General features: G+C 47.2%; 6 protein-coding genes across 10 annotated transcripts; 2 read left to right on the top strand and 4 right to left on the bottom strand.

Annotated features, from left to right (window-relative positions):
• Positions 1 to 6,263: 6,263 nt before the first annotated feature.
• CDC25A (cell division cycle 25A) lies at positions 6,264 to 22,334 on the bottom strand. 2 transcript variants are annotated; one of them, XM_073002725.2, is made up of 15 exons: positions 21,946 to 22,334; positions 20,082 to 20,164; positions 19,516 to 19,570; positions 17,903 to 17,939; positions 16,572 to 16,673; positions 16,345 to 16,464; positions 15,338 to 15,478; positions 13,996 to 14,073; positions 13,310 to 13,462; positions 12,307 to 12,423; positions 12,102 to 12,164; positions 11,790 to 11,888; positions 10,523 to 10,653; positions 9,900 to 10,011; positions 6,264 to 8,000 (listed from the first exon to the last, which is right to left on the bottom strand). In XM_073002725.2, the coding sequence occupies exons 1-15, from the start codon at positions 22,104 to 22,106 to the stop codon at positions 7,860 to 7,862; spliced, it is 1,593 nt and encodes a 530-aa protein (XP_072858826.2). In that variant the 5' UTR covers positions 22,107 to 22,334; the 3' UTR covers positions 6,264 to 7,859. The 2 variants fall into 2 exon arrangements, with proteins under 2 accessions (XP_072858826.2, XP_078234514.1); XM_078378388.1 differs by having other exon boundaries at positions 20,082 to 20,167; positions 21,952 to 22,244.
• A 4,820-nt stretch (positions 22,335 to 27,154) lies between these two features.
• BPNT2 (3'(2'), 5'-bisphosphate nucleotidase 2) lies at positions 27,155 to 39,798 on the bottom strand. Its single transcript, XM_020800199.3, has 5 exons — positions 39,208 to 39,798; positions 34,814 to 34,973; positions 33,937 to 34,032; positions 31,119 to 31,280; positions 27,155 to 29,191 (listed from the first exon to the last, which is right to left on the bottom strand). The coding sequence occupies exons 1-5, from the start codon at positions 39,610 to 39,612 to the stop codon at positions 28,920 to 28,922; spliced, it is 1,095 nt and encodes a 364-aa protein (XP_020655858.3). The 5' UTR covers positions 39,613 to 39,798; the 3' UTR covers positions 27,155 to 28,919.
• A 2,582-nt stretch (positions 39,799 to 42,380) lies between these two features.
• On the bottom strand, positions 42,381 to 48,530 carry GALNT4 (polypeptide N-acetylgalactosaminyltransferase 4). The gene has a single exon (XM_020800164.3). It carries the CDS (start codon positions 48,143 to 48,145, stop codon positions 46,361 to 46,363), a length of 1,785 nt encoding a protein of 594 aa, XP_020655823.3. The 5' UTR covers positions 48,146 to 48,530; the 3' UTR covers positions 42,381 to 46,360.
• A 1,991-nt stretch (positions 48,531 to 50,521) lies between these two features.
• On the top strand, positions 50,522 to 67,944 carry HIGD1A (HIG1 hypoxia inducible domain family member 1A). Of its 4 annotated transcripts, none has more exons than XM_078378354.1 (4): positions 50,522 to 50,544; positions 63,397 to 63,501; positions 65,576 to 65,710; positions 66,461 to 67,944. In XM_078378354.1, the coding sequence occupies exons 2-4, from the start codon at positions 63,402 to 63,404 to the stop codon at positions 66,508 to 66,510; spliced, it is 285 nt and encodes a 94-aa protein (XP_078234480.1). In that variant the 5' UTR covers positions 50,522 to 50,544; positions 63,397 to 63,401; the 3' UTR covers positions 66,511 to 67,944. The 4 variants fall into 4 exon arrangements, with proteins under 4 accessions (XP_078234480.1, XP_020655859.1, XP_078234479.1 ...); XM_020800200.3 differs by lacking the exon at positions 50,522 to 50,544 and adding an exon at positions 59,952 to 60,107; XM_078378353.1 differs by lacking the exon at positions 50,522 to 50,544 and adding an exon at positions 60,387 to 61,378.
• Positions 67,945 to 83,322: 15,378 nt separating this feature from the next.
• On the bottom strand, positions 83,323 to 106,336 carry LOC110082565 (EH domain-containing protein 3). Its single transcript, XM_073002724.2, has 6 exons — positions 105,490 to 106,336; positions 97,190 to 97,366; positions 93,751 to 93,848; positions 90,642 to 91,054; positions 88,989 to 89,153; positions 83,323 to 86,578 (listed from the first exon to the last, which is right to left on the bottom strand). Exons 1-6 carry the CDS (start codon positions 105,714 to 105,716, stop codon positions 86,051 to 86,053), a joined length of 1,608 nt encoding a protein of 535 aa, XP_072858825.2. The 5' UTR covers positions 105,717 to 106,336; the 3' UTR covers positions 83,323 to 86,050.
• A 2,899-nt stretch (positions 106,337 to 109,235) lies between these two features.
• LOC110082606 (cytochrome c oxidase subunit NDUFA4) lies at positions 109,236 to 117,604 on the top strand. The gene is made up of 4 exons (XM_020800260.3): positions 109,236 to 109,399; positions 112,750 to 112,838; positions 114,050 to 114,110; positions 117,386 to 117,604. Exons 1-4 carry the CDS (start codon positions 109,358 to 109,360, stop codon positions 117,440 to 117,442), a joined length of 249 nt encoding a protein of 82 aa, XP_020655919.1. The 5' UTR covers positions 109,236 to 109,357; the 3' UTR covers positions 117,443 to 117,604.
• The last annotated feature ends 4,292 nt before the right edge of the window (positions 117,605 to 121,896 follow it).

Genomic DNA, 121,896 nt, shown 5'->3' with positions numbered 1-121,896 from the left:
AGCATGTAAAAATGTGAGTAGATAGGTACCACCTCGGTGGGAAGGTCACGGCATTGCATGTCTAGTCACCACGTGACCACGGAAACGGTATTTGGACAAACGCTGGCTCTACGGCTTGGAGATGGAAATGAGCACCGCGTCCTAGAGTCGGACTGGACTCAATGACAAGGGGAACCTTTACCTTTAGACCTTTTTAAGTGCAGAAATTAGGATTAAATGCAGCCAGGGCGGGGGGAGAGGGGAAGATGACATAAACCAGGTTCTCCGAATAGAAGCCCCTCCATAAAAACATGCTGAGTTTAACCATTTTGCCCAGTCTTGCTCCTTTTCCGACAGGAAAAAGGTTCTTCCCACGCCTATTACTTCCTCTCCTTTGTAACAAGCAAGAGTGGGGGCTGAACCTGGGACCAGTCTTGACAGAACGCCATTTCTCTCTCTCTGAGCGGCAGCGCCTTCCCGAAGCTCAATCAGCTCAAGATGTGATTGCAAAAGGATTCTGGAGGGATGGGAGGGCCTTGTGGCGTCCCACAAGGCTGCTCCCGAAAGCTGTGGCCCTCATGTTGACCATTAATACTAATTCCATTTCATTCTATTTTGTTTTCAATAAAACCCCATTCTGACCGGCCTTGACTTCTAAACTGCCTGCTTTTGGCACCCACCTGCTTCAGAGCTCATTTTAAAAAACAAAACTGCAGAGGCATCTCGGAACCAGTGAATGCAGAAGATCCGGCCATGGGGCCACGCTTGGATCTCTACGGTACATCGGAACAGCGCCCATCCGCCCCTTCTTCTGTAGAGAGTCTCGCCGGTCATGGCACTGTCCTTTTAGTCTTGGAATAGGTTGTTTGTTGCCACTGGAACACTGGAATGGCAGGTCAGAGGGTAAGCCCAGGCATTAATCTAAATGCATGGGCCACGTTTCCCGCAGAGTCTTGCTAAGGAATAAGCTGGCTTTAGCCCGGATTTCAATCTGCAGATTTAGAACAGCAACGACCGCATAGCCCACTTGATCTCCTGAGCAGGACCAACAACGATGACAGAACAAAAAGGGCAAAGCAGTCCGGGGCCCCTTTCTTTCGAGGCACAGAAGATCTAGCCTTCCATCCCGTGCCTTTACAGGACTCCCAGGAATTGAAATAATAATAGAGGATTTCAGTACACTTCAGCATTTTCAATGAACGGAAGACTATCAGGCTACGTGAACGTGTGTGGTCAATAATAACAGGTAGGAGACTGATTCGTGGGAAATGTGGTGCTGGAGGAGAGCTTTGTGGATGGGATACCCTGGACAGCCAGAAAGACCAACACATGGGGTCCTGGATGAAATCAAGCCTAAATCTCTGGAGGCAAAAAGATTGACACTGAGGCTGTCCTGCCTTGGGCACCTCATGAGAAAACAGGATTTTCTGGGGGGGAAATAATGCTGAGAGAAGGTGGAATGCAGCAGGAAAAGAGGAAGACCAAAGACGAGATGGACCTGCTCCCTCAAGGAAGCACAGGCTTGAATTTACAACAGCCAAGCAAGACTGTTAATGACAAAATCTTTTGGAGATTGCTCATTCATAGGGTCACCATAAATCCGGGAGTGACTTGACAACACGTAGCAACGACCAAGTTTCTATATATAGAATTATTCCTTTCATCTATGTCCTACCTCTCCCTGGGTGCTCAAGGCAGCAGACAGAGCACTCTTCCTCCCTGCCTCTTTGCACAGCAAACCTGTGAGGTAGGGTCATGCTGAGTGAGACTGGAAGACGGTCGCCCAGGGAGTTTCACTGCCAAAGAGGGATTTGAACCCAGGCCTCAGGAACCCTGTCCAGGGCAAACCACTACTTAACTTTCTATTAAAAAAGCATGCATAGAAGTGCTCTATCAGTCACTCAGAAAGCATGAGGGAAATTAAATGGTTATTGGCCTTAAACATGGCGCTCGTCTCTCTCTCTTTCCAAGATGATGAGCAAGGAACGACTGTTGTGTTCAAGGCGTTGAGCTCTGCCAGGTTTTCATTTCCTCTCCAAATGCACCTCTACCTGCAAGTCACGGCGCTCTGGCGGTTCCCCCTTTCCAGCCACAACTTCTTCCTGTCGTCCTTTTGCCTCTTTCTACACGGAGCTCCATTGTAAGGACATGATGCACTTTTCTGCAGACCCCGGCAAGGTCACGAAGCTGGTTTCTGGAAGGGCTACCCAGTACGAGGGGCCCGGATGAAATCACTTGCTGTGGGAAAGGATGATTCCACGGAACTGACCATCGATCCAAGCAAGCCCAATGTTCCAGAACAAAGAGGACCTTTCGCAACAAGGCTTCTGAATTATTAAAAGTTTGCTGGCACATTCTTAAATGCAAAGGGGGAGAAGCCAGGCTGCTCAGACTGAAGGCCCCCCTCCCTCCGTTTCTGGCAGAAGCCAAACCAGTATGACTAGGAAGCCCACCGGGAGGGTCCCAAGGACAAAAGTCCCTTCAGTGCTGGTTTGCCCCCCCCAAGTTCTTCCGGCCACGGAGCCCCCCCCCCCGTACATCACTATTGAGGCTAAGCCCCTTTCGTTGCTCCCAAAAAGTTTTAATGAACTGGGCTGCTTCTACAGCTCGCGGAAGTCCAGTGTAAGCAGAGGCTCCCGTCTCGGCTAGGTTAGGCGCCAAAGACCAAAAATAAGCTTGCTCTTGGTTACACGCAGAGGACACGTGTGGGCAAGCTAGGATTGCTTAGATCCTTCCCACCGGGGCACATTTTGGGCCCTCCCAGAGCCCCTGTAATGCCCCGAGTGAAAGTTCTTAAACATCCTTTTTACACCTGAGTTTGTGTTCAGGAAACTAGAAGGATCCTGGAAGTTCTTACTCCCTCCACAACTCTAAAAACTAAAATAAACAAAAAAACTGTAAAAAAAAACCATCCAACCCAGAACTGGCTGTCTGGATTCTTCAGGCTTTGCCCTTTTTCCGTTTTTTTTACTAATTTCTGAGCTCTACCCTGATGTAGAAGAGCAAATTAAAAACAACCATCTATAGTTAAAAAACAAACAATATAACGGCTTCTTCCTGAAGTTCAGGCAATTTGGATCGGTTCCTAAGCGCTGTTTTCTGCAAACAAAGATGTCAAGACGGTTCTCTAGCATGAGAAAACACCCGCCCTGGCAAGATTCGTTTGGGGTGCAAGAAGAGACTGCAGTGACCACCTCTCTCCGGGGAGAACAAAACACTGAAGTGTCGAAACAGATTCTCCTTTGGCCGATGACCGTGCGCCTTTCCGAAAAGGAGAAGACCGGCCGAGGGGTTGCAGCCCTCTCTGCCGAAGCCTTGCTCTCAGGGACAAGGGACCCTGGCAAAGATACAGCTCTCTCTCCTCTTCCGAAAAGCAGAGGGGCAGACGCGAGGGGGCAGATGGCTCCAGACAGATGGCCAAGCCCCATCCTGGGGGGGCTTCATGGCGTTTTAAGCCCAGAGCAGCATAATTGCTGCTTTGCAAGGCTGTTTCTTCCTTGGGTCACGTTGACCTTGGTTGCTCACAGAAAACATCCTCCTCAAAGGCAGCAGATCTCCTCCTCTCTGTATTTCCACACCAATTAAAAGAAAGACTGTCATGAAGCGGTTTGGGAGGAAGCATCATTTCCTGGCTGCTCTGGCATAAGCCGATATGGCAGTGATTTTTCATCTTGTTAACTTTCTATAACCCAGCGGTCCCCAAGCTTTTTGGGATCGCGGACCAGCTGAGCCTCTGAGGAAGGCGGAGCGCACACTCCGTGGGGAGGGGGCAGGAGGTCTGTCTCTGCGGCCCACCCTGCCCCGGGGGTGGACAACCTCTGCTAGAACCCATAAATAACTGGGCAGAAATGTATGGAAAAGCAGGACATGCACAAACCGAGGATTCAGCCTACAAGAGCACCTGGTGAAGGTGACATGAGGGATCAGCGAAACATCTACTCCCTTCCAGCCGTCAGCCAAAGCTTCTTGGGGAGCCAAAGGTAAACTTTGCTCAAGTAGGGCTAATCACACATTCTACCAGTTTCATTTCTCAATTATCAAGCAAAACTGAAATTAAAGAAAGACAATTAAAAGGCTACATTCCCTTAAAGGAATAAAAATATAAATTTGCATCTGGGGGCTGCAAAGGAAGGCAAAACTATGACAGTACGCAATCTGTAGGAACAGCAGGAGAGACCCAACGATGCCCCCCTCTCTCTCCCAAGATGGCAAGGGAGGGCCCTTGCCCTGCTCGCCGGGTGCACAGGCAGCCTTTGACGTCCACACAGCCCATCCTCTGCATTTCATCGTCTCATTCTCAAAGAGTTGGCTTAACGGGAAGTGGGGGGTGGTGGAGAAAGGTTCCACGCCCAAACGGAGCAGAGGCCTCTTACTGGATGAGGGCGGCCAAAAGTATCAGCATTCATAAATTAAGAAACACCCGGCAATTTTAGCCGGCTCAGAGGAGGGCTGAGCACCTCGGCGCCTCCAGAGCTGGGCTGGAAGGGGAACAGGACACACCATGAATGAGGGGGAAGACTTGCACAACGGGGCAGGCAGTCCAGGCCTGACACGGCACGCCACCTTGGTGCCGTCACCCTTGCTCTCTCCTGCGCTTCTTCGTTACCTTTCTGATGGCCTTAATTAAAGGACCCATCGTTTCCAGACAATCCTCTCACACCCCTTCTGGTGAATGAACACGAAGAACAAGCACTTGCCTGCCAATTGCCACGCCTTCGCCTTTCAAGTCCTCGCTCCGGCCTTCCACAATCTTAGCGTCTTCCAGATTACATCTCCCATGATCCTGGCCCAGGACGATCAGCTGCTGGCCGGCAGGGTGAGCTCTGCCCTCGAAGACTTCAGGGGAGCAAGTCCTGGGGAAGTCTTGCCTCCTGCTGTTTTTCAATTAGAACTTCTAACAGGTGCCATCGAGAAGGAGATAAAATCTGAGTGACTTGTGTTCAAATCCTGTTCCGGAACAAACATCTAAGAGGGGGCCCTAAGCATATCGCCTTCTATAAAGAGAAGCACAGTGGGGACCTCAGGAAGAATGAGTAATGACAAAAAGTACATCTCTTTCCTCCAACTCTAAGGTCAGATGAACGCAGAAGATGCTACCTGGATCTTGGAACACCCGCAGCCGCTCCCGCTGGCGACTGCCCGGCTCGTGTAGCCGGGGTACATAAAATACACGCTGATAACTGAAGCACTGAGCAGCCCGGGGGGGGGGGGGGTGGAGAGACTCAGCTCGGCTTCCAAACAAACCAGTCAACCAAGTAACTGCTGCATGCCACTAATTTAAAGTACCAGTCACAGCTCCCCCAAAATACATAATGACTGTGCTAGGAAGTCTAACATAGACAGAAAGGACAAACGCTCGTGTACACAAATGATGTTTGTAAGGAACTGTTGGTTAAGTAATAGATATTTTTTTAATGAACAAATGAACGGTTTGGTATCTTCCACCAGATGTTCTTAAGAAGCCACTTAGAAGCCCCATCGTCTGGTTCCCCATCCGTTATCCCTTCACCAAAAAGCCACAGGAGGTATCATTCCTCTGAAAGAGGTCCCAAGAGGCGGGCCAGAATCCTCCTGCACAGAGGCTCAAAAGGAGTAACTTCTGGAGGCAAACGGCCTCCAACTAAGAAACCTTTGTAGACATTTATCGGCTGCCTGCCGAGTCGCAGATCTCAGCATACAACAAAAAGCAGCCCAAATCCTGTTGCTGAGCAACTTGCACTAGGTTTAGGCCCACTGAATCTGGCTAGTCAACTCCTCCTCCTCCTCCTCCTGGGGGCCTATTGTAACAGCAAGTCACAGTTAGAGTAAGTCCACTTGAATCAAGGAGCCAACTAGAGTTGACTCACCAGATCCCCAGTGGACTGCTGAATCTACTCTAGTGCAATTTACTAAGCTAAGCAACAGGATTTTGATCTGGGATTATAGTGTGTTTTTTTTTTTTAAGATTGAGGTCATTTGCTTTCAAAAGCCATGCCCTTCGCATTACTCAAGTGTAGCTAAGCAAGAAGATTTGGGTCCTTCCATACTAACTGTGGAAAGACGGGCAAGGGAGAGGTCATTGGGCATTCGGGAGGGGCGCCATAGCCCCCACTATGAAATAACTGCCACCAGGATTAAAAGTTAGTAATACACGCCAACTCTCCATAAGTTCTGCATCAACCACACGATTCAAAAGTTTTAAAAATATTAGGACTAGGATAACTGAAAGTGGGGGGGTCTTCTTTTTGCTGGGGACCATGCCTTAAAACGGCTGTTCAAAGACAAAACATTAAAAAGGCACAGCGTTTTGGGTATTGGGCTGTTTATTTCCCTGAGGCCACAGTCAGTTGAAGCTCCTTGATGGACCCTTTCATGTCACTTTAAATTCTCCCCCCTTTAAAACATTTGCAGGACATGAAAAGCACATTTTCTCCTAGTCTTAAAGGAGAGTGTGCAATTGTCCAATTAAAAAAAAACCAAACAGCAACCTAAACAAACAATGCATCCTTTCAATGCCAGGAAGTATGTTTTGGGGAGGTAGGAAGAAGCATTTTGGGGAAATATTCTTGCAAAGAAGCCAGCTAAGAGGTTTTTGTTTTTTAAAGGACTCAGCTGGTTCCTTTCCAAAGGATGGGGGGGGGGGACAGCCAAACTCTGTGCTATGGCCATTTGGCCCGTTCTAAAGCTTTCTTTCGGCACGGCCCCTTCCTTGGTACTGATGGATGAAAAGAGGGTGAAGCCTAAGTGCTATTTCGGAAGAAAAGGCTGTTCGTTTTGCACAAAGAGGCAGCCTGGGTGGCGTTTCCAGACCTGGTGCCGATCTGGAGCATGACTCAAAAGCCGATGGACCAGCTCCACCAGCCTCCTCTAAACATCTGTGCAAATATCAGACAGAACCATTCAAAGCCAACACAGTTCAGGTTAATCTACCAAACAACCTCTTATTATAACATTTCGCAGGGTGAGGTTGTTACTGACACCAAACGAGAACAGAAAATTGAAGCTTACAAAGGTATTTCCCTAAAATTATATGCCCTGGGCCCAAATGCTTCGATGCAAACTGCATTATAATACTGAAAGGCTGCATAGCGTGTGATATTAAGCCACAGTCTAGCACTACACCTATAGAAGGTAAAATGTGGGTGAGCAAAGATCAGGGGCCGCTCTCTCCCAGATGCACAGACCCTTGGACTCTCACAGACAAGCTGAAATGTCTCACACCGCGTCTCCGTGGAGGCAGGAGCCCTTTGCCAACGTTCAGTTTCACTTCCCCCAAACCTCAGCCTGGTCACCAGGTGCAAATGAGGATTCTCAAACACTGGCCACTGCCAACTAACTTGTAGCAAAGCCTAAGAAGTCAAAAGAGTTTCTTCCGGCACCTGGAATGCTCCCCTTTTTCTCTCCTCGCCTGCCCACGTCCTGCCAGCTGCCCTTTGGAGCAAACAGGACCCTGGCACCCTCCGGGCGATACAGACACAGAGCAACTGGGCTCCGTTGGACTGTACGGCAATTAAAAGCGTGGAGAGCCATCAAGTACTAAATAAAAAAACCTTAATATTAAAATCCACATTAAAAAAATAATCTCACGATTAACACCCCACAAGGTATTCTCCATCATCCTTCCTCCCCCGGTCTACTCTGCTTATGACGACGGTCTGCAGAGGCAAACAGCAAACCCTTCAATTCCCAGGCAGGAAGGCAGACGCCCGGGGTGGGGACCTCGAGCGGTGCAGTCCACCGGCTCCCCATTTGTTTTTCTGGTTACTAGGGAGCGGACAGCAAAGTGCGAGGCGTCCTAGGAGCCGTCTCTCCCCGGGACACCCGGCAGCGAGGGTCACAGAATGTCACAGGGCGTCCCGAAGGGAAGGGGAGTCCGATCTCCCCTGTTCCATGTGTAAATCTCAGAGCTTCTTCAAGCGACTGTAATGCTCCCTTTTGCTCTTCTCGCCGGCCCACGTCCGGCTTCTTGTGCGAAACCTGCGCAGGTCTTCCTTGAAGTCTTCATGGTGCATGGGGCGATACCCCAGGGGCTCACAGTAACTCTAGGACACAAAAGGAGAGACGGGCTGTACACGTCGCACCAACACCCACAGTGCGCCCCCCCCCCCTGTAATGGACTGGAGTGCTCCGTGCAAACCAGATCCCCACAGGCTCTCCAGGATGCATAAACCCTCCTTAGCATCTGATCTCGGCCACACTCGCTCTTTCCAACTCGCTTTTGGCGTTTCTCGTAGGCAGGAAGTTGAAACCCACCCGGACAGCCTTTGCCACTAATACACTCACCAGGCGGAAAGTCGAGAAGCTTCCCCGTTATGTTTTCACAAGATCTGCGCGATTAAAGGACGACGCGCCTGTGGCTGAGGCCAGTGGGTTGCCTGGTGCTCCCCCAGGTACATCTTTACCATCGCCAATATTTAAAAAGGGGAGAAGATCCATTTCCCCTCCTGGAATCCTCCAGAAATGGCAGTTTTTACATGAGGGATCTTTCGGGGGGAGGTGTTTCCCCAAGGTGGGACTACAATCGGCCACCAGGCAACCTGCCAGAGACGCCTCGCCTTATGGAGCTGCACCCCACGCACCCTTCGCTAAAAAGGACGAGCCAGCCCCGGGACCACCTCCACTTCAAACATTTCTGCAAATCAGCATCTAACGAGATGAGACCCGTATCCTGTTTTTAGATGCTCAACTAAATGTTTAAAAAATCCAACCTGTCTGAAACGGATCCCGCCCAACTCCTCAGAGGAGTAACCACCAGGACACATATTACCAACCTCTTTCACCCTCGGTATAAAGAGAAAGGCCGGGCAAGGGAGGGAGCTGGTGTCTCCACCTGCCTGCAGTCCACCTGCCTGCAATGATCTTTCCCTAGAGGTTGGGCCAGGGTCAAGATGGATTTCTTATAGCAGCGGTCCCCAAACTTGGGCCTCCAGATGTTCCTGGACTGCAACTCCCAGAAGCCTTCACCACCATCTCTGCTGGCCAGGATTTCTAGGAGTTGAAGTCCAAGAACATCTGGAGGCCCAAGGTTGGGGACCACTGTCTTATAGCATCTCTGGAGGACTTTGCAAGGAGCTAACAAAACGCAAGCAGCAGCTTCAAAGGCCTTTGAAATCCTTCTTGATCATGCCAAATACATGAGTTATACAGTGGTGCCTCGCATAACGAGCGCACCATTTAACGACGAATTCGCACAGCGATCCGTTTTTTGGGATCGCTAATGCGATCGCATACCGATGGCTCCAGTGGGCAAAAATCGCTTTGCGACAATCGGTAAGCATTTCACTTACCGATCTTCGCACTGCGATGTCGGGGGAACAGCTGATTGGCAGTTCCAAAATGGCCACCGGAAGACCCAAAAAGGCCGCGCGCACCGTTTTCTCGCCCTGCCCTCGCTTACCGAAGGCACGAAAATGCCTGCTCTATGGAGGAACATCGCTGAATGGTGAATTTGAGGCCCACTGGGACACATTAAACGAAGTTTAATGCGTTCCAATGGGTTTTTCTATTTCGTTTAGCGATGCTTCCGAATAGCGATGGTTAATCCGGAATGGATTAACCTTGCTATGCGGGGCACCACTGTATACACGTAAAAAGCTATGCCTGGCTCCAAAATCTGAGAAGCAGTCTTCAGCGGGTAGGTTTACCTTCCGGGTTTGGCCAGATCTGTTTCCTGTCGCATCCAAGCCAGCAAGGCGGTGGGGGGGGGGGGGGGGGAGAATGGAACAAACACACGGTCTGGCATTACATCTGAAGCAGGGTGCCGAGCCAGACCCTTAATCCATGTTGCCAACCCCTGTCCCTCCCAAGAGCTCAGGCCGAGCCCCTCTCCGGTCCTAATGAGGGCCACTCTCAGGTTATGGATGCTTCAAAGGACCGGAATCACCCACATCTGAAGGGCACACAAGCCACAGAAATGCCAGATTCACTGAAGTGACGCTTACTCTGCATTTCAAGAAGAAGTCTTTGTAGCCCCCTTTCAGAACGTAGAGTTCAGGGTAGTGCAGAAAAGGGTACTCGTTGCCGAGTCTGTCCTTCTCCCTGACAAACCGACACCTGGAACGAGCAGAAAGAGAGTTCAGAACACGCCTTTCACAAAGTGGTACGTAGACCGGTGCCATTTCTAGCAGGAAGAGGGTCACGTGACAAAGCTTCAGGGCAGCTTTCGGGAAAGGCGTGGGTTACGCAGAGACAAAGCTCGGCCTTCCTTCCTAATCAAAACCGTTCCTGAGCCAACCTCCTTTAAACTAAGTCTCTGGACCATGACTCTAACCCTTGACCCCTCCAATCCCAATAATTCGGCATTCACATTTGTCAGGTTCAACCTGATCCATCTGAGGTGGTGACTTTTGACACAAGAGAGCCATCCAGTCCTTCTGGGGACGTGGGGAGTTGTGTCACATCTCATGTTCTGTGCAACGGCACAAGCCATCACAAACCCTGTCCCCTGTCCAGAGCTAAGGTACGTGGACGGGCTGAGCTCACCAGCTGTTGAGAACAGCTGCACACAAAGCAAAGATCATCATCCACGCAACGGCGAGGAGCACAAAGCCTCAGACGCACTCACATGCGGGGGGCCCGCTCCGAGGAGAACTCGCAGTGGAAAACTATAATGATCCGTTTGTTGTCCGACGAGACGAGAGGTTTCTTCAACAGGAAGTCTTCCACCTCTTCTTCCATGTGAAGATTTATGGCACCCTGGAAAGGAAAAGTCACAGGCAGGAAAGCAGATCAGTGGCCAGCTTGAGGGCAAAGACATCACCCTCCCCACCAAACGGTGGCTTTACCACCTGTCTGCTGGCCCCAGAGCACTCCAGACCTTTTAGCACATAAAAAGAGAACAGCTTATATATATTTGCTAACTTTTCATTCCCCATTTAAATATAAGGGGGCCATGAAGTCAGCAGCTCCTTCACGACCACCCACACAGTAGCCTCCAATCTCTCCGCACGGCTGAGGCAGTCGTTCTTTACAATGCCTGCCTGCTCTCCCAATGTTCTCCAACCCACAAACACAACCACAGTAAGGAACTGAGGAGCCAAGAACTGAGAGAAGGGAATGGGAGAAGGCGTTGTAGAATGGAGGCCTTGCTGCAGAAAAGGACACACACACCCCTCTGATCGTCACCAGCCACACCTCCGTTCTCAGGGGCACCAGAGAAGGGCTAGTGACGTCCACAACATTTAAAACAGAATGAGCGCTTTCCCTCTGTGATCGCATGCTTCAAGCTGCCCCACACAGACACGTCTCCTGCCTGCCTACATCAGCCCAAGCCATAACCCAAGGCCTTCATCAGCACAAGCAGCTCCATAGCACAGTGGTTCAACGGCAGCACTGCAGTCAAAGACTCTGCTCACAATCTGAGGTCAATCCTGGCAGGTTCAGGTGGCCAGTGTGAGGTTGACTCAGCTCTCCAGCTTTCCAAAGATAGTAAACGGAGCGCCCCGGCTTGTTAGGGAGGGCAGAGGCCATGTGTAGCCTGCATACTTGAATTGTAAACCATCCAGAGAATGCTTTAAGCACTACAGAGCAGTATATAAAAGCAGCGTGCTTTGCTTTGCTTCACAAGCTATCCCATTCATTTTAGCTTTTTGTACATTCCATGATAGATGTGGCAACAGTTTGTTTCTACTGTTGTACACCCTCCAGAATTGACCATTGGTCAGACGGGTGGTCTAGAAGTTCAAAAAATTAAAATAAATACATAACTTTAACCATGGCTTTTAAAATCAGGCTGGACTGCCTGACATCTGGAATCATTCTTGGCAAATGTGAAAAATTACCACCCACACCGTTTGAGATGCCAACTTTGCCTGCCAGCACTCTCTCCATACCTTAATATGGCCTCCTTCGTACTCATAGGGGTATCGGCAGTCAATGATCACACACTGCTTAATGAACCTCGAAAACTCTCCATTCAAGACGGCAACCATCTGAAATGACAGTCAGACATGAAACCTCCACTGTCCCAGTCTGTATGCTCATGCAGCCTTGCGCGTTAACTAGGAAACTAGCATAGCCATGCCGGTAAATCCTGAACCCTCCCCCCCCTCCCCAAACTGCCTTCCTCGGAAAGCGTGTACCCAAAACTCTTTAGCACTCGAGCAAAGCAAACAGCCACGCAACGTGAACCATGCTCTACTTACCATTTCTGGGTCAATGTACTTCAGGTCTTGATGCTTCCCAACTACAGTGTTGAAAAGGTAACCCTAAACAGTCAAAAGAGAACCCGGCTCAGAGGGAGGAAAGCAGGAGAGACTCAGCACAGAACACAGAGGAGAAGTGCTGGACCGGCAAGACACACATTTGAGGAACCACCGGGGGGGGGCGAGGGAGAGGAGTCCGCGTTACCTTTGAAAAGTCTCCAATAAGGTCCCTTGGATCACTGTCCAAAATGTTCTCGATCTCTGCTGAGGAAGAAGAGGAGGAGGAGGAAGAGGAGGTCTGTGGTCCAGCCACAACTAAACTCTGCAGAAATAAAAGAAGAGACGTGAGAAGCCAATGGCAGGGTCCATTCCACACTCCATCCACAGAAGGATCCTATGCAGAAATGATACGGAGCAGAGGAAGGGCTAGACGTGTGCTCAGAGCACCCCCTCACATTTGAACCCAGGCAGGACACCAAAGGACCGCGTGAGAACTTTAAAGAATTCCAAAAGCCTGCTGGGAGGAGGACCGAGAGAGACGGGCGGGGGGGAGTTCTTTTTTCCTGGTGCTGCGCCTGGGAGTTCCCGGGAAAGGGGTGGGAAAGAGGCGTGGCAGCTGCTGGAAAAGCCTGCACACGCCGGACCTGCCCCTTTCCAGTATGAAAGGCGGGAGGAAGTAGGCGAAGTTAGAGAGAAAGAATGGGAGCAATAAAAGCTAGATTCGCCACCACACCATTCTCCTTCTCTCTTTCTCTAGGAAGATGCTCAAGAGACAGGAGGAAGCGACTATGGCACCACGTGCGCACAATCGCTCCAAGGCAAGATGACTCTGGATGGAAAGAAGGTTCCCGTCGCCATGCCTAACCTCCCTGTCGGGTCTTCCTCCAGACCCTTCTCGATGTCCTTAGACATCAGTGAGCACAGGCGCCTGGAACCGGCCTCGTCCGTTACAGTGGCTGCCTACCTAGGGACTTGTCCTGGGTTCCCATTTGCTCATCAAGCCCCCTTTTCTGAGACCCAGGACAGGAGCACAGGCCAATCAGAGATGCTCTCTGCACAGCCATTGGGGGGAAGGTTTGTGACCAACTGGACCGGGGACACCCACACCCCGAGGCCAGTGTGCTATCTATACTTCAGATTCGAGCCTTATACAAGTACGCGGCAATTCAGCCGGTAGGACCCAGCACGCAAGGTTCTCAGCCACCAACCGTCTGCTCTTCGGGAAGGGCTCCGCTGGCATTTCGCCTCCTCTTGCTGAAACCCGACGCACTCTCTTCTTGGCACCTCTCCATTCGTTTCAGGGCAAGCTTGGCCACGCTGTAGGACTTGCCTTCCATGCGCGACACCTGGGACTGCTTGTTCTAGAGAAAAAAACGGAGCAGCGTGAGCCCTGCCAGGCCGCCCAAGGCATCAGCCGAAAGGCTGGCCGCAAACGGTCACTTTCCCACCTGATTTGATCCTCCGGCAGAGCAAGCCGGTTCCCCTCAAAGGAGGAAGACCGCTGCTCAGCTCACAACCACCGAGCTCCCCCTGGAGAGAGATGGGGATGCCGAAGGAGCAACCCAAAAAAACTGAAACGGTTATGGAAGCGCCTTTATGGGGGAATGATGGGGGCTGTTCAGATTCAGGCAGAATGTTCAACTGGCCACGGGCAGAGACCAGAAAACACGTTAGGGCAGAAATCCAATTGCCAAGGAGACAAGCGAGGCTCTGAGAATTTACACTACTGGAGAAGTCATTTACCACATTCTCCATATCGAGTGCAACACACCAGTATCGCTTGGGAGCCACAATGCGTGAGGCATAGATTGCGCTGTACGCTACACTGGAAGCAACGGCGGGTTCTGTTTTAAATGCTCTTCTTCAACCTTCACGAGATTACAGCTAAACTTACGTGGGCGTCCTCTTCCTTCTTCATAACCAGAGGAGAAGTCCAGAGGCTTGCCATGTTAGAAGGCCTCTCGTCATCGTTCTAAAGGAAAGAATCCTCCTGATCAGTTATCGGGCAGAAAACCCATACCTGTACATAGGTACAACAGTTACTCAAGTGTTAAGCAAACATTCTGGGTGTCTTAGAAGTCTACCCAGGCGCTGATAATGGCTGATGAAGTAACAGCCCCTTCTCTAACGAAGAGGAGGTGGGGTGGTTCGTTCTTCACCACTGCTGGACCCTGTGCAGCAGTTTCAAAGGGCAAAGAGCACAATTACAATGCCATTTCTGACCCAGTGTAATTCCCAGAACATCTCCTTTTAGGTTTTAACTTGCAAACCGTCCAGAGTCATGCTTGCACTAATGGGGCAGTATAGAAATTAAATCAATCAATCAATGAACCTGAACCGCAGATTAACCCAGGCAAAAAAAAATTTGGAACTGTGGAGCGGATAAGCTCCGTCTAAGTTCAGGCTGTGATCAAGAGAGCCATGCCGGAAGACTTAAAAGAAAGAAGGCGGTCACGATTCCCTGCACCTGGAATTTGGTGCTATAAGATCATCCCATCTGGGAAGATGCTCAGTCCTCCAGGTGTGGTTATCTGGAAGTGGAGTCATGGCCACTGGCCTTCTTTCTTGTGAGGTTGAAACGTTTCACTCCTCCTCCAAGCCGCTTCTTCAGTCTGAGGAGCGTTGGTAGGAGATCCCCGGATGCTTGTGTGGAATCTTTCCACACCAATTCATACGTGGGCCCTTTCTATGGCTTTGCTGGTGGCTTCTGGCCAGGTGTTCTCTCCAAACAGGTCCCAGAACGCCAGCTCGGGGTATCCTAATTGAAATTAATTATTTAGCGTCCAGTCCAGGTTTGGAATAAGAACAGTTTTGTTCCTCCCAGCGAGAAAAACAGCAAGTATGACCTTGTTCGGCCACCAGGATTTTTCAGAACTGATACTTATCTGTATCAGGTTCAGCTCTGCCACTTGCAGCTTGAACAGGGATTATATGTATGCGCTCTAGTCAACCCACATTAACAATAACGTCCTGCCATGCTACTGCTACTGTTAACAAACACTGTTATAGGAACAATCTTGTCTGTATTCCCGTTCCCCCATCCCAGAATGTTTTATTCCTCTTTGTGTACAATCATTTGCCCAGCGAGTCAGCCCTTCCCCAGCAACCCGTAAAAGCTTATACCAAGTAAAATATGTCAGTCTTTCACAGGGGTGAGGATTTGCTGATGCAACAAAAAGCATTGCCTCCCTACATATAAAAAACCAAATGTTCGAAAAGCAATAATGAGTCCCTACCGTGTCATCCTGACCATCCATTAACTCTAAGAACCCATCATCTTCATCAGCATCTGTTCCAGAGCCTTTTTGGGAACGCTGCTTCAGAAACACTGGGCTGTAGCTTTCAACGTCATTTTTAGGAGCTTTGCCAGTATGAAACTAAAGCAAAGAACATTTTAAGATTTTAACTAGGATCGTGATTTATTCAGAATATGTATACTCCGCCCGAGGACCCAAGATGGCTTACATTATTTGAACAATATTAAAAATTTAAAACACCCTCAATATTTATAAAAATTTTAATATAAAAAAACAGAAACCACATTTTAAAAACCAGTGGATAAGTATTGTTTTAAACCATTCCAAAAACACATTAAACAAAGAGCATTTTAAAAAAGCACTTCACTTACATGACTATCTATTCTTGCTAGTCTAGATATATCCTACCTTTGCTTCCAAATTCATGCTTTCAACACTAAACAGAGGTTCAGAAGCCGGCTTTCTCTCTTCTTTTCTAACATGCAGGTTTTTAGCAAACCTCTGAAAACAATTCTGAACAAGATAAGGAGTCATCTTGCAAAGCTGGACTATTGTTGGAACAAAATGCTCTATACTTCAGTGGCTGTGCCTCCTGAGCAGGGGCTGAAGTGTATGATCCTTTCTTTCTCTACAGTTTAACCAATCTCAGAAACGTACAAGCTTAGGATGAATCCGCTTGTACAGTTTATCCTGAGACTGGAGTCTTGTGTCTCGTGGCTAGAAAAAGCTGGCTCTGTTTATGACCAGCTTTTCCTGACCCTTCTGCATCTCAGTGCCAGAAATCTTAAATTTCTATCCATCACATCCAAGACTGGCATCCGTTCTGTGTATCTGAAGAAAGCCTGTGTTTTGTGCACACAGTGGTTCGTCAGCCGTACTACTGCCAGGGGTGACCCTGCGAGAACCAGAACCCCGCCCCCTGCTCTGCACTGGTTTGTTTGTTTTTTTCGCACATTTCCCCCAAGCCCAGACCATGGTATACGTACTATAAACGCAGTGTTCGATTTCTGCCTCAACTCGGAAGGATCCGTTTGTTCTTCAAGGGAAGAAGTACGCAAGCAACTGCGAGAAGCGGGTTTTTTCGGCTTCTTGAATTCAAAGGGCTCCTTTAAGGACAGACATTGGAACGTTAAGGTTGCTTTCCCTAAACTCTTGCCAGCACTTGTGATATTACAACCCCCTCTCCCATTTCGGAATCTGAACATGAACTCACATTCTCTTTGTTTTCCTCGGAGCCACAGGCCTGGAAGACGTCACAGCCCAGCATATCCAACGAGCTCCTTTTTAGAGCCGGACTGCACCCCAGAAGACTTTGCTGTACAGTAGAGAAAAAGCACATCCAGAGTCAGGGTTCTTCCCCCTCCCCTCCAATTTGTCTCAAAGAGCAACTGACAGGAACTTGATTCGACTTGATCCTGTCATGTCTTCGCTGAGCCCTGCACTGACCATCAAAATAAAGCTAGAAGACCTTAGCCTTTGAAAATGGCACTTTAAAGACAAGAGCAACCCTCTTCACAACAGGCTCCACCTTGTGTCACTTGATCCCCCCCTCCCCACTCCCACCGTGGACCAAGGTGGTGCCTATTGACAGAAATGAAACCAAGAACTTAGAGAGAAAAGGGACAGGTGCAGGCATCCACCCCTAACCCCCAGCATATAGCTTGAAAACAGGAACGGACAAAACTGGGAGGAGGGTCCCACATTGGAATGCACAGCTAATTGAAACCAGGACGAGAGCCCTGTGAGAACAAGGAGACATTGGCTGTGTTTTTGCTGCAGGTTCCATTTGGAATACATACAGTGGTGCCCCGCTTGACGATTACCTCATTATACGCCGAAATCGCTTGATGACAATGTTTTTGCGACTGCTATTGCGATCGCAAAACTATGATTCTATGGGCGATTTTCATTTGACCACAATCAGTTCCCTGCTTCAGGAACTGGTTTTTTGCATTACAACGATCAAAAACAGCTGATCGTCGGGTTTTCAAAATGGCTCCCTGCTGTTTTCAGGACTGATTGCTCGCTATACAGGCATCAGAAAATGGCCACCTTATGGAGGATCTTCTCTGGACGATGGGGTATTTCCCCCATTAGAACACATTAGCCGGTTTTTAATGCATTCTAATAGGTTTTTTACTTTCGCTTGACGATGATTTTGCTCTACAGCAATTTCGCTGGAACGGATTATCATCGTCAAGCAGGGCAACACTGTACAGTATTTATACACTTTGAGCTTATGCCTCATGCAGAGGTTCGTCTATCGACCTCATCTTCCAAGGTCCCAGCCTCAGATTTCTCCAAACCAGCGCCATTTTAAGGAGGGACCCGGCAGAACCCGGCACTTTCCCAAATCCCTGGAGGTTAAACCAAAATTTCCCAGAGCCTATACTGAGGAGGCCAGGGAATTTTTCAAGCTTTACATGTCAGGCTTCCCCAATCTGACCAGGCCCCATTAGGCTAGAAAGCTGAGAAAATGATACCACTCAACAATAGTTAAGGCTCTTTAACACCACCACCACCACCCCCGCAAGCTTTACTTACCGGGAGAGAATGCATCCTTCGCATGGGTAGCCGAAAACTACAAGGAGAAGATACACACACACACACAGAGGACCCTTAAAATGTATTCATACTGAATTTCAGTATCCAAGCAATTATTCTGACCAGGAATCAGGAGCCAAACCCACAGTAAAACCCAACAAAGTGGGGGAGGGGCAGAGCTTAACAGCTGGCCAGGAAGGGGGCACCGGGTCAGCCTTAGCCAGCCAGACCCTCTCCCACCCCTCCGCTCTCTGCGTTGATAAGACTTCAGTCATTTCTCTTTCCCATCTTCCCCAAGAGGATCCAGAGAATAAAATCACATTAAAATAACATTAAATAAAATCATATTAAAATAACAGCAATTAAATAAAGCACTAGCGAAAACCCCTGGGGAATCTGCAGGTTCTAGAAGGCTCTCTAAAAACTGAGAGGGTGCCTGACAAAGCCTATGAGGAGCCAAGAATGAGAAAGCCATAGGCCCCCCCCCCCGAGGCACCTCTCGTTCTGTTGCTCACAACAGACGGCAGGCCAGTCACCCCGTTAAGATACCCATCTTGTAGCTCGGGTGTGATTATTCGGCCAGAGACAGGCCTTCAGATATTCTTTTCTGAGGGTGGCCTAGGATGAGGTGGGCACCAGAAATTTAAGTAGAGCAGAGAGAGAGCGAAGAGTAATGAACGTTATAACATGCTGAACATTTTGCCTCTCGGCTTCCTGCTCTGAGGCTTAGAAACTCAGTTTTTTTTTTCCAGAATGGTGAACATCTGGAAAGCCAGATCCCAGTCAAGGAGCGTCCATAGGGCTCAAACCGGCGTCAGAGTCAAATCGAATGCTCAACCACAGGCAGCCTAGCAGAATAGAACTGTATATTGGCCTGACAATGAAATCAATTCTAAAAGTCTTCCTGTGCCTGCCGTTTAGGTTCTATTTGGAGGGTCTGGAATTAGGAGGAGTACCTGCGATATTCGTAGCCCCTTAGGGTTCAGACCACAATTGAACACTCCTCAGCCAGAATGTCTGAAATTTTCAAAGTGTGCTTCTCCCGTGTGTCTAGGATTAAAGCTTTACTGTGCAACTGACAAGCTCCTTGCCACGTACAGAAAACACTTGGTCCTGTCTCAGTCTTGAAGCTAACATTCTACACAAGCAAACATCATTTATTTTGCCACGTATATGCACAGTTAACAATATGCCACATCCTCGCAAAAAAAGTGACACAAGCAGATTCAGGCAAGCCATGCTCTAAACCTAAAACAGAAAGCAAGAGTCGCATCCTGGATTCACAAACTGAGGCAATTTTTAAGGCAGGATACCTGGACAGAAAGTGTAACTATTCGTACTCGTGATGTTAGGGGACACTGAGGGATGCCTAGAGAGCATCGTTAAAAGGAAAGCTCTAGCCTCAGCAAAAGAACCCAAGAAAAATAATTACAACAACATTCAGAGTACTAAAATATTCTGAATGCAATCCATATTCTCTCAACGTTGCAAATTCATTTTTGGATCAAAATGGAGAAAAAACTCTCCAATCTGACCACCTCTAAAATTCCTAAAACTGCTCCAAGAGCAACTGTACAAGCAAAGCAAAGGGGGAAGGGACTTTTGATACATACCTTTCATCTTCAAGATCTTTTATACCAAACAGAATAGGAGAATCCATGCAGCAGCCTGTGCATGGGGGAAAAAGATGACAAGTTACAGCAGAGAACCACAGATTAGTTCAGTAACCTCCATAATACACATAGAAAGATGACACAACCAAAGCTTGCTTGCGACAACACAACATGTGTGTGTAACAACCAACCTTAGTTTAGCTGTTCAGGAAAAGTTAAGCAATCATTTATCATCAAACCAGAATAAAAAAAACATTTTTTAAAAACTACAGATTACAAACTATAGCAGATTACGGTCTAATCAAATCAAGAAACCACAGGAAGCATCAGAGCACGGTTATGGGACTGAAACAACTTTAGTTCCCTTGGTGGGTGACGTACTCTAGGAAATAAACCGGGAGAGCGTCTCCCTGTTGGTTCTGCTGGACCTCTCAGTGGCTTTGACGCCATTGACCAGGGGGCCCTTTTGCAGGTAAAGCTGCCAGTTTGACTACGGCCTTCCCAACTCAAGTGTACCGAAGCATTAACACTGACAAAACCGAACGCCTCGATAGAAGGATACCGACCTGAATCTGTTGAGTCGGAAGAGGATGTCCTTTGCAGGTTGACATTCTTCGCTTCCAAGGTTTGCAAACAGTTTTCACTTGAACTGTATAAAGATCCAGAAATGCTACTGTCACCCCACGGATCATGGCCATGACTTCCCATAACAGACAAATCAAAACACAATCTAAGTTGGATGACTGAAACACTCAGCGCTTCCAAGTTAGCACAGAGGCCGACAACCTTGTAAGTTATAAAAGATCTAAATTGGAACATCGGCACAAGGAGAGCCATACAGGCTTTTCCCACATTCTGGAAGGCACTCATCAGCCTCAGACTCCAGGAATCCTTTTAACAAACTAGTCTATCAAGGTGTCACACTGTTTTTGTCTTGTTTTTGCCTGACATTTTAAAAAACTAATCTCCATATGAAGGGAATGGTACAGACAGGATCTATCAGGGACTTAGGGCCATCAGAACCCCGAATCCTAGCAGAGCACCTCTCATATAAAGGTAATGAAAGCCATAATCAGGATGAGGGGTTATCTTGAAAGGTCTTTTTCTCAAGGTAGCACAATCACGTTCAATGCTCCCAACACAAAGAAAACCAAGATGATTTGTAAACAGCCATGCAAAAATATAGCAGAGTCGGAGCAGCTCGCCAAGATTTGGGAATAAAGTGCCTCCAGGAGAAGTTTAACCTCATTCAAGTACCAGGACCCACCAGCCTCCATTCAATTGCTGATCTCAATGAGAATAACCAGATGTCTCTGGCGTCTCCATATTTCTTGACTTACCACTCAGCAGCAGCTGGTTCAAGGGGCTTAGGCCATTCGGATTGGAACTGAAGAGCAACTGGATTTAGGCTGCGGAATTTTGCAACTGCTATGATCTTACCGGTCCTTCCAGTGCTTGGCTACTAGATCCAAGGCATTCAACAGGCAGGTGGGCGGCAACTCTCACCTCCCCATTGAGTAACCCCTCCAAGTCCAACAAGAATGGAGTCCAGCAACATCTGGAGGGCCAAAAGTTGCCCACTTAGGCCTTGGCTGAAGCTTCCTGCCTCCTCCTCCTGGGGAATTTCATGGGGTCAACACCCCATTTCAGACAGCGCCTCTCTCTCTCTCTCTCTCTCTGGATCTGCTTTGATTCGGATTCCTGCCTTGAGCAGAGAGTTGGGCTCCAGGGCCTTCTAAACCCCTTCCTGCTCGATTATTTTACTATTCTAGGGTTTATTCCTGTTTTGTGCTTTCTCTCACTTCCTTGGACTCTGCGTTCTCTTTCCTGTGCAACCCCAGGGCAACACAGGGCGCATTTCCAGGTCTCACCAGCTGACAGGCCAGAAGACAGACAAACACACACACACTGCTCGTCCAGAGGCCAAGAGGTCCCAGCAGCCAAATCTTTCGCCACCTCCCTCAGTTCTGAATCGCCCCTTAGGCCTCCCCTCCTTCATTCCCCCCTACACACGCACACACACACAGTCCTGTCCTCCTCCTCCTCATGGAGGTGGGCGGGGAGAGCCAGGATCCCTCTTAGGGCCCCCTCCTCACCCCACCCGCCAAAGTAAGGACATTCCCGGGGCCAGAAGACTTCAGACCAAGGGGAGGTCTAGCGAAAGGTACGGAAACCGTGCAAACAACTCCCCAAAAAACCTGGGGGGCTGCTGCTGGGTTTCGTGCCCGGCTCAGGATCTGAAGCCCTGGATGGGTTGGTCGCCTCTTTCTCGACAACCAAAGATGGCGGCCACCCGGCCCTTTAGGGTCGAGGGGAGGGAGGCCTTCCCCCTCGTCGGAGGCGCCAGCCAGGAGGATCCGGGGGGGGGGCTGAGGCACGGGCGGAGGTGTGCGCGGAAGGAAGGGCCTAGGCCGAGGCCGCCCAGCTCACCTGCCGCCGCCGCCGCTGCTGCCAACGCAGCTGCCGAGGCTCCATCGCCGGGCGGCGGGGCTTTCGGCTCGCGGGGCTTTCGTTGGAGAGCGCGGGTGGTCGTGCAAGAGGAGACGCCGGCGGTGGGAAGCCCTCGGCGGGGCCGGGGCGGCGGGCTCCATGAGGCGCGGCTTGGGCAGGGAAGGAAGGAAAGAAGGGGCCCAGCGGGAGCAGCGCCTTCCCCCTTCTTCTTCTTGCCGCCTCGACCCTCGGAGGCGGAATGACCCTCCTCGCCCGCCGTCGCCGGATAACCTCCCGCTTCCCACACGGACGGGCGGGGGGGGGGGGGGAGAGAGAGAGAGAGAGAGAAACAAGAAACGAAAAGGCGCGCGCACGCCGAAACCGCCTCGGCCCCGCCCCTTCCCTCGGGAGACGCCCACTCCGCGCCCTGCCGCTAAAAGCCAGGCTAGCCAATAGGAGCAGAGCGCAGGGCCTGCCAGCCCCGCCCCACCACGTGACCTCGAGAGGAACGAGCAGCCAATCGGCCCAATGCGCTGGGCCCGGCGAGAGTTCGCAAGGCCCAATCGAAAGCGGCCTTACCCTAACCCTCATCCCCGCCCACTCCTGCAGGGGGCGGGAGGAGGAGTCGAAGAAAATTGTGAAGGCGAATCGGGAGCGTTCCCTCCGAACCGCCCACAGGGAAAGGGGAGAAGCGCCGGTTGATGACGACATGAAGGCCGCGGCGCTTTTTTCGCCCGAAGCGAGCCCCGCCCACACCTTCGAGAAGGACCAATTAGAAAAGGTACAATGACAGAAGTGGCACGTAGAGATAAAAAGGAAGGAGTCGTTCACTCTTCCTAGGCTGAGTCGTTATTTTATAGAGGTCAAATAAGTAAATAATTAATAAAATACTAAGGGCTATCCAGTCGTCCCAATTCATGGCGACCTTCTGCCAACTAGCGCCTGTCTCATCATCTTGCATATGCCATGGCTTCTTTTAGTAAGTCCCTCCATCTCACCTTTGGTCTTCCCTCTTTTCCTACTGCCTCCCACTTTCGTCAGCATTATTGTTTCCCAATTAATCCTCCCTCTTTTCTCATAATATGTCCGAAGATAACCTCTGCTCAGTCATTGTTTGCTTCTAATGAGAGGGCGGACTTGGTTTCGTCCAAACCCACTTAGTTGGTCTTTCTGGGGGGGCCTTGATATCGAACTGTTAACACTGGGTTTCAAATAAATCCCTCCTTTCAGATTGCATTTATTTATTTATTTATTTATTTATTTATTTATTGGACTTATATACCGCCCCATAGCGCTACAAGCACTCTCCGGGTGGTTTACAATTTTTAATTATACAGGCTACACATTGCCCCCCCAGCAAGCTGGGTACTCATTTTACCGACCTCGGAAGGATGGAAGGCTGAGTCAACCTTGAGCCGGCTACCTGGGATTTGAACCCCAGGTCATGAGCAGTTTTAGCTTGCAGTACAGCGTTTTAACCACTGCGCCACGAGGCTCTTGCCACCAGCTTTTCATTTTTCAAGGCGCCCTTTCTGTCTCTATGGCCACCAGAGGAAGAGACGGAAACAAACAGAACACAACCATAAATTGACCCTTCTGGAGCCACAAGCTGGGAATGTTCTTTTTTTTTTTTTTTAACAGAACTGCCAGAATTCCCTAGCCTAGCCAACATATCTGGGGGATTCTTGTAGTCATAGCCCATCATATTAATGTACCCAAAATCTGGCCAAAGCCGAGCTTTAACCATAGAATCAGGGAACTGTAGCCCTGGAAGACTGCTGGGGTCAACAAACCCCCCGTTACAGCATTCCAGTTACATGAAGAGAAGGAAGGACAGTAACTCCTAGAGACAGGTTACAGTCCACCATAGTAGCTCCAAGCCCTTTCATCCTGAGCTGCAGAACGCAGCAGAAGTACCACCTTTCCCTCCCCACCACCCTGAGATTTAGGGTTTGGACCATAAGGTGGGAGAGGAAGACACACTGGTTGTATTTTTAATTTTTAGTGCATGTTACAAATGTGTTGTTTGCACCATCAGCAGGTGCAGATGTCGAGCCCATTCTACCTTTGACACTTCCGCAGTCTATGGCACAGGGGCACCACCCCTGCAATGTCACAACATAACCAATCCTTTGCGTAAATGCAGAAAATTCCCTTTGGCAGAAAGTGGAGCGTCCTTTTCAGAACTAGGACCAAATAAAACTAGTCAGTCTTTAAAATGCCAGAGGAATTTTGGTGGTTTCCTTCTGTTCAAACTTTTTACTGTATTGCAACAGAAGTAATGCAGTGACGAGCAAAGCCTGATTTGTCTTGGGTCCATCGCTGCCTCGAGATTTAGGAGTTCCAGGATGAGCCAGCTCCCTGCTTTGGAACTCTAACAAATACACTCATTTCTGGAGCCCAGATGTCATTTTAGAGGATGGGAGAAAGGGACATGCGCAGCAACCAAAGAAGGCAGCCCACGGCCTGATGAGATTTTGGCCACAGAATAACTGTGGTGTGGCTCAGCCGTAGGCCTTACTGGTGTGGAACATGAAGTGTGATCCTGACAGGCCTGAGTTAGGTTCAGGATGAAGAAGCTGCAAAACAACAGGGACCGGGACGGTCAGGATGGCAGAAAGAAGCTTCCTGTATGAAGGCAGGCTGCAGAAATTGCCAGCAGGAGGTATTTTCCATGAAGCATTTTGGATGTGACGCTCAGTTGGGGACGAGCAGATTTCCTTGCAGTTGCTTTTGGTCCTTCATGCAACCTCTGTGGAGAAAGTCCAGTTTCTGTGCTGAGTTCCCAGGAAGTTTATTTATCTGAACGAGCTTGAAGGTGTTCCAAGGCTTCCCATGAAAGCAGCAAGATTTCTCCCACTGAATACAATCTCTGAAGCCGCCCAATTACACATGCTGGCCAAAATCCCATCGCTAAATGTACACCAAGCACAACCTTTGATCCCTTTATCTCTAGTAAACAAACCAGCCCTTCCACGATGCTCAGAGCTGCACGCACACCCTGATTTCGTATGCACACGCATACCCCATGTATTGGGGTGGGAATACTTGGCTAACCAGGGAAGAGTGGATTGACAACTATAACGTGGCTTATGCCATGCAACAGGACTTCGACAACTATTTAAGCAGGAAAGCCAATACCGATTAATACTTCAGAATCCTTAGTGTCATGTTCTAAAGCTGCATTCACTGCTCTTTGACTCTACCAGTAGAGATGTGGACAAAGCAGACCAATCCAAGATCCATCTGCTGCCCATTGTGAATCATTAGGAGACACCACAAGAGTCAGGGATCCTGCCCATCCTCTGCCTACTGCTCAAAACAGCAAGTTAAAAAGAGGACTGCTCATGCATACGATGCATCTAAGTTATGTGCATCATTTTGCCTTAATATGAGATGGCAAAGACCACTGTTTCCGAAGCAGTGGTCTTTGCCATCTCAGAGTTCTATCCAGGAGGGACAACAACAGAGTAAAGCAAAGCAAAGCGTGCTGCTTATGTACCGCCCCATAATGCTTGACAGCAGTTGTTTTTACCATCCTGCTCCCTACAATTCTGGGGGACACGCACCCCGTTCCCAAGCTTAAGCACACATTTTCATCTCAGCATCAAGAAGGAGCATCTGAAGAAAGAAAGGAGTCCGAAAAGCAGGCAAGAGCACCTTGGGTCTGTTTCAATTTCACAGTAATAATACCGACCATTTGTATGGCACTTTCAAGTGTCTTATGAGGACTCTCTAGTCATCCCAAAAGCTATACACGTTTATCTCCCATGATGTACAGAAGCGGAGAGTGGGGCTTGTATAAGGACACCCTTAGTGTGTCCCTAACAGAGGCAAAATTCAAATCAGGATCTTCAGAATTCTTATTTCAGTCCGTCACTCCATAAGGCCAGCTCTAAGATTTCTCTCCTGATCAAATTCTCCCTTTATTTTGGGTTATGGGGAAACCACATACAGTGGTGCCTCGCTTACCGGGTGCCCCGTTTAACGAATGATCCGCATACCGAAGGTGATTTTGCGATCTCAAAAGCGATCGCAAAACGATGTTTTCAATGGGGGAAAATCGCTTTGCGATTTTCCCCTACGCCCCATTTTCGCGCAGGTGATGGGCGGGGCTTCCGGCGGATGGGGGAAAAGGGATTCCCCTCCCCATCCTGCGGAGCTGAGCTGAAATGCCGGCTTCAGCATGGGCTTCAGAAGGGGAGGGGGAAGGGATTCCCCCACCTCTGGAGCTGTGCTGAAATGCCGGCTTCAGCGTCAGCTTCAGGAGGGGAGGGGGAAGGGATTCCCCCACCTCCGGAGCTGTGCTGAAATGCCGGCTTCAGCGTCAGCTTCAGGAGGGGAGGGGGAAGGGAGCCATCCCTTCCCCCTACCTTCCCCCAGCTGACCGGCGGCGGCAGTGGAGGGGATGAGGGGGCGCTTCGGGACCGCGGGGAGGCAGGGCAAGGCCCGGGTGTTCCAACGGCCCTCCTCCCGGCGGCGGCGGCGGTGACTGGGGTGAGGGGGTGCTTCAGGGACCGCGGGGAGGCAGGGCAAGGCCTGGGTGTTCCGGCGGCCCTCCTCCCGGCGGCAGCGGCGGCGGCGGCGACTGGGGTGAGGGGTGCTTCGGGGACCGCGGGGAGGCAGGGCAAGGCCCGGGTGTTCTGGTGGCTCTCCTCCCGAGCCCTCACTTGTCTCCCGGGCTGGCTAGCTGGCTGGTTGGCAGTGCTTTACTATGATCGGTTCCCTGCTTGGGGAACTGATCACTGTAAAGCAATGCTTTTTCAACAGCTGATAGGCGGTTCCAAAATGGCCGCTGCTGTTTTCTGGATGGATTCCTCGCTTACCGAGGCGCGAAAATGGCCGTCCCTATGGAGGATTTTCGCTGAACGGTGAGTTTTTGCCCTATAGGAACGCATTAAACAGGATTTAATGCGTTTCTATGGGGTTTTTTGTTCCGTTTAGCGATGTTTTCGGATAGCGACGTTAATCCTGGAACGGATTAACGTCGCTATGCGGGGCACCACTGTATAACCATTTGCGTGTTCCTGATGGGATACCATGCCAGAGGCAGGCTTCAGAAATAACACACGATGTGGAAGGTGACCACAGAGACACCAGATTTGAGCCAACTAATCTCCTCTCACAGTGCTCACTGACGGAGAAATATTGAACACTGACTTTCCGCAGGATATTAGAAACTCTCAGTACTGTCCACAAGAATCAAATACCATCTCTAAAGCATTTAATTTTCAAATAGCCTTGTGTCAAAGTGCATGGCTCCATGAAACTGAACTGTAAATCAGTAGTCTGAAAGAAAACCAATGTCATTTGAACACATCCATAGAATAAATTGATTATAAAACAAAAGTAGCATTCTAAAAAAAACAACTTAGGGAAAGAGACGGGCCTTCTACTACTGTACTTATTTTCAAAATATCTGTTTAGTTAATAATCAAGCAAAGAATTTTAAGACTTAACCAGGAGTAAGTGCCACAGAAAACAATGAGAATCTATTTCTTTCAATGATCAAAATAAGTTAACATTCTACCAAAAGCACCAAGAAAAATAATATTTGCAGTAAAACAGAAAGAGAAACCCTTTTGTGAGCTGATAAACACTGGCCTTTTTTCCTACCATGACATTCAATAAGCTTTCTGCAATCACAGATTCAAATACAGTAGTATCAGCAAAGAAGGCCAAGCCAGCGTCTAGGAAGGTGGCATGGCATCAGCGCATCTAAGAGGCCCCAGTCCCAGAGCTTTCACTTCTTGCCATCCCAAAAAAAAGGAAGGGGGATGTCTGTGAAATCTGCTACCAAAGCTGGACCAGGAACATCACCTGACCTGGGAGACCCGTGCAAGAAAATTTCACAGAGTTTAAGGTACTGTTTTTAAACTGCTCCTGTACTCCTCATATTAAGACAGGGCTTTACAGTTTTGCACCAAAGAGCAAGAATACACTCCTTTCATCATCACAGATGAACTTGAAAGATGGAAAACAAGCTTCTGGTTACCCTGATGTGCTTCGAACTCCTTGGCATACTCAACAAGCTGTATTGCAAGGCTGAAATGCCGAGGAGCACGTAGAGAAAGAGAGTTTGGAACTAACAAAAGAACAAGCTGGGCACGACGTTAAAAGGTAATTTACACAATTCATTGTTTGGGATAGTTGGCAAGACATTTTACATTTCCTGTAAAGGGTTTTACGGGACATTTTATGTTAGAATTTCTTTCATCAAGTGACTTAATAAATTATTAAGATGACTATTTTATACACTCAATACTAAAAGTTAAGGATGTAAGAAAGGGATTCCACCTACGATGAGAGTATTCAATAACTGAAACCATATTGGGGAACATATTTCTTCTAAAATCATACAAAGAAAAAAAAGGTTACAGAGCCTATTATAGTAAGACCATACAAATGTTAACACTCTCATCCACATTAAGCTGGTTTGAATTTCCAGGTAAACATTAAAAGTAGGTTCAAATATTTGTCTCATCATTTCTTGTTATATCCGAGATGAACGGCTGTGACCTCCTTCAACTCTGTATCCCCAAAGAATGAAGATCCTCTATCCATGGATTTCAGGTGACTCAACTCAAATATGTATCTATATATATTTTGGCAGACAAGAGAAAGAATACTATCACAGTACATGAAGGGTTACCAAAACCAACATTTGCAGGGTGCTTCCATTATTGTAAACACGGATCTTGGTGTTTCAGGTGTGGGTGGGAGACAGTCTCCAAAATTAAAAGCTTGACACAAATGCATGAGAACACCCATCGCTCCCACCATCTTCCTTCTCAACGCTGCCATAGAATGTGTGGTCCCTCCAAAGCACTGCAACCGCCCATATGTGGTCCTCCAAAAGCACACTGGTTTGCTTCCGTGCATCACACCCCAAAGGCCAGTTTCGCCATTCGTCCCTCAAGTGGATCATTTCGAAGCTCCCACAAGCACAAGGTAACAGGTTCACTTTTCGGATTTTAATTCTGTGACGTCTTGTCCAAAACAGGAAGTTTTTCAATCAGCGCCTTGTGGTTCATATTGATGCTAGCTATGAGCCCACCTTCGTTGCCATCTGCGCCCGTGTAACTGATTTCTTCCCCTGCTAATGTTGTCATGTGACCTCCCAATGCTTTCAGCACTGCGTTCCCCGCACAGATGTCCCACTTTTTGATGTATGTCACATGAATGTAGACGTCAGCCTTTTCCTGGTTCGCCTCAGGCACGTCAAGGAGAGAAAGGACTTTATATCCTAAAAGGGGAAATCATGGAAAGCTTACTGCAGACTTTGCACTTCAGCCTCTTTCACACAACAGCCAAAAATCCAACTGATGGTCCCAAAAGCAGAGGAAACCCACCGAATCAGCTGCTGGAGAGTCAACATGTGTGTAAATCCCACTGATTCATTGGGTCTACTCTAACTGAGTCTATCAATGGGATCCAGCCAAATATATTCAGAAGTATTACTTTTAAATTTATGTAGAAGTAGTCTTATATTAATGCAAATAAATCTCTACACTCACTCACACTTTGGATTTAGTTATCCAGCTCAGAAACGCAATGGCAACTTGCCTTCTTGTGGTTTTAATTTTGCTTCTATATCTATGGGCCCACAAGCATGTTCACTACCTCTAACAGATCATTTTCCTTGCCATTTAATGAATACAAAAACTGAAAGCTAACATCCCAGCACACCCTGCCTCAAAAGTCAAGTAAAAATGAAGCCTGTTTATTCAGAGTAACTGGAATTACTTGCCCAGAAATAAACTACTTTTGTAGTACATAACCTTTATGTTTGCCAATGCAACATATTCTGGGTTATTTGAGGAACTGATCTATAAGCTGATGGACAAGAGAGGCTGCATAAGATTTTTGGACTCATCCAACACAATGACCTCTTAAATCAACCAAAAGAAGTAGCTTCAGACAAAGCCTCTGAAATCCTTGGTTGTTGTTGTTTTTAAATGAGACTTCCAATATATTATAAAACAGACTGACAAGGCGAAAAGGAAAACTGATGCGTATATCCAACAAATCTGATTCAGAAGGAGAAACTGCAGTCTCAGCATATAAGAAAATACAGCCTTCATTTCAAATCAAAATTGCCTGAATGTATGGCCTTCTTCAGGGTGATGATTTTTGGTCTATATCAGATCTCTGTTTGGTCTGTATACGGCTCCAATTAATTAACAACATTAATTATAATGTAGATTGACAGCAAATGTTTGAAACATATCCAGCAATGCAGAGTCCACCACCTGTCACGGCACATCTACTGCACTATCCCAACACCTCTTGCATAAGGAAGTTCTTACTAACGCTCCTAAGAAAGAAGATGCCAGCTACAATCTAGGTAAGAGCTGATGGCCGGTGGGATGGTTCACCGTGGAAGGTGGTGGATTCTCCTTCATTGGAGCTTTTCAACCAGAACGTGGGTGGCCACTGGTCTGAGACACATCAGCAAGGGGCTGGACTAGATGACCCCTGTGATCCTTCCATCTCTACAATTGCATGACTTGGATTTTGTAGTTTCACTGTAGTATTGCCAAGGATCACAGTATGACTTTTTATGCTGCTGGTGGTGGCAAAAGCGCAGCTGAACAGCAGTATGTAAAGAGAATAAAAAGATGAGCAGTTAGACCTGTAAGGCAGAGCTCACAAACTACCTTGCTCACTTTATGACTTGGAGAACTATCTTCTGTTTTAAATCTGAATCACATTAAACCTGCTCCAGTTTAAACTCAGATACACTCTTGCTCTACTCTGCCATGCAACAGCTTGATATCCCTTTCCAGACTTCAGAAGGGCTTCCTCTTCCGTACAAGTCTAACTGCAAGCCTCTCACGCCAAATTAGATGGCAAACTGACATAAGCCTCCTTAAGAGGAAGTTCCACTGAACACAGAAGACCTTACTTTTCACACAACTATGCGGCAAGTTCCACTGTTGGCAGTGATCCTTTACATTTACAGGTAGGAGGGCCCTCTCAATCATTTCTTAAACCAGGGCACTGTTTAAACCCTTCCACATCCCACACAACATCCAGACAACTCTTGATATCTGCCAAGGGTAACCAAATGCATTTCAGCTTCAGTAACTAATTCGACCAGACAATTCATCCTTCTCCTCATGCCCGCCTCCTCAAAAAAATAAAGGGACAAAAGAGTGGAGAAAACAAACCTGCACCACCAGCTTTAATTATGACCGTTTTATTTCCAAACGTCTGCAAGGCGACCTGCCTTACTGTCCCTTCATGGGACCGGGATACGATGATGGTTGGAGTTTGTTCGTTGTAGGAAGAACGTGCTTTAATGTTGGATCCTCCGTGTACCATTGCCCAAGCTGCAAAACAGACAGACCTTGTTTGTGAGTCAGTGGGTCCTGTCGCCAATCACTTGCCAGTGGCAGCTGCCTCGCTGCCTGTGGGGCACCCAGTTCCATCTCAGATACCCTTGCCAGCCTCTCCACTTCCTCTTTAATTGAATTGGGGCAGCCAGCAATAAACCAGCAGTAATTTTTTTTAATTATTAAAAGCATCCGCCCCCCCTGCATACAAAGCCTTCCTTAGGGCAAAAGGGAGCTGTAGGATTTCCATTAGTTCAATTTAATTATTTCCAGTGCTAGATCCAGTTCACAATTGCATAACTTTACGCAACGTGATTTGCCCATTTTGTAGTCAGGTATGTTTAATCAGGTATGTAACAGGGACGTGGCGGTGCTGCGGGTTACACCACAGAAGCTTCTGTGCTGCAAGGTCGGAAGACCTGCAGTTGTAAGATCGAATCCACACGACGGAGGGAGCTCCCGTCGCTTGTCCCAGCTCCTGCCATCCTAGCCATTCAAAAGCAGGCAAATGTGAGTAGGTAAATAGGTACCACCATGGTGGGAAGGTCACGGCGTTCCGTGTCTAGTCACACTGGCCACGAGACCACAGAAGATTATCTTCGGACAAAACACCAGCTCTACGGCTTGTAAACGGGGATGAGCATTGCGCCTTAGAGTCGTACACGACTGGACTAAATATCAAGGGGAACCTTTACCTTTACCTATGTTTCATGCAAGGATCACCCCTGCACCTCTTTCACCTCTTCCCTCACTCACTGCAAGTGGATCTAAGAGCTGCTGCAACACTCAAAGGCATGTTACATCTATGGATTACTAGAAAAATGCCACTAAGCCAAAAACAAACTATAACCACTGGGAAAGAAGTAGTCTTCACAGTACATTTTATATGGAGATGATCCCATTCAGCTGCAAACAGAGTGCATCAGTCTTAGTATCCTAAGCCTGGCTTTAGGCACCTCCCTGTCTGATGCAAAACCTCACATGCCAGGTAGCAATGGGGTGGAGCTGCCGCTCAGTCAGAGAGCCTTCTCTGTAGAAGGTGCCAAAGGCAAGCCTTCCATTTGTAAGGTCCAAGGTTCAGGTGTAGCACCTCTAGTTTAAAGGATGAGGAGACAAGTGATGAGAACGAGGCAGAGATTCCAGAGAGATGCCACTAGTCGCAACAGACAGTGGCACTGGGCGACTCGCAGCAAAAGCCTGATCGGGAACATACCATACTTGGGACTTCCTTGGCCAATAACCTTGAGAGTACTTAGACCCACAAAAGTGCAAAAATAAAACCCAAGGAATCCTCAGGCCAGCTAACACCTGGGATGGCAGGACAGCGGGTTGAAATTGCTGCATGTTTCCACCACTGCTGCCTAAATAAGACTTCCATGCCCACAGAGGATGCCAGCTTTCCTGACCTATTCAGGCAAAAGCGAGTGGAATAAAATGAAGCATTTCAGGACTAGGAATATAAAATAAAACCACAACCGCTGGAGGCCTGCCTCCACCATCTTTCACCAAGTTTTGGCACCATCTGTCATTCTTTTGACCTACACAGATCTTGCAGAATGCAACAACACAGTTCAGAAATCCTGTCCTACTCAAAAGGTGACTGCAGTCCGCAGCCAATACACAGCATTTGCAAAAGGAAGGTTCACAAGCAGAAAGGGATACAGAACAATCCTCCTTCCCCTGCTGCCTGCAACAGGCTTGGAGTATCCTAGAAGCCAGCTCTGCAGGGCTGGAAGTAGGGGAGAACTGGGGGGGGGGGGTTGAAAATCCCAATGCTACTGCAAGCATTAGATTTTGGCAAATTGGATTTAGGCATCCTGCTGAACTTCTGAAAAGACTTCCCTGTAAGTCATATTAAACACAACAGAGCTTCTTTCAGATTAGACCTGACTGCACCATCAGTAAAGGGAGGTGCACTTTGGGCTGCATGCATGAAGTTTGTTATACAGTGGGGTCTTGACTTAAGAACGGCTCGAGTTAAGAACATTTTGACTTAAGAACCACTCTCATAGGAAAATATTGATTTGACTTAAGTACTTAGATTTGAGTTAAGAACTGAAAAAAAAACCACGTGGGAGGCAGGGAAAGTGCAAAATGTGAACTTTCAGTTAACTGTTGGACAGTGAAAAGGGTGCTTGTCTGCTTCCTCACTCCTCCCAGCGTTTAGAGAGTGGATTGGGAGACAGTCTTCGGACTGCCTGGTCCTGGACTGCCTGGACTGTATTTTCCCTGCCTTTCCTGAACCCTTCTTGACCTAAGAAAAAAAGAAACAAAATATCCCCCTCTAGTGGTCGAAGGCAGAATAGCAGCTTCCCATTAGTTTCTATGGACGGAAAAGAGCAGATACGGATCAAATGGTTTTCAATGCATTCCTATGGGAAATGCAGATTTGACCTGAGAACCTTTTGACTTGAGAACCGCCTTCCAATACGGATTAAGTTCTCAAGTCAAGACCCCACTGTACTCTGACTAAATGCAATTGTTCCAGAACTAGGAGAGAGATGCTGCCTATAGTAACAGAGATCGAAGTTACTTTTCCAACCCTGCTCTGCACACGGCAAGACTGACTTGCTACGCTTCCCTTCCTCCAGTGCCAAAATAGTTACAACAACTTCTCACAGCAGTGCCCACTGAAATAAAATACACCACACACCTGTATATCCAGAAAACGGCTTGTGTATTACTCCTATGATTGGTTCACCATTCACAGCCACACAGACCATTGTAGTAACATATTGCCGAAGATTTTCTAAAGGGAAAGTAGAAAACTCCATGAAAAAGGAGATAAATTCACACTAATCTCAACAAACGCTACAAAACTCTGCAAAGTGATACTACCCTTATACTGTCCAAGATACCATAAAACAGTGCATTTTAAGACAGTGACCAAAACCCTGTTGCTTAGAGTAGTAAGTTGCATTAGAGTAGGCCCACTGAATCAATGGGAATTTAATGAGTCGATTCCTCCATAAATTCCATTGATCCCAAAGAGTTTACTTTAAGTACAAGTTACCTTACTAACCCTAACTGTCCACTTTCAGAGTGAAACAAAACTAAATTTTTGCTCAGATATAACACAATCCATATATATACAGTATGGATAATACATACTAAAGAATAGAGAACCTGAACTATGAAAAATATAAAATATCAAAAATATAGAACCAATCTGGCTGATATAAAATTTTGGAAACACCATTATTTTATATTTCAAACATGATTTATATTATAGCAAACCTCTCAGTCTAGAAGCTCATGGGACAATAACAGTGTTTTTTATTGGCAGCACAACCCAGTAATCTGGCAAAGTATTCAAAGTTTTGAGATAAAAGAACAGCTAGGATTTGTAATATCAAAAATATGCTTTGCTTAATACTTCTTCCCTATATCTCTATTAACCCAATGCAAAATTCATTTTTAGTTTAATTCACACCAGTTATGAGAGGAAGCACCTGCCATGATATATTCTTTTATAAGAAAAGGGGGAAACCACACAGAGACAACAAGCGAAATTAACTTGATATTGTTACCTGTATATTCTTGAGTTGCATCTAATGGATCAATCCACACAGTGACACTGTCTGCTTGAACAAAATTAGGCTGGATCTGTCTCTTTATTTCTTCAGGAATGGTGCGGTCCCATGAAATTACCTCCTGATCATCTGCATTGACGTGTTCTTCAGTGTTTATCTAATAATCAAAACACAGACATGTTTTAAGTAAATAAGCGCATAGAGATTGCAATACAGTATTTCCCTTCCTCCCCTGGAACATCCACTTGCAAGCAAGCCTGTGTATAATCCTGCAGGACTGCAGATGACAGCCTACCTACCTCTGTCAAATTTCAACGCAGGGATTCTTCCCACAAAACACAACCACTTTGGTCCAGAGCACACCATTCTGTTTTGTTTCTAACATGGATTATTTGCCCAGAGACTTTATCCATTAAAAAGCCAGAATACAATCACCGATAGACCCATACATTTATAACACCCATGTGTCCTTAGAAATGACGACAGGGAAGCTCAGGTACAAAAGTAATTTTAACAGTACTGGCGGCAGCAATGCCATCTTGCTGGGAGGCTTTTTGTCTCGTAAACAGCTGTACAGTGGGAAGAAAGGCAGCTGTGGAGCTTCTTCCTATCAGTCTGAGACACATATCTGCGTTAACTCCATCACACCCCGACCATGGATGGTTAGAAACTTGGGTTGAAAGAAACATTCTCCACCAAGATGGTCCCAGAATCTACTGGCTTGGCACCTAGCCTTTACTCAGAAACTTCATTCCATATCCCTTATTTCAGAGAAACATTACCTGTTCTGCATTTCCCATACACCATTTAAGAAAGGACTTATGAACTCCACAGAGCTCCTTTTTTTTGTCATGGATCTAAAAAAGTCATTCCTGCTTCTTATCACATAAGGAGGCTCAAGCCCACAGAATTTCCCCCTGTCCCCAGGCCTGCTTGTCATCTCACGGAGGAAGGGATCGGAATCCCCGCCGTTCCCTCCATTCAGTGCCCTTGCATCTACCTCACCCTCCCGGAGCAGGGCCTTCTGGAGGGCCAGAGCTCAAGACGGACATCACAGCTATCCAACCTCCTCCTCAAAGGGGGAAGGTGGGCCTAGCCAAGCCCCTGGCTTAAGCAATATCTGGAGCAGCTTTACCCAGCACTGCGCAGGAACCCCCACCCCAGGATCATCCAGAACCATGACCCTTAATAAAAGTTCCCCCTCCCACGCCACTTTCTCCTACAATCTCGGAAACATTTCTTCTTGGATTACCACAATGAGAGGCTCTTTCTAACAAGGGAGGAGAGGCAGCGGCACCAACTCTGGCCCTTGCCATCGCCCAGAGGAAGAGGAAGGGCATCTAGGCTGCGCTGTTTAGACCACCTCTACTCAGGGCATGCACCCTAGTGTAACGGGGAAGAAACAAATTTCTAGAGAGCCACCTTTGTCTACCTTTAAAAGCAAAAAGCAAAGCAGGCTCCTTAGATACTGCCCTATAGCACTTCAAGCACTCTCTGGGTGGTTTACAACTTAATTATGCAGGCTGCACATTACTTCAAATAGGCCTACTCTAACTGTGATTTACTCTATGATTATACACCGCAGTTAGACTAGACCTCTTTGAATCAATGGAACATATGGAGGGGTTGAATCGCTAATTCCCGTTACATTCAGGTTACCTCTCTGTTTTTATCGGTTCTTGATCAAATCATGAGCATGGCAGAAACATTACCTGAGAAAACCTGTTCTCCAGCTCTTTGCCAGTTACTCATATCATTACTCATAAAGCCTGTCCAAAGCCCCAAACTGCATAGCTGGAAAATCACAACATTTGCATATCCCAAAACAAACAGAATTCTCATGCCCCAAATACAAGATAAATGCCTTCCATTTGGAAGGCATTTTTCTGAATCAAGAGGACTGGTTCAAAGAGCTTTCTTCTCCACTGCCCCGTACACACAGGTCCACATGAGAATCTTAATGACAATTTTTAAGCCTCGATATCTTTTCTGCCCAGTTGTTCCTTAAAGGAGGCCCATCCGCTCAACTTTGGTTTAGGTTTAAGATCTGAGCTTTTGCAACAGCGAGCTGAAGCAACAGCAGTGTGCTGCTTCAAGCTTTCTTCCTTCATTGCAACTTTATGCTGGGGTTTTGTAACATTTTTGCTTTTAATCCATTTTGGACATATTTAGAATGTTACAGTATAAGCCATGAGGTGGGCATATGGACAATATATCAATTTAATAAATATCAAAACTACTTTAGACAAGACATAACTAAACTCAGACATGCCCTCCCTCCAAAAGGGAGGAGAATAATAATGATCTTAAAGATGAGCTTACTGGTTCAAACACTGTTGTCTTATCTGAGTACGCGTGAATAATGGATTTACAGGCTTGCAACCTGTGAAGCCTTTGGCACATGACAAAATCCAACAGCACCACCACAAGGAGGGACTGGCAAACCACTTCTGAATGCATTATACTTCAGACGCTGGGAGGGTCACTCTAAGTGGAACCAATGTAACAGCACTGGGCTATTATCATAGAAAGCTATCATAAAGGTTGTTAGGACAATGTACTGAAAACACTTAAAAGCAACAAATATGTAAATACTGATGCAAAAGGGCACAAATGCCACAGAGGTGAGAGAACCAGCTCCCCCTACGAATCTAAACTGCTGAGTTTCTATAAGCAGCTAAGTCAGGATGTATGCCACTAGACAAAGCATTTTGATACAGGAAATTTGTCTGAAAAGTTCTTCTCAGCACATAAAGGGCAGACCAATCACAACGAAAAACTGGCTGTGCACCAGGATGTTCAAGAGGAAAGACAAGACAGGGCCTGGAGTGGCTCAAAGGAGGGGCCAACCTTGTCTATCGCTACTTCCCTCCCCCCACTTCCAGTAATCCTCACCACTGGGAAGCAGTCTTTTCAAAATCTGCTTCCCATTTTTTCAAAGAGCAAAACCGCTGCAGTACAGAAACGCAAAGGCATTTGGATATTGGGCAACTTTCTTGGGTAGCACAGAGCATGTTTGGAACATCTGGTAAGTTATCTAGCTACTAAGGGCATCTCTGAAGTGGCCCTCCAGCCCCATAACACCTCAACACTTGTGCCAAGGTCAGACAATTACTATTTTACAGTAGACGCCACCTGAAAGATGGTTTCCTTTAGATGTACAAATAGAAAAAGGGAGGTCAGAAGTGTCTCTGCGCTAAGCAGAGAATATTTCAGAACACAAGTCCTATAAGAAAAGGAAAGAACTTGAAATATTTGGGGAACGATGACTGGAAAAAGGACACAAAAGCACTCTTGCAAGAATTGCTGCCTCATGCCTTGAAGGATGGAGTTGGATCTGAGAGAATTAAGTTGGAGCTTGGCAGGTTTGGGCTGGGGAAAGTTTCCCCAAGATTAGCAGTTGCCGAACTATAGAATCAAAGGATCTGAAGATGGAAAGCACTCTCCCAATGCCGACAATTGTTAAGCAGGGGCAGGACTGGAGGGTCCCCGTCAGGGATACTCAAGCTCTAGGTTCCCTATAAGGAGTCACAGGTCTGATTAGATGGCCTCGAAAGACAGAATCCTAGAATGGTGGAGTAGGAAAGGGGCCTCTGAGGCCATCCAGTCCAACCCTGGCTCAAGGCAGGAATCCCAATAAAAACAGATCTGACAGATCGTGGTGCAATTTTCTTTTGAAGGCCTCCAGCACTCACCGTCTCCCCTTGAGGTCATGGGTTCCACTGTTGTACTGCTCTAACAGTTAAGGCATATTTTCCTGATCTTCAGCCGAAATCTGGCTTGTTATAGCTCGAGCCCATTTGTTGCCTGTCCTGTACTCTGGAATGATCAGGAACAGAGCATGCCCTTCCTTTTATAGGACAACCCTTCAAACATTGGGAAAGTGCTATCAATTTCAAATCTAGCCAAAATGCATTTTACCACCCAAACCACACACCTTACAGCATGGGGTCTGCAAACTACGGCCCGTGGGTCACATCCGGACCGCCTTGCCATTTTATCTGGCCTGTTCCCTTTAGCCCATGCATGTGCGGGGGTGGGGGGTGGGAGGAAAGTGGGGGTGTGTGCGCACAAGGGAGGTGCCGGCGGGGGTGTGCATGCATCTGCACATATGTGCACACGCAAATTCCTGTTCCTTCGGCCCTCAAAGATGTTTAAAATATCCAGTGTGGCCCTCAGGGTCAAAAGTCTGGAGACCCTTGCCTTAAAGGGTGGGGGAGAACAAAGACGCCCCCTCCAGGCCTGATCCTCTCACTTTTATTTATTTATTTCTCAATTTTTGGCCCAGGACACCCCAGTGAGAGGGGGTTGGAGAGAGGGAAGGCCAAAGGCATCCCCGGAGCCCTTCCCGAGGAAGCCCCGCGAAATGGGGGAAAGGGGTGCAGGCCGACCTGGACGCCGGGGAAGGCGGCCTTGAGCAGGTAGTACATCTTGCGGTTGGAGAGGAGGTCCCCGCTGGTCATCTTCTCCTCGGCCCCCTCGCGGGTCTTGCCCTTGGCCGTCTCGTGGAGGACGTTGCCCTCGCGCACCCGCTTCACCTCCGCGCCGCCCTGCACGGCCGCCGCCACCGAGGCCGCCAGCAGCTCCCGCAGGTCCACCAGGCCCGATCCCTCGGGGCCCCGGCCGGGCCCGCCGCCCGCCGCCGCCCCCTCAGGGTCCCCTCCGGCGGCCCCCAGGACGAACAAGGCGAAGCGGCCGGCCAGGAAGCCCGAGTAGAGGTGGTAGAGCACGCCGAGGCCCAGCAGGCAAAAGACGGCCACCCCCAGCGGGGACAGGCGGATCCCCATCGGCGCCATGGCCGCGGCTCCGGAGGCCCAGCCGGGCGGCGGCGGCGGCGGTTTCACCAGGGAAGGGGAGGCCTGGCCGTCACCGGCGAACCATGTCGCCTCCGGGGCCGCCGCCGCCCCTGCCAGGCCCCGGCCTTCCCTCAGCGAGTGAGCAGGACGGCGGGTGAGCTCTTCCCTCCCGCTCTCTCGGTTCCCTCAGCCGCACCTGAGGGGACGGAAACGGCCACGACATCCGGGTTACGTGGGGAGGGGGAGGGGCCTGGGCAACACGAGAGGCCGCGGAGAAACGCGAAAGGCCGGTTGGTGGGTGGCAGCCCTCTCCTGGCCAATCGCGAGGTGCCCAGTGAGACCTAGAGGTAGGAAGAGGAGAGAGTTGCCCGCCCACTCCCCGCCACTGCGCGATGACAAGTCTCACCGACGAGCTGAGAAGAAGAGTCTTGGAAGGTGGGGGGGGGTTGTTCTTCTCGGCGCATGCCCAGACGGAGCGGAGGAAGCCGCCTGGCCCGCTTTTCCTGCCCTCAGTTTGTCTCAGCACAGTACAGTAGCTGGTAGACGCGGGGCTTGGAAAGATCAGCCTTGAACTACAACTCCCAGAGTTCCATCAGACACTTGGTTGGGGGATGCTGGGAGTTGTAGTGCACAACAAGTTTCCCAGCTCTGGATGCTGAGCAGAAGGTTGCTCCCAGTCTCTTGGTAGATCTCCAGCTAACCTGAGGTGGATCAAAAGGACAGCGGGCTGTGGATTGTTTCACCACGGGATTGCACGATCGCCTTCATCAGCAAAGCCAGGAGCAAGCTGGGGCTGATTGTTGTGGCGGATTGCAAAAATGGAACAAATATTATTTGATTTTACTTTTGCTATGTATTTGCTTTTTCTCCCCAAGCTAAAAAAATACAATAACTATAATAAATATTTCAAATTGGTGGACATGTACCTGCAACATACAGTGAGGGTTAATGAGCATGAAAAAGGAGAGCGCAAAAAATGGTCTGAAGCTCAACATCAGAAAAACTAAAATCGTGGCCACTGGCAAATCACCAGTGGCAAATAGAAGGGGAAGATATGGAGGCAGTGACAGATTTTACTTTCTTGGGCTCCATGATCACTGCAGATGGAGACAGCAGCCACGAAATCAAAAGACACCTGCTTCTTGGGAGGAAAGCGATGACAAACCTAGACAGCATCTTAAAAAGCAGAGACATCACCTTGCTGACATAGTCAAAGCTATGGTTTTTCCAGTAGCAATGTATGGAAGTGAGAGCTGGATCATAAATGAGGCTTTTGAATTGTGGTGCTGGAGGAGACTCTTAAGAGTCCCCTAGACTGCAAAGAGAACAAAGCTATCTACTTTGACAGAAATCAACCCAAAGTGCTCACTGGAAGGACAGATCCTGAAGCTGAGGCTCCAATACTTTGGCCTTCTCATGAGAAGAGAAGACTCCTTGAAAAATACCCTAATGTTGGGAAAGTGAAGACAAGAGGAGAAGGGGACGACAGAGGATGAGATAGTTGGCCAGGGTCATCAAAGCGACCAACATGAATTTGACCAAACTCCGGGAGGCCGTGGAAGACAGGAGGGCCTGGCATGCTCTGGTCCATGGGGTCACGAAGAGTCGGACACAACTTAATGACAAAATAACAACAACAGTCACGGTGGAGTGCTGCACATTCACATTTCCTTCTCCCCATGTCATCATCTGCATGTCTGAAGAGGCAGGTGGCAATACTTGCAAATTCCACCCCTCCAGTCCTAGCAGCAGGTAGTTGTGTCGCCAGAAGTGTTTTACGCAGTGAACTCAGTCTTACAATGACTGTTAAATAGGAGATCAAATCACAAGAAATTAAAATATGAATCTGAAAGAGATTGATACATTTGGTGCCATTTGTTAACATCTCTATTTGATTCACATTTGGAAAAGTATAACATTGCATTCTGTTTTTCACTGATAGTGGGCTCTTTGAGTGGGGGACCCCGGATGCAAAGCCAGGCATCGGGAGTTTGATCACTGCTGCCCCCCCCCCCGGTGCCTCTCAGAAGCTCTAGCCTGGAAAGATACTGTACACAGATCCAGAATGTTCTCAGAATAAATTAATGGTAAACCACTTCTGAGTACTTTACACCTAGAAAACCCTGGAAAGGGTCACTGACTACAAGCCAGAATAGTCTTGGCATCATTTTAAGAGAGTTGTTTCAATGTCCCTTACCTTACCCTGCGTTTGAATAAATGCCTGTGTAGTGAAGCTTTATGCAGCCCATGAAAGCTTCTGCCAGATAAGACTTGACAATCCTGAAGATGTCACAAGACTATGTTGGTTTTTCCAGAACAGATTAACACAGTTACACATTTTGAAAATTATATAGGAAGTCAACAGCCTATTCCAAGAAACTTGAACTGGGTTTTTATCAAAGGATATGTGCTAATTTGTTCAGCTAGCTCCCGGATGTTTGCAGTATCAACAACAGCTTGGTGAACAGCCAGTGTTAATAATGCATTCAGAGCTGTCACTATTTTCTGCATTTAACTTCCTCGACAGTCTGACTCCCAACCCTAGTATATTGCCTGACATTCACCGTTGCCCCTCATGCAACCATAAATTAACTTCAGTCCTTTTGTTCAGCTTTTAGATACTGTAAGTCCATTTGCTGTTTTCCAGGCAGCATGGCATTCATGACACAGGTAATAAGATCCTTAAATATAAGCATGAAAAGAACATTGTAAGTGAAGTTAATGTAGGTAGACAAGAAGACTCAAAGAGACAGCTTACAATTCAAGACTTAACTGAAAAAGAGTTTATTTGCGTTTTCCAGAAAGGTATAAAATTTATGCATTACAAAGTTATTCATTTTTCTAAACATACACAGGAAATCAGTAGTTTAAACCAGTCACAGTAAAAATTTGCCAAATCATATAATTCACTGAGGAACTGTAGTCCATGTGCCTACATTTTTCTGATATTCAATGCTTCAGAAGCCTGTAAACTGTATTTGCTTAAATCCAATGCCAACAGAACAATCTCCGCTGCTCTCCCTCAGCCCTTGAGGATGCCTGGATGACAACTCTAAAGGGCTTCCCCACCGTCTAGAAGACGTTTTTGGGGGTGTAGGGAGGGGGGCTGCAGAAGAATGGAAAATTGTTTCCTGCCCAGTTCCACTGAGTGATTCCACCATTCTATCAGCAATCCCATGGTTGAAAGAGTCATTGCCTTTCTGACCAGAACTTGATTTAGTAGCCACATGACAGCTAAGAAGACTGCCCATGCAAATTCTTGAGCAGGAAAATATTTATACATTTCTTTCTATCTCTCTCTCTCTCACACACAGACATTCCACTGTTATTCAGAACAGTTATAGTAATTCTTGGCTCTTCCATCAGCAGTTGCACTTACTGGTACAGGAAACAAAACATTGGTTTTGCTTTCTTGCCACCCACCCACTCCACCCAATGCTTTGTGGATCTGACTGACAACATAACCCTATGTATAGCTCAAGTAAATTCCACAAAGTATAACCCATTTCTAGTAAATTGGTTTAGGGCTATATTCCAGCAATATTACCAACTGATACACTGTTTTTCTCAGCAGGTATCATTATGTCTTTCAGACCTTTCAACTAGGAATGTAAACAGTTTTTCATAAAAAACGCAACCTTTTCTGAAAAAAGGAATAAGGCATATAGGTGATAAAAATTGCACAGTTTGTTCATAGTGACATAGTGCTTGACACAGAATATGCAGTCAGCTGTGGTTTCCATACAGAACTCTTTTTTAAAAGGAGGCCACTTACGACTATACATCTCAGTCTCATCAAGCCACTGCATGATATCAAATCATCAGAGTACTAAAGTGTCACAGCAATACCTTGGTATTGGATAAACGTGCATAGAGAAATCTCACCAGTACAATGATTTTTTTCTTCATAACTATCAGTTCTGATTTGTACAACTTCGGGAGCAAAAATATGAACCCTTGTATCTCACATTCACACAGTCATTGTATGATGGCTTTTCTGTGGCACCAGCATGTCAAAGGGGATCCAACACAACTTTGGGAAAGTGTGTATTCCCGAACACAACACCATCCACACTGGATTTCCACTTTGGGAAAAATCACATGCGCACAGATTCTGCAGCAACTGCAACATTTACCACCACACCATAGGAAGCAGCTGATTTGGACAGCTAATGCAGTACCTTAGATTAGGCTGGGTAGCTGTATGGATTTCTACTGGTAACAGATTTGTGTAATTCAGCATACCACTGTAGTTCAAGCTCATGGGTCCTAAGGCACCAGAACTCTATATTATACCTCTTCTCCTCTTACTCACAGATCTGTTTCTATTCCACCTTGAATGGCGCAACAAGGCTTTCAGTGGCGAGTGCAAAACGACAGCAAAATTCTCAAGTCTGCATCTTGGAAATCAACATGCTCTGCACGTATTATACACAGTATTTATTCTACTTCTAAGACTGAAGCTTCCAAGATAGGAATCACTGGCCGGAATGTTACTGGTATTGTTGGCAAAAGTGTAATGGCATGAACTGCAGCGGCAAACTAACTCAGTAACAAGCCCTACACACTGGTCAAATTCGTTGGTGCCCAATGAGGAACAAACAGTGAGCCAGTGCAATTCATGCCACTGCACTTATGCCGATGTAAAGAACTTTTAGGACTCTGGCCTGTGTTTTTTTTGCAAAGCTTGGTAATTTTTTTTTATTTATTTATTTTTATTTATATCCCGCCTATCTGGTCGGTTAAGACCACTCTAGGCGGCTTACAAAGCCCAAGCCAGGAGAAGAAACAGGAAACCAAAGAATAGTAGCCATGGGAGAGAAGAAAGAAGTCATTCAAGACAAGTGCATTTGGCTCCCAATGCTAGAATTCCACTTTCCATCTTCATTTCTAAAAAATGACATGGACAACAGTCAGCCAAAATCAGTATTATATCATCATTTCTTGTGTTGTGCAAACCCACTTATTCGGGCCCTGCTATCATTTCAAGTCAAACAAGTTTATCAGGTTTCAAGCACGCAATCACCTTAAATAGTTTGACCAGTGGTGATTATCAGAGCAGGAAGTATGCCACAAATGATTACGTTTCTCTCATGCCACATTCAGCAAACTATCATCTGTTCTCAAACATCACCATCCCCAGTTGCTTACTCAAGCATAAAGAAAGGCTAAAATGTCAGTATTTGACATTTAAAACTGAAGGTCGATGTTGCTGGAATAGTTAATTTAGAAGCAGAAAGTAGATCCTATGTTACACAAGAGGATTAGACAGGGCTTGACAATTAAGTTTAAGATTACTTATCTCTGTTCCTTAGAAACTGTTGGCTGACTTGGGAGTAAACATTACTGCTATTCACACAATAACCTCCTGCCAGATTCTGTCCAATAAATAAGTGCAGTCTAATGAAACACACACGTACATATATTTGGATAGCTAAAGCTTGGTTTGACCTGTTCTATGTGAAGGAAACTTATTAGGTCCTGTCACATCGTTCAAAAGAATTTACAATATAGTACTGTAGGATGTTTCCCATTTACTTTTCTCCACCAAGATTTATGTCTTTACATTTATTAGGGCCTAAATCTACACTAGGATTCTGGCCAATTTTTACTTAGAGTAATTTAAAGATCCCTATACAGAGCCCGAAGACTGAGATATCACATACATTTGCTGATTACTTAATTTAATGTATTTCAGTTCCTCTCAGATTCCTGTCACTACAGAGCCAGAAGGCACATTCTTAGTGCAAAGTCCAGATTTGGAATGCAGACCATTAACTCACACTTTCTACTACAAATAATGTTTAATGTCTGCATAGCAAACATCTAGTCTAAGGAAGTATGGCAACATTTAAGAACAAACCTTCATAAAAGAATATACTGCATTTTTAGAGGAAAGTGACTGGCTACACTTGGCATTAGCCACCCACAAACCAATTTCCCTTGCCTCTTGTGACACATGAGTAGGTTTTAAGGAGGGCAGCATGTACAACACTATATATAAACATATATAATAGGGCAGAGATCATAAGTAGATCCCACCTCTAATTTTAAAATTAATATTGTGCCTCTGGGTGTGAGCTCAGAGAATTTTGGTATACAGTAATAAGCCACGTTTCTCACCCTTGCTATGCTTTCTAAGATTATTAAAAGGAAAACCTTCTTCTTGCCAGTATTAAATTTAAAGATTCTTTTTGCCCTCATCCCCAGATTAGTCACTGATTGTTTTTAACCACTTGTGCACAGATTGTTTTCGCTCCTCTAGCATTGAGAATTAGGGAAACAAACCCAAGATTTACATCCTCTGCTTCCTAAAGCAAAAATATCATTGTTCTAATATTCCAGGCTTTTCAGCTGAACACTTAGATTGCATTGCTGGGTAACCTTTCTTCCTTGCTTCCTCCAAACCACTACATTAGTCACATACTTCTTTAATAAGCATTCAAGTACTGCAGCTATACATAATATCACTGGCACTTAGCAAATCCTAGTGAGGTTTCAGTAACTCAAGTATCCTTCCTGCTCTAAAAAGTATAAAAAGTTAAGGTTGTGTGCTTGTAAAGGAACACCTCACTTTAGAATAAAAGGCACTTTCCAGCTGGCAAATCCTCAAGTCTGCTTTCTCACAATAATTCATCCTTGCTCTCAAGCCTCTGAACAATCGTTTCAGCAGTCCTCCAAAGTCAAGTAAGTCTCTGGGGGGAAACAGGGGTGGTTCTTTTGGACAGAGAGTCGATGGACAGCTATTTTATTTCTCAAACTGCCACACTTGATTTTTATCGGCGGGATGACATGTCCTCATTTGAACATCAGCTCGACCCTCTGGGGTACGGTAAGCACTAAGGCACTTTGCTGAATGGGGATGATAAATAGTCCCATCCTCTCTAAAATGCCATATGATGGTTTCTGGGATGGGAGACCCATCTTTGGGACAATTTCTCATGCCCACATAATCCTTCTGTTCGGGGACTTCAACACAGAGTTCAGTCACAGAATTAAATCTGATTTCTTTATTTGACGTGTACTCAAAGAACTGGTTGCCTCCCTGGCCATGGCACCCAAAGAGAGTCACATGAGCCCCAGTAGGGTTGTGTTCCGGCGAATTGTAATCTAGACACTCTGAGATGATCCCCATGTTGCGGAGAGCTCCGTGCCAGCCAGGCCGGTCTTCTGGCACGTGTAAATTCGGAAATATCGTTTTCAAATACCAGTCAAAGTTTTTGCACTTGAGATGCTCCCTCAGGAGTTTCCTTTCCGAGAGGTCTCCGTAATTTTCCTTGCGCGCCGGAGGGTTCCTGTTGTAGAAGTGCTCTTTATACTCATCCATCCACACTTCGGCCGCCCGGGCAGTGTTCTGGAGGAAGTTGGGCCTGGCGTAGGGTGCCCGCTTAGGAAACACATGCCCGACATGCGAACAAGGATGGATTTCCAATGTGCCTCCGCACTGCCAGACTCGGAAGGAGAGTTCCAGGTTCTCTCCTCCCCAGACATCCATCCCCGTGTCGTAAGTGCCGAGGTATTCGAAGTACTGTTTGCTGACGGCGAAGAGCCCTCCGGCCATGGTGGGCGACCTGATGGGGTCGATTCTGGAGCGCCGCCTTCGGCGCTCATAGTCGGGCACCGGGTGCCACTGGAAGGTCAAGCGCCAGTCGAACCCGCCGATCATGGGCTCGCCGGACTGCATGTAAAACTCGAAGGTGTTCCAGTCGATGGTGTCGATGACCGGGCAGATGACCACGCTCTGGTTCTCGGCGATCCTCTGGAGGAGAGGCTCCAGCCACCCGGGGACGCACTCGCAGTGGCAGTCCAGGAAAGTGAGGACCTGGCCGGTGGCGAAGGTGGCCCCGATCAGGCGGGCACGAACCAGCCCTTCCCGCTGGCGGGTTCGGATGAGACGAACCCTCTCCAGGCGGCTGAGGTACTTCTCCAGCTCGTGCTTGAGGTAGCCTTGGTCGCTCCCGTCGTCGACCAGGATGACCTCCCGGAGCAAGGCGGCCGGAGAGGTCTCCAGGACGCTGTGGACGGTCCGCAGCAAGGTGGACCAGGCCTCGTTGTAAAAGGCGATGACCACCGAGGTGGTGGGCAGGCGGCGGTAGTCGAAGCGGCGGGCCCGGCACTCGGGCAATCGCCCGTCCTGGATGTGCCGGTGGAGGGAGAGGCGGTCGCTCAGGTGGACGTTGAGGGCGTAGCGCTCCACCAGCTCGGCTTCCCGGCGCTGCTCCTCCGGGCTGAGGGGCAGGTGGGCGGCCCGGCCCCACTCGCCCGGCGCCGAAGGGTCCGGAGGGGGCTTGGCGTAGACCGGGCGGCCCGGGTCCTCCTCCGCCTCCCCCTTACCACCACCACCACCCGCGGCCGGGACGCCTTCCTCCGGCGGGCTCCGAGGGAGGAGGTGGAGGAGGAAAGGGGCCGACCCCGCGGAGGTCTGGGGCTGGAAGGCGCGCTCCAGGGCCACCAAGAAGGCCCCCGCCGCCAGCAGGCCCAGCGCCAGCCACGGCGCCCCTCGCCTCAGGAAGGCCAGGCGGAGACGCCTCATGGCCGCCCCGGAGACGCCTCGCCCGCCTCAGCCACACGGGCCGCCGCCGCCGTCCGCCCCCTCGCTCGCTCGCTCGCCCACCCGCTCGCTCCTTCCCGGGCCCCGTCCTGAGGCGAGAGAGGAGCCGGGGCGACGTGGAGGAGGAGGAGGAGGAGGAGGCGGCCTCCTCCTTGGCCTTCCCTCCTTCCCTCACAGGCTCTCACGCCCCTTCCTTCCTTAACTCCTTCTTCCTCGCCCACGGGCGGACCCGAAGGCGTCGGCGCCTCAACAAGGGGCCCCTCCGGCCGCGGTTTCGAGGGCCTCCCCGCCGCCGCCGCCGCTGGGAGAGGAGGCCCGCGTCCCCTCAGGGTCGGGGGGGGGGGCACACACCCGAAGCGGACACGCGCCTGCCTGAGGCGGGTTCGTTCCCACAACCTCAGGGTAGGTGGGTGGGTGGGTGGACGAGATGGCGGAGCTGCCCTCTGGGTCTGGCCGCCTGAAGCGAGGAGAGAAGCGCAAGAGACGCTCGGGAAAAGCCTGGAAAAGTTCCTTTTTTTTTCTTTTGTTCGTTTGGACCGAGATTCGATTCCCCCCCCCCCCCCCCAAAAAAGGAACTTTTCCAGGCTTAGCCTCTGGTTGCCATAACCCGCCATGCCCTTCTGAGAGTCATCATCCTCCCCCCAAATGAGTTTTTTCAGGCTCGGTCTCTGGTCACCCATGTCATTTTCAGACAAATGCATAAGCAAATAAAAATCCACCTTTTTTCTTTCTTTTTTTTTCTTCCCCTCTTAAGGTGCCATGAAATCATCTCCAACTTAGGGCAACCCAAAGGTCCCGTCCTCAACTGCCCGGTAGTCCAAAAAAAAAAAAAAAAAAAAAAGGAACTTTTCCGGGCTTGGCCTCTGGTTGCCATAACAAGCCATTCCTTTCTGAGAGTCATCATCCCCCCCCCCCCAAAAAAATGGTTTTTTTCAGGCTGGGCATCTGGTCACCCATGTGATTTTCAGACCCTAGGTAGGCAAACAAATGCATAAGCAAATAAACCCCAAATCCACTTTTTTTCTTCTTCCCCTCTTAACATACCATCAAATGATCTCCCACTTCGGGCAACCCAAAGGTTCCATCCACCTTGTTCAGCTCATGTGAACTCAAGCCTGTGGCTTCCTTGAGTGAGTTAATCCATCTTGGATTTGGTCTGGTTTATTTATTTTATTTTTATTTAAAATATTTTACCCTGCCTTTCTCCTGGAATGGACTCAAGACATCTTCCTCTTTTCCTGCTGCCATCATTATTTTTTTTTGCTTTATTTATTTATTTTAAACTGCTGAGTAAGTGGTTCCCACGCCTTCTCTAAATTGTAAAACGTTACAGAGAAAATTATTGTTACCACCCACGTCGTCCAAGAGGGAAGAAAGAGGCCTCACATGTAAAGCCAAAAATAAATAATAATAAAACTACAGTACATGCCATGAAAGGCTCCAGTTCTTCACTATAACAAATAGATGTTCATTTATTATTTACAGATGTTACTATTCTATCATTTACTCTTTTTAGAAAACAATATTACAATTTTAAGTCTTTAAAAATGAAAATGTATACACTTTAATTTTTTTATTTTAATATATGTGTGTAATTTACTATTTAAAAACATCTCAAATAAACCCCACACTGGGTTTCGGCTTTGCAAAACCAGAGTGATAAGGTGTAACGTCCAATTTGGGGGCTGTGTTTCTTCGGTGACGGCCTACTATCAATACCATTGTTGTTTTGCTATTGAAAGAAAATACATTTTCTTTCATTTTTAAAAAGATCTTTGTGTTTGCAATGCTCATTTAAAGATGATAGCCTCATAACACCCAGAGGGGGGTTACACATATGCATTTATGTCTTCAGTCAAGCATTGTGTGGCTCCTTTCAAACTGAAAATATTGTATACTTTTGGTCTACAAGGTTCTTTCCCTTCTTTCTATTCCATTATGACTAGATAACCCACAACACTGGAATTTTGGAAGCCCACTTTGGGGTGTTCCAGTTGCTGTTCTTTCCATTACACACACAACTCAGATATGGTCGAGGAACATTATTTAGTACTCAATTTAACAAAAAAAAATTATTGGAGTTAGAAAACAACAGGAAGAGTCTCAAATCCCAAAATTCCAACTTCTTCCCCAGCTTAGCCCGTGCGTTAAGAAAAGTGTATCTCCTTTGGCCTTACTGTATTTGCTTTTATCCGATGGATGCAGTCAATCAACTGGGCGCCTTATTTCCTCTCTTTCCTTATTTTAGAGTACAGAGGGAGCCAGCAAAGTCCGTGATAGCCATCGTTTTCCAGCAGATGGCAACAGAAGGTTCTGATCATTTCCCCACCGGAGAGAAAACTTTGCAGGGAGGGTGAGATCCAGTCCAGAGGTTGTGCAAAGTAAGTTATCCAACCAACAGATTGCACGTCTGCACATGCTCACTTGATCCTAAGCCCAGTAATAAGAAGACAGACTTTAATAAAATGTACCTGGCTTTCAGTGTAAGGTAACATTCTCAAGAGCACTAAGCTAGCTGCCTATAGCAATATATTGCTTGGAGACGGACAATACATATACCATTATAACACATATAACTCACCTGCCTCCCACTGAGCTGAAGGTGGCTTATTTGGGCCTCTTCCTGGCCACTTTTACCATTAAAGCAAACCTGTAAGGCAGACCGGGCTGAGAAGAGGCGATTGGCTCAAGGTTGGAGTGAGATTTGAACGCTGCATCTTAGTCCGGTACTCTTACCACTACGCCACACTGGCTCTTTTGCATCTCTTTGAAGGTACCACCAAGGCATTGTCTGGCAGATCATTGCTGGTCCAGTCCAGTCTTGTGCCTCAAAGCAAATCAAGCAAGCTGTGAGCAGAGCAGGTGGCTCCATGTGGCAAAAGCAAATAACCCAAACTACGGATCACAAGCCAAGACAAACATGCATAAAACAGTAATATCAAAGATATAGCCATTATTAGATAGTAAGCTTCGCTGAATGTAGAGGTGCTTCTGTCTAAGTAAACAGGCTTAGGACCGCACAGGAAGTGTTATAGCTGGAGATCAATAGAGCAGATGTTTGACCAATTTTACAGCTGAAGAACCCTGAGCTCAGCAGTGAGTCTTGATGAAGGAATAGGGGTGTTGAGAAATATAAGTGACTGTCCCTAGTTTCCATTTGTGTTAAATGCTGTTATCTTTTCTGGAGTCTAGAGTCTAGAATCTAGAGTCTGTCCGTAATATACACATATCCCCACAAAAGGTCCCCCTGAATAACCAAAACTGACTTAGCTGAGAAACGAACAGGACCTTCATACTCCTTTCAGTTTACACCAAGTTTAAGCCAAAAGAGTTGGCTAGGTAGCTCAGGGGTTTAGCTACTTGGCTTCTGAACTAGAGGTTGGGAGTTCAATTCCCCAGCTGTACCTCTTACAACAAGAGCCAGCCTGGGTGTCCTTGGGCCAGTTGCACAGTCCCAGAGCAACCCGGGAAGAAGGGAATGGGGAACCACTTCTGGGTATTTTCTATCTGGAAAACCCCGGAAAGGGTCACCATAAGTCAGATTTGAGTTGACAGCAGATGATGATGATGATGATGATATAAGCCCAAAGTACCTCCACTTTTTCATCAAAACATAGCTATCACCAGCATTCTGTTGCACTTTCTAGCGATCTTAGTGTAGTAAGTGACACTACAGTGCGCTGACCCAGTGAGTGGGGATGTGGTGAATCAACTCCTCTGTCACTTTCCTTCATTAAAACTCTAGTTACTCCTCAGTTTAGCATGGTAAGTCACAATTAGTGTAGGCCCATTTTAATCAGTGTAAGTGTAACTTACAGAAGAGTTGCTACATCAAATCCACACTGATTTAGTGGGTTTCCTCTAGTGCAACTTACCCTGTTTCCCTGAAAATATGACCTAACCTGGAAATAAGCCCTAGTATGATTTTTCAGGATGCTCGTAATATAAGCCCTACAAAAAAAATAAGCCCTAGTTAAGTGAACGCCTGCCCTCCATCCTTGTGCAGCAACCAGAAGAAGATGACATGACTGTATTTGAATAAACTTAGATTATACATGAAGAAAAAGCACCCCCTGAAAATAAGCCCTAATGCATTTTTGGAGCAAAAATTAATTGAAGACCCTGTTTTATATTCGTGGAAACAGGGTACTATACTAAGCAATGGGATTTCAATCCTTGTTTGAGTTACCCATTCATAAATCATCATTTAACATTACAGAGGTAGGAAAACATATCTCAGTAACCACTATGCATAATACATCTTATAATTACCGTAGTTGTTTATGTTTGGGTAAATCAGTGGTTCTTAACGTGGGCGATAATGCCCCCCAGGGGGCGATTTCATTTTTCAGGGGGGCGGTAGAACAAAAAGGGGCGGCATGGGGGCGCTGAAGCAGAAGGGGGCGGTAGGGGGGCGCTGGAGCAAGCCAAACCTGTGAAGATGGCTGCAGCCTTTTTACATTGTGCATGAATATATATTTTCCTCCAATTTTAATTTAGTTTCAGACTTTTTGTCTTGAAATTTTTAGTTCCTGAATTTGTTTTTATGCCCTTTTTATATTTGTTTTTGCGTCTTAAAATTCACTTGCAACTAAATCATTAAATGTTACTTTTTGGGGGGCATTTCATTTTCTTGGAATTTAATTTTGTTTTCAGGGGTCATTGGATTTAAGTGTCTTAAATAAATAAATAAATAAATAAATAAATAAATAAATAAATAAATAAATAAATAAATAAATAAATAAATAAATAAATAAATAAATAAATAAGATATCATCACCGCGGGGAGGGGGGCGATGATAACTTCCTCAATGGCTCAAGGGGGCGTTTCTTTCAAAAAGTTTAAGAACCACTGGGGTAAATTAAGTATTGGATGCTTTTAAATGCTACTTTGCATAGAACAACACGGACTTTGACCTTTGGGGAGATGAGCGTTCCAGCCTGGACAGTTTTATTTTGCAGGATCACAGGGAGAATGTTCTAAAGTCCAAATTAGATGAGCCCTGTGAGGACATGAATCTTCTCTCATTTAAGCAAAAACAGTCTTAAGCGCCTCTCTGGCTTTGACCATGGAAGTGGAGAAGAGTGGAAGCAGAACTAGGCGATTTAATCTAATTTCTCCAGCTGTTACTTTGCTCCCTTATCTCTACCCCACTGCTGTCTTTTCATCAGTGGCAGAAAAGATACAGGAAGCCTTTTATGGGATGATGATGACAACGGCCCTGTGTTTCAAATGTTTTCCTCCTCTGTCAGGTGACTTGACAGCACAAAACCACCACCACAAAAAGCAACCGTTCAGGGTCATCCACTGTACTAATCGTTTGGCCGCTGATACAGGACAGAGATTTAGAAAGGACTTCTTCACGCAAAACAAAATTAGATGTGCACTTACACAACACAAATACATTATCATCAGCCGCCTTGGGTCCTTTCCAAGAAGTAAGGTGGCATAAAAATATTTAAATGAATAAATAATCAACAAATAACAGGAGTAGGTGGGAAAGAGTTGCTGCCAAACATAAGGATGATGGTTTGGCATTTAATTTAGATGGCTCTGAAACAGGGCTAGGCTCCTTTAAGGGGGCTGTGGGCTGTTTCTCAGATGGGCTGACCATAGGTGTGTTTGCAAAAACTGTGGGAGCCCAACCTTTGCCCACCCCAAATCTAAAAGAAGACGATCACTACCTAGATAGGCATCCACTGCTAAATACAGCTAGCACCTAAGAATGGAAGCAGAACCAGCTACTTTGGTGGCATGATTTTCCTATAGCTTCATGTCTGTGGATTCAGACCTGCAGATGAAACACCAGTTAATTGGCCATACTTGTAGTTGTGATGGCTAGGTGAACTGTATTCAGGGGTAAGGTGTGTTTTATGACCGTAAATGCATCACAGTTGCTGATGAGGGTAGAGAGGATTGCTGCTTTAATTCTACTATTGTACCAGGGGTCCTGGTGGGTTCTTGTCCGTGAGCAGCCCACATGGAAACCAGGCACGGCTCTGGACAGACTTTGGCTCTGATCCTACCGAGTCCTTCTTGTCTTCTTATCTTCTCTACTTTCCTCTTCTCTCACCAATTTTGCAGCCTCCCAAAGTCTGTTTAAGTTTTGAAACCAGCCGGAAAAACGATACAAAGCCGTGCAAAAACAAAATTGAGTTGGGATCACGTCGCTCTTATGTATTGCAAGCTGCTATAAACCACGCTCTTTCATCCCTGCTTTCCTTTTTTTAATATATATAACTTGTCTTCTAACCTTGAGGAGGAAAATCAAGGCAGTTACAAAGCAGTCAGGGGCATCCTTTTAGGTGAAAAATGAACACTTACTACAGTTCTGCAGAAGTAAAATTCAGAGGGAAATTCCAATAAGGTTTCTAAGAATGGGCAGAATGTTCAAATCCATTTGGAACAACAAAGAATGCAAGGAAAAAAACAAAGAGAAAAATCTGATCATTTTGAATGAAGATTCCCCTCTCCACCTCAATGCTATACTTATTTACTAGAGAATACATCCCACTTAACTTCATTAATCTCATCTGTATCAGATAATATTTAAGAGTACTTAATTAAGGAGCTCAGAAAGCAAAGGCAGTTCTTATAAAGAAAGTTCTTTTAAACTGGGATTTGAATATGCTGCATAGGGGAGAGATGTCTAAATGAAGACAGCAAGGAAGAGCAGCCAGAATAGGTTCAACATTTATTAGCAAACAGTCTCTGAAAGCAACAGGCTAATAAGATAATGTGATTATCCTATTGTGACATTATGTGGTAATGCCATTAACAGACATAATTAGTCTGTTAAAAGAACATCAGGTTTTAAAGTAAACAAATTAAGAGATATAATAATGTTACCTGATACAGAACCAGGGAAGATCATGCTACCATTTAAGAGACATAAAAATTAGAGTAAAAAACCAACAGGTTTAGAGGCCTGGGCTTCCACTTCATATGAGGGGGGGGGAGATATCAATTAACAAAATTTGTACCTTTAACCTCCAAAGAACGAAAATAAACCAAAGAATTAAAAATGGTCACTGAAATAAGCAGACCACACTGTCAATATAGCAGAACTTGAATATCAGTTTGGGAAATATAAATACCAATTTATTAGCCAAATAATGGGACACTGGATGAATATGAGAGTCTCAACAGGATTAATAGATAAGGAAATCACATCCGCTGATTTCTGATAAATCTTGAGAATGCTCTTAACAGGTATCATAAGATGTGATTGATTAAAAATGCACATGAGTATGGAATGGACCACAGGACTGTAAGTTTTTACCTTCTATGTGATGAGTTGGAGACGACTTGGAAGAGGAAACACAGTATTACAAATTTTAAAACAAAGGCAGAACAAATATGAATTTTCTCTTGTTTTTCCATCATCACTGAAAAAGGGCTTTATATTGTTCCAGTGAAAGAGTACATTTTGCAGGTCTGGATGAGTTTTCCCTCCCAGTTTGTGTCTTCTGTAATAATGTAGACACAACGTTAAGCACAATGTTTAAGGTAAAGGGTTTAGCTGAGCGATAGAACACATGTAGCATCTGGGGGAAAATCTTGCATGAGGAGGGGGCAGGATCTGTTCTCGATGACCCCAGAGTGCCAGACACATAACAATGGGATCAAGCCACAGGAAGTCAGATTTAGGCTGAAGATCAGGGGGGGAATTCATAACTCTTAGGGCAGTACAACAATGGAACCCATGACCTCAATGGAGGGTGAGTGCTCCAACGCTGAAGTCATTCAAGAGAAAATTGGACAATCACATGACAGATATATTTTGATTTGTATTTCTGCCTTGAGCAGGGGGTTGGACTTGATGGCCTTACAGGCCCCTTCCAACTCCATGATTCTATGCTTTGAGCTTCACTTACTCATCTAGAAAATGTTTTTCCTCATCTGTAGCACACACAAAAATACGTTGGGTAATCCTTTTTTGCTAGTGTCACTCTGAACAGGCATTTAAAACAAAAAGCAGGCAAGATTGCTTGCAGTCCCCTAGATGAGGTGGAGCAAGCACATTGTCTTCCCGTGCATCAGGGGCTGTTTCCCCAGTTGCGTAATTGTTTGCTGAAGGGAAAATCGTCCTATGAGACTGACAACGCGGTGGTGACACTGCAGTTGTGACTTTATTTTGCAGATAGGAAGGGCTGCCCAAATGACACACCGTGGGGCGAAAGGGACTCCTCCAAACAAGGCGTCCGTTGTGCGTGTACTGCAGCAAAGCAACCCTAACAACAGGATATTCAAATGAAATCCTCCTGCATGTACAAAGAAGAAGACCGAACAAAGAAACAAACAGGAACACACATAGTACTCTCTCTTTCTTTCTTCCGAGAAAGCTGGCCGAGGCCATGGATTAACTCATGGAAACCTGAATTCAGAAGGGGCCCATAAAGCCATTGAATCCAACTCCCTGCTCAAGGAAACGACAAGGAAAACCTACCCACTCCCTTGTTTTTAACGGCTGGTCGTTTGGTATGTTACACATGATCTCCTATAGTTTAATTAACCACTTGGCACAGGGAAAACTTCAGAGAGCAACTACAGTGTTTCTCATGTGCCGACAATGATTGCCATCGGCCACAGCAAGTGCCACTGACACCGTGTGTTTTTCTAGAACCATACGTGATTTCCCAGAGACTTCTGAATATCATCTCCAGACTGGAAAAGGCAACCAGCACAGAGGACAAAGCAAAAAACCACTGGAAAGAAAATACTTTCTGGGTGAAAGTCTGAGCATCATTTAACCACCGCTTGGTTAGTCCTTGTTTACTTACGTCTTGAACAGTTTGAAACAAACAGCCTGTAGAAATGAAAAGTAAATACGCCTTCTTTCCAAAGGAAAGAGTAATAGTTACAATACATTATTGCAAGGGGAACAAGGAACAACCTGGTGAGGGATAACGGGAGTTTGGAGCCCAATAAGTATTTAGAGGGCCACGGCTTCTTAGATCTCCATTAAAGGCTCACAAGTTTCTTAACAGCCTATTTTGTGGACTAAAGCCCATTTCATCAGATGAAATGGGCAATGAATTCGTAAAGCAAGGACTACGGCATACGTGGACACCTACCTAAAAGAAGGAGAGTTATTTTGTGAGATAATCCTTCCCCATTTATGTGCCCTTTCCCATTATGTGTTGTTGAGTCAGATCTACACATGAATTCTACCTTGGGATGTTCACTTTGAAACTTTTCAGCTTACGGATTACAGCTTTTACTTCCTTCCCTTTTTTCTTGGGGATAGTCAAAGCTCTAATTCTCTTCTTTTTAATATTGGGAGCTGCCTTGGCTCTCCTGATTGGGAGAAAGGTGGCCAAAACAAACAAACAAACAAAACAAACAAACAGAGGTCTTGTTCTCTCTCAGGCTACTGCGCTTCTCATCAGATGAAACGGGCTTCGGTCCACAAAAGATCAAACTGTCTCTAGAAGCAAAAGGGACTTAACTAAAGCTGTCTTTAGTGACTTTTGCTTCTCAAGATACGTAGTTAAAAGTTGATTTGCTCTAGCTAGCAGATCACAGCGCGAGCCAGCTTTTCCTCTAAGTGATGATGACTTGTAGATTGTTGCCCTTAAAGACACTTCATCCTTACACCCACTGTCCCCTTCTTTAACTAAACAGTTTTGGTCCCATGCTATCCTTTGTCTGCGAGGAATGGCCCCCACTGCGGCTACCAGCCCGGAGAGAAGCCAGCTCTTGGGGAGCTTCTGTACTGAAACCCAGCCTTTATCCTTTTTCGTCCAGAGTGGATTTCTTGGAATAATAAACCTACATTTTACCTTTACCTTCCCACTGAGCATTCTGGGTGACTACTCCCCATAAACAGCCATAAACTCACTGAACTACCATGGCATACACTGTTTACAGATTGACCAAGCCACAAACTCTTACATTTAGAAGGACTAACTTTGGAGGGTTTTTTATCTCCCTAAGATGGCCCTCCACAACAGAAAACTCTCCACGTGCCTCCTGCTTTTCCAGAATGATCTCCTTTAGGCAATGGTATAAGATTGCAGCCCTGGGAGAGCCAGTTCAGGGAAAAGAGGAAGCAAAGAGCATAACCTGGCTCACCTTTCCCTCGGAACTGTCACGCCAGAGAGGTGTGCGTCACCTCTCTTGTGTGCACAGCACATGTGCAAACAGATCCAGTCATAAGTGACCAACACGAATTTGACCCAACTCCGGGAGGCAGTGGAAGACAGGAGGGCCTGGTCCATGGGGTCACAAAGAGTCGGACACGACTTAACGACTAAACAACAAAAACTGGAATGCACCAAAGAATTTATAGATTACAGCAAAACTTTTGACTGTGTAGATCCTGAAAAACTATGGGTTGTTCTGAAAAAAAATGAGTGCCTCAGCACTAGATTGTCCTGATACATAACTTGAATTGTGGACCAGAGTATGGAGAGACAGAATGGATTCCTAGAGGCAAAGGTTTCAGAGAAGGGTGAATTTTATTTGTTCAGTCCTTACGCTGAACACATAATATGGAAAGCTGGACTAGATTCAGATAAAAGAGGAAGAAAAAGCTGGTGGAAGAAACATCACTAATTTAAGATATGCAAATAACACCGTCTTCTGGACAGAAAGCAGCAATGACTTGAAACAACTTTTAGCATAAATGAAATAAGAAAGTGCCGAAGCAGGCCTGCAGTTGAACTTTATGAAGACAGAAATCAGGACTACAGAAGAACTAAATGACTTTAAGATTGACAATGAAGAAACAGAAATAGAGATTTGGTATCCCTTGGTTCAGTCATCAGTCAAAACGGAGATTGCAGCCCAGAAATCAGGAGAGTAGGAAAGGCAGCAATGAAGGAATGAGAAAAGATCAAGAAGCGTAAGGATGGGTCACTGGGGATCAAGACCAAGATCATTAATACTCTTGTTTTTTTAATCACCATGTATGGCTGGGAAATCGATCAATCAGATCCAAGCAGATCTGACAGGTGGTTGCCTAAGTTTCTCTTGAAGGCCTCCAGCGTTGGAGAGCTCACCACCTCCCCTTGAGATTACTGGTTCCGTTGTCATACTGCTCTAACAGTTGAGATATTTTTCCTGAGAGTCAGCCTAAATCTGGCTTCCTGTAACTTGAGCCCGTTACCACGTGTCCTGCACTCTGGATGACGGCTGGATAGCTCAGTGGCTTAGGCTTCTGGCAAAGGTTGGGAGTTCAGTTCCCCGCTTTGCCTCCTTGATAGGGGATGGGCTGGATGATCTCCAGAGTCCCTTCCAGCTGCAGTACCAAATTTATGATGATGACTGAGAATGGATCCTGTCTTTCCTCTGTAGGACAACCTTTCAAGTCTTTGAAAAGTGCCATCCTATCTCCCCTCCGTCTTTTTCCCCCTTCAAGGTTAAACATGCCCAGAAGGCTGGCGTGGGGGATGGGGTGGGGATGATGATTAATTGGAAGTGTGTCGCTGGAGGAGACTTTACGGCTGCCTGGGACTGCCAGAAAGCCCAACAAGCGGGTCCTACATCCAATCAAGCCTGAACTCGTCTCTGGTGGCCAACGGGAGGCTTGCGCTCCTTTGGGCCCATCCTGAGCAGACAGGGTTGTCTGGAAATCACCCTAAGGCTGGGAGAGGGGGCAAGGATGGCGGGCAGCAGGGAAAGAGGAGGGCCTAATATGAGATGGACTGACTCCCTACACAGGAAACCACGCTCTCAATCGGAGGCCGCTTGACGTCACTCCCTTGACGTCACCCCCTCGCTCCCAAAAGACCCCTCCCTCGCTCCCTCTCCCGGGGGGAAGGGGGCGGAGCGAAGAGCGCGGCGCCTGCGTCGTCGGTGGGCGGGGAGAGTGACGTCACGGGGGCGGGGCGTCGCGGGGAAGTCTCTGTCAGGGTCGCAGAAATCCGGTGCTTCTCGCAAGCCTTCTCTCTTCCCCCCCTTTTCGGGTCACTTTCGCCGGAGAGGCTTCCTCTGGAGGTGAGGTCGGAGGCTGGCGGCCCCCGGGGGAGTCTTTTGAGGGGGGGCGGAGAGGCCGCCATTTTGTCTGTTTGGGGGCCGGGGCGCCCTTCCCGAAATGGAGGGAGGGGGTGGGGAAAAGGGGGGTCTCTCTTTGGGGAGGGGGGGCTCCCTCAGTCCCCCCTCCCGGCCTTTGGGTTTCAGCCCAGCCCCCCTTCCTGCAGGTGCCTTTCCTTTATTTGCATTTATTGATGTAAAGTTATGCGCATTTATCGATCCACATTGATTTATTTAAATATATTCCCATGCCTTTATTTCAATTGGTTTACGTTTATGGGGATCCTCCAGCCTTTATTTTAATTTATTGGCATGTATTTATTTCGATATGTTTGCATTTAGTCGCTTAGCCGCTTTTATTTGAAACAGTGGTGGGCCATTCCAAGGATGAATTAGGACCAAAAAGAAAATGCCTGCTTAATTTAGGTCAAAACTCTCGGGGGTCTGTTATCTAAACCTTTCGGAGAGGCATTTTGGCTCCCTAGAGTGGGGAAAGCCACCAACAAAGGATATAGTAATTGTTATTTATATATTTATGACTTATATATTTCTATACCACCACTCCAGTGGGGGAAACCCACGGTTGTGTGTGTGTGTGTGTGTCTGTGCTCTGTCTGAAGCTGAGAAGGCATTTTGCTCTCTCTCTCTCCCCCCCCATTTGCCAATTCAGTCTCTGTTTTATTTTCATTTTTGCCAGATACCTGTATTTGCAATCCCCCCCCCCCCCTTTCCCGATCTTCTTGCAAAACCTACAGGGAGCGGGAAGTTCATCATCCCAGGGAAGTGGGAATGCTTTGGCAGTGCCATCTTTTCTTCTGGGTTTCCCTTCATGTTAAAAAAAAAGTGGGGGCGGGTTACTTGTATAACTTTAAGAAAGAACACGTGGGAGGGCCTAAGGTGAGCCACTTTGACCTTTCCCTATATCCAGGTATATTCTCACAAATGCTGTTCCATGACCACCCCTGCGGAGGCTGCAAGGAATTTTATTTATTTATGTATTTATGTATTTATTTATTTGATTTTTATCCCGCCTATCTGGGCCACAGGTGGCTGGTGCTCTCAGGTTAATTAAAAAAAAAGTTTTTTAAACCAAAGATCAATATCCTTTCCAGCCTTGATGTTTCAGGAGCATTTCCCTTCCCACAAGAAAAAGAAAAACCCCTGCTCTTTTAACGTCATGGTGGGGAGTTTGTCAGGCAGGAAGTGAGAAGAAGATCAAATGAAGGGCAGAGCGGGTAAGGGAAGGTGACTGGCCAGATTGATCGATCTGGTGAGGTTTTTATTGCCGTTGTGGGTGCCATTTTGGCTCTGAGAGGTTAACCGGGGTTTGGAGCCGGTGTGAAGGATGGCGGTGCGTGCGTGGAGAGTGCAGCCGGGACTTGGGCAGTGGTGTCGCTAGAGGAGACTGGGAAGTGAGGATGCTGATGCAACCGGAGCAGAAAATGGGGGCAGCAAATGAAGTAACACACGGGTGTGGATGATGAGAACGATTTCTCGCCTAAGGAAACTGGCAGAGGGTGGGGGGGGACACAACTGGTAAATAAATCTTGGTTTGATGTTAGCATTGTGAGACTGAATACATTGGCCTTCTTTCATTGTGGAGTTAAACGCAGGGACGTGGCTTTCCTTATCAGCTCCAAAGGGTTTTCTTTGCAGTAGAAGTTTACAGTAGGTTTTTAACTTTTTGTCAGTAGAACCGCTTCTCTTCCGTTTCTCTGGCTCTTATCTGACTAATCCGAGAGAGTTCCTCTTGATAGGGCCATAAATCCCTGCTTGTCTTGTTTGAAGTGTTTCGCCTGTCCTTTTACACCTAACAAGAGTGCTTGCATTCATGGAAATGACAATTTCTACAACTGGACCAATTTACAAGATCCAGTAGTGTAGAGTTCTGGAAAGCAGAAGGATGGGATGGTTTGTTTGCAGCTTAGGGCTCAGTGGTTGAGGTCTCTGGCTGCGAAGCTGGAGGTTGGGAGTTCGATTCCTCCACGGTGCGTCCTGCGAGTAGAGCCAGCCTGGGTGGCCTTGGGCAAGCGGCACAGGAGTCTCAGGATGCCCTCAAGAAGAAGGGAATGGAAAACCACACCTGAGTCTTCTCTGCCTGGAAAACCCTGGGTCACCCTAAGTCACAGTTAACTTGACTTTACATGATGATTATTAATAAATTATTGTTACCAGAGCTACAACCTGGGAATGTTTGTGTGTTTTTTGTTTCTTTGTTTGTTTGTTTAAACTGAGCTGCCAAATTTCCTCAGCTAGTATTTCTGGCTGGTGGGACTCTTGCGGTCATAACGCATCACATGAATGTGCCCAAACTCTGGCCAGAAGTGAGCATTAACCATAGAATCATGGATCTGGAAGAGCTGTTTTAAAAGTTGCTGCAGGTGCTCCCTCCAGGAGGAAGAGGGTCGCCCGTCTCCCTTTTCCTAGACTCTTAAAATCCGTATATCATGCCAGAACTGTGTTCAGCAGCCATTCACCTTTGCTGTGATAAAAACAGGCCAGCCCTTCTGCAGCCATCTTGAATTGGCATTTGATTCCAGCTCAGTTAATCAGTCATTTTTGGCTCTGTGTGTGCCTGTGTGCCTGTGTGCCTGCACTTTCCCTCACAGGGAAAGATACTGATTTCACCTGGAGATGTTGTAATCACATAACGCAAGGGCCAGTTCAGATCAGCTTGGCCCTTCCTGCTTCCAAAGTGGAGTTTTCTCCCCTGCTACTTGGGGAGGGGGGTCTTCTACGTTTTTCAAGCTGGAGGGATATGAACAAGGAGTGCTGTTTTGTGCAGGAGGAGTCTTCAAGAGACAGACCTCGTAATAATTAGCCAGCTCTCAACTGTACGGTCTTCCTTTGTTGTGCTAATGAGAATGGTCTGGAAACGACACTGCTTTCTTTGGGAAAGCAGACCCGGCATTAATTGGGTTCTCCTCCTGACGCATGGCCCTGCCAGCTTTGAGAGAGTGAAGTTCCTGTTAATGTAGAGTCCTCTTTGCAATTAAGATTTCTTAGGCATAGTTTCATCCCTTCACACTGGAACGAACTCTACATGGGGTTGCCGCTGGTTTTCAAAAGGGTGTTGCAGAACTGCAGCCAGTGACCGCTTTCTGTTCCATTTAAGTTTATACCTCTTCGACGGGACTGTGCCAGAGGTAAAAATAGTAAAATATATTCTTCCTCCCAAAAGTTTACAGTTTTGAGGAATAACACAAATTGCTTTCCTTCCTTTAGCTCATATTATTTTCTTCTCTTCTTCCAGCTAACATGTCGTCCGATTCAGAAGTTTCTTACTCTAGCACTGTGGAGGAGAGCGGAAGTTCAAAATTTATCAAAAAGTCCAAAGAGTCTCCATTTGTTCCTATTGGTAAGTATTTCTGACACTTGACAAATTTTGCTATTACCTTTCTTTATTAATCCAATAAAAACGTACGATTGTTTTTGTGAATACAATAAAGGCTAAAGCAGTATTAACAGGAGATACTCTGGAAATATTTATTTGTTTATTTAGAATTATTGGTAGGCTGTTTTGATCCCAAAGCAGCTCACAATGCTAAAGTGGATGGAATTAAAAGCAATGCAAATTACATTTTAAAATCAGTTTAATAGTAATTGAAAGTACATGGCATGATTAAAAGCATGTGTAAATGTTTTAATGGAAGAAGAAGCATTACTTCCATTGTTTTATCTTAAAATAAAGTTTGAGAGGGCTAGGCCTACTGCTTCTTTCCTTAGGCATTGGCTTCCTTCTGGGTCTGCAGGACTGATGCAGCTTCCACCTTAGCAAGAATGCCTGGAAGACGAATGAAGTTTAGTGTTGAGGGACAGCTGTAGAGCCATCCGTAAACCAGGTTGTAGGTTCTTTGGGGGAAACAGTAGCCCGTAACTGGAGGTTTTTCATGATCCGGACCAGCAACTGCACTGGGAATCTTCTTATCTGGCAGAGTAAAAAATTAAAGGGATGAGCCCAATTCCAGTTCCTCTTATAAACAGGAAGAGCCATTGTCTGAACTCCTATTATACTAGAGTAGACCCATTGAATCACTGTGGAGTCGTCTCTAATTTCCATAGATTCTGTTAGCCTACTCTACTTGCAATGTGGGATACCTAGTATGGTGTAGTGAATAGCATGATAGATTAGGGCTCAGGAGGCCTGGGTTCTGATCCTTACTGAGCCAAAAGGAAGCTGCCTGGGGAAGTAGAACAGGTAAAGCCCCTCTTGAAATACAGTGGTCCCCCACATAACAAGCGATTCGTTTAATGACAAATCCGCATAGCGATGTATTTTTTGCGATCACATTGCGATGTTTTAAATGGTAAAACATCGCTTTGTGATGATCAGTAAGCTGTTTCGCTTACCGATTTTCGCATAGCTATGTTTTTAGAACACCTGATTGGCGGTTTCAAAATGGCCACCAGGTAAATAAAATGGCCGCCCGCTGTGTTTTTGCGCCCATTCCTCGCTTACCGGGCTGCGAAAATGGTGGCCGTATGGAGGATTTTCACATAACGGTGAGTTTTTTGCCCATAGGAACACATTAAACGTGTTTTAATGCATTCCTATGGGCTTTTTTTGTTCCGCATAGCGACGAATCCGTATAGCAACGATTTTTGCGGAACTGATTATCGTCGTTATGCGGGGCACCACTGTACCTCGGAAGCCCTCTCAGGGTTGCTATATTGAAGGCAATAGCAACAAACTTTAGGGTGACTTCCTGTGTCATGCAACAGGATTTGATCCAGTAAATGAGTGGCCTTCACGAAGTATGTCACACAAAGCGGCAATGTAATGTTCTAGAGCAAGTTGCAACTAGAGTAGGCCCATTGAAATCAGTAGAAACTATGGAGCTGTTGACTTACCCATCCCCACTGATTCAGTGGGCCTACTCTTGGTGACTTGCTACACTGAGCAACAGGATCTTGGCCAGGGAGGTTTACCTGTGTTTTCACTTAGTATCCAGTTATCGGTTCATTAGGTCTACTGTTGTTTGGATCTGCCATGGGATTTAGGCTGCAAGGCTCTTGGCGCACTAACAACGGTGGCCTGGCCACTCTTCCAGTTGCGTGCCGGCTTGTATGTGCATATGTCATTTAAAGGGTGGGCTGCTGCAAGAAACTTGGAGGCCCATTTATTCCAAAGGTGTAGCGTTAAGTGAAATGGGTTAGCCTATAACCAGGAATAAAGAGCAAATCTTTTCACGGGTGCCCTTCAGCTTTGGCCAGGATGCAGACATCATAGGAAAAGAAAAACTTCTTACCCGTTAGAGCTGTACAACAATTGAACCAGGGACCTCAGGAGGAGGGGAGCAAAGTCTTTGGTGGAAACCTCAGCCTTTTTTTTTCTTGGATCCCAGGATTCTGCTGAGGGGGTGTTGCAGTGTTTTACGCTCCAATAATGTAGATATGATAATGCAATTCTGAATGCCTTTTCCCTGTTCTAGGCATTGCAGGTTTTCTAGCCGTCGCAGCCTATGGGATCTATAAAGCAAGGCAGAGAGGAGACACCAAACTGTCCGTGCACTTGATTCACACGCGTGTGGCAGCGCAGGGCTTTGTTGTTGGGGCCATGACTTGTGGTATGTACCAGAATCGAAGCGGGTTTCCCGCGCCGTGCTCCGCGCTGGTGTTAAAATGACTATGTTTTATTTGAGTCTTTTGGTAAAAGTCAAATGGAGAGTGAGGGTGATTTGATTCGGAGTTGGGCCTGCGATGGGCACCCTTGTTTCTTTGCCATAAAGAAGGAAGAGCTGGACATGATGAAGCAGGATTGGCCAGATCATGGGGCATCCAAATGGGCATTGCTGCAATCTGCTTTTCCTCCCAAGATGGAGGAGGGTGCATTCCTTGCTACTTCATGTGCAACTGGTTTGCTTCGTGAGTGTGAAGAAGCTTCCTGGACAGAGAAGGATCTTAGAATTTTTTTGCATGGATTCCTCCTCTATCTGTCTTTCAGCTGCCCGCCTCCAAACAGCTTGCCTGATCAGCTGCCGTGTTCATGGTCCGCGGGGTGGGGGTGGTGGGGGTGGTGGAGAGGGTGGAAAAGATAGCAGAATTAGAAACATCCAGAGAAGCATTCTACTGGTAGTTGGGAGCCAACGTCTTGGGTCACACCCTTGAGTGTTTCCAACAACATGCAGAAAATGTGCAGCCCTGGCTATAAAGATGAGCACCGAGTTGTGCTACCGACTGTCCCGATAGATGGAACGAAACGCTTCAGTTGCAAAGACAGAGCTGTCCCTTTGTTTTGCTTCGGCAATGAGAGATTTTTTTAAAAAAGAGTTGGGATGCTTAACCTCCTCACTAACTTTCATCCTTTGGTTTTCCAGGTGTGGCTTACGCCATGCTTCGAGAGTACTGGGCCAAGCCCAAGGCCTAGGAAGGGGGCCCGTTGACCAGAGAAGCTCCGGTGTGCGCTGTTGTTCTTATGTACTCAAAGGGTAGACCTCACATGGAAATGCTGCTACAGTGCAATGGAGGGCATGATTTTCACGTTGTGCATGAAACGCACAGTGTCGAGTTCTGTGTTGCCTGTGTTCCCCTAGATAGTTTCTCTGTTTCAAGAGAGGCCATAAATGCTTTTTAATATATATATATATATGTATAAAACAGAGAACAACACTTTTCAGCACACATACACGGCACCTGTGAAGGAGTGGTTCAGAATTTCACCTTGAGAAATTGGTTGTGGCTTGAAAAGACAAGCAAGGAAAGGGGTGAAGGAGGGAACATGCCATGCTCCGTAAGAACAACAAGAGGGATTGTTTCTCTTATTTTTTTTAAACTCCCATTGAACAAACTTTGCAGAACATTAACTTGTTAACATATGAGCCTTATCCATTGATTAAGCTTTTTAAAAAATCTTTCATTGTTATAGTTTTAAGTGTGGAGGTTTCAAACCTTTGAGCAAAAGAGGGCATCGCAGCACCTTAAATATCTCAAATGCACCTCACTTTTGTGGTGTGTGATGTCATGTTTCTATTAAGGGCTCACGTAGCGATAATTTGGGGGTGTTGTTGCAAGACCTTATACTCCAGAGGGGGAGAAAATGTGGCCCTCCAGATCTCCTCAGAGCCCTCGTTTGCACGCACTGGCATTCAGTGACCGCTGTAGGGTCTCCCTTTCTCCCTCTCTGTTGTACTCGGGAAAATTCTAGCAGCAAAACAATTGCCAAGACCATTGAAGCAGTAGATTGCGCCAGGTAAACGGCCAAAGGCCATCTTTACCTAATGCCTCCCGAAGGCTAGCTTGCAGGCAGGTCGGAAGGGACGCAATGGCACAAAACAAAGTTAGCCAAAATGCATTGCTCCCGGCTTGGTCACCTCCCCTCCGTGGATGTGTGGTCTTCAGAGGTTGTGATCCGACTGCATGCCACAGAGGCGCAGTGAGAGACAAGCTCTCGCCTGCCCCTCTGCTTGAGGAGAGGCTTAGGCAGAGCCTGGCCGTGCAAAGAGTTGGAGTCGAGCAAAGCTACCCAGGGCCTCACTGTTTACTGAGCAAATTGGCCTCTGGATCAATCCGAGGTCTTCCTTGTGGCAGAAGCATTTTAAAAAAATGTGTCCAGGGCCCAACTCGCACTTGGTGTATTCCCCCTCACTTCCCTCAATCATGCAGTGTAGCCCTTTGTTAACACTCTGACAACTAGTAGACGAGCTTTCAACCGGGGCTACAGTGGAATTGAACATCTGTAGAGTTTTCATCAACCTGCCTGCACTTCTTTGGCTTTTTGTGGTGCTGTGAGAGTCGGTGATCACTGGAGTGTAACCCTAACCCCTGATTCCGATTTCATTAAATAATATGTACGTAAGAACAATCCCCTTGTATCGCAGCCGTGGTTTGTGTGATCAGTTCTTCTGTCTCCGCGTGTTCTCTTCCATTCTTCATCTTGGAAATTTATGTCTACGAGGATCCCTGCTACCTTCATCCGGGGCAAGTTAATCAGAGAGCGAAAGGTCCCGGGGGGGGCTTCAGTTGGGGGCTTGTAAAGGGAGCCTTGCTCTGTGGGTGCAGGCAGAAGTCCAGCAAAATATGTCTTTTTAAAAAAAATCCCTATCAAAACCAGGTTTGAATACAGCAATTTGTAAACCGTAGGTAGCTTTCTAATCATGGGTCGGAAAGATCTCTGATGTAGTCCATGACATATCCAGGCACATTTGTATTTTATTTTGGTGAGACAGTTTTGAAAGTAATAACATTAAGGAGTTAACTGTAGGCCACAGAGGGGCAAGCAAACATCTTTCTTCTCACTTCATTTTTGGAATTGCATTGCTATGAGGTTGTGAGAACTGTCCAGTTTCCTTGCATCCGGGCCAACAATGCAGTAAGTCTCGGGGGGAAATGTATTGCTATGAACAGGGCAGGCTCGAGCTAGTTTTTAAATGTTAGAATCTATCATCAGAGCCTGATGGAAATGATGTTTGTTTTTACTTACAAAGAACATGAATGAACCTCATTTTATTTGATAAGGATGAAAACACTCGTGGCGTCCCACCCATAAGGCTCCTCATTACCACAACGTTTCTCCATTTCAAGAAGATACTGTAAGGCGTTAAATAGCACAAATCACCGAGAAATTTACCAGGTGGGACCTGGTTCTGCTCATGGAGCATCTCCCAGTGATCCTGTCAAATTCTGAGTTCAAAGTACCATGTTTCCCCAAAAATAAGACAGGGTCTTATATTAATTTTTCCTCAAAAATGCATCAGGGCTTATTTTCAGGGGAAGTTTTATCTTCTTCCCTGTACAACAATCTACAGTTATTCAAATACAGTCGTGTCGTCTTCTGGTTGCTGCACAAGGGTGGAGGGCAGGGTTTCATTTCACTGGAGCTTATTTTGGGGGCAGGGCTTACATTACGAGCATCCTGAAAAATCATACTAGGTTTTGTTTTCAGGTTAGGTCTTATTTTCGGGGAAACAGGGTGGGCACCACATCAGCAATAGGGTGTGAGATTCTGCTTTCCTAAAATGGTTGTGCCAAGTTTTGAAATGCCCCGTGGGTACCTTCACCTTTACGCTGCTGCCTATCCACCAGTGGGCCAAAAGATGTACCGTAAACCTGCCAGGGCTCAACTGGGGCCTTGCCAGCCTAGTGGTCTCCAGGGTTTGCTGCACGAGTAAGAATCCATGGAAGTTGCAAGGGAAGCTGTTGAAGTGGTGTGGGCATTCCCTCAGGCGAGGTGGATGTTCCCGAGTTGGCATTCTGAGCAACATGCATAGAATTCGGCAGCTGCCGCAGAGTCGCGATTTCTGTTCTGCAGGCAGTTTCCAGTCTGACGCTTCAGTTTTTCACGTGCAAGAAGAAAGTGAAATGTCATATGGCTCCAGTAAATGTGCCAAACCAACCAGGTTGCAGGCTGCGCACCCCTCTAGACAGGCTTCACCAGCAATGCTTGAACCAGCCGTGATTAGGTAGAGGAGCCGACAGCAACCCCCCTGTAAGCTCATCATGTACGCCAGAGCCTGGATGGCCATCCATTGGGGATTCTGTGCCCAGCAGGTATCGGTGGAGTTAGTAAGAGACCCCGTGCAAGACTAAAAAGACACTGACCGATGAGTGTGGATAGGAACGAGGACAGAACGGCCTTCTCCACAGGAGCGCATTGAAAAAAGAAATTTCAGGTTGTCCTGTAAGCTGCTCTGGCTGAAATCCCTCAGCACCGCCATTACCAATATACAGTACTTCGACTATGTACTCTACCTTTTTTGGGGGGGTTCACCTGCCACTGCAGGAATGGGTGAATTTTAACTACTTCCACTCTGCTCCTGGTCTTGACGGAAAGAAAAAGACGTGGGGTTCCCTGAGTGTGTCTATTCTATGGCTGTCTGTTAGGAGTGGTGTCCTGTTTTCCTCCTGCCTGTTGAGGCCAAGTTTTTATTTAAACCAATAAAGTCAATGCAGTACATGAAATCAATGGAAAACACTGAACGTGTCTAAAGCGGTACCAAACCTCCACTGCAGACAAGGGAGTCCTATAGCGCCCAGAATCCCTTTGGCCGTGCTGGTTTGAGAGATTCCGAGAAGTTGGATGCTGAATGTTTTTTCCCAACCTCTGAAAAATAATTAGTATTTCAGGTGTCTCGACTTGTAATTATTAAAAAGAAACCTGGACAGTGTGGGTCTAGAATCACTTTTTGGACAGGTTATGCAAGGGAGAAAACGTTCCCTTGAGAAGCGTTTCCAGAGGTGGTGTCCCACCATGGCAGGGAAAATAAAACCCAGGAAAGCCGAAATGAAAAGGAATGGGAGAAAATAAGTACATTTCCCCCCCGCCGCCTTCAAAAGCAAATATTAGTCATGAAAGCAGGCAAAGAACATGCTGAAACATTCTGAAAAGCATCCATGAGAATTTCATCGTACTTTGACCTCGGTGTCAGGCTTCCCTGGAATAACATAAGAGTGTGTCTACACGACCGAAATCTGCTGGCTTCTCACTATTTCAAGTGCTCCGGCTCAGTCCTAAGTCATTGTGGGATTTGTAGTTGGATAAAGTACCAACATGAATCTGATCCAACTCTGGGAGGCGGTGGAAGACAGGAGGGCCTGGCGTGCTCTGGTCCATGGGGTCACGAAGAGTCGGACACGACTAAACAACTAAACAAACAACAAAGTTCCAATAGGGTCACCGTTCAAGACAGTGCCCTAGGAGCATGTCCATCTATGCAGTGCATGTCCATGGATCCGCTTGATATCCTGAAACTGGAAGTGCTGGGTTCAAAGTCCACCACCCAGTTACGCTCGCCCTGCGTGGGTGCTAGGCCTAACTCGCCTTGCAGGGTTCTTGCCCGGGAGACCAAAAGGGAAATATTTATTTATTTATTTATTTATTTATTTATTTATTTATTTATTTATTTATTTATTTATTTATTTATTTATTTATATCCCGCCTATCTGATCGACGGACCACTCTAGGCGGCTTACAACAAGGATAAAACAATAGCTAATACAACTTATATAAAAACATATTCAACAGTTAGATCGAACGCAAGGAGGGAAAAAAGAGAGGAATCAGAAATTGGCTGGGGGGGGGGAAGGCCTGCCGGAACAGCAATGTTTTTAGTTGTTTTTTGAAAATACCCAGTGAGGGAGCCGCGCGAATATCAGGAGGAAGGTTGTTCCAGAGGCGAGGAGCCACCGCCGAGAAGGCCCGATTTCTTGTCTTTTCTTTCCGGGCCTCCCTCGGCGTTAGGCTCCTCGGCCTCACCTCCTGGCTCGCGCGAGTGATACGGGTAGATCTTGGTGGCAGAAGGCGTTCCACCAAATATGTACCCAACATGTCACCTCCTTGAGCCTTTTGGTGGAAGCAGGAAGAGGAACATAACAAACTTGGGTGAGTGGAAGGTCGTGGAGAGAACAGTGGCCTCACAGGTGCTTTGTTGTGATCTTAACAACATCGTATTACTCTTTTTCTTTGCATCCTTACATTTCCACCAGAGGGTGCTCAATTCATGATCAAATGGCAACCCGCCCTGGTCGGCGTTGATGCCTACGCACATCAGTTCAGAAATGTTTTCAGTGGGACTTAGTTCAGAGGGCCTTGCTTGGATTTTTCTGTATGCTGTATTCAAGAATAACCGTGTGCCACCAAGCGGACACTGACTTAGGATACCTCTTCCAGGGTCTTCAATATATTAAAAAAATGATGACCAGTCCCTCCAACTTTGGTAGCATTTTGGGGGAAGCATCCTCTGGGAGGATGCTATAATTTACCCAAAGCCACAGAGATAGCTAGACACATCACACAGGTGGTCCAGGTGCTCTCAGCTGGCCCTTCTCCCAGAAAGCCCACCAAGGATTCGAACCCCTGGCATGCAGAGGTTCCAAACCGCTGAGATATACGAGCTCATGCTCCTTCTGCACGTAGTGTAAAACATGTAACCCGGGGAAGCCAGCTGAGGTTGGAGGTCCAAAAACAGTGGCCTTTGGTCAAATGAGAACCAAGCTTGCTGGAGGGCAAGCTGTTGTTTGCAAAGTTATATCATAACATAAGGCACATCCTTAGACCCTCCTGGAGGGCTGCCTCTGCTCACTAGGCTCCCAAGCTGAAATGTTCCTTTCAAAATAATATGTACCCTTTAGTGGCCAGATAAACAGGACGCCAGCTAAAGATTTTAATTTCCTTTAAGTCAGGGTGCAGGAGGACAGGAGGGCCTTCAAAACATGTGGTAGCCAGCAGAAGGCACAAAAGGAAGTGCTTAACAAAAATGTGATATTAAAAATTAAATAATGACGCATTTGAACCCCAAGGGGGTTGGACGTGGTCTCCCCTTTAAATACAGCATGACCCAATTCAGTTAGGCAGCAAAGGGCTTGGTTCTCAGGGACTCCTCCGTTACTTCTGGCAGCTTCTTGAGATAATTGTTGCCCATTTTCATTCCCATAAGAGTTCAGTCCCCGGGTGCAAACACGTGCCTTTGTGGCACATTCACTCCCACCTGGCCACCCTCTAGATTTACGGTGCTCCAAATGGCGTCAGCCCTTCAGTGAAAACACAGGGGCTCTCCTGAGCGGAACAGCTCACAAATGTCTTCGTTACGCATCGAATGAGGGGGTCAATCCATCTCAGCTTTCTCTTTTTCTGCTGCTCTTGCCAGTATCGTTGTCTTAGCGAGATAATCCTGTTTCGACGCAGGTTTAATTTTCAGAACAAAACGTGCCGCAACACTCTTATAGTTTGCATCTGTGATCAGAGCCCGTTTTTCCTCAATAAAGACTTCTAGATAATAGGCGTCGTATTTGGTTGCTTTCAAGTTTTGCAAAAAAAAAAAAAAAAAAAAAACACTCAACAACCAGTGGTTGTGGTTTCAATCAAATAACACGCCGGCCAGGTCATGCCGCTGACATGCAACGTGAAATACAAGCAGAACGGAGCTATCCGGAGACTACATGATCTGCAGGATGCTATAGGAGGGTTTTCAAGAAATCCAAGGATATTTGATAACACACTGAAGAATAAATTTCCTCCATGACCTCGAAGAGGGGAGTATGGAAAGTGTCATATATTCCCTTGATCCAGCATGCAAACATCCTGCGGCTCTTCTGCGGATCAGAGATCATCATCTTCCTCCCAGGATGGGAAGTTGAGTAAGAAGTGAAGAGCAAAGCCTGGCCTGAAAGAAAACAGGAAGCGATGAGTCTGTGGCCATTCTTTGACTACCTGTTTGTCTTCTGGAGTGGAAAGACCGTCTTTCTTTCTTAGCCAGTCCGAGACTGGGGTTCTGTGTCCCTCCTTTACGTGTCTGCACAGGGGGGGGGGGACTTTGCCACGGTAACCTGCCTGCGTAATGCTTAATTCTGCGCACAGAGGCAGCTGTACATGATCAAGAAGCAACAATATGCACGGCAGGAGTTTCAAATCGGCCATCCAGAGAAGGACGGTTCTGTTCCTCCTCATTTCACACACTCGCGAAAGTCAGCCAAAGGCTGAACTAAAGGAGCAAACGCTGGGTTTCCTTTGTGGGATGCAGCGTCCATGATACAGCGGGGGAAAGTTCTGTTTGTGGAGGCTGTCCAAAAATGGGACTTGTCCAAGCTCAGGTATGTTAGAGGTTGTACCAGCGGTCTGATAGGTAAGAAGGGAAAGTCAGTTTATGACAAGGGAGACCATTTGTCTCTCTTGTATTGGCAGATGGAGGTCTCCGGGAAGGTGGACACCAGGAGGCCTTCTGGTGGAGGCACTGGTCACGCAATCTGTGACCTTCGAGGTGTTGATACCCACCCTTTCTTCTTGAGTTCCTGATGATGCAAGAGGCTTGGTGACCCATTGATACCTTCCGTCTAAAAAACGTGGTTCCCCAATGATGTCTCCTTTTCCTTTCTTGGTTTCCAATCAACTCCCCTTCCTTGGCCAAAAATACTAAATATATTTCTTGATGACTGGAGACACTGTTGGCCACCCGTAACAAAGTGCAGATTCCAGACCACCCTGATTTCCTCTACATAGGAAATATGAATTCCCAAGAGACAAAATTGTCTAAAATTATAAGAAGAGATATAAAAGGTCAGGGGTTTAGTTCCCAAATGCCTTAGAAAATAATTTTTTAAGTTTCCGAACACGAAGATGAGAAGACGGGCGGGTTTCAAGGCATTGTTTAACCCTTCAAGCTCTCCGTCTTTCCCTCCTTTTGAATGGGGAAGTGTTTGGCAAGGATGGATGTATTTTGACCCAAACTGAGGAAGCTTGGAGGCTCCGAGTCTAAGGTTAAACAAAGATAATTCCTGGTGCGGGACAAAGTGGATAACCCATCCATAACCGATGGCAAAATGTCAGCATGCCTTTTTCCCTTTCCTTCCACCTGACGTTTGACAAATTGTTCGGAGACTCTGGCCGTCCACGATGACAATAGCTGAAAAGAACAGGGAGAGTAAGCAGCGCATGGGCGTGTGAGCAGAGGCCACAGGAAATCCATATTTTGGTGTATTTGTCTCTTGGGCCTGTCAAAGACAAGAGGCTGTTCCTGAGGCTGCGGGGACTGAGAAATAAGGCAACTGTAGTTGGCAACTGACATTCACGAGCGCTCCGGGTTGTGACTCTGTGTCTTTGACCCGTCGTACCTGCAAGCAAAGCCGGTGCTCGCTTCCCAGAGACCGGTCACAGAACAAAGTACTGAAGGTGACGGGAAGTTCCTGGTGTGCGAAACATGTTATCCGGCAAAAGAGAAAGAATTTTTCTTTTTCAAAGACCGTTTTAAGTTGGTCCTCGTGTGTGAGTTGCCCTAACCGTGTTGGGGCGAGAAATCAGAAAGAAACAGAATTGGCCCAGGGATTTCCTAATTTATTACATCACCGCCAGGTAACCAAAGATTATTTCTGCAAGGAAATACCTCCCGGAACTTCCCAGACCGGTTCTTCTGGATGTGCTTGCCAGAGGTGTTTTTTTCCCCAAGGAGATTTGTTTTGGCCCATTTCCAGAGACCATGCAGGAAAAAAAAATCACCGTTTATACAGTCTAGCACGGAGGGTTCAGAACTTGGAAAGAAGAGAATTACTGTACTAATGTGACTATTAATACATCATTACTTGTAATAAAGGCCCCCTTGCCTTCCCCCCCCCCCCAACAACACTAAGACAGGTCTGTGGTTTAAGTCTTTGGCTGAGGAGCCAGAGGTTGGGAGTTCAATCCCCGTTCAGCCTCCTGGGTGGCCATGCGCAAAAAGCTGCGCAGCCCCAGGAAGTCCCCAGAAGAAGGGAATGGTCAACCCCTTCTGTGTATTCTCTACTAAGAAAACCCAGCCAAGGGTTGCCCTAAGTCAGGATTCCTGGCAAATAGAAGGGGAAGATATGGAGGCAGTGACAGATTTTGCTTTCTTGGGTTCCCTGATCACTGAAGATGGTGACAGCAGCCACGAAATTAAAAGACGCCTGCTTCTTGAGAGGAAAGCGATGACAAACCTCGACAGCATCTTAAAAAGCAGAGACATCACCTTGCCGACAAAGGTCCACATAGTCAAAGCTATGGTTTTTCCAATAGCGATGTATGGAAGTGAGAGCTGGACCATAAAGAAAGCTGACTGCCAAAGAATTGATGCTTTTGAATTGTGGTGCTGGAGGAGACTCTTGAGAGTCCCCTGGACTGCAAGGAGAACAAACCTATCCATTCTGAAGGAAATCAACCCTGAGTGCTCACTGGAAGGACAGATCCTGAAGCTGAGTCTCCAGTACTTCGGCCATCTCATGAGAAGAGAAGACTCCCTCGAAAAGACCCTGATGTTAGGAAAGTGTGAGGGCAAGAGGAGGAGAAGGGGACGACAGAGGACGAGATGGATGGACAGGGTCATCGAAGCTACCAACATGAATTTGACCCAACTCCGGGAGGCAGTGGAAGACGGGAGGGCCTGGCGTGTGCTCTGGTCCATGGGGTCACGAAGAGTTGGACACGACTTCATGACTAAACAACAACATCAGGATTGATTTGATGGCACTTGGTTATTATTTAATTCTGCTCCTTTTTCTTTGCTGTGGCAGGAGGTAGGTTTAGGTTTCCCGGTCCTCCCTCTCAGCCTCTCTGGGTGCCATCCTGTTGCGAGCAAGAGGGACAAACTGACAGGTGAGCTAGAGAAGTCAGAAAAAGCAGGGAGAGCCAAAGCTGCCTTTTTAACCACTCCGGTACTGCATTATTCATGGCTAAAGTCTTTGTACGGGAGAGCGATGCTTTTTCCACCTCTTCCCGTTTTAACCTAAATACAACCTTGTCTTTCTCGCCTAGAGAGACTCGGCTCCCAGACCAGGTGAGAAGGTCCCTGTGGCCCAAGCAGGGAGCTGTTTTCATCCAAGCTGCCTGACAGAACTGGGGGTGGAATGGCAGTCAGCATCATTTAGTTTTCTTGCTGGCAGCTATGACAGTGTTTTTTATTTATTTATTTAAAGGTTGCATCAACATCACGGTAGGCTTGCACTAACCAGAGCCGAAAGCTGTCCAGATGACCGAGGGCAAAAGGAAAGTCTTCTCCAACGCGTTGCCTTGTAAAGATAGTCAGACCAAACTTCGAGTCTTCTGTCAGCCACGCTCGGAGCTCGGGGGGGGGTTCCTTATAGTCCATCACATTTGAGGGCTCCAGGTGAGGTGGGCACAGATAGTGACCAGAGCAAAGGACACACGATGGAAGATGGACAGAACACAACCAGCCCTTCCATATGTGCATGCATTCATTTTGGGCCATCATTATGCCCAATAAGTTATTTTTGGTCATATATGTGAACAAATGTTATATGGACACACATATAGTATGTATATATTGGGGCACTGAAGATTATTTCCTAAAGAGGAAAATGTATGCGACCAGATAGGCGGGATATAAATAAAATAAATAAAATAAAATAAATAATAATAATAAATATTTTCTTTTTAAAAAGGGACCTTCTAAATGACATAATTCATTCCCTATTTTTTTTAACCTCCTCTCAATGGGAAGTATGACCTCCAACTTTTTATACTGTCACCCTTTCTGGGAGGGGGGAAAGGTTTCAGCATTAACCCTGTACGTTTGAGTTCCCTGGTGGGATGCCCTCCCTGGCAAAAACAGGAATTTCTGAGCATCTCAACAGGAAGTTCTATTTTTTCGCTTGACGTTTGAATTAATTGGAGGAGCACACAAAATGTGTGCTAAAATTAGCCACCCCTCCCTCCCAAGGTTCCTGGTGTGTTCTTAATGAAGCATCTGTAGTCCATCATGACCTGGGCAACTAAATATACGATTTCCTAGAAACGTCAACCAAAGATTTTACATTGCAAAAGGGATGAATTGTTGCACGAGCACTTTAATTGCACAAGGGGAGACATACGTATCCATAGGGCCTCTAAAAGACCATCAGAAAACACAGCTCCCTACCAGCACCAAAACACTGTTGGGACAGATGCATTGATGCAACTTCCCAACTTCCGGTTCTTGCTTTGTTCCATAACTCAAGTCCCCATCCATGCTGGTTGCACCTGTGACCGCGTGATCCGTTGACTGACGGTGTCTGGGAGAGCTGGGGAAAGTCCTTCCAAGATTTCACACACACCCCATCCAAATAATATATTTTTTCCCCTTCAAAGCCTGGAAGCAGCCATCGAGAAGACCCTCTCTCATGTCCTCACCAACCTCCCCGGAGGCTCTTAAAAGCCGAGAGGCCTCATATGGGGTGATACGATCCTTCAGATACTGTACTTTCCCTATTTATTTTTTTCTTGAGGAAAAATTGAATCTCTGAAACCGTGAGCTGGCAGAATTATGTCTCAGCCCTGATGGTAAATACACGATGTCCACTGGAATTGGCCAGTCATAATCATCATCACCACCATCATCATTATTTCCATAGAAATTAACCAACCAACCAACCAGCCAACCAACCAACCAACCAGCCAACCAACCAACCAACCAACCAACCAACCAACCAACCAACCAACCAACCAACCAACCAACCAATCTATAAATCAATCTATCAATAAACCTGGTAGAGCAGAGGCTGCACAGCGAGGGAGATGAGATGGAACGAGTTTGATTCAGATGCATTTTTTACTTTGTTTCACTAGTTTAGGCTGTGCCATGAGATGCTCTCCAGATATTGCTGGACTCCAGTTCCCATTCGCCACTGCCTCCGGAAACCATTCCGAAGAAAAATCTGAGAGTTGTTTTCTACAGAGCCCGAAAGAGGTGCCCACATTTTTTGGGGTGTTTTGTTTTGACCAGTTCAAAAGCTTGGACAAGCTGCCCTCTGATAAATAGGAGAATTGTGAATGTGCAAATAAGAATAGGCTATTTTTATTGCATGTACGAAAGCCCTCGATCTAGAAAGGCTTTGCCTTGTCAGTGCTTTGGGCCCAATCCATGTATTTAGATGTGCTTGAGACTCAACAAACACGAGACAAAACAAGGATGTTTTTTTTTTTTTCCCAGCACAAGAATTTGAGGGAGAGACAAGAATTCGGCTTCTCTCGAAATAACCTGAGCAGGAGTAAATAGTTTTTTAAAACCTCAAAACAGGAAAGGGCTATCGGTGTGTAAGGAAGTTCCTATTACTCAGTGGAAATGTTACACGGGGGTCATTCCTGCCTTCAGGGGTTGTTTGTGAGTAATTTATGGCTTGTGACGGGTGTCGGACGGGCCACGGACGTCCAGCGGTTGCAAGCCATAGTGGAAGGGGTGGAGGGAAGAGGGGACGGGGAGCAGAGCTTGTCCTGCTATTATCTGACATGTCAATTCTGTACATTTGCACTGATAATATTTTCATTGTTTGTGGCGGTCATTTAGTATCCTGTTTTCGTTCTACATTTGGATCAGGAAGCTGCGAGCTGATGTCCCCCCCTCCACACTTTAAGAAAAATGCTCTTTTAATTTTGTTATTCACTTCAGGTTTGGGGGCACAGAGATCTGTCCGTCCAGGCTGCCGTGCTGTTCGTTGTTCACCCTTTCAAAGCATGGTGACTGGAGGGGCCAGAGGCGGAATGGGGAACGAGTTCCAGAATGGCACCCTTGCCTTCCCCAGCTTCTGCATGCTCGGTCTGTCCCTTCAGGCAACCCTCTTCCTTTGGAGACGTGTGCCACAGCAATGGGACCCTGCGTTTTCCTTCCGATAACCCATCACAAATCAAAGCGAGCAAACTTAGAGACACAGAGTGGTGCAAAATCAAATGCTTTCACGAGGAAACGTCTTTCACGACTTGCACGTTTGCTGCCGCATCTCCGTCAAAAGAATCTTGTCGCACCTTAAAGGCTGACTTTGGTGTTAATTTGTTTATTTATTTAAAATATTTTTTACTTCACCTTTCTTCTTAAAAACGACTCAAGGAGGCTTGTATCATTAAAAGACCATATTCGAAGCTAAAAACAATAGGTATACAAATACTAAAAAGGACCGCACAAAGGCCACACTAAAAAAAAGGTAAGCCAAAACAACATCAAAAACACGTTCAATATGGTAAAGGCACAACACGCCATTAAGAACCCCAGTAGGGTAGGGTATTCGTTTGAAGGAAAGCTGGAGTGAATAGAAAGGTCTTTGCCTGCTTGCAGAAGGACAGCCAAGACGGGACCAGGCTGGCCTCCAGTGGCAGGGAGTTCCACAGTCTGGGGGCAGCTACAGAGAAGGTTCCTCTTCCTGTGTCCCCACCAGATGCACCTGCGAGGGTGGCGGGACCGAGATAAAGGCTTCTCCTGATGATCTGAACACCCAAGCAGGATCATAAATGGAAACATGGTCCTTGAGATAGCTTGGACCCAAGCCGTTTAGGGCTTTATAGGTCAGAACCAGCACTTTGAATTCTGCCCAGAAAATTTTCAGGCTTCAGATGCCTCCAAACAAGTGACTGCACCAAAGCTTATGCCAAATAAAGTGTGCGGTTTTTGAAGTCCCGCAAGTTTCTTTCCTGTCTTTATTGCAACAGACTGCAATATAACCCAGCTGAGCCTCCGAAATGTCTTTCTTTGCATACAACTGTCCTTCAGAGGCTCTTGAATATGTCGCGTACACATGACCATTAAGTAGCTAGCCCTCATGAATTAACCTGCATGCATTGGTCCCTGTTCAGGATGCAACCGGAAAGGTATGGATCAGTCTTTGTTTCCCTTCTCCAATTATGTGCCAAGCTTCCCCCTGCCAACTCCGTAGCTGCACAACAAAGCAGAATGGAGTAAATAATGATCAGTAACCCAGAGGCAGGTGTCGGGGGGGGGGGAGAGGAAGGCATCCCCTTAAAAAAAACATAAAGCAGCCACATCACAAGTAACTTCACAGAATACTTCTCCAAAAACTGTAGCAGGTAATAATCACGGCATACTTTTCAAACGTCAGTGAGTGGGAATGAATTGCTTTTAAAAAGTAACTTCTCCAGTTCTGGTTCTTACAAAGGGGGGGAAAATCCTACATGGTACAAAACTACATTTTGAGGGACAAGGGGCTGAGGCTTGGTTTCTTCTTGTTTTCTAGAGGGGAAGTTTGATCTCAATTGAGAAGCGTTTAATCATAGGCCTTTCCCCATCAGTCTGAAGTGATAACATTTAACAACAACAACAAAAAGTTTTTGTGACTATGATCACTGGGGGATTCTGCGGGCTGTCGTCCAAAAAAAGGAACTTTCCCAAATTGTATTTGGAAGGAGGGCGGGGGTTTGAATCATGATGCTCAGCGTCCCGTCCCACAATCAGCAAACACCCCTTTTTTGGCTGATAAAGAATACATTTCACAATGCAAATACGTAAAAAGTTCAGCCGGGAAGATTTGGCCTCGTGACAGAAATGCATCTCAAGTTTGCCAAGAGGTCTTCCCGGGTGAGCCTTATCGAGGTTTCTTTTGGTGTCAGACATTTCCCTACAGCACTGATAACAGGCCTCTGGGTTTCCTCAGGGGTAAGTAAGTTCAGTACACAGCGTTCTAAGCATCCGCCCCACCCCATGGCCAAGATTCGTGTGCCAGTAAGAGATCAAGGAAGGAAGGACCTTACGAAGCCTTCTACTTGAAATGGTATCTCAGATCCCACAGGGGAAAAAAAAAACACACACGCAAGGATAAAAGTTTTCTCCCAGTTTCTGCTGGCGTTGCCAGGGGTGTGCTACCTGTTCGGATGCTAAAACGTCTCAAGTCCCTGATTCAAAGAATTTGATACGCCAGATGTTTCTCTCCTAGAAGGGAAGGGAGAATCCCTTCCCATTCATTGGCCGTTCGTTTATTCCCAAGAAACAGGTAGATCATGAAATTAAAAACGTACCTCTACCAGGATTGAGGGATTGCAAAATCAATATGAATAATTGCCTCTACCACCGAAGCGAGTCTGACTGGGTGGGGATTAGACCAGTTTTGTGTGGAAAAGCAATGCCAGTGGTCCAACATTGCCAACAAGGAGCGGACTTACTCAAGGCTTCACTGAAAAGCCTTCATCGTGTCCTGGATCTATGAAATACAATTACCTGCGGATCCAGCAACAGCTTTCGAACTGCAGGGCTGGAAGGGACCCCCAGGGATCATCAAGTCCAGCCCCTGTCAAGGAGGCACAGATGGGGGGATTCAAACTCCCAACCTCTGGCTTTGCAACCCGATGTCAAAAGCTCTGAGCTATTTAGGTTCATAGGTACATCGGGTCTAGAGGGGAAAAGCCACTGCACATAAGTGAGCAAAACCATGGCAAACCACTGGCTTCATTCCACATGTTCCTACAGCAGCCCAACGTGGCCGTGAGTTGTGTGCTCGGAAGAGAGTCTCCCCAAGGCCATCCTCCTCTACCACCAGATCGTCCCAGCCTATGTTCTTCTGGGTGTCTACACCGAAGGAGACCAGGAAATCTTCCACCACAAGACGTCTGGCCTTCTTGGTTGGTGGCGGCACCATCTTTTTGGCATCGCCTCCTGGGAGAGCTACGCCTGGCCCTCTCCCTTTCTCGTTTGGTAGAGGCGGCTGAAGAAGCTGCTCTCCCTTTGCTTCCAGTGCCAGAGTGGTGGGCCGTGGTCCCCCAACCTTGGGCCTCCAAATGATCTTGGACTTCAACTCCCAGAAATCCTGGCCAGCAGAGGTGGTGGTGAAGACTTCTGGGAGTTGTAGTCCAAGAACACCTGGAGGCCCAAGGTTGGGGACCACTGGACTGTAGTGGATAGAGGGGCAAATCAGGATTCAGGAGACCTGAAGAAGCCTGGAGTGAGGATGTCCGTGATAAAACCACTCCTTAAACGTCTCTCACACACCTCGCAATCCCTCCTATGAGAGCTGCTATAAAATTGCAATATGATTTGAGGGTGCACAGCACTCTTCCAGAATCCTGTTCCTGCCATGGTCACTGGCCACAGTGGCTGGGGGATTCTGGGAGCTGTCGTCAACGAGGTACAAACGGGGCCAACGATGCTTCTTTCCACCCTCTCCTTAACAAGCAAGCGGAGAGTATGCCAGCTGACTGACGGATGATGCCCTCTCCTCCTCCTCTGCCCTGGCTGGCTGCCCGGGACTGCTTTTTCTTTCATAATAAAAGTGCATCTAACAGACCAGAGGAAGGGAACGGACTCTCCTGGTTATGCGGTAACATGGTTTCCAAAAGAAATGTGCAGTGATGAGGGAAAGCCTATTGCCTTCAGTTTGGCTTTAGGGGGTTGCAGAAAAGGAACTCATCACAGGGAACTTTAGCCAGAATGATGCAGAGGGAATCCTCTTTTCCCACCTATGAAAACCTGTGAATGGGCAATCATAGAAAGCTGGTTTTTTTAACAGAGATATACTGCTCTGTCAAGTCTGTCTGGCAGCCCCTGGGTTTCTGGAAAGCTCCTTCACAGCCCATCAATTATGATTCCTAATCTTGGAAGCTCCGTTGACTTAGTTTATTGGTTTTTCTTTATTGTATTTCCTTTATTATTGTTATATTAGTTCATGGTTAACCACTCAGAGCAGAGCCTTGCATTAATCGGGCGATATAGAAGTTCAAGAAATAAATTTTATTTGGGTTGGCATTCAATAGCTCAACATGCCCAGACTTTTGACCTTTGGTTGAAGGCCTGGGGACTTTTTTTTTTTTTTGTGCTTAGTTTCAGTTCCGGTGCCTCTTCAGACCGTCGTTTTCATTGTGGGATGTCATCCAGATGTGCATCATGCGACAGGTCCCACAGAAACATCATTAAATAAGAAACACAAGACATATCTGTGTTTGTGTGGGTGGGTGTGTTTTCTTCATTCTCCCCCACCAGCTGCTAGAGAAAAGAGATCTGGAATCCCAATGAAATTAAAACCAACAGGCAAATGACATTGATCCATTTTATTTACAATGAGATTTCCAGTCAGTCAGTCCGTTTTGGAACTCAAATTTTAGCAACACAAAGGTGAAAGGCCGCACAACAGATGCTTTGGGTCACTTGCAGACGTTGTACAAACAAGTTCACATACAAACAGAATTGCACCCACATACACACATGCCCTGGCCCAGTTGAGGGTGCATTGGACAGACGGCTCCTACTCCTGCCGTTCCTAAGTACAGTGATTCATCCACCTTTTCCCCCCAGGAGACTTACATAGCTCCTCCCTATTTTATCCTCACAACAACCCGGTGAGGTAGGTTGAAAAAGCGTGACCGGCCCAAGGTTACCCCGCTTCCCTAGACTCTGAAGATCCAACTGCTAATTGTCTTTCATTAACAATAATAACAATAAAAACTATCTTTTCCTACTTGACCGTTTTTTGGTTTTGGATTTTGTTGTCAAACCACAAAAAAACCCAAAAAAGAGAAGAAAGTGTTGGGGAAACCTGAAAGGGTTTCCAAGTGGAAAACCTTTGGAAAGGTTAGGTTTTTGTTTTTTTGCAACCCTAACGTGCACCCACAGTCCAGAGAAGCGCCAGTTCTTGGTGGGGCTTTGGACATAGACAACATCTGGGCCCCTGTGAGCTTTGATGCGTGAAGCACACCGATTGCACAATTGCTCAGCTGGAAGCACCTTCAAACTTCACTTACACACAAGAAGAGCAAACAAAACAGAGTAGACCTCGTTGGTTTGGGTTTTTTTTGTAAAAATAATGTTTTAGGATGCAGGTACAAAAAGGGTTAATGAATTTAACTTTTTCTTAAGATTACAATAGATGCGCTCCGATAAAGTTGCTTTACAGACACTGAATATATATTTCTCTATATAATATTAACATGGAGATATAAAATAAGTTATAATTTGTTCTGTCCCGGTCTCCTCCATCGCCTGCAGGTCACAGTAGAGGTTGAGCATATACGAAGCAACCAAGGCCGCAATCCCGCGGCCGACGCCAACGAAACAAAGGTGGGGGGGAGGCAGAGAAGAGGCATTGCTCAAAGCGAAGGCGAGGAGGAGCAGCCGGATGCAGCTTGGCTCAGGGTCTCCAGATCCAGAGAAGGTTCAGAATCATTCCACGTAGACATCGTGAGCCCAGGAGCCTGTAAAAAGCTGTGGTCGGAAGTTTAGAGAAGAGAACTGGCCTAGGATACTGTACCCCATGTTTTTCCAGTGGAGGAAAGAACAGGCAAGGAAATGGGATTCTAGAACAGTGGATCTCAACCTTGGGTCCCCCCAGTTCTTGGACTGCAACTCCCATAAGCGCTTCCCGCTAGCGGTGCTGGCCAGGATTTATGGGAGTGGTAGTTCACGGACATCTGGGGACCCCAGATCTGGAGACTTGTAATGTTAGGTGTGTACACACAAAACACACACGCACAGAGCAATGGGGCCAACATTCAAGGAGCTGTTAAAATTACTGGCCTTTTTCAAGAACAGGAAAGGGCAGAAAGGGCAGAAGCCAATCTGCCTCCCTCCTCCTGATGGTGTCTCTGTCTGGCCTTCCCCTTCCAAGAGAGGAGGTTCTCTTGAGTTCCTCACCTGGCCTTCCTCAACCGGCTTTCCCGCTACGGTCCATCAATGTCCATCCCACCAGAGTCAAAGCCACGCCATCTCAGGATTAGGAGAGCTATCATCTAATCTCTCCATTCACTTCCTGGTAGAGGTCGGATCATGTGTGTGTTGAACTACAACTCCCGTAGGCAGACGTGCTGCCCAGAGGCCTCCGGGAGCTGTGGTCCGAAACACAAATCAGCCCACTTCTACATAATGACTTCCTATAAATAGAAGGAACAATTGCATTAATCCTAGTAGTAATAATAAAAAATTATCAGTCAGGACGTGAGGGTCTAAAACCAGGTTGCACAGGGAGGTCTCTCGCCTCTTTGGGAAGGCATTGAGTAGGGTGGAAGCTAATAATGCCAAAAGCCATACACTGGGGATCTCTTGAGTGGATCTCAAACCCATGTGGAGCCACCCTCTGGAAGGCACGGAATCCACAGTCCAGAAACCATGGAAACAGGTCCTCTTATGACATACGTTGAGCCGTGATCTCCCATCATTCCCAAATGAAATGCAAACGATCAGGAGCGATCACTTTCCTATGGCTAAAAGAGGCCCTCCCACAGTGTTATCCTGCAAACCCTTTTGTACCACAAGTATGTAATTTAAAAAAAACACAATTAAAAAGACATGACAGGCAGGAAGACGGAACATTGATGAGCAGATGACAAAAAATAACGCTTAAGACCAAAGTGCAAATTTTGAAAACATTCCCCAAAATAGAGGTCTTTTTCTCTCTCTCTAAGGTTAGGCTTGGGATCCATCCGAGGCTCTGCGGCTTATTTAAAGCATCAGGGATAAACCCAAGGGAAGCGATCCAACATGCTTGACCGAAACCGCGACAGCCACTCCCCCCGCTCGCAGGCGTACAGTTCACAGCCCGCGACGCTCTCTCCGTTTCTATTGCAATCAAGATCTATCAAAGTAAGGATCATTCCAAGCAAATCTGAACTGCATCTAATCCTGGCCTCTGTTGGTCTTTCATGCCTGAACCTTGTTACAAGCCAAAAAAAAAGGTGACCCCCCCCCACGTCCCAATAGGTACAATTTAGGTACATTCCCCCTGACTTCCCTCCCCCCTGGCTTCCCGTGTTTCTTGCAGGCAGGCCCTCCTCACTCGGCTAGTTTCCTCTTAGAGGGCGGGATGAGATGGGAGGGGAGCTCGTTGGGAAGCTCATGGCCTTCCAACTTGACTTTGATGAGATGGTTGGCCAAGGCAAACTCTTCGTCGTCCAGCATGCCGTCCTTGTCGATATCGGAGAGTTTCCATATCTTGCCCAAGACCGTGTTTGGCAGCTTGGACCTCACCATCTCCTTCTTGGCATTGGCTCCCGTTATCTTCCCATCGATGGGGGACAACGTGTAGAAGATTTCGTCGTACATGGGCTTGTCTCTGGCCACCACCCAGTCGGCGTCGTCGATCCCTTCTCCTGCGCCTTCGCCGTAGCCGTGGCCAAAGGGCCCTTGCAGAGTGCCGTCAAAGGCGCCTCCTTTCACCATCTGGGCCGGCCTCTGGGACTCCTCCTGGCGCACCAGCACCATGAGCTGAGCAATATCATGGGCCAGCATGTCATCAACTGCATCCAGCAGCTTACTCTTGAGCGGCTGGAACCGGCTGAAATCTTGACCCTGCAGTTGTTCCTGAAAGAGGGAAGGCAGACAGAAGGGGAGAGAGAAAAAATGTGTGAGCCTTTAAACCTAGGAGAGGTGGCTACTAGGGATGAGCTTTTTTGGAGTTCTTGGACTACCAATCCCATAATTCTCCACTCTGGGAGTTCTGACAGGCAGGCAGGCCCCTAAATGTAGCTCACCTGGGTGTAAGGCCTCAACTAAAAGCCTTTAAGGATGAGCTAGGGGCCTAGTTCCACCTTAGCTTCCCGTTCCTGCCCCAGGACTAGCCGAGAACTTTCTTTCTAAACAGGAAACTAGGCAGAATTATTTATTTTATCTGACACACTTAAAGGCTGGCCTTTGTCTGCTGAGATCAAAGAGCTGTAGGTGGCTCATCTCCTTGTTCCATCCTCACAGCACACACACACACACACACACCCCCGTGAAGTAGGGCCAGGCTAAGAAAATGCGACTAACCCAAAGTCAAATACTAAGCTTCATGGCCAAGCAGGAATGTAAACTCAGGTCTTCCCGAGTCCTGATCCCATACTCCAGCTACTAGGCTGAAGTCTGTGGGGGGGAAAAGCTCTCAAAAATGACCTCTTGCAAAGTAACAGATGGACAATACTCATTAGAAGGAGGAAACATCCTCCTTTTAGTTAAAGCCACATCATTTGCAAACAGGTGGGTCATCATGTGTGTCTTATAAGATGTCGCCCAGAGTGGTCGACCACTCTGGGCGACATCTTATATATATAAATGAATGAATGAATGACGCTTCATGGCAATAAAACCAAAGTTGTTGACTCTGAAAATTACCCAGAGATGCTGTCATTTTGCAGGTACTGAACTGACAGGCATCTATCACATCCTGATGTAACCTGGGAGGGCTTGAGTTCAAATCCTGACTCGGCCATGAAAACTCACTGGGGGTGGGGCAGGTGGTGCTGGTAAAGCCACTCCTTAAGGATCTGACCTTGCAAACCCTCTTCAGCACCGCTGCAAGTCAGAAATAGTGAGGATGGCCCCTAACCACTCAACCTCCCATCCTTGGGCTTTTCTGCCGTTTGACAGAGCCTCTGGTCTATATCCCTGCCTTTGCATACACGGGCCTTACGGCACCCACCCTTGCAGCCAGAAGGGAATGCCCTGTAAGCGTTTAATCCCCCAAGTAAGGGGGAGGAGAGGGGGTGGTCTCACCATGATGGGAAAGGGCCCTGCAAGCCTCCCGCAGTTTTCACCCACCCCCCTTCCTCTTTTTCCAAGCCATTTGCTCGGCTGAAAACCGGTGTTGTCCAGGTGACCTAGTGAGTAGAAATGAGCTTTCTGAGGCCTTAAGAGCATTTCCCCTTGCTTGCAGGATAAGCGTTTCCCATCTGTTGCACACAGACCAAGCTGGCTAATGGCTTTAAGGAGAGACCAACTGGAAAGAGGCCTGGCTTATTATATCATGCTCCCTCTCAGTTGGCATGCTTGATTTTACAAACGGCTCGTCCAAGACAGTGAGAAGCGCCCGTTAGCTCAAAGGGGCTCGATGAGTCAAGATAAAATCTCCGAGTGGCCCTTACGGCCCACGTAGCACATTCTTTGCCTCGGAAACACACCATTTTATTATCTTATGTGTCTTCCCTTCTCCAAATTGATGAAATCCCTTATCCAAAGAGAAAACCCACTACTACTCATTCCTGCCGTGTTGGAAAGAACGGCTGATAAAAAGAGGTGTCGTGTAAGGCTTGGAGCTATTTTGATCCCACGCCGCCACATCGTGCGACCCAAGAAGTGCTCCTTGGCCCACTTCTGTCACATAAGCTTCAGGGTGCGCAGCAAGAGGGATCAGTGCGAAGGCCACGCTCCTCACTAGGGTGGGTGTGACATGTCAGCCAACCCTATTTAAAACAAGCCCGAATTAGAACGCACCAACCCCCCCCCCCCACATAAGCCTGCCTGGCCTTTCAGATCAGCCACAAAAGCCCGTTTCTCCGTGCAGTGGGTGGGTCCACGAGAGGCTGAGCTTTTCTGCTGGGGGTGGCTGAGATTTGGAACTTCGTGCTCGAAATTTGTCAGCCCCCCCCCCCTTCTTGATCTGTGGTCATTCAATGATTCAAGGCCTCTCCAGGAGAGGATTTCAAACCTCTGAGGACAGCTGTGGCCCGCTGGGTGTCATGCGGTCAGTGGTCATCTCTCAGAGGCCAGAGGGGGCACTGATGCCATGATTAAGGAATCAGCACGGCTGCTACCGTGGTATTGGGGGGGGGGCAGGCAGGTTCTCTCTCACAGCATTAATCTAAACTAAAAACTAGACTGTTTTCTTGAGTTAAAAGATTTCTTCCCCCGCAGCACGTTCCCAGAGAGGCAGCTCCCGAGTTGTGCCCTGATTAAATGCCCCTGAAGTGAGACGTTACTCTTCCGAGTCAGGGTCTCTCTCATTCCGAGCACTCACTTGCATCTTTTTAAGGTTAGGAAAGTCTCCCGGCGAGATCTGATGCTCCCGCTCAATCCGTCCGTAGATTTCTCCCAAATTGTTTATGAGCTCTTTCTTCTTGTTGTCTTTGCCGAAGACGGAGGGCATCTCCTTCTTGAGGGAGCTAATGATGTAGGCATGGACCTAAAGGCAGCACAAGAGAGCGGCGTAAACTGGTGTGTGCGAGTAAAAAGGAATGAGGGCGTAACTACTCTTCCATCCCCAAAGCCACCGATCATTGGCACTTAATCTATAAGTCATTTATGGAGCTTTTAAAAAAAGGAATATCTATTTTGCATTTGCTAATGGGTTTGTGCTGTTAAAAGTGCCAGGCGAACCTTTACATAATTAGGCCAGTGGTTCCTAACCTTGGGCAACCCAGGTGTTCTTGGGCTGCAACTCCCAGAAATCAGGGCCAGCACAGATGGGGGTGCTGAAGGCTTCTGGGAGTTGTAGTCCAAGAACATCTGGGGGCCCAAAATTGGGAACCACTGGACTAGGCAGAGAAAACAAACACAACAGCCCTGCTGATCCTGAATGATTGATGTAGTGCCCAATTGAACCAGAGGCTACTGATACGATAGGGAGAGCACCGGACTGGGGCTGAGTATCAGAAGGAAAATAAAGGTAATAAACGAGGATTCCTGCTACAAGAGACGAGCCACGTCTTCTATCAGCACAGCCATTTTTTTCCTAGAAATGCATTGGCCTTCTTGTCAGACGCACCTCTCTGTCTCCAGTCGGGTGTTAATGACTATTCTGATTCATCAGCTGCCCAACTAGCTACCACAGGGGGTGGGGGGGAGGGCTTCACATTGTGCCCTAGCTCCTGTTTAACTACAAAACGAGAGTCAACTTTCTGAGCTAATCTCTGACCCACGATTGCACACGTGGGCTTGACCAACTGGGAATTCATTCTGCTTTGAAAAAAGGTAGTCCTTCCGTTGGTTAATTTCTGCATGACCGGGTCTGGGCCATCGTTCAGGGAAAAGCCATCAGAGAATCATAGAATAATTGATTGGGAAGGGACCTACAAAGCTATCCAGTCCAGCCCCCTGCTCAAGGCAGGGATGCAAATCAAAGCAGATGTGACAGATGCTGATGCAGTTTTCCTCTTGAAGACCTCCAACACTGGAGCACTCAGCACCTCCCCCTCAAGGTCATGGGTTCCACTGTTGTACTGCTTGAACAATTAAGAAATTTTTTCTTGATACTTCAGCCTAAATCTGGTCAACAGTCCCTTGAGCCCATGATTATGTGTCCTGAACTCTGGGATGATCAAGACCAGATCCTGCCCCTGCCTCTGAAGGACAGCCTTTCAAGGCTTTGAAAAGGGCTATCCTCTCTCCCCTCCATCTTCTTTTCTTAAAGCTCAACAGGCCCAGTTCTTTCAATCTTTCCTCCTAGGGCTTGGTTCCCAGCCCCCATGATCATCATCCTTGCTGCCCTCCTCTCAATGTGCCCCATTTTGTTGGCATCCCTTCATAAACTGTGATGTCCCCGATTGGACACAGGACTCTCCTAACCAATGCTGAACAGAGGGGAACTAGTACTTTGGGGGTCTCCCTTAAGGAAGTCAAGGGAAAAAACCTCGCACAAACAACTTCCCGTTAGGCCCGTCCAGGAACTTACTTTGGCCAGCCGTGCCCGCTTAATGAGATCGTTGAGCTTCCGAAGGGCGGCGTTGCGGGGAAGACTTTGGATATCCCGGAAAAGGTCCTGCTCTTCTGCCTCGAAGAGCTTGCGATTATCTGGGATGAGCAACGGATGCGACCAGAAGGAGCCGATATAGACCCTAATCACCTCCGGCGTGTTGACGATCTTCCCGAGCGACCACATGAGAGCGCCGTAAACCCTCATGAGCTGCTGCGTCTCGATCTGGTCCGCCTTGTTGAGGACGACCCTCATTTTGTCCTCGTGGTTCTTCAGGGCTTTGATGACCTCGGAGAATTCGTCCGAGATGTCTAGCTTGTGGGCGTCGAAGAGGAGAATGATGCGGTCCACCCGCTCTGCAAACCACTCCAGGACTGCGGCGAAGTCATACCCTACAGGGGAGAGGAAGGAAGGAAGGAAGGAAGGGGGAATCCCATAAGAAGGTGGCCCCCCAAAGCCAGCCTGCATACATTCACAACTTTACTAAAGGTAAAGGTAACGTTTCCCCTTGACATTTAGTCCAGTCGTGTTCGACTCTAGGGGGCGGTGCTCATCCCCGTTTCCAAGCCATAGAGCCAGCGTTTTGTCCGAAGACAATCTTCCGTGGTCACGTGGCCAGCGCGACTACACACAGAACGCTGTGACCTTCCCACCGAGGCGGTACCTATTTATCTACTCGCATTTTTAAATGCTTCCGAACGGCTAGGTTGGCAGGAGCTGGGACAAGCGACAGGAGCTCCCTCCGTCCTGTGGATTCAATCTTGTGACTGCTGGTCTTCTGACCTCGCAGCCCAGAGCCTTCTGCAGTTTAACCCGCAGCGCCACCACGTCCATGCTAAAGCCAACTTCAAATCAACCATGCACTAAGACATTTCCAATACTGCCACCCTCACACCGCAGAGGGCCTGGCTAGCACCACTGAAATCTAGCAAGACAAGGATAATCAATCTATTGCTAGTTGTCTTATTCCACAGCCTACCTAAACATGATACCCAAACGGATATTCACAAATACCAACACTTAACTCCTAGCATCCTTTTTATGAAACCAGTGCCAATTTGTTCCACAATACAGGTGTCTAGATGGCATCCTCACAAACGCAGGAAGTCATCCATTAAATAAAAGCAGAGCAACAGACGTTATGACAGAAGATACCTGCTAGATGACATAAACTCTAGCAGGCTTTCAATTATCCGTAGGATTCCACCACTGCATGTGGTCAAGAACGACCAAAATCAACAAGATTTCATTGGAAAGAAACTGCAGCCTAGATTCCTTGTTTTGTACGGAAGGACACGATGATTCCACCTCCGACAGCTAGATTCACTTGCCATGGGAAGCCAGTGTTCAAGAGGATTCTGGCTTACCACGAACAAGGAAGCATGGTCAAAGCTGCCCATCACGCCCACCAATAGCCAGTGGCCTGCCTGTCTGCAGCTTATTTATCAGAATGACTGGATCAGGCCCCCTGCCTCCTCTTTCCCCAGGCGAGCCAGAGAAATAAATCAAAGCATAAATCAAAGAGTGGGTTTTGCTTCTCTGATTTCTCCAGGGAGGGACAAGGCAGATAGCCGAGTCTGGATGTTACAAGAAACATGACACATGACGCGTTCATGACACAGTTCTTTATTTAATCTGCAGGCTGGCATGCTCGCTCTGCACACAAACCCTTCAGCAAAAATGTAAACAGTCCTTATGCCAGGAGGAGGAAGCTGGGAGCAGAGAAGGGAAGAGGTGCTTCTCAAGGATTTCAATCTTGAACTCTGTAGGATTTGTAAATCGGCTCCGGTAATTCCCTCTTTCCCATCTTCTCGTCCCCCGATTATCCTCGGGGACCTGCAGCTCTGAGCATATCCGAGACAAGAGGGAGGGCAGCCAAGAACTTGCAGAGACCGGCCTGCAGTGAGTTTTGCAGGAGCCGTTAAGTTAACTCGTCAGTTCCCTGCTCCAGTTCTGGATGAGCATCTGTTACTGTGAAGAGGATGATCTAAAAGGCCAGCAGATGCTGCAAAGTGTTTTCTAGGCCTCCCAGCACAGAAGAAAGGCATGGTCACCGAGGAGTGGAGAAAAACAAAATGTGGAAGGAGAGCTGTAGCAACTGAAAGAGTGAAAGGGAAGAAGGCAAACGCAGGGATCCCAAACCGAAGCTCACTTAAAGCTAGATAAAAATCTGCTTCATCAGTCCGGGGGGGGGGGATCCTTCCCAAAAATGAAATGAGGAAAGCGCTGCCGCCCACCCCCTGAAGAGTAATCCGAGCCAAAAAGCAAAGAAGTGTGTTGCTTCTATACTGCCCCATTGCACCCCAAGCACACTCTGGGTGGTTTGCAAAATCTTTTTTATTATGGAGGTTACACATTCTGCAAACACACCCCTCCGGCAAGCTGAGCACACCCTTTACTGACCCCCCCCCCCACGAAGGACGGCAGACGGAGTCCACTTTGAACCTGGGCCACGGGAAGACTTGTTGGCTGCAGGACTGCCGTTTAACCCATTGTACCACGAGTGTCATTCACCCTTCACAGAAGCAGCGTAAATATGCTGTGATGCAGGGGATCAAGCATGACAGCTCAGACGGAGAAGGTATGGGTTCAAATTCCCTGTCGGCACTGAAATTCCCCCGGGGCAACCAGAGCAGTCGCTCTGACCCATGTCTGGAGGGTGAGGGCAAAAGAGGAAAACTGCATGGCGTGCCATTCTCTGGAGTCCGTGGGAGGTTTGCAAAACGAAACCTTAAAGGGATGTGTCCTCTTGATGGGACTTGAGGAAGATGCATCTATCAAGCCCACGCAATGGATGGGCTGCCTGTCTTTTCTCCAGGGTGCAGCCAGGCACAAAAGGGGCCAGCCCCAGGGCGCGAAATGAACACGTAACGCTGAAAGAACATACGTGGGGTTCAAAATGCAGGTCGGGCACAGTCCGTAGGGGGTAAAGCAAGAGCAAAAGGATTCAATTGTCCCAAACTCTCCAAGACCTCAAAGGGTGACCATCTACTGCCCTTTGGGGTCTTCCTGTTTCCAACCAACCCTTGAGCGAAATCCAGAAGGGTTTCCCCCCCCCCCGGGTCAGCGGCTGCCCCTTTCCCTTTACCTCGGCTAATTCTCTGCTTCTCCCCAGACAGGATTCCCGGCGTGTCGATCACGCTGATGCTCTCTAGGACCGGGTTCGGCAGTTGGGCACAGACGAATCTAAGGAGAAAGAGAGAAACCAGAACCTTTCACCATCAAGCCACCAGAGAAAAAGAATATTTGCAGCCGAAGGGGAGAATGACTCAGGCCTAGATAATTATATTCAGAAGTCTTCACCATGAATGTGGAATTCACGCCCCCCCTGGCAAAATTTGGGAGCTCACTAGAAAAGCTATTTACTGCCCAGCAGCTATTGTTGAAAAGTGTCTCGCGGCACTTTTCCCAAACCTGGCGCTCTCTAAATGACCCAGACTACAACAGGCCTAGAGGGACTTGGGCAGTGGGGGTGGCAAGCAGCCTCTCCCGGTCTCTGCGCATGTGCTGACCTATCAACCGGGTGGCACATGGGCAGTCTGAGTCTTTGGGTCAGGGTCCCGAGTCCCAAACTTTGAGGGAGGGAAGGGAGGGTTAGGGCAAACAATTCGGGACTCAAGACCCAAAGATGCGGCGTCACATTTGGGAATCGGGGCCCCGAGACTCGGGTCCGGGTGCTGAGACTTGCCCAAACCACCTGCAGATTGAAGCGGTGCAAATTTGCGCTTCTGGATTACAAATGCTCAGAAACGGGAGGTGCCGTCCAAAAGAAAACCCCCGCAGAGGCACACACCTTGGGAGGCAGACAGAAGAGTGGCTGAGTCACCGGGGCGAGGGGGAAGGGAGACGGGCTGGTGATGAAAAGTTGGATTAGCTCGCTACCAGCTCAGGCCAAGAGCTACAGCTGCTGATTATCTCCAAACTCCTTTGTTTCTCCCTCCGCTGTAAATGGCAGGCAAGCGGCAACATGAACCTCCTCGAAGGTTTCTTTACCTTTGATCCCCCAAGTTAAGAGATCAGCGTCTGGCCATTCATGCTGGCTTCTCCATGTTCTGCATTATGAGCCATACGCACATTTCACAGCACAGCTTGGGGGATTTCCCATGGGATACCCGTATAGATCTATTCCAGCAGGATGCCCCCGAAGCTACCAGACTAGATAAAGCAGGAGTTTTTGTGGATTCTAATCACCAGTCCTTCTCCCTCCCCCTGGTGACTCAGCCACTCACTGGAAGGACAGATCCTGAAGCTGAGGCTCCAGTACTTTGGCCATCTAATGAGAAGAAAAGACTCCCTGGAAAAGACCCTGATGTTGGGAAAGTGTGAAGGCAAGAGGAGAGAAGGAGATGACAGAGGACGAGATGGCTGGACAGGGTCACCGAAGAGACCAAGATGAATTTGACCAAACTCCAGGAGGCCGTGGAAGACAGGAGGGCCTGCCGTGCTCTGGTCCATGGGGTCATGAAGAGTTGGACACGACTTAACGACTAAACAACAACAATCCAGTTGCTCAAAAGCATTGGCTGAAATCCTGTTGGGCAGTTACCAAAAAAAAAAAAAAAAAGAAAACCCACTTAACTTTCAGAAGTGAATTACCGCAAATTAAGAAATCTCTGGAGACCTGATGTGTTGCACATTGCGTTGTGATGCTTGGCATGCAACAGATAAGGTCTCCAGAGATATCTTAACTTGCAGCAATTCACTTCCGAAAGTCAAGCCTGTTGTGTAACTTCTTTTAGCCAACGCGTCTGAGCAAATGAATTAGAATCCACAGGATTGTGGCGATAGACTACCACGTCCGTGCTCCGAGTGTGTGTCAACATTGCAGGGACTGGGAGCCGAAGACAACTACAGCTAGAAGATGACCATTATGTTACTGGCACCAGCCACAGACAAGCAGGATAGATACCCTGCCAGTAAGAAAAGCAACTAATGGATGATTCGCCAAGGTTAGGCAAGGAAAATTTGCTCAGCGAGGTATCTGAGGAAGACCTAAGGTGAGAGACGAGAGTTTGTGGTGCTCTGCAGAGCCTTGGCATCATCCTACTTCATGTATTTGAGGAAGTGGAAGGCGATTCCCTAAAAACTCCTCCTAAAATACATCTGGTCAAGATTGTCTTTGGATCTTGGAAAAGTTACTTCTGGGGGGAGAAGAGCTCCCAGCATCCCCCATCTAGTATGGTCACTCTGGGAGTTATCATAGCTCCCACCCATAACTTTCCCCAGTTGTGTTTCAAAGGTGGAAACCCTGGTCCTTTAAAGCATCTGCCGTCTGCTGAAGGATTCTCCCTTCCAAACGAAGCTGCCTGACACTTTTAGCCATGACTCACCCTATGCAAAACCACTTTCCCAGCAAAGATGAGACTGGATAGACTGTGGGGAAAAGGAATTTTACCGGAAACGTTTTATACACTGCCATCATCCTGCCTAATTGCATGTTGACCAGTTTCCTACAACTCCCCAGGGTTTTTTGGTTAGAACATGTTACCCAAGCACTGTGCTTATTCGTATTGCCGGCCACCCAGATGTCCTTTCTCAATGAGGAGCGCTCCGGCGGCTGCTCCATCTAGGCTAATGGTCTACATAGAGTAACCACAGCCTTGCAAGATGGTTCTATTTCATTAGGGCAACCTCCTCCTGCAACGTGTGCCACTGCAAGGGGGTAGGATTAAAATTTCCCACCAAGGGCATGGGGTTGGCGGGGCCGGCCTTCCCTTTAGTCATGGCAAGGATAGTCTCTCAATGCTGTTTGCTGGGAAAGGGGTTCTCTGTGACCCAGCGGATGGCACCATGGGACGAAATGCTTGGGTGTACAGTCATCTGCAGAGAGAAGGACATCATGTGCCTGGCATGTGAGCAGGGCTGGGTCTCTCCGGCTCTATTCAGACAAAGCTGATTTCCTTTTGGGTTTGGGGGTCTTACAATTGCTTTAAATCTGCACTTTTCATGCACAGCTTGCATTAAGAAACAATTTTCTACACAGCATGGTTACGGCAGGCTTGAAGGACTGCACTTCAGTCCAGGAAAAAATGAATAAAACAATTCTTACAGAAAGCTCAAAGCCAACCATTTCTTCTCTGGACTTGATAAAGACTTACTGTTAAAATAAACTTTTTACTGGGAAAAATCACAGCTGATGATTCATAGAGGATGCTCAGGTTAAGAAATCTCTGCATGCTCAGTCACATAAGACTCCGTGTGGTAACAGACCAGGCCTACAGAGAGTTTTACACTTTGGGGGTAATTTGACCTCCCAAAGTTACGCCTTTTGAGTAGCAATACAACAGGACTTCAACCAGTATCTCTTAGTGGCAAGATGGATAGGCAGCAAAGCGGTCCTCTGCATACCATTTCAGTACAGCTGAAAGCAAAGATAAAAACAACAACAACAACGAATGCAGGACAAAGGTTTTCCAAGGTACTCAAAGGTTTTGCCTGGTTCAAACCCAAAGGCGGTGAGTTTTCCGTTGACAACGTTACTCCTGGAGGGGGGGGGCACGTGATGCCCTAAAAGGCTCCATACCAACCTGTTCAAGAAGGCATTGCCAAACGCATTCAGCTTCCGGAAGGGTCTTTTGGGATCCACCACCAGGGCGTTTCCTGGGACGATGCCCTCCACATCCCCCTGCATCACGGCAATGAAGGAGTCGGTCGTGGGTTCCGGCCCGATCCTCATCCCAGGGAAATCTTGCTCAAGGAGGTACCTATGCAAGCAAACCCAAGAGCGTTAAGACCCAACAGAGAAACTCAGGCGAGGCGCACAGACAGAGAGCACCCCCAAGACCATAAGGCTGGCTGGATGCCTGGAGCAGAGCTTGGAAAAAGGCCACAAGACCTTGCAGGCCAGGGGATTCTGGGAGCTGTAGTCCAAAACTGCAACTTCATCATTTCCCCAAGTGGTAGCCTAAAGGCAAATGGGTTCCACTTTTTCTTCGGGTGACCACACGGCTAAAACATGACAACTGTGCTGGGCTTTTAAAAACCCACTCATTATTTGCATGTGTAATCTTTAATTTACTTGAAGAATCAAGGCAATGGGAAGTTCAGAAATTGTATAAACACTTAGAAAGGCTGACTGGTAAAAGCAGTTCCTCGTACCAATACTTTCACTTGCCATCTGCCTAAAACACTTGCCCCTTCACTCACTTCCAGGAAACTCTGAGAGCAGGGAAAGTTCACCACCTTCCTGCAGTCAATGTATGAGATTTCAGGGCTGAATCCGAGTATCTTGCGCCCTCCAGCTTTTTAAAGGACACACCCAAAAGCAGCAAAGGGTCAAAACAGCTGCCTGAACAAAGGGAAGAATCCTGTACAGAACTACCTCCCATTTTTGGATCCAACCTCTCCATCGATGGGATACGGATGCCAACTAGATTTAATCTGGATAACACCGGTATCAACAAGGAAGGCCATTGGCAAAGAAAGAAACTGTGGCTCAAAAAGCATTAGTGGCCAGCAGATATTTGACTCATATCACCTGATACATTGTGTGCTCAGTTTATTGGACTTTGAGCCATGATTAAAAATAAAAATCTAAACCCACATTTGACTTGCCCCAGGCAGAAGTCACAAGAGCAACAACAGACGAGTTGATCAGGAAGTGAACATAGGTCTTACGAGCCCCTTCCAACTCAATTATTCTACGAATTGAAGGTGAAAAGAATGGAAGAACGAAATAAAGAAGAAAAATAATATAAAGTTCAAGAAATGCTTTGGATCATTTTGCCTCTGAATAAGTGGCTTCAAAAGTGGTGCTGTGGGTTAAACTGCAGAAGCCTCTGTGCTGCAAGGTCAGAAGACCAGCCGTCGTGAGATCGAATCCACACGAAGAAGTGAGCCCCTGTCGCTTGTCCCAGCTCCTGCCAACCTAGCCGTTCGAAAGCATGTAAAAATGCAAGTTGATAAATAGGGACCACCACGGTGGGAAGGTCACGGCGTTCTGTGTCTAGTCACGCTGGCCACGTGACCACGGAAGATTGTCTTTGGACAAAACGCTGTCTCTATGGCTTGGAAATGGGGATGAGCACCGCGCCCTAGAGTCAGACACGACTGGACAAAATTGTCAAGGGGAACCTTTACCTTTTACAAAGAACCCCAGGTGAGGCTAACTTCAGATTCTAGTGCCAAGAAAATGAGGAACCCACACAATCTACCTACTCTTCCAATTTTTCTAACCATTCTGACTTGTGGCTAGCTAGAAATAGGCAGTCGCTTTTTCAGACTGCGCTTGGCTGATTCAAACAAGTTACATGCCCAAGCTTTGGAAACAGGGGCCAACTCATGAAGGTAATTTGAACAAAGATCTCGACCTTTGGGAGGAAGAAGAGACCCAAGAAGATTGTTGTGAGCAAAACTACACTGGAGTAGGAGCTTAAAATGCATATTGATGATACATTCACTGTTGGTGTCATCACATGCTAGTAAATTCACATTCTTTGGACCGTTGCTCTAAACAGTGATTAAATCGGAGCACACTTTATTTTCAAGCCTAGTCATGCAGAATAAGGTGCCTTGGAAAGTTCCTGGTTAGATTACTGCAGTGAGCTTGAAATGGGGCTGCCCTTAGAGACAGTTCAGAACGTTCCACTACTTTAAAATGCTACTGCTTAAGATGTTACTTTCAACAGGCACCGTCCTCCAGCTATGTTTGTCTTATCTTTCACTCATGAGAGATGATGTGAGTTGGAGAAATATCAAGATCCGCATATGAAGGAAATTTAGCCTTTCCTTCCTTAGTGGCACCTCACACTTCTCAGCTGGGAACTACGATTCTGTGCAGAAGAGGTAGCAACTAGAAATATATATCCAACAGAGATGTCTTAGCACCTTCCATCAATTACAACCTCCCTGAAGCTGGAGAGGGACAGGAGAGAGGCAGGCACTGCACCCCTTCCCAAAGCTAGGAAGCACACTGGGTATCTCATAGACCATGTTCACCTCAAAGCTAGAAAGTTAAGAAATAACTATAAGTACAGTCATATGGGGCTGGAGGAGACTCTTGAGAGTCCCCTGGACTACAAAGACAGCAAACCTATCCGTTCTGAAGGAAATCCACCCTGAGTGCTCACTGGAAGGACAGATCCTGAAGCTGTGGCCATCTCATGAGAAGAGAAAATTCCCTGGAAAAGACCCTGATGTTGGGAAAGTGTGAAGGCAAGAGGAGAAGGGGATGACCGAGGACGAGATGGCTGGACAGTGTCTGTGAAGCAACCAACATGAATTTGACCCAACTCCGGGAGGCAGTGGAAGGCAGGACGGCCCGACGTGCTCTGGTCCATGGGGGGGTCACAAAGAGTTGGACATGACTAAACAACAACAAAGTACTGTAGTACCAAGCAAAGGAGTTCATGGCATATCCTTTATGAAGAAACAGCTCGGGGTTACAGGCTGCTCTGCAAAGGATCATGAAGCTGGAAGGGGCCTCCAAGGCCATCAAGCCCAACCCCTTGCTCAAGACAAAAATCCAGATCACAGCAAATCTGACAGATAGTTGTCTAAGTTTCTCTCAAATGCCTCCAGCACTGGAGTTCTCACCACCTCCCAGAGGTAATTGAATCTGTTGTCGTACTGCTCTAACAGTTAAGAAGTTTTTTTTGGTTGTTGCCGGTCGCATACAGAAGGCTTTGAATGCAATGCCTGGAATGGTGAGAAGTCTTCGAGGAGTCAAGGCACAGGGGGTAACACAAAAGCCAACAGGAACAGGCCTCGGTGCAGTTCATGCTGTCAGTTGGCATGGCTGCAGCCCAGAGGTGTTTACTTTATCAACCGGGCTGTGGATCTGAGCCAGAGCTATTCTAAGTAGCAACAGGAGCATACAGAGCATTCATCAATGACCATACAGACTCTCCCACTGCTTCATCCATGCAAGCAAGCAGTTGACAAAAAGGCAAGTGCGTTTTGACGACAGCACAGATCCAGTTTGTTTTGGGGATGGGGGGCAACGTGGAAAAGCTTTAAAAGGAGGATGGCTGGCCTTTGCACAGAAGGGACACCCTCTGGAACAGAGAGGAGGCCAGCAGGCATGAAAGATGGACGTAACCTGGAAGAGTAGAACTGGAGCTGTTAGCTGGCTTCAGCTGTCACCTCGGCTGAATCTTTCCAGAACCAGACGGACATCATCGGTCTCACTTCATCAGCTTTATACACAACAAGATGACTTCTGCTCTCCATAGCCACTGAGGAGAGGGATTTTTTTTTGGGGGGGGGGGAAGCCATGTCACTGCAACCGTCTCAGTAGTCAAAACCCCCAACATCTTGGTCTACTGGGAGGGGAACCCCTTGAATCCACCTCTCTCGCCCTGATCTCGGCCGGATTCCTCTTGGGAGATCACGGAGGGCTACGGCCGGTTTTCCTTTCAAGAAGAGCCATGTCTCCTTGCTATTATCAGCCACAAAGACCCTATTCTTCTCCACATCTCAAGACGAGCACAGTTAAAGCTCTGAGTCTCTCCGAATGGCATCTCTGAATTCCAGCTTTACTTTCTGAAAGACCTTAAAGAGACGTTTATCTCCCCTGCCATTGTGTTGGGTATAAGAGGAGACTATTTGGGGATGAAGAGCTCTCTGAAATAAAGATCCGAGACTCCCGGACAATGCATTCGATTCATGTGCCCTGGACAACTCTTGCTACGAGCTCATAAAAGGAAAGACCGTGGAAGAAGAAAAAGGCAAGCCAGCCTCCCCCAACCTGGTGGATGCAGCCCAATGGGTCATGAGGCTCATTCTTCCATGGGTCAGGCTGTTTTCACGAAATCTGGTGGAAAAAGGCTGCCTTCCGTAGAAGGACTAAGATGTGAAGCAGATCAGTTTGTCAGGAGAAATAGAAAGGCCATCTTAGACACTGTCTAATTTAGACACCACTGTTGTCTAAATACTACTCTGAATCTATCTATTCCCCCCCGAGGACGGGTTCAATGCTCTATAGATGTGGGATAAAGCAATCTGAATAAACTTCTGAAAGAACGCTGGCATGACATTTGATAGGGCAAAGGGGTGAGGAGCATTAAGACTAAAAAAAACGGAGAAACAGGGCATCATCTCCTCTTCAAAATTTTACATAGAATGTTCTTACCTCTGAGTCTTCCTTTAAAAATATCCTTTTCTACCAGAACCAGCTAATGCCAGTTCACAAAATATCTCTTGAAAACAAAGCACATTTTGTCAAAATGCTTGCTCATTCTGTACTGGGCTCTCTGATGCAAGCATTAAGTTTCAACCGGGAAGAAGTAGAAATGTCTAGATTCCTCAAGGTCACACTGATCACAAATGACTTTTCACGTTTTTCCTCATTTCTTTTTAACCTACTTCTGTTCCTCCCCCCTCCCCTTCTCTTTCTAGCAAGTATTTTTAGCTCCAGGAGAAATGGCAGCGAAACCAGTTTTCTACCATCTCACACACTGTTTTGCCTTTTCTAAAGAAACTTTTGTACTTTGACATTAAGCCCAGCGTTTGTCTTCCGTGCTAGGAAGTGCTACTTTTCCAGACTACCAGTCTAGTTTTGGTTCCTTGGGTTAATTTCCCCAGAATGGATTCTTACCAGCTCTAATATCATTAGAACTTCAATAAAGAAAGGCAATTAAGAGCTCAAAGCACTGTAAGGCCTGATGGATGCCCGGATTCTCAAACTAGACTCAATTTTATAGAGATGCAGTCGTTAATGCTAATCTAGGAGAGAGAGCAGAGGACAAAGTCTCAATAATTATCTTACGTGCCACAAGACGGTGATTCAGAGGATCTAGACCACCGCTTGAATTCCTGCTCGGCCATGGAAATTCACTGGGGGCAGTGGTGAGGAGTTGGTAAAAACAATCAAATATCTGCTTAAATCTCTCATTTACCTTGAAAGCCCTATTAGGGTTGCTATCAGTTGGCTGTTGACTTGATAGCACATGACACACACCCGTAGTATAACCTTCTCCAATCGGGGATCTGTCACAATACCCAACTCCCAACATCGCAGTTGGTTGGGAACCATGGGTGTCCTAGTTCCACAGGTTCGGAAGGCACCCCGTTGGAGCACACCGCGGTAAGAAACACCCTGTCTTTCCCATTAGGCTCCATGGAAACAGGCAATAACAATTAGTAAAACAATTCATATTCATGGACATACATTTGCTTTCCAACCTCCTCACATCATCTGACAGGTGTGCGCTTCGGCTCTGCGTTTTATTTTCCCAGGGATGGAGATCACTGGCTTAAAAAATGGGATGCAGGCATTACAAGTCAAAAGCCTCTTCCCGCAACACTCAAACATGCCGTAGAAGAAGCTCAAAAGGTAAAAAAATCAGCAGGAATGAGAGTGGGGAATCGCCTTCTGCCTGCCTGACGTCCAAACTCCATTTCAGATAAGCTCTCAGGGACCCCCTTCTAAGGATAGTCAGATTCATAAAAGGCAAAAACTCCAACATATTTTAGTTTCAGATTCAGGCTGCCAGTCCCTAAGCATCAATTTTGAATTGTGGTGCTGGAGGAGACTTCTGAGAGTCCCCTGGACTGCATGGAGAACAAACCTATCTGTTCTGAAGGAAATCAACCCTGAGTGCTCCCTGGAAGGACAGATCCTGAAGCTGAGGCTCCAGTACTTTGGCCATCTCATGGGAAGAGAAGACTCCTTGGAAAAGACCCTGATGTTGGGAAAGTGTGAAGGCAAGAGGAGAGAAGGGGACGACAGAGGATGAGATGGCTGGACAGGGTCATCGAAGCTAACAACATGAATCTGACCCAACTCCGGGAGGCAGTGGAAGACAGGAGGGCCTGGCGTGCTCCGGTCCATGGAGGTCACGAAGAGTTGGACAAAACTGAATGACTAAACAGGAGAGGCATTCCAACTTTTTGGAACTAGGAAAAAGCATAGATACCAATGCTAAACAATCCCTTTGGAGGGGTGAGGACACACACAGCATGGAAATGCCCAGAAGCCTGGTTTACATCCCAAGGGATGGGGTGTTACATCCATTCCACCACCATGCACACAGCACAGCAGCCCTTACATCTTGAGTTGGCTGTCCCTTTTTTGGTTAGAATGGGTATGTGCTAGTCTGCAGCAGGACAAGAGGCCTCACAGGTGCACACAGAAGTACCGTCTAGGTGCGAATTCAGCTTAGCTGAAGGTTCTGCAGTGAAACTCTTGATAGTTCTTCTCCACGAGACGGTAAACCTGTTTACCATTTGGGCCAGGGTTGCTTCCACCCATAACCTGAATATCTCACCACTCAAGCTACAGAGAAATACAAAATAATGCTGGTGCTTTATTCTCAGGCATAACAAGTCAATGGCAACAAGGCCTGGGCCATCTCAAGGGGATGACCGGTGTGTAAGACCTGGGATCCACCAGTGAATGGGAGAAGCATCGAGAGCACTTATTCCTTAATCAAGAAAAGTTCATGGGTAGTAGGTCCATATGGCAGTACAGTACCCTTGCTCGTAGGTAAACCTTTGTACTTAAGTTGACCAGGTCTTGTTTGGTGCACGGGGAGTCCAGCAAGAATCGGCTTTCCCGAACCAACCTGGTGCCCTCCAGTTGCGCTAGAGTAGAAGTCCCACCAGCTGCAACCAGATTTGGATGTTGGAGTAACAGCCCAACCCATCTATAGGGTACCAGGTTGGGAAAGACCGTTTATCTTCTTAAACATCAACAGAAGCACTGCTAAACAAAGGAGGTATTTGAGGACCAGTTTATGGGGCACAAATCTGCATAACATGGACATATGGTAACCTTGTATGTATGAAATGGTTCTGAACCCACGAGTAATAGATTTAGGATTTAACCCCATAAGGTCTGGCCTAATAAGACCCCCAAGAACCAACCAGAAGTTTATGAGCAATTTGAAGATGAAGGAATTTGCTGCCCATTTTCTGGTGCTTGGAATTCTCGGACACCCACATTATTATTCAGCTATGGACTTCGGGTCTAACCATAGGGTGAGCCTATCAAATTCCCAAAACATAAGCCTGTAGCAATTCCAGAAGCTCTTCTCATGGAACACGTCCGGTACGTGAAGATCAGACCACCTTGATCACCACCAGATATGCATACTTTTTCAGGATTCCCATGAACTTCTAGTGTTTTAAAAAGTGCTAGCCACATATTTTAATGGTGTATTCTATACCTGCCTGATCATGCTGATTACCAACACCAACACCCAGATATGTCATCACAGTTTCTAGCAATCTGTTTCCCCTTTCACAAAAAGATATACAATGCCCAAACTGCAACGTCATTATTTTTTCTAGAAAATGAATCACCGTGACATTATTTAATTTACTTGATGCCAACACTAGGATACTCTTTCATTCTAGTGCAGATTAACTTGGGAGTGTTTTGTACCTCACTGGCCCGCACCTAACCCGGAAAATAGGTAAGGATCCGTCTTTTACAGATGGGAATTTCCATGTGAATCCTCTTTTTTGAAAGTGAAAAAAAAATGATGAGACCCATAAGCCGACTGAGAATCAGACCTTCGGGTTCACAAGAGAGAAAAGAGAACCCAGCTAGCCGTTAAATATCTTACCTGGCTTTGAACGACACACGACAGGGCAAAGTTATTGATCTTTGCCTTAAGATTGCCTGTGACGGATGGAAGATGACTCCTTATGCAATGTGTGTAATCTTAAATTTTGCATTTTAGTTATGTCAACCTTGCTGCCTACTCATGGTTTCCAACTTTAAATAATCGCATTTCGTGATTGTGAGCTGTCTTAGGTCCTTCTCCATGAATTTTTTTTTTTTTAAAAAATAAAGCTATTTTAAGCCAATAAGATCAATAGGATTTTGGGCAACCTGGGGATCCGTGGGGCACCCCAGCGTGGGAAGGTTTTCTTTTCTTACCTGATGAAGGTGGTCTTCCCGGTGGAGTACTGGCCCACCAGCAGGACCATGGGCTTGTTGTCGAAATCCGCGTCCTCCAGGGCCGGGGAGTGGAACTCATGGAACCTGTAGTACTCTTCCAGAGGGAGCAGCTTGGTCTTGTAGAGCTTCTTGAGCCCCCCGCTCACCGTCTGGAAGACTTCGGGGTCTTTGCGGCGCTTGTCGTCGTGGCCCAACCAGCTGAACATCTCGCCGCCCCAAAAGGAACGTCCCCGGCGGCCCCGTTCCTTTCCCGGAGGGGTGGGTCGTCGTTACCGAAGGGGCCAGGAACACCGCCGCCGCCGGCTGCGCTTGCTCTCCTCCCCGGGGGAACGTCCCGATCCGGGCGAGGGACGGGACGGGACCCGGCGTCCGCCTTGGGAAAGGAAGGAGGCCGTCCGTTCCTTCCTTCCTTCGTTCCTTCGTTCCTCCGGCCGGTCCGGGAACGCAGGCAAGGTCTCCGGAGGAGGGGCGGCGGGGCTGGCCCCCGTCCCCAAGCCGTCTTGCAGGCGCACCTTTTGCAAGAGCCAGCGGTTTGGAAAGCAGCCCCCCCTCCTCGGAGGAACCGTAACGGTAACTGGTAATTCTGGGGTGGAAAAGGAACGAACGTGGCAAAAAGGAACGGGGCTGGGCTGCAGGGATTCCACGCCCCGCCGCAGGGTTTCCCCAGGGAAGAGAGCCCGGCGGGCCGAGGAGAGACAGAGAGCCCAGCCTCTCCCGAGGAATCTCCGCAGCAGAAGCAGGAGCGCAAGGGCAGCCACCACCTCCTCCTTCCCCGGGTTGCAACAGCTGGGCTTTAAAGGCCAGCCTTCCAGGAAACGGAAGTGGCCCCCAACGACGGGCACCGCCTTCGGCCAGGCAGAAGCATGGCCGCCGGCAGTGGGCTTCCGGTCCTCGCCCGCGGAGCGCGGAGGGTCTTTGTGCGCAGGCGCCGGCAAGAGGCCCGCCAGTCAAACCACAGAGCCGGGAAAAGAGAGAGAGAGAGAGAAGGGCCCGGAAGTTGGGCATTGGCCCGCGTCGGTTTGAGAAGGCGGAGGGAGGGCGCCCCCTGGAGTCCACAGAGGGGAATTGAGGGTACTCTTGTGCACCCAAACCGGTGGGGTGCAGGCAGGCGGGATGGATTGGTTTAAAATCATGGTTGAAAGTTTTAAAAAGCAGATTTTTTATTATTTAAAAAAGCGGTTCTTCACCGGGGGGGGGGGGTTGGTGCATGCGGTTCTTAACTAGTAACATTTTTTTTAAACTTCTAGATTTATAATATAGAATTCAAAGCTGTCTCTATATAAATTTGACTTGATTGTACTGAGTACTTACGTGAGTCTGGTACGTCCTGGCAAACGCTATGACCAGAGGCTAGGGACAATATGATCCATCTTACTTTTGTCGCACCCCATGCACTCGCGGGTACCATGAGAAATTGCACTTTGTCCTGCACAAACGGTGTTTTCAGTAAAATTAAGGTTAATTTTTGCTTACACGTTATTTTATAATTTACTTAGAATGTGTACTGGAATATTCATTCATTCATTCATTCAAATTGTATCCCGCTCCCATTATAGTATCATAGCTCTACTCTGGGCGGGTTACAACACGTATAATAGAAAAGTAAAGACATTGAAACCAGCAGCAAGAACTGTTGAGATGTCGTGTAGCTCTTTTGAAAAAGGAACCCTGCTTTAAATTTTTTATTATGAATAAACAACCACAAACGAGCCACTAAAACTTGAGACAATATTGTATATCTGTTTTTCAGTAAATTGTTTTGCAATAAATTAAAATTTATCACGAATAAATTAGAACGAATTTTTCAAAGAAGTATGGAAATGTGTTTTGAGATTCAATGGGGTGCCAACCAGTAAAAAGGTTAAGAACCTCTGTTGTAAAGGCTTCTCTTCCCTTGGACAAGATGACGCTTGCAAAGCTGTTAAAAAAATTCTCCTACCCAATTAGGCAGCCAGTCATTCAGGGAAAGCTTGTTTGAAGAGAAAGGTCTTGATCTGCTTGTGGAAGTACAGCCAAGAGGGGACCAGTTGCCTCCAGTGGCAGGGAGTTCCAGAGAGGAAGGAAGGAAGGAAGGAAGGAAGGAAGGAAGGAAGGAATGAGGTCTTTGCCAGTGTGTCTCCTACTCCCTGTAGCTTTTGCTGCAATTAAAAAGCCTTAAAGAGTAACTGCTATATTTCCCTAACCAAGTAGAAATTCTTTGAGTTGGAGGGATGGAGGGGTGGATATCTATCAGTTCAGTTTTTCAGGTGTGCCTTTGTGCATGGCCTGGGATTAATTCTGCCCCCAGTCATCATCACACTTTCCAGGAGGATGCTTCCCGAGAAGGGAACTGACGATCCCGAGGGGGTCGGTCTCCGAGGTTCTTGCCAGGTCAACAACTTGTGCCTAAACACAGTCTCCGATCAGGGGTCACGTCCCAACGAATAAATATCAGCTCTGCAGTCCCACTGTCATGGCTGACGAAGGGGACTCGAGGCACGAAAGCTCACATTAAAACAGAGCAGTTGTAGAAGGGGTAGCCGTGTCACATTGTGCCAGCATTAAGAGAGTAAAAACAAAATAATAATAATAATAATAATAATAATAATAATAATAATAAGAATAAGAATAAGAATAAGAATAAGAATAAGAATAATAATAATAATAATAAGAAGAAGAAGAAGAAGTGGGCACACCTGAAAAACTAAACTGATAGATATCAATCCCTCCCTCCCTCGCTCCCTCTCTCTCTCTCTCTATCGTTTCGTGAGCTTTCGTGAACGAGGCCACTTCATCAGACATAAGAGGAGCCACAACATGGCAAATATTTATACAGAGCGTCATGGTATGGCGATCAAAATAGAGAGTGTGGTTGGTTGTGAAAAATTTGGCTGATTTTGATGATCAGCGCTGTTCGTAGGTAGAAGCTTATGCAGTTCATCTTTAAGGAGCCAACATCTTTTTTTTTAAAAAAATTCGTTTTTAAAATGTTACCGTTTTTGTTCTGAGGGGTTTGTGAGGTGTCACGACTGTGAATTGTCACCAGGACTATTTGTTTGTTTTCTATACCGTCCATCCGACCGAGGGTCACTCTGTGTGTGTGTGTGTGTGTGTGTGTGTGTGTGTGTGTGTGTGTGTCCAGCAATGACAATATATAATGCTAAATAAAGTGAAAAACGAAATCGACATTTTAAAATAGGCAAAACCCCAAAGGGGGGGGGGAAGGACCAAAAAAGCCCGAAAAAGGATGAAGAGGACGGCCTTTAATACTCTCAGCGGGGAAATGTATTGTTTTATTTTTCTATTTGTAGTGATTTTGGAGTATGGGACGATAAAAAGTTGCCCCATTCGTGACGTCTCCCTTCAGAGACGACGCCGGGCGCCAAATTCCCCTCAGTGAGAACAGCCCCCGTAGGCCCGCCCGGTGACCGTGATGGACAGCTCCGCCCGCCTGTCATGCCAGGACTTCTTCACAACGTTCCTCCCCCAACCAACCGCCTCTGCCTAGGGGCCTCAAGCCCCGCCGCCGTTTCTAGGCGTCCAACGTGTTGCCTGCATTTCCGTAGAGACGACTCCGGGCGAGAAGTGGAATGGTTGCCCCTCAGAAATCGCCCTGGAACTGATTTTGAAAAGCACAGCTGCGAAAAAAGGATGGGGGCCAAGAGGTGGTAAAAAAGAGAGGGTGGGAGGTCGCACTCCGGGCAGGCCTGGTGACGGACAGGCCCGAAAGGCCCCCCACGAGGCTTCCGGGGCGGGGCCCTGAAGCGACGCTGGGCTTCCGGTGGCGGAGGTTAGAGACCAGAAGAGTCGCTGACGGGGAAGGTCGCCGCTGCTTCTCGGGTTCCCCGCCGGGCGTTTTCCGGCCACGATGTTCAACTTCATCTCCGCCCAGTTGAAGCGGACCCCGAGCGTGAGTGACGGGCCGCGCTTCGAGCAGGGCCTCCCCTCCCCCACCGCTGCCAGGGGGCGCGAAAAAAAAGGAACTTCTCCCGCGAATGTAACGGCCTTCTCGGCCTTCCCCACATCTCCCTCCCCCGCCCCCCCTTTGCTGTCGAGCGGTGTAAACGCCCAAGGGGCCGTGGGGGGGGCGTGGGAGGACGCGGAGCCTTTCGGGGGGGGCTCTGTGTGTGTTTTTAAAAAAATAACTTCCCAACCGGGGAAGGGGGGGAAGTTTCATTTCTTACTACCCTTCGGGCTGGAAGGTTTGGATGCCCGTCCGTTACTCAGTCCAGGAGCCCAGTCTCTCCTAAAAATGGACTAATGTCGTGACACCCCCCCCCCCAAATCCTTTTTTTAAAATTCTCACTGTGATTTAAATCGTGGTTGAATCAAATGGATTAGGCTGGTCCCTCATTGAACGGAATGAACGGGTCGTGGAATGGAAACCATCGGTCAGGGAAGGGGATTTCAGTCGGTCATGGCGTTCGGTTTCATTGGTTTGATTTAAATAGGAGCCACCCTGGTTGGGGGGGGAGGAAAGGGGTCCCTGTCCGGCCACCAGCCCCCCCCCGGTCTGTCCTGCTGTTTGCCGCCTTCGCGGGGCAAAGGAAGAAGGTGCAAGGCCGAAGGGGGTCGCTGGCGGCTTTGGGAAGGATGGGAGATCAGGAGGTGGCCTCCCTTTGCCTTAAATGGCAGGCCCGGTGGGGGCAAGAGGAGCCTTCGCTCCTTTCCAAGGGAGACTCAAGGTAGAGTCAGTTCATTGTTGGGTATCTCCAGCGATTTGCATTAAATCAGGAAGCGCATTAAGTCCTTCCTCCAGGAAATGCAAGGTTCCTCCTGGTAGCAGAACAACCTGTCAGGCCTACACCCTGAGTAATAAATACCTCTGGTTAAAACAAAGGAGGTTTGATGTCACTGGGAGTTGATTTCTGGTGTGGAGAAAGAGGGACGAGGGACCCTTATTTCCCCTTCTCCCTGCTCCAAAACAAATTCCCAGGCTCAGAGCGTGTGCTACCTCTTAGTGGGTATGCTTTTGGCCTTGGGCTTCGTTTGCTGGATGGTGGGATTCTGGTAAAGAAAGTAAAGATCCGGCAGGCTTGAAGTCTGGCCACCCCTGGAATGCAGGCTGCTTCTAAGCCTTCCCCACCACCCTTGTGCCCTCTTAAGAAGAGAGGTGGGGTGGAAACATTTTCCATTACATTTCTCTGTAGAAAAATGTCCACGCCCAATAATCTACGTTTACCTACCGTTGTTTGGTCTGCTGTGCTCCAGTTGGACTTGTTAGAGGGGCTAAACACAGGATATCATTCTCATCATTTTCAGAATTTCTATAAGTGACTCTTCTGAAAAGATAAGCGTTGATAAACCCTAGTGTTGGCTTGCCCATCATGGGGGATGTTATCCTTTATGTAGTAAGATGCCTAGAGTGATCGAAATGACTAGATAGGTGGGGTATAAATACAATAAATAAAATAAAAGATGTGTGGCAGCCTCTTCCTAGATGCATCAGATAAAGCTCTCTTCAGATGTGCTCCCTTTTTTTTTAAGGGCCCTTTCAGGAACACTTATTGTTTTGTTAAATATAAAGGAAAGTATGGGGTGTTCTGTTTATGTTATTATAAATATTCCAGTAATAGAAATTCCACATAAAGCTTTTGAGTGTGGAATTTGCCAAGAAATATTTTGATGCTCTCTAAGTAATTGTAGCTGACTTAGCATGCTTGGCTTTAAGTTGTATTCCAGCACATTCAAAGCTTTATGGGGAAATTCTTTCATTGTAATACAGTATTTTTAATCTTGTAAAGAGAATACAATACACTTTTATAGTTAAAAATGGATTACTGATGAAAAAGCAGCTTTTTGTAAGACACAGATTTGAGATGTGCCATCTCTCTTTCGCTGAGGTGTAACTGTTGTGCCCTTGGCCTCCCTCCTCCTGCACTGCTTTCTGATTCCATTTCAAGTTGAAAAAAATCAGTTTCAGTACCATTAGTTTCATATTCTATTTAACTAAAATTTCCCAGTTCTACTTTTTCTGGAAAACCCTTAACCCCTGCCTGTAAGAGTTTTGGACAGCAGTGTGTGATCCCTCACTATTGGTCATCTAGCCAGAGCTGCTGATGGGTCTCTCTCAGTACAGAACATCCAGAGCGGTGGCTCTTAAGTCCCTGGGGTCCCCAGATATTCTTGGACTCCCAGAAGCCTTCACCGCTAGCTATGCTGGCCAGTATTTCTGGGAGTTGTTGTCCAGGAACACCTGGTTGACCCAAGGAAGAGAACCGCTGCTCTAGAGGCGCTACGTTGTGGGTGCATTAACTGTGAACCTCAGTCGACAGCTAGACTGTGCATCACGATGTGTTTGCAGAGTAAACATGGCAATGGGTGATTTAAAAGGCTGGTTTAACAGCCTGGAAGCTGGCTTGAAAAAGCTCTTGGCATGTGAAGCAGTCATGGAGCACAAACCTACAGGACAGAAGGTGTCCACAGACCAAGGACCTTCAGAACAGCTGCTCCTATGAATAAGAAGAATCTGTGACCTTGAAAATGTTTGCTACACAAGCTGGCAGAATGTGGCAAGTTATTTATATGCAATCAAGAGGAAAACCCCCATGATGTCAACCATGCTGGAGATCATATGCATGTTTGTGCATCAGTTACAGGTTGCAGCCACTCTACGGAGCCTTGTGCAAACTGCAGCCAAAACTGCTCACAACCTGCATTCGATACCAGTCGGCTCAGGTAGCTGGCTTGAGGTTCACTCGGCCTTTTGTCTTTCCTTGGCAAATTGAGCACCCAGGTCGCTGGGGGTGAGGGAGAGCAATGCATAGCCTGCATAATTAAAATTGTGAACTACCCAGGGAGTCCTTTATGGGCTGTAGGGCAGTATAGAGGCAGTACGCTTTGCTTTTGTTTCACGAGTCCACAATTGGAGAAGGGCCGAAAGGTCTGGTGCATTCGTGGTTCTCTGGGCCCACTTTTGTGGCTGGTTGGAAAGAATTTGTGGAAATCCCTGGGAACCCCCTGCCCACCTAAGGAAGGTCAATGAAACCCATGTCACCGACTTAACTTTGCTATTTTTCTCCACTTGTGGCCTGCAATCTTTCACATCATGGAGGTTTTCATTTGGATTGTATTTAAATAATGTGCTTCATTCTGGCAGCTCATGGGTGAAAAATTTAAAAATTATATCGCAGATTGTAGTGGAGGATTTAGGAGAAAATGTCTCCGTGTCACTGAATCGGTGGTCTCAGCACATTGTAAGAGATTGTCCCTGGTTTGGGGTGTGTCTTACAATGTCAGAACGTTCTGTTTTTCTTACAGTTGCTTCCTCTCTTCGTCCTACTTGGGGTCACTGTGTCAGGCTCCTTGATGTTCCTTTTCCGTGTTGGTGCTCGATGCCCTGACTACACGTAAGTAGCACTCCTTGTAAGGTCTGCCTGCTTAACAGCACCTCCCGAATAAAAGATGGCTGTGCTCTTGATACCAAGTCTGGATAGCACGTCCTCCATCTAAGCACTGTAGTTCTTCAGATGTAACATTTCCGTCATATTATTGTAGCTGAAAAAATCAGATAGCTTAAAGCAGTGGTCCCCAACCTTTTCTGAGTCATGGACTGGTTGGGAGTGCGCTCGTGCGTGGAGTGCTCGGGTGCATGCACAAACAGGCGGAATGTGCTCACACGCATGCACAAAAGGGGCAGGGTGCGCTAGTGGGTGGAGGGGCACCCATGCATGCAGGTGGCGGGCCATGTATGTGTAATGCATAAGTAATGCGTAAGGCATTTGCTAAACATGGTTGTTATTAGTGCACTCCAGAACTGTTTTTGAAAGTCATGTTTCAAATGCTGCTGTTAATATTGTGGTCCAGATTACATAACAGCTGTGTATTTTAAGAAAATTCAGGCCTCTATTGAGGGCTGCAAGTGGTTAAAAATGCTATGTGATGTCAACTTGATTTCAACTGAAGATGACCCTTGGCGGGATTTTCTGGGGCAGAGAGGACTCGGAAATGGTTTCCCCTTCTCATCTTCTTCTGGGGCCTCCCTGGGACCCTGCAGTTTGCCCAAGCCTTCACAGAATGGGCTTTTCTCCTGGGAGGCACAGTGGAGAACTGAACAACTCCAGACCCATTGATCTGTTCAGCCAGGTTGCCGTTGTTATGCTGACGAAAGCTTTGAGAGATCACATGGTCAGCCATTACGCCAGTCTTCCCCTGAATTGGTGCCTTCCAGACATTTTGAAATATTCTAGACCCTCAGTTATGCTGGCTGAGACTGATCACTGTTGTTTTATTACTTCAAAAATATTGATCACTTCTCAACCTGTTTGGGCACTGAACAAAATGTGCAACCGTGACAAAAACAGATGTAAAACATTCCTTAAAAAAGAGAGAGAGAGAACTACATTTTAAAACCATTTTGAAAAGTTTGTGTTCTTTAAAACAGATCAAGAACACCATAAAAGCCAGTTTTAAAATGAGTTTGAACCTGAAAATGGAGAGCACCAGATGGCAGGAAGGCCAGGCTGCGCCCCTGGGTTTTTACTCTCTGTGTCGTTTCCCTCTTGTAATGGATCTGTATAGTAACTGCTGCCTCTTTGTTTTGTTGCATTTCTTCACGTAGATGGAGCAAAAAGGAAAACCCCGAGCCTTGGAACAAACTCCCGCCTACTTACCAGTACAAGGTATGGTGGGAATTGCCTAATAAGGCTGATGGTTCTGATTAACCTGTTAACTAGTGAATCTGAGGCTTTTTTCATGTTTTTGTCCCCTTTGTCTCCCCCATATTTGCATAAAAAGGCCTTTTTAATAGGGTCAGATCATCCCTTCTCAGAAAGCAGAGGCTTGTTTCTCTCCCCCAAAGGGCTGGATTCCTGCTCCAAAAGGTCAAGGGAGACATTATTTAACAAGGGCTACAGTGCCTATAGGGACGTGGTGGCGCCACGGGTAAAACCGCAGAAGCCTCTGGGCTGCAAGGTCGGAAGACCAGCCATCGTAAGATCGAATCCACGCAGTGGAGGGAGCTCCCTTCACTTGCCCCAGGTCCCACCAACCTAGCCGTTCGAAAGCATGTAAAAATGCAGCTTGGAGGGAAAGCCTGCCCGAGTAGCCATGTCTTAAGTTTACTTCTAAAGACACCCAGAGAGGGAGCCAGGCGGATCTCCATGGGCAAGTTATTCCAAAGGTGAGGGGCCACTGCCGAGAAGGCCCAGTTCCTCGTTCTTTCCTTCGGGGCCTCTCTCGGCGTTGGGCCCCTCAGTCGCCCGGTCTGGCTAGAACGAGTGTCTCTGGCAGAACTGGATGGGAGAAGGTATGGGGGCAGAACTGCATTGAGACCTTTTGCTCATCTTTGAGCTTCCCCGGATGATGCTGTTGTGTCATCTTCTGACATGGTAATAGTGACTCAGGCAACTCCAGGATGCTGGTGTCACCTTTAGAGATTTGAACAACAGAAAGCACCTGTTGAGGCAAAGCTGTAAGGAACACGCATACACAGGTGTCATGCAGAGGAATATAACCAGCCTCTGTGCCTTGACTCTCATCTGGTCTTGCAGAACCCCTGCAGGCGGGGCCTGCCGACAGTCGAGTATGTTACAAAGACGGCCTCTTTTGAGTTTCTGAGTAAATTGTTTACACTTCAGCTCTGATATTTTGCCTCTCGGACAGAAGGTTTCCAAATTTATACACTGACTCTCCTGGAAATTTGCAACAGATGTCGGCTGCTCTTGGCCTGATGTATTTGCAGCACCCCAGCTTGTCTGCCAGGGAAACAAAAAGATTGGTTTCTCCCATATTTGGCTTTGTATAAAAACTGGCATCCTGCCTCCTGTTACTAAAAGAAGCCGTAGGCATGTGAGCAGAAGAAAGGAGAACTGGTGACCTCATTAAAGCCAAGTACTGTGTTTAGTAATGTGTTCTGGACAAACTTAACAAACTCTTGCAACGTAAACATAACTTTGGTGTTCAAGAAAGTCACTTTAACAGTTTGGGAAGACAGAAAGCCCAGTCCTGTTGAGTTGACTTGGTATTCTGATTAGGTGTTTATTTACTTTGTGTAGTCAACCTGGATCATAACTTTCATACAATCAATTGAAAAAATATAAAGAAAACTTATAAAGTGCCCTTTTTCAGCTGAGCGTGAGGAAGGAGACCTGCTTCAAAGGTAGTTCCTCTCGCAACACAACCGTGCACCATCCTTGTGTGTCTTCTTTCATCAACTATTTCTATGTAGACCTCTGGGGATGTTGTTAAAATTTCTATAGAAGGAACATCGTTGTATGCAGTCTTGGGAACAGGGCCACAAAGGAACATCTTGCCGTTAGGCGGACCTTTGGCAAAAACATTGGTCAAGGCCTTCAAGAGAGAACAGGACTGCTCTCTGTCAGATCTGCTCTGATTTGGGTTCCTGCCTTGAGCAGGGGGTGGGACTCGATGGCCTTATTAGGCCCCTTCCAACTCCATGATCCTATGATTTTATGGACTCTGGATCTTCTACCTATAAAACGGATCCTTTGTCATACGCCTGTGGTCCTACTGCCAAAGGTGAAGTGGGGTTTGCTTTCCAGGGGCCCAATAGTTGACAGGGCCCTGGAGCTCCCGATGGACTGTGTGGCTTTTTAGGTCCAGTGAAATGTGGGGTGAACGAAGGCACCAAGTATTGTGCTGGAGATGTGAATATTCAGAATAATTTGAGAGCACAGTCACGCACTTCTGTCCGCAGAAGCTGGCCCTACCCATTAAAATGGAAAGTGTCATATATCTGGGGGGGGGCTGCCGTCTGACTCTTTACTGTTGTCTTGGCCTTCAGCAGTCCTGGCATGCATAAGATGTTGAAACTGGAGTCTCTCCATCACCCATGGGATTGAAGATATGCAGCTTTTCTGGGGAGAATTGGTTGAATGGCCTTTATTTGTAGGACACGAAAGTTCAGCTTTCAAATGTGTGGATGGACGGCTGTGGGCCTTCATCTGTTTTGCATGGACTGCAGGTCCCTTACCCATGGCTTGGGACTCCCTGAAGATTCCCTCTGCCCCCCCCCCGGGATGGATTTAAAACATACTAAACCACACGCTGGGAGTCCTGAAGTCTACAAACCAGGGGTCTTCCAAAATCTGCTGCTTTGAAATGACTTAATCCTGGGAATTTACAAAATGCTCAGTTTCACGATGCTTGAATCTTAACATTCCTCAGACTTGGGGCGGAGGGGTGGCTTTTAAATTTCCTTCCGGGGTTTCATTTTATGCCAGATAGCTCATCCTCCGTGGAAAAGACTGCAGGGTGAGGCGATGATAGGCCAGCCTGCCGAATCTGTGGGCACCCCCCGATCTCTTCCTTTTACTGGGCTAGAAAAAAGTGAGTGGGGTGGCCTTCCTTAGAGCTATTCCACAGCCCTGTCTGCCACACATTCCTTACTGCAGCCATTTGGGGGCTGGGCGGGGGTGAGCCCTGCAGTGTGAGAAAGCAGACCCTCTCCTCTCTCTCTTTTTTTATTAATAATTTCTGACATACAAAAAACCATAAAACACTAAAAAAAAGGAAAAGGATAAGAAAAAGACAAAAACAGAAAGAAAAAACCAGACTACGCATACGGAAAGAAAAAACTCGCTAACCCCTCTATTTGAAGTACCCCCACCTCCCTTTGGAGTCAAAGATTCCAGCCTCGTTAACCCCTCTATTCTCCCTATATCAGTTTGAAGTGTATACTAATTAGTTCATACATATGTCATAAATTTATTTTATTTATTTATTTAATTTATACCCCGCCTATCTGGCCCACCGGACCTTGGGCCCAGAAGAAGACAGGAGACCCTCCCCTCTCTCTCACCCACATGCAGGACTGGCACTTCCAAAGTTGATGTGAAATTGTTCCCTCTAGAGTTGGTTTGTGTACCTACTTCGTGCCTTACTGTAACTGCCATACCAGCGTGGTCTTCACTCTGACAACTCTTCCCTTTTCTAGATGGTTACCATTCAGACAGACTACAGCAAACTGAAGAAGGACCGTCCAGACTTCTGAAGAGTGAAGAATGTTTCTCCCGTTAACAAGCTGCACAAAATGAAGGTCTTTTGGGCTTCCGTCAAGTCTTGTACTTACTCATCCAGGAAATTTAGTTGTGTTTTGAACCACTTGTCAGAAAAAAAGCTTGTTGGGACCTAAATAAAAGCCTATTACTTGAAATCCTAGCACTGTTATCTTTTGCAAACTGGGAATTTTCCGATACGGATAATAACATTTATTTATTTATTTCTTCGATTTTTACCCCCGCCCCTCTAGACGACGTCTACTCGGGGCGGCTAATGGGTTAAATGTTAATGATAAAGGCAAAGTAATTCACAGTATTCACATAGCCATACAACCTTAAACGATAGCTTTCCACAGGGACTGCGTCGCCTCCAGAACAGTCTGGGTGAGGCTCTTTCTCTGGGCTGGAATTTTGCCCTTAGAATCTCTTTACACGTTTACTCAAGTGGTTTCCCTGAGGAGAGAGATTGGCTGTACAGGGTCCCAAAGAGAAAAGCAAAATAGGATCAACCATTTTGCTTAACTCACACAGGGCCTGCCTGCACCAAAGAACGTTTTTCTGGACCCACCCAAATAGGGGTGATGGGATTTTGTAGGGTACAAGTCCTGGATCTTCTAACCTGCATTCCCCCCTCTCCCCCCCCCCCCCCCCCGTCTCTGAAGCCTTTGCTGGATGGGAGATCTGGGGTGTTCTCCAAAAATGAGTTATTCCCAGTTGACCAAATTATTCTGCGACTGCCAAACACAGCAGTCAGAGACTGCTTGTTTAAAATTGATGGTTTCTTGCAAATACAGTCACGAGAATGTGTTTGCAATTGCACCCAACGGGCTGGGGTTTGTTCTGGGAAATGCCGTTGCCGGGTGGGCAGAAACAGCCTCACAAGGTTAGTAAGTGAGCAAAACTGAAAGGCTTGATGGTGGTGGAGCTGCAGTTCATCCTTTGGTCCTTTGAAGGAAGGATCAAGAGGTGCCTTGAACTGAGTCTGATCCCTAGTCCTTTTGGCTCAATTAATTCAACTCTGGCTAGGCGAAAGAGCTCTTTGGGCAGGATTCCAACGCAGGCCTAGATGGAAATTCCTGGAATTACCTAGCTAAGCTAGGCCCTGCTCGGTTTCCACAATCAAAATATAACATGCTTTTCAAGTGGGTACAGACGAGAAAATCTAAATAATTAAATGTGCTACAGTAGTCTTTAAGGTGATTCCTTACTGTTTTTCTGCAACAGGTTGAAATGAGGGTGGCGCAAGATCAAAAATGGCAATCATAGAATCATTGTAGGGTTGGAAGTGACTTTGAAGGTCTTCTAGTCCAACCTCTTGCCCAAGGCAAGAGACCTTATACCATCCTGGACCAAATAATCTGATCAAAAGTAAATGGAAGAGGAAGGAAGATGTAACAAGGTTGTTAGCAGTACATACAGTAGTTCAAATCAGGGTTTGGACAATTTGCTTTTTGGACAACAAAGCCCAGAATCCCCAATTGCGAGGACCACTGGCCCATGCAAAAAGGCAACTTCCATGCACTGGCAGCTGCAGTGTGCAGAGAAATAAAGCTGTGGGGCTGGAGAGGTGCTAAAATTACTGATAGTGGGGATTTGATCTGCTTTCTTTATATATTAAAGTTGATGCAGTTTTAGGTGAATAAGCAACTTACCACTAGTAGCTCTTAATATAGGCCATTGCCTTTAGTTTTCTCAAGAGAAAGCAGACTGTGCTTCAGATTTCTGTACTTTGGGCAATACTGTATATCGTTCTGTAAATTATAAGACTGTGGATGATGTGTTTGCATATAGGTATGGTGCAAGGTCCAGGCTGACAACTGATAGCAAAGTCACAGGACTGAAAAATGCCACCCTTGTTCAACAAAAGGCAGGTGTGTTTGTGTGTCTACCTAGTAAAAACACTTGATTAAAAGCAGCTCTGAACGTGGCTGGTGTGTGCATGCAACAGACATACTTCTGCAAACAAATCTTTCACTTTATTTTTCAGCATTAAGAAATCACATTGATTCCCTCGAAGCCACAGACTAGAGTCTATGGGAGCTGAATGGGAAGGGTCAGGACAGGACAGGACAGGTTGGGGGTTGCTTGTTCATGGGATCACCTAAGTTGGAGGACGCTGGATGACACATGAAAACAATAGCTACAGTAGATGTGGGGCAGGTCATGGAGTTACTGTTTTGTTGTTTAGTCGTGTCCGACTCTTCGTGACCCCATGGACCAGAGCACACCAGGCCCCTCCTGTCTTCCACCGCCTCCTGGAGTTGGGTCAACTTCATGTTGGTAGCTGTCCGTCCATCTCATCCTCCGTCATCCCCTTCTCCTCTTGCCTTCACACTTTCCCAACATCAGGGTCTTTTCCAGGGAGTCTTCTCTTCTCTTGAGATGGCCAAAGGATTGGAGTCTCAGCTTCAGGATCTGTCCTTCCAGTGAGCAGTCAGGGTTGATTTCCTTCAGAATGGATTAGGTTTGTTCTCTTTGCAGTCCAGGGGACTCTCAAGGGTCTCCTCCAGCGCCACAATTCAAAGGCATCTGTCATGCACCCATTCCCCTGTTTGTTTCTCCACCCAACCCAGGTTCACTTTTGGGCGTGACATTTATTTTTCAATCCTTTTTCGCTGCCACCAGAGGAGTCACTCCACACTACATCAAATATGACTCTTAAATCAGTGTTATTCACTCAAATAATGTTTATTAAAGTGTTCATAAGTAAATCATGTAAAGTAAATCATGGTCTTATTTTATTCATTCAATCAACTGTGCTTTGGGCACATGGTGGAAGAAAGAAGGAGAAGAGAAGGGCTGCCACCTGTCACCCTTCCCTCAGCCTGCAAATCAGTTTCTCCCTTCCTCAGAGTGGCCTTATGCTTGTTTTCGTCATCATCATCATCATCATAATCACCATCCTCCTCCTGGCACATCGCTTGTTCTGAGCTTTGACAGGCGAGGGGCCTCTGGCTGCTCAGGGGGCTCTTTGCCTGAGAGATGGATTGCCTTTTAATGACCTCCCCCCCACACACAAAAAATAACAACAATAATAATAAAATAAGGCCTCCTGAATGTCCCAGGCAAGCTGAGCCCAAAGTTGGGTTAAATCCTGATGAAAGAGGAGGGGGGAACTCTTACAGGAAGAAACAGAAGCCATTTAGTTCACGCAGACAACGTTAAAAGGACCAAATCGCTTTGTTCGGTTGGTTTTGTTTTGTTTTTCTAAAAAAAATTCCCCATCCCCCCTCCCAAAAAAAGACCTCAGTGAGACCCGGAAACTGTCTCTCGTGGGCTGCTCCATCACAGAAATCTAAGGCGAAGTCTCTGGCTCTTTCGCGAGGGAAGTGACGTCAACGGTCTGCGCCAGGCTCTATGGGCGCGTCTGCGCATGCTCGAGGTTGAGCCGGGGAATGGGGGGAAACTGGCGGGGGCTCAGTCGCTCGGGGCAACCAGGGCGGGGGCGGTTATGGGGCGGAGGCGCCCCCTATTTCTCTTTACAGTCATCTTTGAGGCGGGGGGGGCTGTGCGAGGGCGTCGCGTTCCTCCAGGACGGAGTGTTTCTTTCTAACCCCCTCCCCTCGCCCTCTTCGGACTACAGTAGGGCCCCCCCCGTATCCACGGGGGGAGGGGTTTCCAAGCCCCTCTCCCCGCGGATGCTGGAAAACACGGATGATAGCGAACGCTGTACATACCGGTAGCAGGAACTCGGGCTCCCTCTAGTGGCCCGTTCTGGTAACTTCTAGACTCCATATTAACCCTCTCATATTTTTTCTTTTAATATTTTCACACTGTGGATAAGAAAGTCAGCAGATACTGATCCCGCAGATAAAGGGCTCTGTTGAACTCACAATTGCCCTGCTAGGTAGGCTAGGGGGGAAGGCGACCCAGCTGTCCCGAATGGCCAGCCCTAGTTGCGATCGATCCTTCAGCTATGAATGGGGAGGAATGGGAACCCTGAGGTTACCTGGAGGAGGGGAGGGCTTCCCGAGCGGAGGCAACAAGGAATCTGGGCAACCTTGAGGACTAGCCTCTTTTCTCTGACTTTAGCTTTCTTAAGCGGCCCTAGCCCTCCCATTCAGGCTGAAATGTGCCACCAGCCGCGAGAGGGTAGCCCAACTACTTGCATCATCTCCCCAGCCTCGACATTCTCAAGGGGCGGATGTGTACACGTAGAGCGTCAAATACTCTTTTGCCAAAAGGCAATTAAAAAAAAAACTCACATATTTGCAACTTGAGGACCCTGAACTAATCACATTACTTTCCCCCTTATCCCATGGAGCCTGGCAGGACGGGCACAGAAATAATTTTTGTGCAGCTGCAAAGACTGGTCAGGAGTCGAAGTCACTTGTGAGGCTGCCGCGGGCACCTCCGGGCCCGAAATGGCAGCAGCAACCTCCGAGGGATGCTCCTGGGGTGGCCTTGAGACAGACGTCTGTTCCTAAACTCACAGGGCTCTTTATTC

This window comes from Pogona vitticeps, chromosome 6 (genome assembly GCF_051106095.1).
Source record: "Pogona vitticeps strain Pit_001003342236 chromosome 6, PviZW2.1, whole genome shotgun sequence".
Lineage (NCBI taxonomy): Eukaryota > Metazoa > Chordata > Lepidosauria > Squamata > Agamidae > Pogona > Pogona vitticeps.
Note: the sequence above shows the minus strand (reverse complement) of the source record. Positions and strands in the feature narration are given on the sequence as shown.

Bases quoted from the DNA above. Each gene is read 5' to 3' on its own strand.
- CDC25A (XM_073002725.2), bottom strand. From the start codon at position 22,106: ATGGAGCCCGCCGCCCCGGCCCCGCCGAGGGCTTCCCACCGCCGGCGT. The intron at 20,165-21,945 runs GTGAGCTGGGCG...ATCTTTATACAG, and splicing joins AGCAGCGGCGGCGGCGGCAG to TTCAAGTGAAAACTGTTTGC. The intron at 12,165-12,306 runs GTAACGCGGACT...TTGACTGTTTAG, and splicing joins TTATTGGAGACTTTTCAAAG to GGTTACCTTTTCAACACTGT.
- BPNT2 (XM_020800199.3), bottom strand. From the start codon at position 39,612: ATGGCGCCGATGGGGATCCGCCTGTCCCCGCTGGGGGTGGCCGTCTTT. The intron at 34,974-39,207 runs GTCGGCCTGCAC...TTTGATTATTAG, and splicing joins CCGCCTTCCCCGGCGTCCAG to ATAAACACTGAAGAACACGT. The intron at 31,281-33,936 runs GTGTGTGGTGTA...TCTGTTTTGCAG, and splicing joins GCCGTTTTCTGGATATACAG to CTTGGGCAATGGTACACGGA.
- GALNT4 (XM_020800164.3), bottom strand. From the start codon at position 48,145: ATGAGGCGTCTCCGCCTGGCCTTCCTGAGGCGAGGGGCGCCGTGGCTG.
- HIGD1A (XM_078378353.1), top strand. The intron at 63,502-65,575 runs GTAAGTATTTCT...TCCCTGTTCTAG, and splicing joins GTCTCCATTTGTTCCTATTG to GCATTGCAGGTTTTCTAGCC. The intron at 65,711-66,460 runs GTATGTACCAGA...TTGGTTTTCCAG, and splicing joins TGTTGGGGCCATGACTTGTG to GTGTGGCTTACGCCATGCTT.
- LOC110082565 (XM_073002724.2), bottom strand. From the start codon at position 105,716: ATGTTCAGCTGGTTGGGCCACGACGACAAGCGCCGCAAAGACCCCGAA. The intron at 97,367-105,489 runs GTAAGAAAAGAA...TTGCTTGCATAG, and splicing joins GGGAAGACCACCTTCATCAG to GTACCTCCTTGAGCAAGATT. The intron at 93,849-97,189 runs GTTGGTATGGAG...CTTTCTCCTTAG, and splicing joins GGCAATGCCTTCTTGAACAG to ATTCGTCTGTGCCCAACTGC.
- LOC110082606 (XM_020800260.3), top strand. From the start codon at position 109,358: ATGTTCAACTTCATCTCCGCCCAGTTGAAGCGGACCCCGAGC. The intron at 112,839-114,049 runs GTAAGTAGCACT...TTCTTCACGTAG, and splicing joins GCTCGATGCCCTGACTACAC to ATGGAGCAAAAAGGAAAACC. The intron at 114,111-117,385 runs GTATGGTGGGAA...TCCCTTTTCTAG, and splicing joins CGCCTACTTACCAGTACAAG to ATGGTTACCATTCAGACAGA.